At 43.6% G+C, this 144,179-nt stretch overlaps 7 protein-coding genes, 1 long non-coding RNA gene and 1 pseudogene across 8 annotated transcripts in view; 3 read left to right on the top strand and 6 right to left on the bottom strand.

The window, feature by feature from the left end:
• Window positions 1-1,185, bottom strand: part of LOC123989376 (trichohyalin-like) — a 4,725-nt gene extending 3,540 nt beyond the window's left edge. The window contains exons 1-3 of the mRNA XM_046290337.1: window positions 834-1,185; window positions 561-668; window positions 105-335 (exon numbers count right to left, since the gene is read on the bottom strand). Of these exons, the coding sequence (XP_046146293.1) occupies window positions 105-335; window positions 561-668; window positions 834-872 (378 nt within the window). The 5' untranslated portion in view covers window positions 873-1,185. The remainder of the gene's footprint in view (window positions 1-104; window positions 336-560; window positions 669-833) is intronic.
• A 4,340-nt stretch (window positions 1,186-5,525) lies between these two features.
• LOC123989378 lies at window positions 5,526-12,339 on the top strand (annotated as a pseudogene).
• Window positions 12,340-15,991: 3,652 nt separating this feature from the next.
• Window positions 15,992-18,978, bottom strand: LOC124047721. The gene is made up of 4 exons (XM_046368025.1): window positions 18,705-18,978; window positions 18,432-18,539; window positions 17,976-18,206; window positions 15,992-17,272 (listed from the first exon to the last, which is right to left on the bottom strand). The coding sequence occupies exons 1-4, from the start codon at window positions 18,741-18,743 to the stop codon at window positions 15,992-15,994; spliced, it is 1,659 nt and encodes a 552-aa protein (XP_046223981.1). The 5' UTR covers window positions 18,744-18,978.
• A 5,762-nt stretch (window positions 18,979-24,740) lies between these two features.
• LOC124047950 (low choriolytic enzyme-like) lies at window positions 24,741-31,614 on the top strand. Its single transcript, XM_046368302.1, has 11 exons — window positions 24,741-24,897; window positions 25,041-25,106; window positions 25,252-25,305; window positions 25,449-25,517; window positions 25,625-25,674; window positions 28,689-28,770; window positions 28,878-28,992; window positions 29,174-29,346; window positions 29,994-30,075; window positions 30,370-30,491; window positions 30,603-31,614. The coding sequence occupies exons 1-11, from the start codon at window positions 24,804-24,806 to the stop codon at window positions 30,605-30,607; spliced, it is 912 nt and encodes a 303-aa protein (XP_046224258.1). The 5' UTR covers window positions 24,741-24,803; the 3' UTR covers window positions 30,608-31,614.
• Window positions 31,615-33,030: 1,416 nt separating this feature from the next.
• On the bottom strand, window positions 33,031-34,160 carry LOC124047949. The gene is made up of 3 exons (XR_006841146.1): window positions 33,592-34,160; window positions 33,341-33,429; window positions 33,031-33,195 (listed from the first exon to the last, which is right to left on the bottom strand). It is a non-coding gene; the product is annotated as an uncharacterized LOC124047949 (long non-coding RNA).
• Window positions 34,161-34,293: 133 nt separating this feature from the next.
• LOC124047720 (golgin subfamily A member 6-like protein 6) lies at window positions 34,294-36,060 on the bottom strand. The gene is made up of 2 exons (XM_046368024.1): window positions 34,846-36,060; window positions 34,294-34,731 (listed from the first exon to the last, which is right to left on the bottom strand). Exons 1-2 carry the CDS (start codon window positions 35,935-35,937, stop codon window positions 34,294-34,296), a joined length of 1,530 nt encoding a protein of 509 aa, XP_046223980.1. The 5' UTR covers window positions 35,938-36,060.
• A 3,748-nt stretch (window positions 36,061-39,808) lies between these two features.
• Window positions 39,809-44,136, bottom strand: LOC124047719 (golgin subfamily A member 6-like protein 22). The gene is made up of 5 exons (XM_046368023.1): window positions 44,084-44,136; window positions 43,628-43,858; window positions 40,340-43,003; window positions 40,089-40,177; window positions 39,809-39,943 (listed from the first exon to the last, which is right to left on the bottom strand). Exons 2-3 carry the CDS (start codon window positions 43,763-43,765, stop codon window positions 41,048-41,050), a joined length of 2,094 nt encoding a protein of 697 aa, XP_046223979.1. The 5' UTR covers window positions 43,766-43,858; window positions 44,084-44,136; the 3' UTR covers window positions 39,809-39,943; window positions 40,089-40,177; window positions 40,340-41,047.
• A 2,185-nt stretch (window positions 44,137-46,321) lies between these two features.
• uck1 (uridine-cytidine kinase 1) lies at window positions 46,322-50,480 on the top strand. The gene is made up of 7 exons (XM_046368301.1): window positions 46,322-46,514; window positions 47,408-47,765; window positions 48,082-48,178; window positions 49,446-49,588; window positions 49,726-49,820; window positions 50,031-50,079; window positions 50,156-50,480. The coding sequence occupies exons 1-7, from the start codon at window positions 46,452-46,454 to the stop codon at window positions 50,353-50,355; spliced, it is 1,005 nt and encodes a 334-aa protein (XP_046224257.1). The 5' UTR covers window positions 46,322-46,451; the 3' UTR covers window positions 50,356-50,480.
• Window positions 50,481-54,124: 3,644 nt separating this feature from the next.
• rapgef1b (Rap guanine nucleotide exchange factor (GEF) 1b) lies at window positions 54,125-134,964 on the bottom strand. The gene is given in 28 exon segments (XM_046290336.1): window positions 54,125-55,695; window positions 56,055-56,183; window positions 56,321-56,418; window positions 56,572-56,673; window positions 56,896-56,974; window positions 57,159-57,253; window positions 57,352-57,436; window positions 57,565-57,635; window positions 58,741-58,855; window positions 61,483-61,575; window positions 61,791-61,875; window positions 62,259-62,334; window positions 63,240-63,348; window positions 63,668-63,750; window positions 64,160-64,249; window positions 64,799-64,960; window positions 76,802-76,909; window positions 79,302-79,519; window positions 80,108-80,495; window positions 80,497-80,672; window positions 81,346-81,532; window positions 82,212-82,326; window positions 89,818-89,958; window positions 90,058-90,149; window positions 90,496-90,652; window positions 95,645-95,823; window positions 100,492-100,637; window positions 134,663-134,964. Coding segments are annotated over 28 exon segments (3,558 nt in total). The 5' UTR covers window positions 134,691-134,964; the 3' UTR covers window positions 54,125-55,544.
• Window positions 134,965-144,179: the final 9,215 nt, after the last annotated feature.

Here is a 144,179-nt window from a genome sequence, read left to right as displayed (position 1 = left end):
TCTATTTAGATCTCTTTTCTGTGTATCAGGATTGGGAACATCTAAAGCAACTACAGTATATCTACTTATATGGAAGTCTGATTAAAGAAAAGGGCTCTTGTTACCTCCTCCAAGAGTTGGTGCAGCCTAAATATTTCTCCATACAGCGCCTTAATCTCCCTCATGTTTCCTCGCTCAGTTCTCCATGTCTCTCTAGCCAATCTCCAATGGGCGAGGTCAAGGTCATGGATATCCTCCCGCATGCCTAGTTCAACCTGGGTTCCCTTCTCATTTAGCCTCTTCTTTTTCCTCTTCTTCTGGATAGAATCGGTGTTCTCCTTGTCCCGCCTACACACCTTTGGGGCAGTAGGGATATTGAGAATAGAACATGGTGTATTTTATTTTACTCATTGGATTATTATGTGCCTTCCATTGTATTTCATTGATATAGAATATCAATAAGGTATCATGTTGACACTAGATCAAGCCGTAGTTTGTACAAAGTTTACACTGATTGGCCATACATGATTAGTCTGGACCACTTTAGTGGGTCGTAGATTTAGCCTGCAGATGGGACTTACATTAAGGCTGGGGAGTTGTGAGGAGTTGTGAGGCTGGTGTGTTCTGGGCCCGTGAAGTTCAGTAGTTCCTGTGCAGAAATCATCCTGTGCAGTCCGATTTGCCCATGGCTAGAAATGAAAATGATGACAAACATGCAGTCAGAAATGAGGTTATCATGGTACAAGCTTGTTATTTTCAATCTTAGAAAAGCTCATAGGCCTATATGTCAAAGTGATGATTTTAAATCACTGGAGTTTTGACTATGGGGGTGGTGAGAGAAAAGATATTCTAACCATTCTTATGATGAGCCTTGGAAAGGAGAACTTTCCCATAGTTCCTTCAATTACAGTAATCCTGAAAAAGATACAATATGGCTTAAAAATATGATTATATTATTCAAATCATCTAAATTAAATTGTGCCACAAAGTAGGCCTTTTCACACTAAATCACAAGTGGTCACAACTACTTACCACCAAAATAACCATCCAAAATATAGCAATGATTTTGACCATGAATTGAACTTGTAAGTGTTGCTGTAATATGACAGTAATGCTATGGCAAACCTTTTAGGCTGTCATCATACCAGAATACAATCATTTATGACATCACAATTGTGATGTAATGTGGTGCCATGGGAAGCCACACCCACCATGACAGACAACAAATCACTAGAGCCACATAGGCCTATTAACCAATTAATTCACTTCTATGTTTGAAATACAGTATATTTAGTACTAGTAAGCTCATAAACGTAGTAAAAACCACACTGTAGCAATGTGTATCACTTCACAGCTACTGTTCATGATGCATCATGAGTGGCTGTCCTCTGATGGGACCCTATTCCCTACATAGTGTACAACTTTTGACCAGGGCTGATAATGTACTTTATAGGGTTGATTTGGGATGCACATAGGACTATGTAAAAAGTACCTTTGTTCGTCCTCATATTCAATTTTGCTTTGACATTAACTGATTTTTACAAAGTGAAAATTATGGGACAACAAGAAAGACATGTATTTGTCAGGATTTGGCCAGGGTTGTTCCGGTTTTTGGTCACTAGATGCCCCCATTGTGCCTTTTGACCTTTTGTTTTCCCTTGATCCCCATTATTATTTGCACCTGTGCCTCGTTTCCCCTGATTGTATTTAAACCCTTTGTTTTCCTCTGTTCTTTGCTCTGTGTTTGTATGTTAGCACCCAGCCCTAGTACTCTGAGAACTCCTGTTGATCCCGGTGGACTCTCTTGTGGAATTCTGTTTTTTGTTCTTGTTTGTTTTTTGAGTATCTTTTGAGGGTTTTTGTGCTTTACCTTCCACCTTGTGGATTTACCTTTTTTTGTCTTGGAGGATTACCTTTGTTCTTGTAGGATTCCTTTTGAGGTTGTGGAGTTACATGTTTTCCTGAAGAACTTCACTTTTTACTTCATTAAATACACCGTCTCAAGTACTGCTGTGTCTGCCTCATCTTCTGGGTTCTGCCGACTATTCGTGGCTCAGTTGGTTAAGTGACTGTTTCTCACTCCGGAGACCCGGGTTCGTAACCGGGTCCTGACAGTATTCATAAGAAAAACTGTATGTGTTGTAAATTCAATGTAGATTCCAGTTTCAAATGGTAAACATTGTAACTCTTCAGGATGTGGCAGAGTATGAAAACCTTTGCACTGTCTCTGATGCAGGTGTTTTTTTCTCCCACTCATTATGACATCACTGTGACATCATATGGTGGACATTTTCCCTGAGTTTGGCATCTCCGGGGATAATATGCTGTGTGCAGACCACTTTCACACATATGCACTAGTGCAATCATTGTATTTCCTCCTGCATGAATGTATAATTGCAACATTACATCATTTTTACAATTGTGTGTCTTCCTATGGGACTCCCAATCACGGCCGAATGTGACACAGCCTGGATTCAAACCAGGGACTGTAGTGACGCCTCTTGCACGGAGATGCAGTGCTTCAGACCGCTGCACCACTCGGAAGGCCAATATAAACGCATCTTCAAAGAATTTACTGGGTTACAGTCCATATATAGGCCAATTGAAATTAATGAATTAGTCCTCCATGGATTTCACATGACTGTACAGGGGTGCATCCATTGGGTGGGCCTTGGAGGGCTCACCCACTTGCAGCCAGAACCAGCCAATCAGAATGAGTTTGTCCCCATAAAAAGGCATTATTTTATGCAAATACTTGTCAGCCTCCCTCCCAGCGTGGCTACAAATTCTCTAAAAGGATGTTCGAGGCACCATATGGTTGAATTTAAAAATATATATTTTTTATTTCATCTCATGAAACATGGGACCAACACTTTACATGTTGTGTGTATATTATTGTTCAGTGTACATTTCCAAGGCAACAAATCCTCTAAAACTAACCTTCCCTGGGGTAGGCTAACTCTGAGCTTTCTCATATATCCTGAATGAATTGTCTGATTTGCGAGTGAAGGACCAATGAAATCAGATCGATAGGAGTGGGGGAAAAAGGGGCTTGTGCATTGATAAGCACCTCAAAATAAGTTAACAATGGGTAATAAAATATGTCACTTTTGCCCATAAGATGGCTCTAATTTGGACTATTTTCAAATAGCCTGATGAAATTTACAATAACTTTTCTAGAGTAAAGATGTCCCCATATATAGGTTCAGTTTGCTCCAAGCAGAACTGGGCTAGGCGATGCAAACTTCTGTGCTCACACTCCCTAAAGACCTTCGCTTTAAAAACTAGAAGAAAGAGCCAATATTACTGTTTGTCTATTTTGAGCCACTGTCGTAACAATATAGCCAGAAACACTTCCTCAAATAGATAGATCAAGAAATCTATATTGAATTCTTTATGTTTTTGCAGAGGAGGTCTTAGTCGCACAATTACACATCAGTTTAGTGCAGTAATTCTCAAGTGGATGATAACAAACACTTCATTGAAGAATCCCGTCCATAGTTCCCACCCCTACTGTAAACCAATCACTGATGAAGGGGTGTAGACTTTGACTACTAAACTTCCACTTGCCTCAACAAAAGAACTGGTGCACGCGAACAGTTGAAAATAACCTACCGAACACCAAAATGAACAAAAACTTCACAAAATGTATAAGCTTAAAGTGTTTTGACTGGGAAGCATGTGACAGCCTTTTACGGAAGGTGGACGAGCAAAATCCACCATCGTAGTACGGATGAAGCCTGAGCTGGAATGTGAAGCTGGCTAGATTTTAAAAAAACCTGGGTAGATCTAGCTTGCTTCTTGGTATACCACTCTGGGAACACCTTGGACTTACGACATGGGCTCTATGCTACATTATGGACAGTACTGTTCACTACTCTATACTATGGATGCACATTACCACTGTCAATACTGCACTATACATGAACACTAAGACTGTCTACACGGTTTCCCACAGCAGATATTTATTTTCTGTCAATGGGGAGCCCACCATCATAGCCAAGATCCACAACAAGATATCAGAGATGGGCCAGAGAACACACAGGATTGAACTAAACATCCAGAAAGTCTGACCGCTCTACAACTGTGGCTGTATGACATGCCATACTCTTTTTGAACAGACGGCATCAGATACATGGCCTACACATACGAAGACAGAGGAGCGCTGTTCTGCTGTCTCAGATGCTTTATCTGAGGTTGATGTGTCTTTCTGTCAATAGTGTGCAACTGCAGCCCACATTTCGGGGTGTCCCTGCATGAGGGCATTCCTGCATCTGCTACATTATGCACAGTACTGTTCACTATATACTATGGATGCACATTAACACTGTCTATAACGCACAATCTGTTGTTGAGGTTGATGACTTAAAAACAAGTGCTCCCAACTGCATCTGTTCTGGTGACACAGGAGTTTGAAGTGGAGGGAGTACAGGGCTTAGCATGTCCCTCAAGGCGGCGAAAAAAAGATTTTGACTTGGAAAAGTTGAATATTTTCAGGAGTCAGGTAATTGTTTAAGGGAGGAGGATTGGAGCGAAAGAGAGAGCAGGTTGAAAAGACTGAGGGAGGCAGAGGATGGGTTTGTATCTGTTGAAGATAGCAATGACAAGGGAGAGGGAATGTCGAGGAAGATTGGTATCAAGTTGAAACAAAGTGGGCCGGACACCAGTTTGAGTTCTGGAGGTGAAATGGAAGGGGCAGAAGGTGTTGTGAGGAGCTTGGAGCCCAAGCCTTCCATTGATGGGCATGGCTATGATAAAGATACGATTGGTTCAGTGGGAGTAAGATTTGTGAAGAAGGTGGAACCAGGCCTTTTGTCTGATCCATGGTCGGTTTCAAGTTGGGTGGAAAAGATGGTGGGTGCCATTGAGTCGGTGAAGGTAACCCTGAGTGGAGGTGTCTGGTGCGAGAGAAGCAGGTTGAGGTGGCCAGGGTCATTGTAATGAAGAAGATGTTGTATGCAGAGGAAGTGGAGGGTGGATCAAGGGTGAGGGATTCTGAGAGGACCCCTGAGAATAGTAGATCTTTGCCAGAACAGAGGGATAGGCCAATGAGTGGTATATGTTTCAATGAGGTTGGCTTAGCATTCATAGCCATTGTTATCTGCAGTACCGCAGAGATGACACACAAGTCATAGAAAATAGATGTTGTGGTGGCAGCTGCAGAGAAGTACTTGGGGGTATGAGATTAGATTTCGGAAGAGTTACAGGGTGTGTTGAGTTGTAGTGTCCCGTCCTCTCGGGTCGTTGGCCTGGGGTAGGATAAGACAGGGTTAAAGTAGTGGAATAAGGTGATGGGTTTTAATGAGTGTAGGGTGAGTTAGAAGGGTCATTAAATATATATATTGTTTTGAATTTTTCACGTTTCCCCTTTACAATTTTATATCACAAAGGTAATGGATTCATACTATAGTTCAGTAGAGGGCGATAATGCAACATTTTGGATGCCAACCGTCTTTAAACCGCACAGAAGGAGGAGAAGAAGAAGAAGAAGAATGCACCTGTTCTTTTGTGATTGCTGCCCTGCCCACTATTTAACTGGAAGGAGAGCTATTCCACACTATTGTTTATGCTTTTTCTTTGGTTGTTTTTTTCCCAAATCTTGGGGGACAACATTGTTGTTGCAACATGGTTTGGTTTCTGATTCTCATCTGGTTTGTCCAAGGTAGGACCAGTCATTTTGGTTATGTGACATCCTGCTCTTGAGTGTTTTCCATTTGAGGTAGGCCAGGCCGGCCCCACTGCGGACGCCAATTGGTTCACCATGTTATTATCTAACATGTATTATGTTCCCCTTGTGTATTTCAGTGGGCAGTGTTCCCATCACCAATTTCACAAATGCTACTACTTCAAATGCTACTTTCCCTGCCACAGGTAGGCAGGCCTGCATTTGGGACCAGTCATTTTGTTAGGTGACAGGCTGAAAGCTAGCCCTGTTTTCCATGTATATTTAATGTAGGCCAGCCTCACTGCAAAACTGTTCTGTTCCTCTTTATAATATTTTCTTTCTGTATTTCAGTGGACAATTCCACAAACCCCAACAATTCTACAAATGTGACTTTCATTGCCACAGGTAGGCCTCTACTGTGATTCTCAAGTCAATCTCTTGGGGTGATGGGGCCTAAAGAAACAATTCAATCTGTTGTCTTCAAGTTTATGGCTTGTCTATCAAACATATTGATATTCCAAAATAATTTATTTTAGGTTCTACTGTCTCAATGGGGACACGCCACAGACAAAATGATTGGCTTAAAACGCCTGAAACCAGAGAAGGTAACGCATTCATTAGATGAAGCGCACAATCCTGGACCTCTACCATGAGGTCTGGACTTGTAACTAGTACATGTCATGTCAGTGTTTCAGACCATCTCTCTCTTACAGAGGACTTACAGTTCGACCTTGCTATCATGGAGGGAGACATTCTGGTTTCGGTGAGTCTGTTATCCCTGCTTTCTGTCCTGTAACTGCGTCTTTTAGACTGATGAATCTAATTGATACCACCTTTTGATATACACAGCCTGAAGCTAATGACTCCAAAATCATTCAAGCCAGATTGTTGAACAGAATTACATTTGAACGTGCTCTACCGGTTGTCCATGGTGTTGGTCCTTCAGATGGTCACAATTTGAGCCAATATATCCACAGGAAAATATACAATGCATGCATAATAACCTAAGTGCCAGGTGATAGAAATTTCAACTTTAGTACCGTCACTCTAAAAAGTTGTGTTAACAGTACTTTCCTGTGGATATTTTTAACCATCTGAAGGATCAACACCACGGACCACCAGTAGAGTAAGTTTCAATGTAATTTTATTTAACATTCTGTCTTGTAAAGAAACCTTTAGTGATTTTGCAGTCATTAATTTCAGTCTGTGTATACCAGAAGCTGGTACAGTACCTTCCAAAAGCATCATACCCCTTGACTTATTTCACATTTTGTTGTTACAGCCTGAATTCAAAATGGATTAAATACAAATTCTAACCCATCTACACAAAATACCCCATAATGACAGTGAAAATGTTTGCTAGTTTATTGAAAATGAAATGCAGAAATATCTCAACTAGTCGCATCCCAGAGTCGATAGTTTGTAGAAGCACCTTTGGCAGCGATTACACCCATGAGGGTCTCTGGGTAAGTCTAAGAGCGTTCCACATCTGGATTGTGTAACTTCTCAAAATCTAATCAAAATTATTGGTTGTTGATCACTACTAAACAACCATGTTCAGGTCCTGCAGTAGATTTGTCAAAACTGTAACTTGGCCACTCGGGAACATTCTGTCTTGGTAAGAAACTCCAGTGCAGATTTGCCCTTGTGTTTTAGGTTATTGTCCTGCAGAAAGGTGAATTATGCTCCCAGTGTCTGGTAGAAAGCAGACTAAACCAGGAATCCTCTAGGATCTTGCTTGTGCTTAGCTCATAACGTTTCTATTTTATCCTGACACTCCCCAGTCCGCTATGATTACAAGCATACCCATAACATGATGCATCCATCACAATGCTTGAAAATATGAAGTGGTACTCTGTAATCTTTTGGATTTGCCTGTAATTACACTTTGTATTCAGGACAAAAAGATAATTGCTTTGCCACATTTTCTGCAGTATTACTTTAGTGCCTTGATGCAAACAGGATGCATGTTTTGGAATAATTTTATTCTGTACAGGCTTCATTTTCACTATCAATCAGGTTAGTATTGTAGAGTAACTAAAATGTTGTTGCGTTCTCTTATCACAGCCATTAAAGTCTAACTGTTTTATAGTCACTATTGGGCTCATGGTGAAATCCCTGAGCGGTTTCCTTATTCTCTGGCAACTGACTTAGGAAAGACACCTGTATCTTTTGTATGGACTGGGTGTGAAACACCATCCAAAGTGTAATTAACTTCACCACGCTCGAAGGGATCTTCAATGTCTGCTTTTTTTGACCCATCTACCAATAGGTGCCTTATGCAAGTTTTTGAAACCAACAGGACGTTGTAGTTAAATCTGTTTGAAATGACCTTACAATTATCTGCCCAGTTGACTGGTAGTGGATCTCTAATCCGAAATAGCTCGTTCCATCTCCTCCCACAGATGCCACTGCACTAAGCTGAATTCACTGTAATTTTCGTGGAACCATTCCTGGAGAATCCTAGCCTTGTGGCTTGGGGCATTAACCTGCTGAAAAAATCAATTCACAAATGGATACACTGCTGCCATGGATGCACCTGATTTTCAATTATGTTCAGACATTCAAACGTTGCTCAACTTTTATCCAAAGTCTGCCATGAAAAGGCACCCCACAGCATCACACCACCACTGCCACTCACCAGCCTGCAATGTTGACAAACATCATGATGGATGCATGTGGTTTTCTTCATACCCTAGTCCTCCCATCAGCGTGAAATTGCAAGAAAGCGGGAGTCATCAGACCAGACGTTTTTCCAAATCTCCTGTGTGCAGTGTTTCCTTAGTCCACTGCAACATGTTTTTTTCTGAAAGAAGTGGTACTCTGTAAGGTTGTCGGCTGCCATACCCCATTTGTGTCAAGATTCTACGAGTTGGGCATTCTTTGGGCACAAATGTTTTACTGGACGGTCAATTGAATAGAACTGTAGCCTGTCTGTTGCTCTGCACAATTCGTGTCACCCACTGGACTGCCATTGGCTGGATGTCCTTTGGGTGGTGGACCATTCTTCACACACACGGGAAACCGAATGTGAAATACCCAGCAACGTTGCAGTTCTTGACACACTCAAACTGGTGAGCCTGGTACCTACCGTACCCTGATCAAAGGTACTTCAATATTTTGTCCTGCCTATTCACCCTCTGAATGGCATATATACATGATCCATGTCGCAAGGCTTAACAATCCTCCTTTAACCGGTCTCTTCATATACACTGATTGAACAGGTGACCTCAATAAGGATCATAGCATTCACCTGGTCAGTCTGTCATGGAAAGTACACTGTATATTGCTCCATTCTTTTTTCTACATACTTAGTCTGGTTTTAGTCATTTAAGTTAATACTGAAATAGTTTTACCATTTTAGAATTTAAAAACATTCATAGGGGAAACGCAGAAATAACAATTGAATTAATCGGAGGCCTATGCTGTCTCGCGACAGCTGGATTTAAGACTAGGTGTTTTGTCCTACAGGAAGACCGATTAGCTGTGAAGTCACTTTGGCCTGAGAATGAAGGCGTCACTTCTATCCCCTACAAGATCAACGATTATCTGGGTGAGTGTCGAATACAGTAGGAGAGATGAACACTAACACTAGATGTTTTCTAATACAGTGAGAATGATATGCACCGTCTAATGGTAGATTGTCTCTGATCCACACAGTGGACAGAAAGGTAACTATACTAGCAGCGTTCAAGATGATTTCAGACCAGACGTGTATCCTCTTCCACGAATACACCAATGAGATGAACTACATAGACATCATCTCTGGGACAGGGTGAGTCCAAAGTGGACACATTAACACATTCTCTCCTTCCCAGCAGTTTACAGTTAACTCACAACCTCTCCTTCCTTTTTCCTGTGTTCAATCCTTTATTTTTCTCTCTTCCTGTCTTATCCCCTCTTTCTCCTCCATTTCTCTCCTTCTCTCACCTTTCTCTTTCTTCACTTGACTCTAGCTGTGCGTCGTATGTAGGTTTTCAGGGCGGGGCCCAGTCTCTGTACTTCGGTAGAGTCTGTAACGTGGGGAACCTGTGCCATGAGCTGATGCATGCCCTGGGCCTGCACCACGAGCACACACGGCCAGACCGTGACCAATACGTCACCATACAGTGGGACAACGTGGTGCCAGGTTACTCACACCAACACAACATACTAAACCACCTCACGGGCATTACATGTGGATCAGGGGCAGGGCTGGTCAATTTGTCCCCTGAAGAGCTGCAGTGTGTAGGCTTTAGTACTAGCCCAACACTAACATACCTGATTCAGCTTTTTGTGGTCTGGAGTGAAGACCGTACAGAATAACTAACTATTGACATTTAATATTTGATTAGGTACTGCCTAAGTGTAACGGATGTGAAACGGCTAGCTTAGTTAGCGGTGGTGCGCGCTAAATAGCGTTTCAATCGGTGACGCCACTTGCTCTGAGACCTTGAAGTAGTGGTTCCCCTTGCTCTGCAAGGGCCATGGCTTTTGTGGAGCGATGGGTAACGATGCTTCGTGGGTGTCAGTTGTTGTGTGCAGAGGGTCCCTGGTTCGCGCCCGGGTATGGGCGAGGGGACGGTCTAAAGTTATACTATTACATAACCAGCAGCTACTCTTCCTGGGCTCTACATAACATGAATAGACAGTGCACCACAAGGACAGAAAAACATTAGTTTAAAATAAGAATAGTCTTTCATACATTTATGCCTTAATGTTCCATTTATCATGTACTTATTATAACGGAAATACTGCAGCCATTCATTTCCCCATACATTGCAACCCTTTCCTCTACTGTTGCAATTGCTTTGTCTAAGCAGGTCCCGATGGCCTAATTTCATAGCAACCTTGAATCCTGATCTCCTAATCTCACAGTACCAGTTATGTAAACACCAGAGAATCTTACACCAGTAACCATCAGTGTTCTTCAGTTTGAGACCAATACTATGTATTTCATAGACTCATTTCCAATTATGTAGAATTGAACTGAATTCGTTAACTCCTGTGAATTTCTTCTGGCATGATTGCAGCAACCTTGTTTGCTAAATTTGCCTGACGGGAATAACTCTACATTGTCATCTACAGTTACCACCTATTATGGTGTAAAATATACCTTTTTACAGTTGCCACCCGTAATGGGTATCCTGGGATAACATGTAAGCTCATTTTGAGGGCAGTTTTGTTACATTACCACCCGCAATGGGTTTCATTAGGTAAGATGAAATATTCATGCCTTGAATCATGTAGAGTTTCCTCCTGCTAGAGGTTCAACTTAATGGTTTCCATCTCAACTTGTATACATTTCCATTTTCATTCCCCTATATCACATTCACACCCAGCAGTGTCCACCAGTCACATCTGCCTCTTGTAACTCTTTTAACTTCCAGGAAAACAAGATAACTTTAAGGTGAAGAAAGGAGACACTCAGGACCTGCCCTATGACTACGACTCCATAATGCACTACGGAACGTCAGTCACACTGCTCTCCTCCTTATTCCCACTAAAGTCCTAATTTTACTCACCTTGTTTTTAAACTGCTAGCAATAAGTAAATATTAGTTTTACTGTGACTGTGTACGGTATCCAGCTCCAGTAACATTTCCCTGTGCGTACCAAATGGTTCCCTCTTTAGGTCACTATTTTTTTTACCTGGGCTCTGGTCAAACTATGTGCACTATATTGGGAATAGGGTGGCATTGTGGCGCAGTCCTTGTGTTAAAGTAGCAAGTCCTCTAATCCCCCATTGTTGGGTTTCTCCTGGCAGAAACTACTTCTCATCAAACCGGAACCCCACTATTTACTCCAAGAAGAGGGGAGTCCAGATTGGACAGAGAAATCACCTGAGCCCCTGGACATAACACGCCTTAACAAACTCTATCAATGTGGTAAAGGCATGCGCACACACACACAGACAGGAAAAATATCAGAATTGGGCTGCCTTTGTAAATGCAGTCATTATCGCACTGTATTCTAACCATGTTCATGTCCTGTTACAGAATAACAATGCACAGTTTATCACTTATTACACCATCGAAGAAGATTTCAACACCGCTGCTGTCGACTGAAGATTCCAACACAAATGGCACTGACATTTTAACTTCTCAACAATGAATAAGTTGAACAAGTCCCTTAAAGCTTTCTGATGTATTGTACGTGTGTTCAGCAGCAGGTCGTTTAATTTGTCCCTTGTGCTCTTGCTGCCTTGAATTAGGCCTATTCCACTGCACTTGTCTTGAAATGATCTAGACTGAAAATAATCCAGTCAGTGTGATGTTTCTTGTAGTGTTCTATTTCATTCTATAATGGACCTTCTCAGCTATGCTCATCATGCATCCCAAGGTGGGATCAGAGATGAAGTAGATCTAACATGGCAGGAGAGATGACTTAAATTAATGGTGATTAAGGTATAAAACTTGGCTGGCTAGCTAGGCAACAAATTATTTAAAAATGATGATTGCTGTAACAGGACTTAGACAGCAGGGATCATAGTCACCGAAATCAGAATGCCACCCTCTGGAATGGTGTACTACGAAACCTGTTTGAGTTGACAAACTTTGGCAAACTCATGAGCTCAACCATGTATGTGGCTCACCATTTAGCAAGGAATACTAAACAAATATACATATGTATAGACACACTACTGTTCAAAAGTTTTGGGTCACTTGAAATGTCCTTGTTTTTGAAAGCCTTTTGTCCATTAAAATATCAACTTGATCAGAAAGTGTAGACAATGTAAATAACCATTGTAGCTGGAAAATGCTGTGTTATGATTTAAAAAATAATAATAATTTGTGTGTGGAATATCTACAGTTGAAGTCGGAAGTTCACAGACCCCTTAGCCCAATACATTTCAACAAGGTTTAAAAAAATTCCTGACTACTTAATCCTAGTAAAAATTCCCTGTCTTTGGTCATTTAGGATCCCCACCATATTTTAAGAATGAAATGTCAGCATAATCAAGATTTCAGCTTTTATGCCTTTCATCTCATTCCCAGTGGGTCAGTTTACATACACTCGATTAGTGTTTGGTAGCATTGCCTTTAAATTGTTTAAGTTGGGTCAAACATTTTTGGGAGCCTTCCACAAGCTTCCCACAATAAGTTGGGTGAATTTTGGCTCATTCCTCCTGACAGAACTGTTGTAACGAGTCCAGTTTGTAGGCTTACTTGCTCGCACACACTTTTTCAGTTCTGCCCACAAATGTTCTATAGGTTTCAAGTCAGTCGAATAACTTGACTTCGTTGTCCTTAAGCCATTTTGCCACAACTTTGGACGTATGCTTGGGGTCATCGTCCAGTTGGAAGTTGCGACCAAGCTTTAACTTCCTAACATGTCTTGATGTTGCGTCAATATATCCACATTTTCCCCTCATGACGCCATCTATTTTGTGAAGTTCACCAGTCCGTCCTGCAGCAAAGTACCCCCACAACATGCTACAACCAGAATAGAAAGAGAGGGTGGCCCTGGTGCACAACTGAGCAAGAATACATTAGTGTCTAGTTTGAGAAATAGATGCCTCAACTGGCAGCTTCATTAAATAGTACCTGGAAAAAAAACAGTCTCAACAGTCAACAGTGAAGAGGCGAATCCGGGATGCTGGCATTCTAGGCAGAGTTGCAAAGAAATAGCAATATCTGACTGGTGTTGGGGAATAATCAGAATTGGTTGGTAACATAGGTAAGATGTTTTATATTCATCATATGTTTGTAAGTTACTTCTCATCAGAATGTTATTTTTGTATAATACTGTGGCGGCGTTGCAGTTATCTGTTCTATGTCAAGACTAAGTTGCATGGGCCGCAGAGAGGGGAGAGGTCAAGGTATCATCATGTGTAAACATATATTTTGCTCCACTGTGTCTGTGTGCCAGTCACTCCCTACTTTTCCCATCGGGGAAAGGAGGATGGCAGTGTCTGGAATCATTCTATGCTCTCCGTGAGCTTGTCCAGGATTGGTTGTATTTAGAATTGGTTGTATCTAAATTACAATTTGATATATGCCTGTTGATATGGAGGATTGGTTTATGGTTCTGGGGTTTGAGTAAGGAGACAAAGCTGAACGATTTATTGTGTCTATGCTGTCTGACTATGTGTGTTCTTTGCTATTAAAGGAACTCAGCTGCAATGTTTAAGGGGCTCTCAGAGAATTAATTGATATACACTGAACTGATCTGAGAGTCACAGGGTTGTGATAAAGCTCATATAATTAAAGATGGACTTTGATAACTAACTCTGACTTGTGTTGTGGTTTGCGCTCATGATTTGGTAAATGGAGGACATTTCCATGACACTGGCCAATAAAAAGATTAAGATGGGCAAAAGAACACAGACACTGGACAGAGGAACACTGCCTAGAAGGCCAGAATATTCCTTGGGTTTACACCAACCTTACTACTACTGCACTGATCACACTCAAACAGAAAAGGCTGATGCTTGCATTTAATTTTTATTGTAAAGTTGTATGATATGAAGCAGGAAGAATTAACATTCAAAGGCCCATTTAGGGCCATGGCAAACTGCCTATCATAGACCCTCTCCCTCTTCCTCCATGATGTCCTCCAGCAGAACATGGAAGCAGAACATAGAGTGCTCCTGTAAAACAATTATTCCGCCAGGAATTAATCAAACAGACATTGAACGAATGGGATTCACATAAAATACAATTTGTCTGAGAAATTTCAATCATGAGCCCAGGTTGTGGAGCCCCTATCCTCTCATCACAAGCCCAAGCACTTACCTCATCTGCTCTTCTGTGTTTTCCTCTTCCTGCCTCCCTCCCTTTCATCCTTTCCTATTGATGCTTCAACAGACCTCATATGCCACAATCTGTTTCAGGAAAAAAACATCCGAAAGCCCACTCACTTGAGGTGAATAATCACATGAGATCAGGAATTGTAGTGTTTGAGTTGAACAACATTACCTAAACATACTTCTGTCAACACTAATACAGTTGTCTACAGAGAACAGGCTTTGATAGTAAACACTTACCTAATGTAGTCATCCAGCTGTGCTCCTCCTCCAACCCTCCCATCCTTTCCAATTGATGCTTCAACAGATCTGTTTCTTTGGCTGCTCTTTTCATCTATCTGAGACTTGAACAGGCTTAGAAAGAGGACAAAAGGAAACCAAAGCAACTTTAAAAGAGAAGTAGAAGAGGCAGACTTCCTTTCTTTTTGACGTCTGTTGGTTATTTTTCCTGTGCTCTTGGTCTTCTCCTTATCTGCTAATCCTTAGTTATTGAGATATTTATTTTGGCCATATGTCCATCAGAAATCTAATTCAATCTCCTCTCTATTACTCTTAGTGTTTTCACCTCTTTTCTCTGGGTCTCTGTTTATCTTGCCTCCCTCCTTGTGTTTTCCATAACTTTCTTTTGATCCACTCAGCTCTTCTTTACTGCTAATCTCATTGACCTTTTATCCCATGGTCCTTCATGATTCTGTCCATCAGAACTTGAATTCTATATCTCCTACTTCCCTCCTGATAAACCACTCTGGTCTCTCATGTTTCCTCCTCTTCACCCTCAGGCCTGGCTTCCTTATAATTTGTTCCTCCTTTTGCTTATTTTCTTGTTTTTTTGATTGTTTTTACTCTTTAAAACAAACTCATTTGTTGTTTATTTACATCTATCAACATACCTAGGAGCATTGACTTGTACATTTCTTCTTTTGTCTGCTCCCTTTCTTTTGTCATCTACTGAAAAGTTGTCGATGCCTCGTCCGCCGCTTTCTTCTGCTTCTTCCTTGTTCTCCTCTTTGCAGACTGTGCGTGAGCGGTCTCTGGACGTTGCTCCCTCTCTTCCCTCCGCACAGAGGCGTCAGATGTAGACGCTGTGACCTCGTATGCCACCACCTGTTTTGCTCTCTGTGTCTGTCCTTTTTTCTGACACAGCGCACGCCTCTTTTCTCTTTCAATCTGTGCATTCCTCTCTTCTCTCTCATACAGTTTCTCCATCTCCATTTTGAACCTGGCCTCGTGATCTTTTATTCTTTGAAGCTCTGCTCTCTTCTTATCCTCGTCCCGTATCCTTGTCTGCCTTTTCTGTTCCTCCTTCTCTTGTTCCTGCTGTATCTTCAATCTCCTTTTCTGTTCCTCTTTCCTCCTCTTCTCTTCTTTCTCTCGTGCCTTTTGCTGCATCTCCAACACCTTCATTCTCTCCTTTTCCCTGTTCCTCTCCTCCTCCATTCTCTGTTTCTCCATCTTTTTCTCTTCCTCTGCCCTCTTTTTCTCTTCTTTTGCACGGGCCTTTTGTTGCATCTCCTGCTGCTTTCTTTCTTTTTTTCTCTCTCTTTTTCTCTTGTTCTTGTCTCTTTTTCTCATGTTCAATCTTTAGTTTCATCTCTGCCTTCTCCCTTTTCCTCTGCTCCTCTAACTTGTTTTTTCCATATTTTCTGTCCTTTTCCTTTCCTCATCATTCAATTTCTTCTGCCTCTTTTCCCACTTTTTGAGCTCTTCGTCCCTGGCTTTTTCCTTCCTCCTTTCAATCTTCATCATCTCTTCATTTCTCTTAGCCTCATACTTGAAATATTTGATCCTGTCTGCGTAGCTCATGGCATTAAGTTCTTCTATCCCTCGGCTCGCCATCATAGACATTGCATTGGCGGTTGCAAATCTCCCTTCCATTTTACCACTATCAATCTCCTTCCTGTCCCTCTTACCATAAGGATCCCTGTGTAGACATCTCTGCTGTTGTCCACTCATGCTCTCCTCACTTTCACTACTCCCCTCCTGACTTGTGTCCTCACTCACACTCTGAGACACATCATCCTCAGACGAGCACGAGGGAGTCACAGCATTCTCAGTGATGACGCGGAGCGCCTTGATGTAGTCAGCTTCTGTGTTCACTCTGTGAGCGAGCGGGCACAGCTCCTCGTAAATGGATTTCCATGTGAGTGACTCCTCACAAACCTCGTCAGGCAGGTATAGATCAGATGATTGCCTCTTGAGCACATTCACAACCTCTGCCAGGTCCTGCTGGGTGTCCTCCTGAGTGTCCTCTCGGGCGGCCACTGGCGTGGCCTCTGGGCTGGCCGGGCGCTCGGGGGCTGTGGGAGGGGTATTAGATCGTTTTACTGCAGAGGAGCAGGAGGCCTCAGTGTCATCGTTCTTGTCATTGCTGTTTGCCATTTTCTTCAGAATCTCTTCCTTTCTCTTTTGGGCCATCCTCTCTTTCAGCTGTGCTTTATACATGCTTGCAATTTCTGCTCCTCTCCGTTGAACTTCCTCAGACAATTCCTCAGACGATGCAGTCTCTGGCCTCTTAACCTCATCCTTGACCTTTGCCTGGCCAGTCAATGGGGACCTGGGGTGGACCTGCAGATGGGTCTGTCTCATCCGGGCAGGAGGGCCGGAAGCCAGGAGGTGGGACGGGACAGCAAATCGGTGTGAAGCGTGTGGGTGTGATGTCTTGGACGGAGAATGAGGCCATTTTTCAGGGGAGGTGCAGCTCTGTGTGTCCAGAGGGGGAAAGATTGAGTGTTTCTTAGGTGGGTCCTTCTGGGTGCCGGCAGCATGCTGGTCAGGCTCCGATTGGCTGTTGGCGAGGTACCTGTGGTGGTTGTACCAGGGGAAAGCTGGCAGTGTCGGGGAGACGGGACAAATAATGGAGGAGGTGGAGCGCTGCTTGATCACCCCTTTATCCACCCCAATCTGTATGATGACATAGCTTGATGGTTATTGTTATTACTATCTTAAAACAATTACATGTGTATGGGTAATAAATATCATAGAGAAAACACGTTTTATTACTGTGTATTAGCCTATTAGGAAAATGGGAAGGTCCACACTTTTGGAATCATTCAAATTCAGAAATTCTTCCATTCCTTTTCAACTTTATTCTAAGAATGCAGACCTTCCTAGGAATACTACCATTGCAGAATGCAGACCTTCTTAAGAATACTACCAGTGCAGAACACAGACCTTCCTCAGAATACTATCAGTGCAGAATGCATACCTTCCTCAGAATACTACCAGTACAGATTCTATACCTTCTTAAGAATACTACCAGTGCAGAATGCAGACCTTAATAATACTACCAGTACAGATTCTATACCTTCTTAAGAATATTACCAGTGCAGAATGCAGACCTTCTTAATAATATTACCAGTTCAGAATTCTGACCTTCTTAATAATACTACCAGTGCAGAATGCAGACCTTCTTAATAATACTACCAGTGCAGAATTCAGACCTTCCTCAGAATACTTCCAGTGTGCAGTTATTTTTCTTGCCTTCTTATTTCACTATTCTATCTATTTAGATCTCTTTTCTGTGTATCAGGATTGGGAACATCTAAAGCAACTACAGTATATCTACTTATATGGAAGTCTGATTAAAGAAAAGGGCTCTTGTTACCTCCTCCAAGAGTTGGTGCAGCCTAAATATTTCTCCATACAGCGCCTTAATCTCCCTCATGTTTCCTCGCTCAGTTCTCCATGTCTCTCTAGCCAATCTCCAATGGGCGAGGTCAAGGTCATGGATATCCTCCCGCATGCCTAGTTCAACCTGGGTTCCCTTCTCATTTAGCCTCTTCTTTTTCCTCTTCTTCTGGATAGAATCGGTGTTCTCCTTGTCCCGCCTACACACCTTTGGGGCAGTAGGGATATTGAGAATAGAACATGGTGTATTTTATTTTACTCATTGGATTATTATGTGCCTTCCATTGTATTTCATTGATATAGAATATCAATAAGGTATCATGTTGACACTAGATCAAGCCGTAGTTTGTACAAAGTTTACACTGATTGGCCATACATGATTAGTCTGGACCACTTTAGTGGGTCGTAGATTTAGCCTGCAGATGGGACTTACATTAAGGCTGGGGAGTTGTGAGGAGTTGTGAGGCTGGTGTGTTCTGGGCCCGTGAAGTTCAGTAGTTCCTGTGCAGAAATCATCCTGTGCAGTCCGATTTGCCCATGGCTAGAAATGAAAATGATGACAAACATGCAGTCAGAAATGAGGTTATCATGGTACAAGCTTGTTATTTTCAATCTTAGAAAAGCTCATAGGCCTATATGTCAAAGTGATGATTTTAAATCACTGGAGTTTTGACTATGGGGGTGGTGAGAGAAAAGATATTCTAACCATTCTTATGATGAGCCTTGGAAAGGAGAACTTTCCCATAGTTCCTTCAATTACAGTAATCCTGAAAAAGATACAATATGGCTTAAAAATATGATTATATTATTCAAATCATCTAAATTAAATTGTGCCACAAAGTAGGCCTTTTCACACTAAATCACAAGTGGTCACAACTACTTACCACCAAAATAACCATCCAAAATATAGCAATGATTTTGACCATGAATTGAACTTGTAAGTGTTGCTGTAATATGACAGTAATGCTATGGCAAACCTTTTAGGCTGTCATCATACCAGAATACATCATTTATGACATCACAATTGTGATGTAATGTGGTGCCATGGGAAGCCACACCCACCATGACAGACAACAAATCACTAGAGCCACATAGGCCTATTAACCAATTAATTCACTTCTATGTTTGAAATACAGTATATTTAGTACTAGTAAGCTCATAAACGTAGTAAAAACCACACTGTAGTAATGTGTATCACTTCACAGCTACTGTTCATGATGCATCATGAGTGGCTGTCCTCTGATGGGACCCTATTCCCTACATAGTGTACAACTTTTGACCAGGGCTGATAATGTACTTTATAGGGTTGATTTGGGATGCACATAGGACTATGTAAAAAGTACCTTTGTTCGTCCTCATATTCAATTTTGCTTTGACATTAACTGATTTTTACAAAGTGAAAATTATGGGACAACAAGAAAGACATGTATTTGTCAGGATTTGGCCAGGGTTGTTCCGGTTTTTGGTCACTAGATGCCCCCATTGTGCCTTTTGACCTTTTGTTTTCCCTTGATCCCCATTATTATTTGCACCTGTGCCTCGTTTCCCCTGATTGTATTTAAACCCTTTGTTTTCCTCTGTTCTTTGCTCTGTGTTTGTATGTTAGCACCCAGCCCTAGTACTCTGAGAACTCCTGTTGATCATGGTGGAATTCTGTTTTTTGTTCTTGTTTGTTTGTTTTTTGAGTATCTTTTGAGGGTTTTTGTGCTTTACCTTCCACCTTGTGGATTTACCTTTTTTTTGTCTTGGAGGATTACCTTTGTTCTTGTAGGATTCCTTTTGAGGTTGTGGAGTTACATGTTTTCCTGAAGAACTTCACTTTTTACTTCATTAAATACACCGTCTCAAGTACTGCTGTGTCTGCCTCATCTTCTGGGTTCTGCCGACTATTCGTGGCTCAGTTGGTTAAGTGACTGTTTCTCACTCCGGAGACCCGGGTTCGTAACCGGGTCCTGACAGTATTCATAAGAAAAACTGTATGTGTTGTAAATTCAATGTAGATTCCAGTTTCAAATGGTAAACATTGTAACTCTTCAGGATGTGGCAGAGTATGAAAACCTTTGCACTGTCTCTGATGCAGGTGTTTTTTTCTCCCACTCATTATGACATCACTGTGACATCATATGGTGGACATTTTCCCTGAGTTTGGCATCTCCGGGGATAATATGCTGTGTGCAGACCACTTTCACACATATGCACTAGTGCAATCATTGTATTTCCTCCTGCATGAATGTATAATTGCAACATTACATCATTTTTACAATTGTGTGTCTTCCTATGGGACTCCCAATCACGGCCGAATGTGACACAGCCTGGATTCAAACCAGGGACTGTAGTGACGCCTCTTGCACGGAGATGCAGTGCTTCAGACCGCTGCACCACTCGGAAGGCCAATATAATAATAATAATAATAATAATATATAAACGCATCTTCAAAGAATTTACTGGGTTACAGTCCGTATATAGGCCAATTGAAATTAATGAATTAGTCCTCCATGGATTTCACATGACTGTACAGGGGTGCATCCATTGGGTGGGCCTTGGAGGGCTCACCCACTTGCAGCCAGAACCAGCCAATCAGAATGAGTTTGTCCCCATAAAAAGGCATTATTTTATGCAAATACTTGTCAGCCTCCCTCCCAGCGTGGCTACAAATTCTCTAAAAGGATGTTCGAGGCACCATATGGTTGAATTTAAATTTTTATTTTATTTATTTCATCTCATGAAACATGGGACCAACACTTTACATGTTGTGTGTATATTATTGTTCAGTGTACATTTCCAAGGCAACAAATCCTCTAAAACTAACCTTCCCTGGGGTAGGCTAACTCTGAGCTTTCTCATATATCCTGAATGAATTGTCTGATTTGCGAGTGAAGGACCAATGAAATCAGATCGATAGGAGTGGGGGAAAAAGGGGCTTGTGCATTGATAAGCACCTCAAAATAAGTTAACAATGGGTAATAAAATATGTCACTTTTGCCCATAAGATGGCTCTAATTTGGACTATTTTCAAATAGCCTGATGAAATTTACAATAACTTTTCTAGAGTAAAGATGTCCCCATATATAGGTTCAGTTTGCTCCAAGCAGAACTGGGCTAGGCGATGCAAACTTCTGTGCTCACACTCCCTAAAGACCTTCGCTTGAAAAACTAGAAGAAAGAGCCAATATTACTGTTTGTCTATTTTGAGCCACTGTCGTAACAATATAGCCAGAAACACTTCCTCAAAATAGATAGATCAAGAAATCTATATTGAATTCTTTATGTTTTTGCAGAGGAGGTCTTAGTCGCACAATTACACATCAGTTTAGTGCAGTAATTCTCAAGTGGATGATAACAAACACTTCATTGAAGAATCCCGTCCATAGTTCCCACCCCTACTGTAAACCAATCACTGATGAAGGGGTGTAGACTTTGACTACTAAACTTCCACTTGCCTCAACAAAAGAACTGGTGCACGCGAACAGTTGAAAATAACCTACCGAACACCAAAATGAACAAAAACTTCACAAAATGTATAAGCTTAAAGTGTTTTGACTGGGAAGCATGTGACAGCCTTTTACGGAAGGTGGACGAGCAAAATCCACCATCGTAGTACGGATGAAGCCTGAGCTGGAATGTGAAGCTGGCTAGATTAAAAAAAAACCTGGGTAGATCTAGCTTGCTTCTTGGTATACCACTCTGGGAACACCTTGGACTTACGACATGGGCTCTATGCTACATTATGGACAGTACTGTTCACTACTCTATACTATGGATGCACATTACCACTGTCAATACTGCACTATACATGAACACTAAGACTGTCTACACGGTTTCCCACAGCAGATATTTATTTTCTGTCAATGGGGAGCCCACCATCATAGCCAAGATCCACAACAAGATATCAGAGATGGGCCAGAGAACACACAGGATTGAACTAAACATCCAGAAAGTCTGACCGCTCTACAACTGTGGCTGTATGACATGCCATACTCTTTTTGAACAGACGGCATCAGATACATGGCCTACACATACGAAGACAGAGGAGCGCTGTTCTGCTGTCTCAGATGCTTTATCTCAAATCAAATCAAATCAAATTTATTTATATAGCCCTTCGTACATCAGCTGATATCTCAAAGTGCTGTACAGAAACCCAGCCTAAAACCCCAAACAGCAAACAATGCAGGTGTAAAAGCACGGTGGCTAGGAAAAACTCCCTAGAAAGGCCAAAACCTAGGAAGAAACCTAGAGAGGAACCGGGCTATGTGGGGTGGCCAGTCCTCTTCTGGCTGTGCCGGGTAGAGATTATAACAGAACATGACCAAGATGTTCAAATGTTCATAAATGACCAGCATGGTCAAATAATAATAAGGCAGAACAGTTGAAACTGGAGCAGCAGCACAGTCAGGTGGACTGGGGACAGCAAGGAGCCATCATGTCAGGTAGTCCTGGGGCACGGTCCTAGGGCTCAGGTCCTCCGAGAGAGAGAAAGAAAGAGAGAATTAGAGAGAGCATATGTGGGGTGGCCAGTCCTCTTCTGGCTGTGCCGGGTGGAGATTATAACAGAACGTGGCCAAGATGTTCAAATGTTCATAAATGACCAGCATGGTTGAATAATAGTAAGGCAGAACAGTTGAAACTGGAGCAGGAGCATGGCCAGGTGGACTGGGGACAGCAAGGAGTCCTCATGTCAGGTAGTCCTGGGACATGGTCCTAGGGCCCAGGCCAGTTGAAACTGGAGCAGCAGCATGGCCAGGTGGACTGGGGACAGCAAGGAGTCATCATGTCAGGTAGTCCTGGGGCACGGTCCTAGGGCTCAGGTCCTCCGAGAAGAAAAAGAGAGAAGGAGAGAATTAGAGAACGCACACTTAGATTCACACAGGACACCGAATAGGACAGGAGAAGTACTCCAGATAAACAAACTGACCCTAGCCCCCCGACACATAAACTACTGCAGCATAAATACTGGAGGCTGAGACAGGAGGGGTCAGGAGACACTGTGGCCCCATCCGAGGACACCCCCGGACAGGGCCAAACAGGAAGGATATAACCCCACCCACTTTGCCAAAGCACAGCCCCCACACCACTAGAGGGAAATCTTCAACCACCAACTTACCATCCTGAGACAAGGCCGAGTATAGCCCACAAAGATCCCCGACACGGTACAACCCAAGGGGGGGGGGGCCCAGACAGGCCGACCACAACAGTGAATCAACCCACCCAGGTGACGCACCCCCCCCAGGGACGGCACGAGAGAGCCCCAGCAAGCCAGTGACTCAGCCCCCGTAACAGGGTTAGAGGCAGAGAATCCCAGTGGAAAGAGGGGAACCGGCCAGGCAGAGACAGCAAGGGCGGTTCGTTGCTCCAGAGCCTTTCCGTTCACCTTCCCACTCCTGGGCCAGACTACACTCAATCATATGACCCACTGAAGAGATGAGTCTTCATCTGAGGTTGATGTGTCTTTCTGTCAATAGTGTGCAACTGCAGCCCACATTTCGGGGTGTCCCTGCATGAGGGCATTCCTGCATCTGCTACATTATGCACAGTACTGTTCACTATATACTATGGATGCACATTAACACTGTCTATAACGCACAATCTGTTGTTGAGGTTGATGACTTAAAAACAATTGCTCCCAACTGCATCTGTTCTGGTGACACAGGAGTTTGAAGTGGAGGGAGTACAGGGCTTAGCATGTCCCTCAAGGCTGCGAAAAAAAGATTTTGACTTGGAAAAGTTGAATATTTTCAGGAGTCAGGTAATTGTTTAAGGGAGGAGGATTGGAGCGAAAGAGAGAGCAGGTTGAAAAGACTGAGGGAGGCAGAGGATGGGTTTGTATCTGTTGAAGATAGCAATGACAAGGGAGAGGGAATGTCGAACTTGATTGGTATCAAGTTGAAACAAAGTGGGCCGGACACCAGTTTGAGTTCTGGAGGTGAAATGGAAGGGGCAGAAGGTGTTGTGAGGAGCTTGGAGCCCAAGCCTTCCATTGATGTTCATGGCTATGATAAAGATACGATTGGTTCAGTGGGAGTAAGATTTGTGAAGAAGATGGAACCAGGCCTTTTGTCTGATCCATGGTCGGTTTCAAGTTGGGTGGAAAAGATGGTGGGTGCCATTGAGTCGGTGAAGGTAACCCTGAGTGGAGGTGTCTGGTGCGAGAGAAGCAGGTTGAGGTGGCCAGGGTCATTGTAATGAAGAAGATGTTGTATGCAGAGGAAGTGGAGGGTGGATCAAGGGTGAGGGATTCTGAGAGGATCCCTGAGAATAGTAGATCTTTGCCAGAACAGAGGGATAGGCCAGAGTGATATATGTTTCAATGAGGTTGGCTTAGCATTCATAGCCATTGTTATCTGCAGTACCGCAGAGATGACACAAAAGTCATAGAAAATAGATGTTGTGGTGGCAGCTGCAGAGAAGTACTTGGGGGTATGAGATTAGATTTCGGAAGAGTTACAGGGTGTGTTGAGTTGTAGTGTCCCGTCCTCTCGGGTCGTTGGCCTGGGGTAGGATAAGACAGGGTTAAAGTAGTGGAATAAGGTGATGGGTTTTAATGAGTGTAGGGTGAGTTAGAAGGGTCATTGAATATATATATTTTTTGAATTTTTCACGTTTCCCCTTTACAATTTTGTATCACAAAGGTAATGGATTCATACTATAGTTCAGTAGAGGGCGATAATGCAACATTTTGGATGCCAACCGTCTTTAAACCGCACAGAAGGAGGAGAAGAAGAAGAAGAAGAAGAATGCACCTGTTCTTTTGTGATTGCTGCCCTGCCCACTATTTAACTGGAAGGAGAGCTATTCCACACAATTGTTTATGCTTTTTCTTTGGTGGTTTTTTCCCCAAATCTTGGGGGACAATTGTTGTTGCAACATGGTTTGGTTTCTGATTCTCATCTGGTTTGTCCAAGGTAGGACCAGTCATTTTGGTTATGTGACATCCTGGTCTTGAGTGTTTTCCATTTGAGGTAGGCCAGGCCGGCCCCACTGCGGACGCCAATTGGTTCACCATGTTATTATCTAACATGTATTATGTTCCCCTTGTGTATTTCAGTGGGCAGTGTTCCCATCACCAATTTCACAAATGCTACTACTTCAAATGCTACTTTCCCTGCCACAGGTAGGCAGGCCTGCATTTGGGACCAGTCATTTAGTTAGGTGACAGGCTGAAAGCTAGGCCTGTTTTCCATGTATATTTAATGTAGGCCAGCCTCACTGCAAAACTGTTCTGTTCCTCTTTATAATATTTTCTTTCTGTATTTCAGTGGACAATTCCACAAACCCCAACAATTCTACAAATGTGACTTTCATTGCCACAGGTAGGCCTCTACTGTGATTCTCAAGTCAATCTCTTGGGGTGATGGGGCCTAAAGAAACAATTCAATCTGTTGTCTTCAAGTTTATGGCTTGTCTATCAAACATATTGATATTCCAAAATAAGTTAGTTCACAATTTCTTTTAGGTTCTACTGCCTCAATGGGGACACGCCACAGACAAAATGATTGGCTTAAAACGCCTGAAACCAGAGAAGGTAACGCATTCATTAGATGAAGCGCACAATCCTGGACCTCTACCATGAGGTCTGGTTTGTAACTAGTACATGTCATGTCAGTGTTTCAGACCATCTCTCTCTTACAGAGGACTTACAGTTCGACCTTGCTATCATGGAGGGAGACATTCTGGTTTCGGTGAGTCTGTTATCCCTGCTTTCTGTCCTGTAACTGCGTCTTTTAGACTGATGAATCTAATTGCTACCACCTTCTGATATACACAGCCTGAAGCTAATGACTCCAAAATCATTCAAGCCAGATTGTTGAACAGAATTACATTTGAACGTGCTCTACCGGTTGTCCATGGTGTTGGTCCTTCAGATGGTCACAATTTAAGCCAATATATCCACAGGAAAATATACAATGCATGCATAATAACCTAAGTGCCAGGTACCGTCACTCTAAAAAGTTGTGTTAACAGTACTTTCCTGTGGATATTTTTAACCATCTGAAGGATCAACACCACGGACCACCAGTAGAGTAAGTTTCAATGTAATTTTATTTAACATTCTGTCTTGTAAAGAAACCTTTAGTGATTTCAGTCATTAATTTCAGTCTGTGTATACCAGAAGCTGGTACAGTACCTTCCAAAAGCATCATACCCCTTGACTTATTTCACATTTTGTTGTTACAGCCTGAATTCAAAATGGATTAAATACAAATTCTAACCCATCTACACAAAATACCCCATAATGACAGTGAAAATGTTTGCTAGTTTATTGAAAATGAAATGCAGAAATATCTCAACTAGTCGCATCCCAGAGTCGATAGTTTGTAGAAGCACCTTTGGCAGCGATTACACCCATGAGGGTCTCTGGGTAAGTCTAAGAGCGTTCCACATCTGGATTGTGTAACTTCTCAAAATCTAATCAAAATTATTGGTTGTTGATCACTACTAAACAACCATGTTCAGGTCCTGCAGTAGATTTGTCAAAACTGTAACTTGGCCACTCGGGAACATTCTGTCTTGGTAAGAAACTCCAGTGCAGATTTGCCCTTGTGTTTTAGGTTATTGTCCTGCAGAAAGGTGAATTATGCTCCCAGTGTCTGGTAGAAAGCAGACTAAACCAGGAATCCTCTAGGATCTTGCTTGTGCTTAGCTCATAACATTTCTATTTTATCCTGACACTCCCCAGTCCGCTATGATTACAAGCATACCCATAACATGATGCATCCATCACAATGCTTGAAAATATGAAGTGGTACTCAGTAATCTTTTGGATTTGCCTGTAATTACACTTTGTATTCAGGACAAAAAGATAATTGCTTTGCCACATTTTCTGCAGTATTACTTTAGTGCCTTGATGCAAACAGGATGTATGTTTTGGAATAATTTTATTCTGTACAGGCTTCATTTTCACTATCAATCAGGTTAGTATTGTAGAGTAACTAAAATGTTGTTGCGTTCTCTTATCACAGCCATTAAAGTCTAACTGTTTTATAGTCACTATTGGGCTCATGGTGAAATCCCTGAGCGGTTTCCTTCTTCTCTGGCAACTGACTTAGGAAAGACACCTGTATCTTTTATATGGACTGGGTGTATTGAAACACCATCCAAAGTGTAATTAACTTCACCACGCTCGAAGGGATCTTCAATGTCTGCTTTTTTTTGACCCATCTACCAATAGGTGCCTTATGCAAGTTTTTGAAACCAACAGGACGTTGTAGTTAAATCTGTTTGAAATGCACTGCTTGTTTGATACCTTACAATTATCTGTATGTGTGGGTTACAGAGATGAGGTAGTCATTCGAAATTCACGTTATTCACTATTGCACAGTGAATCATGCAAATAATAGATTTGTGTGACGACAATTTAAATTGTAGTGGCACGGTTTTAGTTTGAATTTTTCTTAAAGATCTTAAAATATATATAGTTTATAAAACATTAGGAACACCTAATATTGAGTTGCACCCCCCTTTTGCCCTCAGAAAAGCCTAAATTCGTCAGGGCATGGACTCTACAAGGTGTCACGCATTCCACAGGAATGCTGGCCCCATGATGTCCTCAATGCTTCCCACCATTGTGCCCAGTTGACTGGTAGTGGATCTCTAATCCGAAATAGCTCGTTCCATCTCCTCCCACAGATGCCACTGCACTAAGCTGAATTCACTGTAATTTTCGTGGAACCATTCCTGGAGAATCCTAGCCTTGTGGCTTGGGGCATTAACCTGCTGAAAAAATCAATTCACAAATGGATACACTGCTGCCATGGATGCACCTGATTTTCAATTATATTCAGACATTCAAACGTTGCTCAACTTTTATCCAAAGTCTGCCATGAAAAGGCACCCCACAGCATCACACCACCACTGCCACTCACCAGCCTGCAATGTTGACAAACATCATGATGGATGCATGTGGTTTTCTTCATACCCTAGTCCTCCCATCAGCGTGAAATTGCAAGAAAGCGGGAGTCATCAGACCAGACGTTTTTCCAAATCTCCTGTGTGCAGTGTTTCCTTAGTCCACTGCAACATGTTTTTTTCTGAAAGAAGTGGTACTCTGTAAGGTTGTCGGCTGCCATACCCCATTTGTGTCAAGATTCTACGAGTTGAGCATTCTTTGGGCACAAATGTTTTACTGGACGGTCAATTGAATAGAACTGTAGCCCGTCTGTTGCTCTGCACAATTCGTGTCACCCACTGGACTGCCATTGGCTGGATGTCCTTTGGGTGGTGGACCATTCTTCACACACACGGGAAACCGAATGTGAAATACCCAGCAACGTTGCAGTTCTTGACACACTCAAACTGGTGAGCCTGGTACCTACCGTACCCTGATCAAAGGTACTTCAACATTTTGTCCTGCCTATTCACCCTCTGAATGGCATATATACATGATCCATGTCGCAAGGCTTAACAATCCTCCTTTAACCGGTCTCTTCATATACACTGATTGAACAGGTGACCTCAATAAGGATCATAGCATTCACCTGGTCAGTCTGTCATGGAAAGTACACTGTATATTGCTCCATTCTTTTTTCTACATACTTAGTCTGGTTTTAGTCATTTAAGTTAATACTGAAATAGTTTTACCATTTTAGAATTTAAAAACATTCATAGGGGAAACGCAGAAATAACAATTGAATTAATCGGAGGCCTATGCTGTCTCGCGACAGCTGGATTTAAGACTAGGTGTTTTGTCCTACAGGAAGACCGATTAGCTGTGAAGTCACTTTGGCCTGAGAATGAAGGCGTCACTTCTATCCCCTACAAGATCAACGATTATCTGGGTGAGTGTCGAATACAGTAGGAGAGATGAACACTAACACTAGATGTTTTCTAATACAGTGAGAATGATATGCACCGTCTAATGGTAGATTGTCTCTGATCCACACAGTGGACAGAAAGGTAACTATACTAGCAGCGTTCAAGATGATTTCAGACCAGACGTGTATCCTCTTCCACGAATACACCAATGAGATGAACTACATAGACATCATCTCTGGGACAGGGTGAGTCCAAAGTGGACACATTAACACATTCTCTCCTTCCCAGCAGTTTACAGTTAACTCACAACCTCTCCTTCCTTTTTCCTGTGTTCAATCCTTTATTTTTCTCTCTTCCTGTCTTATCCCCTCTTTCTCCTCCATTTCTCTCCTTCTCTCACCTTTCTCTTTCTTCACTTGACTCTAGCTGTGCGTCGTATGTAGGTTTTCAGGGCGGGGCCCAGTCTCTGTACTTCGGTAGAGTCTGTAACGTGGGGAACCTGTGCCATGAGCTGATGCATGCCCTGGGCCTGCACCACGAGCACACACGGCCAGACCGTGACCAATACGTCACCATACAGTGGGACAACGTGGTGCCAGGTTACTCACACCAACACAACATACTAAACCACCTCACGGGCATTACATGTGGATCAGGGGCAGGGCTGGTCAATTTGTCCCCTGAAGAGCTGCAGTGTGTAGGCTTTAGTACTAGCCCAACACTAACATACCTGATTCAGCTTTTTGTGGTCTGGAGTGAAGACCGTACAGAATAACTAACTATTGACATTTAATATTTGATTAGGTACTGCCTAAGTGTAACGGATGTGAAACGGCTATTATGTAGAATTGAACTGAATTCGTTAACTCCTGCGAATTTCTTCTGGCATGATTGCAGCAACCTTGTTTGCTAAATTTGCCTGACGCGAATAACTCTACATTGTCATCTACAGTTACCACCTATTCTGGTGTAAAATATACCTTTTTACAGTTGCCACCCGTAATGGGTATCCTGGGATAACATGTAAGCTCATTTTGAGGGCAGTTTTGTTACATTACCACCCGCAATGGGTTTCATTAGGTAAGATGAAATATTCATGCCTTGAATCATGTAGTTTCCTCCTGCTAGAGGTTCAACTTAATGGTTTCCATCTCAACTTGTATACATCTTCATTCCCCTATATCACATTCACACCCAGCAGTGTCCACCAGTCACATCTGCCTCTTGTAACTCTTTTAACTTCCAGGAAAACAAGAGAACTTTAAGGTGAAGAAAGGAGACACTCAGGACCTGCCCTATGACTACGACTCCATAATGCACTACGGAACGTCAGTCACACTGCTCTCCTCCTTATTCCCACTAAAGTCCTAATTTTACTCACCTTGTTTTTAAACTGCTAGCAATAAGTAAATATTAGTTTTACTGTGACTGTGTACGGTATCCAGCTCCAGTAACATTTCCCTGTGCGTACCAAATGGTTCCCTCTTTAGGTCACTATTTTTTTTACCTGGGCTCTGGTCAAACTATGTGCACTATATTGGGAATAGGGTGGCATTGTGGCGCAGTCCTTGTGTTAAAGTAGCAAGTCCTCTAATCCCCCATTGTTGGGTTTCTCCTGGCAGAAACTACTTCTCATCAAACCGGAACCCCACTATTTACTCCAAGAAGAGGGGAGTCCAGATTGGACAGAGAAATCACCTGAGCCCCCTGGACATAACACGCCTTAACAAACTCTATCAATGTGGTAAAGGCATGCGCACACACACACAGACAGGAAAAATATCAGAATTGGGCTGCCTTTGTAAATGCAGTCATTATCGCACTGTATTCTAACCATGTTCATGTCCTGTTACAGAATAACAATGCACAGTTTATCACTTATTACACCATCGAAGAAGATTTCAACACCGCTGCTGTCGACTGAAGATTCCAACACAAATGGCACTGACATTTTAACTTCTCAACAATGAATAAGTTGAACAAGTCCCTTAAAGCTTTCTGATGTATTGTACGTGTGTTCAGCAGCAGGTCGTTTAATTTGTCCCTTGTGCTCTTGCTGCCTTGAATTAGGCCTATTCCACTGCACTTGTCTTGGAAATGATCTAGACTGAAAATAATCCAGTCAGTGTGATGTTTCTTGTAGTGTTCTATTTCATTCTATAATGGACCTTCTCAGCTATGCTCATCATGCATCCCAAGGTGGGATCAGAGATGAAGTAGATCTAACATGGCAGGAGAGATGACTTAAATTAATGGTGATTAAGGTATAAAACTTGGCTGGCTAGCTAGGCAACAAATTATTTAAAAATGATGATTGCTGTAACAGGACTTAGACAGCAGGGATCATACACCGAAATCAGAATGCCACCCTCTGGAATGGTGTACTACGAAACCTGTTTGAGTTGACAAACTTTGGCAAACTCATGAGCTCAACCATGTATGTGGCTCACCATTTAGCAAGGAATACTAAACAAATATACATATGTATAGACACACTACTGTTCAAAAGTTTTGGGTCACTTGAAATGTCCTTGTTTTTGAAAGCCTTTTGTCCATTAAAATATCAACTCGATCAGAAAGTGTAGACAATGTAAATAACCATTGTAGCTGGAAAATGCTGTGTTATGATTTAAAAAATAATAATAATTTGTGTGTGGAATATCTACAGTTGAAGTCGGAAGTTCACAGACCCCTTAGCCCAATACATTTCAACAAGGTTTAAAAAAATTCCTGACTACTTAATCCTAGTAAAAATTCCCTGTCTTTGGTCATTTAGGATCGCCACCATATTGTAAGAATGAAATGTCAGCATAATCAAGATTTCAGCTTTTATGCCTTTCATCACATTCCCAGTGGGTCAGTTTACATGCACTCGATTAGTGTTTGGTAGCATTGCCTTTAAATTGTTTAAGTTGGGTCAAACATTTTTGGGAGCCTTCCACAAGCTTCCCACAATAAGTTGGGTGAATTTTGGCTCATTCCTCCTGACAGAACTGTTGTAACGAGTCCAGTTTGTAGGCTTACTTGCTCGCACACACTTTTTCAGTTCTGCCCACAAATGTTCTATAGGTTTCAAGTCAGTCGAATAACTTGACTTTGTTGTCCTTAAGCCATTTTGCCACAACTTTGGACGTATGCTTGGGGTCATCGTCCAGTTGGAAGTTGCGACCAAGCTTTAACTTCCTAACATGTCTTGATGTTGCGTCAATATATCCACATTTTCCCCTCATGACGCCATCTATTTTGTGAAGTTCACCAGTCCGTCCTGCAGCAAAGTACCCCCACAACATGCTACAACCAGAATAGAAAGAGAGGGTGGCCCTGGTGCACAACTGAGCAAGAATACATTAGTGTCTAGTTTGAGAAATAGATGCCTCAACTGGCAGCTTCATTAAATAGTACCTGGAAAAAAAACAGTCTCAACAGTCAACAGTGAAGAGGCGAATCCGGGATGCTGGCATTCTAGGCAGAGTTGCAAAGAAATAGCAATATCTGACTGGTGTTGGGGAATAATCAGAATTGGTTGGTAACATAGGTAAGATGTTTTATATTCATCATATGTTTGTAAGTTACTTCTCATCAGAATGTTATTTTTGTATAATACTGTGGCGGCGTTGCAGTTATCTGTTCTATGTCAAGACTAAGTTGCATGGGCCGCAGAGAGGGGAGAGGTCAAGGTATCATCATGTGTAAACATATATTTTGCTCCACTGTGTCTGTGTGCCAGTCACTCCCTACTTTTCCCATCGGGGAAAGGAGGATGGCAGTGTCTGGAATCATTCTATGCTCTCCGTGAGCTTGTCCAGGATTGGTTGTATTTAGAATTGGTTGTATCTAAATTACAATTTGATATATGCCTGTTGATATGGAGGATTGGTTTATGGTTCTGGGGTTTGAGTAAGGAGACAAAGCTGAACGATTTATTGTGTCTATGCTGTCTGACTATGTGTGTTCTTTGCTATTAAAGGAACTCAGCTGCAATGTTTAAGGGGCTCTCAGAGAATTAATTGATATACACTGAACTGATCTGAGAGTCACAGGGTTGTGATAAAGCTCATATAATTAAAGATGGACTTTGATAACTAACTCTGACTTGTGTTGTGGTTTGCGCTCATGATTTGGTAAATGGAGGACATTTCCATGACACTGGCCAATAAAAAGATTAAGATGGGCAAAAGAACACAGACACTGGACAGAGGAACACTGCCTAGAAGGCCAGAATATTCCTTGGGTTTACACCAACCTTACTACTACTGCACTGATCACACTCAAACAGAAAAGGCTGATGCTTGCATTTAATTTTTATTGTAAAGTTGTATGATATGAAGCAGGAAGAATTAACATTCAAAGGCCCATTTAGGGCCATGGCAAACTGCCTATCATAGACCCTCTCCCTCTTCCTCCATGATGTCCTCCAGCAGAACATGGAAGCAGAACATAGAGTGCTCCTGTAAAACAATTATTCCGCCAGGAATTAATCAAACAGACATTGAACGAATGGGATTCACATAAAATACAATTTGTCTGAGAAATTTCAATCATGAGCCCAGGTTGTGGAGCCCCTATCCTCTCATCACAAGCCCAAGCACTTACCTCATCTGCTCTTCTGTGTTTTCCTCTTCCTGCCTCCCTCCCTTTCATCCTTTCCTATTGATGCTTCAACAGACCTCATATGCCACAATCTGTTTCAGGAAAAAAACATCCGAAAGCCCACTCACTTGAGGTGAATAATCACATGAGATCAGGAATTGTAGTGTTTGAGTTGAACAACATTACCTAAACATACTTCTGTCAACACTAATACAGTTGTCTACAGAGAACAGGCTTTGATAGTAAACACTTACCTAATGTAGTCATCCAGCTGTGCTCCTCCTCCAACCCTCCCATCCTTTCCAATTGATGCTTCAACAGATCTGTTTCTTTGGCTGCTCTTTTCATCTATCTGAGACTTGAACAGGCTTAGAAAGAGGACAAAAGGAAACCAAAGCAACTTTAAAAGAGAAGTAGAAGAGGCAGACTTCCTTTCTTTTTGACGTCTGTTGGTTATTTTTCCTGTGCTCTTGGTCTTCTCCTTATCTGCTAATCCTTAGTTATTGAGATATTTATTTTGGCCATATGTCCATCAGAAATCTAATTCAATCTCCTCTCTATTACTCTTAGTGTTTTCACCTCTTTTCTCTGGGTCTCTGTTTATCTTGCCTCCTCCTTGTGTTTTCCATAACTTTCTTTTGATCCACTCAGCTCTTCTTTACTGCTAATCTCATTGACCTTTTATCCCATGGTCCTTCCTGATTCTGTCCATCAGAACTTGAATTCTATATCTCCTACTTCCCTCCTGATAAACCACTCTGGTCTCTCATGTTTCCTCCTCTTCACCCTCAGGCCTGGCTTCCTTATAATTTGTTCCTCCTTTTGCTTATTTTCTTTTTTTTGATTGTTTTTACTCTTTAAAACAAACTCATTTGTTGTTTATTTACATCTATCAACATACCTAGGAGCATTGACTTGTACATTTCTTCTTTTGTCTGCTCCCTTTCTTTTGTCATCTACTGAAAAGTTGTCGATGCCTCGTCCGCCGCTTTCTTCTGCTTCTTCCTTGTTCTCCTCTTTGCAGACTGTGCGTGAGCGGTCTCTGGACGTTGCTCCCTCTCTTCCCTCCGCACAGAGGCGTCAGATGTAGACGCTGTGACCTCGTATGCCACCACCTGTTTTGCTCTCTGTGTCTGTCCTTTTTTCTGACACAGCGCACGCCTCTTTTCTCTTTCAATCTGTGCATTCCTCTCTTCTCTCTCATACAGTTTCTCCATCTCCATTTTGAACCTGGCCTCGTGATCTTTTATTCTTTGAAGCTCTGCTCTCTTCTTATCCTCGTCCCGTATCCTTGTCTGCCTTTTCTGTTCCTCCTTCTCTTGTTCCTGCTGTATCTTCAATCTCCTTTTCTGTTCCTCTTTCCTCCTCTTCTCTTCTTTCTCTCGTGCCTTTTGCTGCATCTCCAACACCTTCATTCTCTCCTTTTCCCTGTTCCTCTCCTCCTCCATTCTCTGTTTCTCCATCTTTTTCTCTTCCTCTGCCCTCTTTTTCTCTTCTTTTGCACGGGCCTTTTGTTGCATCTCCTGCTGCTTTCTTTCTTTTTTCTCTCTCTTTTTCTCTTGTTCTTGTCTCTTTTTCTCATGTTCAATCTTTAGTTTCATCTCTGCCTTCTCCCTTTTCCTCTGCTCCTCTAACTTGTTTTTTTCCATATTTTCTGTCCTTTTCCTTTCCTCCTCATTCAATTTCTTCTGCCTCTTTTCCCACTTTTTGAGCTCTTCGTCCCTGGCTTTTTCCTTCCTCCTTTCAATCTTCATCATCATCTCTTCATTTCTCTTAGCCTCATACTTGAAATATTTGATCCTGTCTGCGTAGCTCATGGAATTAAGTTCTTCTATCCCTCGGCTCGCCATCATAGACATTGCATTGGCGGTTGCAAATCTCCCTTCCATTTTACCACTATCAATCTCCTTCCTGTCCCTCTTACCATAAGGATCCCTGTGTAGACATCTCTGCTGTTGTCCACTCATGCTCTCCTCACTTTCACTACTCCCCTCCTGACTTGTGTCCTCACTCACACTCTGAGACACATCATCCTCAGACGAGCACGAGGGAGTCACAGCATTCTCAGTGATGACGCGGAGCGCCTTGATGTAGTCAGCTTCTGTGTTCACTCTGTGAGCGAGCGGGCACAGCTCCTCGTAAATGGATTTCCATGTGAGTGACTCCTCACAAACCTCGTCAGGCAGGTATAGATCAGATGATTTCCTCTTGAGCACATTCACAACCTCTGCCAGGTCCTGCTGGGTGTCCTCCTGAGTGTCCTCTCGGGCGGCCACTGGCGTGGCCTCTGGGCTGGCCGGGCGCTCGGGGGCTGTGGCAGGGGTATTAGATCGTTTTACTGCAGAGGAGCAGGAGGCCTCAGTGTCATCGTTCTTGTCATCGCTGTTTGCCATTTTCTTCAGAATCTCTTCCTTTCTCTTTTGGGCCATCCTCTCTTTCAGCTGTGCTTTATACATGCTTGCAATTTCTGCTCCTCTCCGTTGAACTTCCTCAGACAATTCCTCAGACGATGCAGTCTCTGGCCTCTTAACCTCATCCTTGACCTTTGCCTGGCCAGTCAATGGGGACCTGGGGTGGACCTGCAGATGGGTCTGTCTCATCCGGGCAGGAGGGCCGGAAGCCAGGAGGTGGGACGGGACAGCAAATCGGTGTGAAGCGTGTGGGTGTGATGTCTTGGACGGAGAATGAGGCCATTTTTCAGGGGAGGTGCAGCTCTGTGTGTCCAGAGGGGAAAGATTGAGTGTTTCTTAGGTGGGTCCTTCTGGGTGCCGGCAGCATGCTGGTCAGGCTCCGATTGGCTGTTGGCGAGGTACCTGTGGTGGTTGTACCAGGGGAAAGCTGGCAGTGTCGGGGAGACGGGACAAATAATGGAGGAGGTGGAGCGCTGCTTGATCACCCCTTTATCCACCCCAATCTGTATGATGACATAGCTTGATGGTTATTGTTATTACTATCTTAAAACAATTACATGTGTATGGGTAATAAATATCATAGAGAAAACACGTTTTATTACTGTGTATTAGCCTATTAGGAAAATGGGAAGGTCCACACTTTTGGAATCATTCAAATTCAGAAATTCTTCCATTCCTTTTCAACTTTATTCTAAGAATGCAGACCTTCCTAGGAATACTACCATTGCAGAATGCAGACCTTCTTAAGAATACTACCAGTGCAGAACACAGACCTTCCTCAGAATACTATCAGTGCAGAATGCATACCTTCCTCAGAATACTACCAGTACAGATTCTATACCTTCTTAAGAATACTACCAGTGCAGAATGCAGACCTTCTTAATAATACTACAAGTGCAGAATGCAGACCTTCTTAATAATATTACCAGTGCAGAATTCTGACCTTCTTAATAATACTACCAGTGCAGAATTCAGACCTTCCTCAGAATACTTCCATTGTGCAGTTATTTTTCTTGCCTTCTTATTTCACTATTCTATCTATTTAGATCTCTTTTCTGTGTATCAGGATTGGGAACATCTAAAGCAACTACAGTATATCTACTTATATGGAAGTCTGATTAAAGAAAAGGGCTCTTGTTACCTCCTCCAAGAGTTGGTGCAGCCTAAATATTTCTCCATACAGCGCCTGAACCTAGCAGACTCAGACACCTGCTCACCACGCAGCATCTGAGGGAAACACGACACGACAGGGCAAAACATAGACACAGCACGGTGAATATAGACAAGGATCCGACAGGGCAGGTACGGAAAACAAGGAGAGAAATAGGGACTCTAATCAGGGAAAAGGATCGGGAACAGGTGTGGGAAGACTAAATGATTGATTAGGGGAATAGGAACAGCTGGGAGCAGGAACGGAACGATAGAGAGAAGAGAGAGCGAGAGAGTGAGAGAGGGAGGGGGAGAGAGAGGGATAGAAAGAGGGAAAGAACCTAATAAGACCAGCAGAGGGAAACGAATAGAAGGGGAAGCACAGGGACAAGACATGATAATTAATGACAAAACATGACAGTACCCCCACTCACCGAGCGCCTCCTGGCGCACTCGAGGAGGAACCCTGGCGGCAACGGAGGAAATCATCAATAAGCGAACGGTCCAGCACGTCCCGAGACGGAACCCAACTCCTCTCCTCAGGACCATAACCCTCCCAATCCACTAAGTATTGGTGACCCCGTCCCCGAGAACGCATGTCCATGATCTTACGTACCTTGTAAATAGGTGCGCTCTCGACAAGGACGGGGGGGGAGGGAAGACGAACGGGGGTGCGAAGAAAGGGCTTGACACAGGAGACATGGAAGACAGGATGGACGCGACGAAGATGTCGCGGAAGAAGCAGTCGCACAGCGACAGGATTGACGACCTGGGAGACACGGAACGGACCAATGAACCGCGGAGTCAACTTACGAGAAGCTGTCGTAAGAGGAAGGTTGCGAGTGGAAAGCCACACTCTCTGGCCGCAACAATACCTTGGACTCTTAATCCTGCGTTTATTGGCGGCTCTAACAGTCTGTGCCCTGTAACGGCAAAGTGCAGACCTCACCCTCCTCCAGGTGCGCTCACAACGTTGGACAAACGCTTGAGCGGAGGGAACGCTGGACTCGGCAAGCTGGGATGAGAACAGAGGAGGCTGGTAACCCAGACTACTCTGAAACGGAGATAACCCGGTAGCAGACGAAGGAAGCGAGTTGTGAGCGTATTCTGCCCAGGGGAGCTGTTCTGCCCAAGACGCAGGGTTTCTGAAAGAAAGGCTGCGTAGTATGCGACCAATCGTCTGATTGGCCCTCTCTGCTTGACCGTTAGACTGGGGATGAAACCCGGAAGAGAGACTGACGGACGCACCAATCAAACGACAGAACTCCCTCCAAAACTGTGACGTGAATTGCGGACCTCTGTCTGAAACGGCGTCTAACGGGAGGCCATGAATTCTGAACACATTCTCGATGATGATTTGTGCCGTCTCCTTAGCGGAAGGAAGTTTAGCGAGGGGAATGAAATGTGCCGCCTTAGAGAACCTATCGACAACCGTAAGAATCACAGTCTTCCCCGCAGACAAAGGCAGACCGGTAATGAAGTCTAGGGCGATGTGAGACCATGGTCGAGAAGGAATGGGGAGCGTTCTGAGACGACCGGCAGGAGGAGAGTTACCCGACTTAGTCTGCGCGCAGTCCGAACAAGCAGCCACGAAACGGCGCGTGTCACGCTCCTGAGTCGGCCACCAAAAGCGCTGGCGAATAGACGCAAGAGTGCCTCGAACACCGGGATGACCAGCTAACTTGGCAGAGTGAGCCCACTGAAGAACAGCCAGACGAGTGGAAACAGGAACGAAAAGGAGGTTACTAGGACAAGCGCGCGGCGACGCAGTGTGCGTGAGTGCTTGCTTAACCTGTCTTTCAATTCCCCAGACTGTTAACCCGACAACACGCCCATAAGGAAGAATCCCCTCGGGATCAGTAGAAGCCACAGAAGAACTAAACAGACGGGATAAGGCATCAGGCTTGGTGTTTTTGCTACCCGGACGGTAAGAAATCACAAACTCGAAACGAGCAAAAAACAACGCCCAACGAGCTTGACGGGCATTAAGTCGTTTGGCAGAACGGATGTACTCAAGGTTCTTATGGTCTGTCCAAACGACAAAAGGAACGGTCGCCCCCTCCAACCACTGTCGCCATTCGCCTAGGGCTAAGCGGATGGCGAGCAGTTCACGGTTACCCACATCATAGTTGCGCTCAGATGGCGACAGGCGATGAGAAAAATAAGCGCAAGGATGAACCTTATCGTCAGACTGGAAGCGCTGGGAAAGAATGGCTCCCACGCCTACCTCTGAAGCGTCAACCTCGACAATGAATTGTCTAGTGACGTCAGGAGTAACGAGGATAGGAGCGGACGTAAAACGTTCTTTTAGAAGATCAAAAGCTCCCTGGGCGGAACCGGACCACTTAAAACACGTCTTGACAGAAGTAAGAGCTGTGAGAGGGGCAGCAACTTGACCGAAATTACGAATGAAACGCCGATAGAAATTAGCGAAACCTAAAAAGCGCTGCAACTCGACACGTGACCTTGGAACGGGCCAATCACTGACAGCTTGGACCTTAGCGGAATCCATCTGAATGCCTTCAGCGGAAATAACGGAACCGAGAAAAGTAATGGAGGAGACATGAAAAGAGCACTTCTCAGCCTTTACGTAGAGACAATTCTCTAAAAGGCGCTGTAGAACACGTCGAACGTGCTGAACATGAATCTCGAGTGACGGTGAAAAATCAGGATATCGTCAAGATAGACAAAAACAAAGATGTTCAGCATGTCTCTCAGAACATCATTAACTAATGCCTGAAAAACAGCTGGCGCATTGGCGAGACCAAACGGCAGAACCCGGTACTCAAAATGCCCTAACGGAGTGTTAAACGCCGTTTTCCACTCGGGGTTTACACCAACCTTACTACTACTGCACTGATCACACTCAAACAGAAAAGGCTGATGCTTGCATTTAATTTTTATTGTCAAGTTGTATGATATGAAGCAGGAAGAATTAACATTCAAAGGCCCATTTAGGGCCATGGCAAACTGCCTATCATAGACCCTCTCCCTCTTCCTCCATGATGTCCTCCAGCAGAACATGGAAGCAGAACATAGAGTGCTCCTGTAAAACAATTATTCCGCCAGGAATTAATCAAACAGACATTGAACGAATGGGATTCACATAAAATACAATTTGTCTGAGAAATTTCAATCATGAGCCCCGGTTGTGGAGCCCCTATCCTCTCATCACAAGCCCAAGCACTTACCTCATCTGCTCTTCTGTGTTTTCCTCTTCCTGCCTCCCTCCCTTTCATCCTTTCCTATTGATGCTTCAACAGACCTCATATGCCACAATCTGTTTCAGGAAAAAAACATCCGAAAGCCCACTCACTTGAGGTGAATAATCACATGAGATCAGGAATGGTAGTGTTTGAGTTGAACAACATTACCTAAACATACTTCTGTCAACACTAATACAGTTGTCTACAGAGAACAGGCTTTGATAGTAAACACTTACCTAATGTAGTCATCCAGCTGTGCTCCTCCTCCAACCCTCCCATCCTTTCCAATTGATGCTTCAACAGATCTGTTTCTTTGGCTGCTCTTTTCATCTATCTGAGACTTGAACAGGCTTAGAAAGAGGACAAAAGGAAACCAAAGCAACTTTAAAAGAGAAGTAGAAGAGGCAGACTTCCTTTCTTTTTGACGTCTGTTGGTTATTTTTCCTGTGCTCTTGGTCTTCTCCTTATCTGCTAATCCTTAGTTATTGAGATATTTATTTTGGCCATATGTCCATCAGAAATCTAATCAATCTCCTCTCTATTACTCTTATAAAGTGTTTTCACCTCTTTTCTCTGGGTCTCTGTTTATCTTGCCTCCCTCCTTGTGTTTTCCATAACTTTCTTTTGATCCACTCAGCTCTTCTTTACTGCTAATCTCATTGACCTTTTATCCCATGGTCCTTCATGATTCTGTCCATCAGAACTTGAATTCTATATCTCCTACTTCCCTCCTGATAAACCACTCTGGTCTCTCATGTTTCCTCCTCTTCACCCTCAGGCCTGGCTTCCTTATAATTTGTTCCTCCTTTTGCTTATTTTCTCATTTTTTTGATTGTTTTTACTCTTTAAAACAAACTCATTTGTTGTTTATTTACATCTATCAACATAACTAGGAGCATTGACTTGTACATTTCTTCTTTTGTCTGCTCCCTTTCTTTTGTCATCTACTGAAAAGTTGTCGATGCCTCGTCCGCCGCTTTCTTCTGCTTCTTCCTTGTTCTCCTCTTTGCAGACTGTGCGTGAGCGGTCTCTGGACGTTGCTCCCTCTCTTCCCTCCGCACAGAGGCGTCAGATGTAGATGCTGTGACCTCGTATGCCACCACCTGTTTTGCTCTCTGTGTCTGTCCTTTTTTCTGACACAGCGCACGCCTCTTTTCTCTTTCAATCTGTGCATTCCTCTCTTCTCTCTCATACAGTTTCTCCATCTCCATTTTGAACCTGGCCTCGTGATCTTTTATTCTTTGAAGCTCTGCTCTCTTCTTATCCTCGTCCCGTATCCTTGTCTGCCTTTTCTGTTCCTCCTTCTCTTGTTCCTGCTGTACCTTCAATCTCCTTTTCTGTTCCTCTTTCCTCCTCTTCTCTTCTTTCTCTCGTGCCTTTTGCTGCATCTCCAACACCTTCATTCTCTCCTTTTCCCTGTTCCTCTCCTCCTCCATTCTCTGTTTCTCCATCTTTTTCTCTTCCTCTGCCCTCTTTTTCTCTTCTTTTGCACGGGCCTTTTGTTGCATCTCCTGCTGCTTTCTTTCTTTTTTCTCTCTCTTTTTCTCTTGTTCTTGTCTCTTTTTCTCATGTTCAATCTTTAGTTTCATCTCTGCCTTCTCCCTTTTCCTCTGCTCCTCTAACTTGTTTTTTTCCATATTTTCTGTCCTTTTCCTTTCCTCCTCATTCAATTTCTTCTGCCTCTTTTCCCACTTTTTGAGCTCTTCGTCCCTGGCTTTTTCCTTCCTCCTTTCAATCTTCATCATCTCTTCATTTCTCTTAGCCTCATACTTGAAATATTTGATCCTGTCTGCGTAGCTCATGGAATTAAGTTCTTCTATCCCTCGGCTCGCCATCATAGACATTGCATTGGCGGTTGCAAATCTCCCTTCCATTTTACCACTATCAATCTCCTTCCTGTCCCTCTTACCATAAGGATCCCTGTGTAGACATCTCTGCTGTTGTCCACTCATGCTCTCCTCACTTTCACTACTCCCCTCCTGACTTGTGTCCTCACTCACACTCTGAGACACATCATCCTCAGACGAGCACGAGGGAGTCACAGCATTCTCAGTGATGACGCGGAGCGCCTTGATGTAGTCAGCTTCTGTGTTCACTCTGTGAGCGAGCGGGCACAGCTCCTCGTAAATGGATTTCCATGTGAGTGACTCCTCACAAACGTCGTCAGGCAGGTATAGATCAGATGATTGCCTCTTGAGCACATTCACAACCTCTGCCAGGTCCTGCTGGGTGTCCCCCTGAGTGTCCTCTCGGGCGGCCACTGGCGTGGCCTCTGGGCTGGCCGGGCGCTCTGGGGCTGTGGCAGGGGTATTAGATCGTTTTACTGCAGAGGAGCAGGAGGCCTCAGTGTCATCGTTCTTGTCATCGCTGTTTGCCGTTTTCTTCAGAATCTCTTCCTTTCTCTTTTGGGCCATCCTCTCTTTCAGCTGTGCTTTATACATGCTTGCAATTTCTGCTCCTCTCCGTTGAACTTCCTCAGACAATTCCTCAGACGATGCAGTCTCTGGCCTCTTAACCTCATCCTTGACCTTTGCCTGGCCAGTCAATGGGGACCTGGGGTGGACCTGCAGATGGGTCTGTCTCATCCGGGCAGGAGGGCTGGAAGCCAGGAGGTGGGACGGGACAGCAAATCGGTGGGAAGCGTGTGGGTGTGATGTCTTGGGCGGAGAATGAGGCCATTTATCAGGGGAGGTGCAGCTCTGTGTGTCCAGAGAGGGAAAGATAAAGTGTTTCTTAGGTGGGTCCTTCTGGGTGCCGGCAGCATGCTGGTCAGGCTCCGATTGGCTGTTGGCGAGGTACCTGTGGTGGTTGTACCAGGGGAAAGCTGGCAGTGTCGGGGAGACGGGACAAATAATGGAGGAGGTGGAGCGCTGCTTGATCACCCCTTTATCCACCCCAATCTGTATGATGACAGACACACTTTTATTACTTAATAGCTTGATGGTTATTGTTATTACTATCTTAAAACAATTACATGTGTATGGGTAATAAATATCATAGAGAAAACACGTTTTATTACTGTATATTAGCCTATTAGGAAAATGGGAAGGTCCACACTTTTGGAATCATTCAAATTCAGAAATTCTTCCATTCCTTTTCAACTTTATTCTAAGAATGCAGACCTTCCGAGGAATACTACAATTGTAGAATGCAGACCTTCTTAAGAATACTACCAGTGCAGAACACAGACCTTCCTCAGAATACTATCAGTGCAGAATGCATACCGTCCTCAGAATACTACCAGTACAGATTCTATACCTTCTTAAGAATACTACCAGTGCAGAATGCAGACCTTCTTAATAATACTACAAGTGCAGAATGCAGACCTTCTTAATAATACTACCAGTGCAGAATTCAGACCTTCCTCAGAATACTTCCAGTGTGCAGTTATTTTTCTTGCCTTCTTATTTCACTATTCTATCTATTTAGATCTCTTTTCTGTGTATCAGGATTGGGAACATCTAAAGCAACTACAGTATATCTACTTATATGGAAGTCTGATTAAAGAAAAGGGCTCTTGTTACCTCCTCCAAGAGTTGGTGCAGCCTAAATATTTCTCCATACAGCGCCTTAATCTCCCTCATGTTTCCTCGCTCAGTTCTCCATGTCTCTCTAGCCAATCTCCAATGGGCGAGGTCAAGGTCATGGATATCCTCCCGCATGCCTAGTTCAACCTGGGTTCCCTTCTCATTTAGCCTCTTCTTTTTCCTCTTCTTCTGGATAGAATCGGTGTTCTCCTTGTCCCGCCTACACACCTTTGGGGCAGTAGGGATATTGAGAATAGAACATGGTGTATTTTATTTTACTCATTGGATTATTATGTGCCTTCCATTGTATTTCATTGATATAGAATATCAATAAGGTATCATGTTGACACTAGATCAAGCCGTAGTTTGTACAAAGTTTACACTGATTGGCCATACATGATTAGTCTGGACCACTTTAGTGGGTCGTAGATTTAGCCTGCAGATGGGACTTACATTAAGGCTGGGGAGTTGTGAGGAGTTGTGAGGCTGGTGTGTTCTGGGCCCGTGAAGTTCAGTAGTTCTTGTGCAGAAATCATCCTGTGCAGTCCGATTTGCCCATGGCTAGAAATGAAAATGATGACAAACATGCAGTCAGAAATGAGGTTATCATGATACAAGCTTGTTATTTTCAATCTTAGAAAAGCTCATAGGCCTATATGTCAAAGTGATGATTTTAAATCACTGGAGTTTTGACTATGGGGGTGGTGAGAGAAAAGATATTCTAACCATTCTTATGATGAGCCTTGGAAAGGAGAACTTTCCCATAGTTTCTTCAATTACAGTAATCCTGAAAAAGATACAATATGGCTTAAAAACATCATATTATTTAAATCATCTAAATTAAATTGTGTCACAAAGTAGGCCTTTTCACACTAAATCACAAGTGGTCACAACTACTTACCACTAAAATAACCATCCAAAATATAGCAATGATTTTGACCCTGAATTGAACTTGTAAGTGTTGCTGTAATATGACAGTAATGCTATGGCAAACCTTTTAGGCTGTCATCATACCAGAAAACAATCGTTTATGACATCACAATTGTGATATAATGTGGTGTCATGGGAAGCCACACCCACCCTGACAGATAACTCAGCAGAGCCACATAGGCCTATTAACCAATTATTCCACTTCTATGTTTGAAATACAGTATATTTAGTACTAGTAAGCTCATAAACATAGTAAAAACCACACTGTAGCAATGTGTATCACTTCACAGCTACTGTCCATGAAGCATCATGAGTGGGTGTCCTCTGATAGCCAGGATGTCTCTAGGGTCTGTGTCCTAAAATGCCATCCTATTATCTACGTAGTGTACTACAATATGATCCGTTTTGTGTTGATATTACATATTTTTTGCTAAGTGAAAATCCTGGGACAACAAGAAAGAAATGCATTCATAAGTTTAAAAAATGTATACATTGTAATTTAAATGTAGATTCCAAGGTAACTCTTGTTGTACCCTCCCTGAAAACAAGGGTTCTTTAGAAACTGTACTACAATACATGTAGAAAATGAACACTTGAACAACTGTTGAGTGGTTGATAATCATCATTGTACATCCCTTTACAAGCATGGACTTTGATGCATATTATGATTGTTTTTATTTCATATATATATAATTGTTTGTATTTCCTGAGGGGTCTCCTGTGTGTATTTGGGCCCGAAAGGCCACTTTCTTTTATATGCACTCGTGCAATCATTGTAGTCCTCTCCTGCATGCTTCAGAGAACCAGTAGGCCTATGCAATAGAGCATTATTACAAAAACGACACCAATTGAATGTATAACATTCAACATTACAGATTTTTTACACACTTATTTAATGAGTTTCAAAATAAAGTATCCTTATTTTGATGTTTTTACAAACATGATTTTTCTGAAGGAAGTGATGTCCATGTTCCCACACATTTGAACTGTGAACAGATGGTTGTTTTGTAAAGCAGGTGGACTGGGGAGATTCAGGATTGTTCAACAGTCGAGGGAAACTGATAGGCTGATTGTGAAGAAGGTGGATTATATGGTGTTTATCGGGCATGTGATTCATTGTAATGCACAAACGAACTAAGAAACTGGACATAATAGTATCTGCGGATGAAAGGTTTTTGGGTTTCAAGGTCTACACTGCTCAGTGACACTGAATACTGTCCGAAGATGCTCTTTTTTCTCTGGCCCCAGTGCCTGTAGGGATGGGCGTTGGCAGTTGAATCGGAATAAAGGAGTACAAGTGATGTCCATGTTCCCACACATTTGAACTGTGAACAGATGGTTGTTTTGTAAAGCAGGTGGACTGGGGAGATTCAGGATTGTTCAACAGTCGAGGGAAACTGATAGGCTGATTGTGAAGAAGGTGGATTATATGGTGTTTATCGGGCATGTGATTCATTGTAATGCACAAACGAACTAAGAAACTGGACATAATAGTATCTGCGGATGAAAGGTTTTTGGGTTTCAAGGTCTACACTGCTCAGTGACACTGAATACTGTCCGAAGATGCTCTTTTTTCTCTGGCCCCAGTGCCTGTAGGGATGGGCGTTGGCAGTTGAATCGGAATAAAGGAGTACATCGAGTTTTGTTTTTGTTCAGTTTTATTTTGTTAATTGTTTGGCCAGATATACAGCCAAACCAGTAGGTGGCGACATGCACCAATATAATTTGTTTGCGGACCGCCATAATATCAAAGAAGAAGTCCCCGTACAGCAATACACCAATTGGTCTGCCATATAACTTTCAAGAACAAGGAAGCTTTCTAAACAAGCGACGATAAGCCTGCTGTTAATCGAAAAATTGGCCCGATATAACTGCTATCAGACCATTCGAGATGGAGCGTCCAAGACATAGTCCGTTTCTGATTGGTGTTAGCGGAGGAACTGCCAGTGGCAAGGTAGGTAACTAATAACTAGTGTACCGTATCTAGCTGTATGGGTTAGTAAGATCCAGTCTATGCTTGATCCAAAAATGTGTTGGTGTGACGCCATCGCGGAGCCTCTGGAGGCATGTAGAGGCCAAATTGAGCTCTGTACCGCATCTTTGCGTCTCAAATGTTGTAATAATGCTGAGGGAGTAGTATTGCTCCGCGTTGACATTATTGAGGGCGGAAGGTCCTGTGTAAACACAAACTCACTTTAACTTCTTCTAATCAGCTCTGCTCCGCGAAGCGCAAGAATAATGAATGCCTTGACTTCTGTAGAGGCCATATCACCGTAAATGCTGCACGACCATTGCAGATAACACATTTACCATCAAACGCCTTTAACGTTAGGTCGTGTCAACATTCAGTAACATAGTCGCAAACGTTCGCTTTCGTTTCTCCGCGAACTAAGAGCAGACACGCCCCTTTACCAAAACGTGATAACAATTTGTATATATTTTTTTCTTTGGCCTAATAATTCACAAACGTCTTTTCATTCATTTAAGGCACTTAGAGTTAGCTAGCTAATGGTATGCAGCTAACTAGTTAGAATTATTGTGCCCTCTTAGCTTGGTTGTCATGCAGGAATAGGATAACTCTTGATGTGATGTGAGATGGGGGTGTCAGGATGTCTCTTGCCACCAATTCAACTAGTGTCTTGTTTTCTGTCTGAGATTATTTTGAAATGTGCCAACTAAATATGCCAAATGTCAATACATTTTCTGCATGTAACAGGTCTTTCACATGGCATATTACACACAATTAATGGAAACTTTACTCAACTCACAACACACAACCCCTTTCTACGTGATAGATTTAGGTAAATTGTGCTAATCTAGGAAATAATAAACCTGTCTGTTTTTTAGTCTACCGTATGTGCCAAAATCATGGAGTTACTGGGCCAGAACAAGGTGGACCATCATCAGAGGAAAGTTTCTACCGTCAGCCAAGACAGCTTCTACCGTCAGCCAAGACAGCTTCTACCGTCAGCCAAGACAGTTTCTACCGTCAGCCAAGACAGTTTCTACCGTCAGCCAAGACAGTTTCTACCGTCAGCCAAGACAGTTTCTACCGTCAGCCAAGACAGTTTCTACCGTCAGCCAAGACAGTTTCTACCGTCAGCCAAGACAGTTTCTACCATCAGCCAAGACAGTTTCTACAGAGTCTTGACACTTGACCAGAAGGCCAAGGCACTCAAGGGCCAGTACAACTTTGACCACCCAGGTAGGGGTGGCAGGTAGCTTAGCTGTTAAGGTCGCTGGTTCGAATCCCTGAATTGCTCCTATAAGTCGTTCTTGATAAGAGCGTCTGCTAAATGACTAAAACTTCAATGTAAAATGTACTACAGGCCTGTATGAATATTGTAATAATATAAGTATGATCGTTGTAATAACATAAGATCTCCATCAGTCACTTATCACTTAGATAACGTGGATTTAGTTCATCATGGTGTTTAATTCATCTTAGCTAGAATTATAAATGGCTAATGTTCTGGCAGAACAGTGTAATTGAGTTAATAACCTTGAAATGTTTATTACAGACGCTTTTGACAACAAGTTGATGTACCAAACCCTGAAGGATATTGTGGAGGGGAGTGTGGTGGAGGTGCCGACATATGACTTTGTCACTCATTCCAGGTGAGAAGGAAACATTCCATCCAGACCCAGTGTAACAGAGTTAGAAATCCCATTCTTGAATTCAGACAGACGGGACAAAAAAATGGCCACATTCTACAGAGCCCAGATAGATGACCCTTGACTGAAAAGAAAAACCCAAATAACTAGGTGTATTTATTAGTCTGATTTCATTGGATTAGTCCATTGCAAATGTTTTGCAATGGACTAATCCAATGAAATCAGACTAATGAATAGCGTTTACTCCAAATGGAAAACTTTGTGCAGTGAAAACAATTGAATTCATATAGGTCTTTCCCCTTTTTGTTGAGTGTGTACTTCCGTTTGGTCCCTAAAGTAAACGGTTACCGTTTCAAAAGGTTTGGCAAAAGACCAAATGTTTTGCGATGGAATCAGACTAATGAATACACTCCTGCTACAGAGTGCCTCTGAGTTGTCTGCTGCAATCTCTTACATGTTTTCTGACACGCTGCACACTAGGTGCAGTTCCCGAGTAAAACAAATCTTGGTCGACCGAGAGTCTGTTCTTTCGACCAATCAATTGGTCGATATTTTGAAATGTGTATTTGTCCTTAGATAGGGTGTGTCTATGTTTGAATAAAGTAAACTATATGTAGGCTGTAGGATATTTTGCGCAGGGGATAAGAAATAATCAGGCAGGCCTATATTGTGCCGTTTCCACCGATCAGAGGATTACATTTTCTTTTGCCTTTCATGCTGTGTGGTTCTCAATGGATGTAAAAAGAGAATTCATTTACTTTGTTTGAGGCGAAGAAAACATTACTTTGAGAAGCTCCACAGTGATGGTGAGTTAAGACAATCAGAAATAGTATCAGATCCCCAAATAGGCAGATTTATAGGTCTACATTTGCATGCAGGCCAGGTAGCCTAGGCCTACTTCTATGAGTTACCAGGTACACTCAATATTGACAGGAGCACTCCAAACAAAAGACAATACATTTATTGACAACTCAGAAATAAACCTAGGTTGTGCACTCTGCAAACAACGTGTCCACTCCTACAATGACAACACTAACACTGTAATAATTATATATATTAACATAAAAACAGCTTTCACAGAAACTACCGAAAACAAACATTTATAATTCAAAATTATGGGACTTAACGGTAAATGTACTACTGGTGATACTGGTGTGCCATCCCTGTGGTCTCCACTAACACATGCCAATCATGCATTCAGGTGAACATTAGTCTGTCTATAGAATACCTCTGTGTACTATACATTTGGTGCTTAATGTGTGTGTTCCAGGCTGCAGGACAGGATCATGGTGTACCCGGCTGATGTGGTTCTGTTTGAGGGCATTCTGGTATTCTACTCTCAGGAAGTGAGGGACATGTTTCACATGAAGCTCTTTGTGGACACTGACTCTGATGTCAGACTTTCCCACAGAGGTACTGCTGACCAACACAACTAACTCAAGGGGATGCACCAACTATGCATACACACATTTTTCTCTAGCATATTTGATGTATATACTGAATTGCCACATTTGTCTTGGTCCTGACCTGGTTGTGATTTTGACCTGCAGTTCTGCGGGACATGAAGAGGGACAGAGACCTGGAGCAGATCCTTAACCAGTACACTACGTTTGTCAAGCCAGCCTTCGAGGAGTTCTGTTTACCTGTAAATGTCCAGCAGAGCCACACTCTAATACCATAGACCGATGATAACAGATAATGGACACTTTCATTCTTTATTAATAGGGCTAATTCTGGACACTTAAAATATGACACATTTAACATCGTGACTAATGTGAAAAATGTATATTCTGTTCTAATTGCAGTCTTTTGAATGCATTAGCTACCAAATTTACATTGAGTTATTTTTCCCCAGACCAAGAAATATGCAGATGTAATAATTCCTAGAGGAGTTGACAACATGGGTAAGTTATAGCACTGATGAAACCTATAGACTTTCTCCATATCCCTCACTCTTATTAATCTTTCTCTCATTTTCAGTGGCCATCAACCTCATCGTGCAGCACATCCAAGACATCCTGAATGGGGACCTCTGTAAGTGGCAGCATGGAGGAGTGGTGAACGGGCACAGCCGTGGCTTCAAGCGGTCCTTCTCGGAGCAGGAGGACCTGGACAACGCCACATCCAACCTTCCCCTAGGGAAGAGGGTCCTACTGGAACCGAGCAGTCGCCCCCACTGAGGCAGCCATCTGTGTGTGTGTTTACTCTGACTGACAGTCTACTTCTATATACACTTTCCTAATATTGAGTTGCACCCCCTTTTGCCATCAGAACAGCCTCAATTCGTTGGAGCATGGACTCTACAAGGTGTTTTATGCATTCCACAGGGATGCTGGCCCATGTTGACTCCAATGCTTCCCACAGTTGTGCCAAGTTGGCTGGATGTCCTTTGGGTGGTGGACCATTCTTGACACACACGGGGAACTGTTGAGCTTGAAAAACCCAGCAGCATGGCAGTTCTTGACACACTTAAACCAGTGAGGCCGGCACCTACTACCATACCCCGTTCAGAGGCACTTAAATATTTTGTTTGCCCATTCACCCTCTGAATGGCACACAATCTGCCTCAAGGCTTAAATCCTTCTTTAACCTTTCTTCTCCCCTTCATCACACTGATTGAAGTGGATTTAATAATAGATCATAGTATTCACCTGGTCAGTGTAATTTAAAGAGCAGGTGTTCCTAATGTTTTGTTCACTCAGTGTATATACAGAAAGTATTCACACCCCTTGATTTATTCCACATGTTAGCCTAAATTCAAAATGTATTCAATTCTACACACAACACCCCAAAAGGACAAAGTGAAAACATGTTTAGACATCTTTACAAGTGTATTGAAAATGAAATACAGACATCTCATTTACATAAGTATTAATTTTCAAGTCTTGCCATAGATTTAAGCAATTTAAGTCAAATATAACTAGGCTACTCAGGAACATTCAATATCATTTTGGTAAGCAACTCTAGTGAATATTTAGCCATTTAAAGTTATTGTCCTGCTGAAAGGTGAATTTGTCTCCCAGTATCTGTTGGAAAGCAGACTAAAACAGGTTTTCCTCTAGGATTTTGTCTTTGCTTAGCTCTATTAAGTTTTTATTTTGTCCTAAAAAAAATCCCCAGTCCTTGCCAATGACAAGCATACCCATAACATAATTCAGCAATAATATGCTTGAAAATATACTGAACAAAAATATAAACATGCAACCATTTTAAAGATGACGGATTTACAGTTCATAAAGGAAATCAGTCACTTGAAATAAATTCATTAGGCCCTCATCTATGGATTTCACAACTGGGAATACAGATATGCATCTGTTGGTCATAGATACCTAAAAAAAAGTATCGGTGTAGATCAGAAAACCAGTCAGTGTCAGGTGTCACCATTTGCCTCATGCAGCATGACACATCTCCTTTGAATAGAGTTGGCTATTGATTGTGGCCTATGGAATTTTGTGCCACTCCTCAATGGCTGTGCGATATTGGTGGGGGCAGGAACACGTTGTCGTACACTTCGATCCAGAGCATCTTAAACGTGCTCAATGGGTGACATGTCTGGTGAGTATGCAGGCCATGGAAGAACTGGGGACATTTTCAGCTTCCAGGAATTATGTACAGATCCTTGCAACATAGGGCCATGCATTATCATGCTGAAATGTGATGGTGGCGGATGAATGGCATGACAACGGGCCTTAGGATCTCATCACGGTAACTCTGCATTCAAATTGCCATCGATAAAATGCAATTGTGTTTGTTGTCTGTAAGTTATGCCTGCCCATTCGATAACCCCACTGCCACCACGGGGCACTCTGTTCACAACGTTGACGTCAGGAAACCACTCCTTTATGGTAGAAGTATGAACATTAAATTCCCTGGCAACAGTTCTGTTGGACATTCCTGCAGTCAGCATGCCAATTGCACTCTCCCTCAACTTGAGAAATCTGTGGAATTGTTTTGTTACCAAACCACATTTTAGAGTGGCCTTTTATTACCCCCAGCACAAGGTGCACCTGTGTAATGATCATGCCGTTTAATAAGCTTCTTGACATGCAACACCTGACAGGTGGATGGATTATCTTGGCAAAGGAGAAGTGTTTACTGAAAGTGATTTAAACAAATTTGTGCACCACATTGAGATCTTATTTCAGCTCATGAAACATGGGACCAACACTTTACATGTTGCATTTGTTTTTGTTCAGTGTATGAATAGTGGTACCGAGTGATGTGCTGTGTTGGATTTACCCCAAACATGATGTTTTGTATTCAAGACCAAGTTCATTTGTTTGCCGCAGTTTTACTTTATCGCCTGACTGCAAACAGGAGTGTTTTTGGAATATTTTTATTCTACACAGGCTTCCTTTTCACTCTTTCCACTCTCATTTAGGTTAGTATTGTGAAGTAACTAATGTTGATCCATCCTCAGTTCTGCTTTCACAGCCATTAAACTAACTGTTTTAAAGTCACCAGCCAATGGGTGTGAAAGCAGAACTGAGGATGGATCAACATTAGTTACTTCACAATTCTAACTGGGTGAATTCCCTGAGCGGTTTCCTTCCTCTCTGCCTACTTAGTTAGCAAGGACGCCTGTATCTTTGTGGTGACTGTATTGGTACACCATCCAGTGTAATTAATAACTTCACTATGCTCAAATGACATTTAATGTCTGCATTTAAAACATTTACCCATCTACCAATAGGTGCCCTCCTTTGCAAGGCATTGGAAAACATCCTTGGTCTGTGGTACAGAGAGGTAGGCATTAAAAAAATCATGCTAGACACTTATTGCACACAATGAATCCATGCAACATATGTGACTTAAGTACATTTTTAGTCCTGAACTTATTTAGGGTTGCCATAACAAAAGGGATGAATACTTGGATTGAACAGGTGACATAACTTTGACATTATGGGGTATTGTATTGTATTTAGGCTGTGACAGGTGACATAACTTTGACATTATGGGGTATTGTATTTAGGCTGTAACACAGGGGTGTCACTCATTCCATGGAGGGCCTAGTGTCTGTTTTTTTGTTTCTCCTTTCAGTTAAGACAACCAGGTGAGGAGAGTTCCTTACTAATCAGTGATCTTATTTCATCAATCAAGTACAAGGGAGGAGCAAAACCCCGCAGACACTCAGCCCTCCGTGGAATGAGTTTGATACATGCTTTAACAAAATGTGGAAAAAGTCAAGGGGTGTGAATACTTTCTGAAGGCACTGTGTATATTTATGTATGTGTGTGAATATGTATATATTATGTGTGTATATATATATATATATATATATATAGTGTGTTGGATTATAGCATTGATGCTTTTACTGACATGGTCTGGGAGAGAGATGGGGAGACTAGCCTGCCCTTAACTCACCCGTCACCTGCAGACTGCAGAGCATCCAGTCAGATAGGGAAGTCTGGAGGAAAATGAGTCTGACACATCAGTAATGATTCATTAGTATATTACTGAAATAGATACCATTGAAACAGAGCAACCACAGGTACATAATACAACTCTTCCACTTTTTAATCACTCTGCCTTCTATGTGACTTTTTACCCTGCGGTGGCTTGACTACCTCTGTGGCTGAAATAGGAGTGAGGATGAGATGAAGGAAGGAAAGCTGTCCTTATAATGTTAGTTTCAAGTTCATGTCTGTTTTGATTTTGGCTTTGCACATTGTGTTTTACCTGTTGGGCTTTCACAGCCAACAACTAGTAATGCAGTAGACTTCATGTACTACCATGATTCACTGTTTTTGTTTCATACTGAACAAATATATAAATGCAACATGTATCAAGATGCTTGATACATAATATATTATCATCTGATTTCTACATGTATGGAATATTATAGACAAATGAAGGATTTCATACAATATGTCTCACATTTGAAGCATTCTTTAGACTTTGCTTCATGAACTGTATATTGGTTGGATCATTCCTCAATGCCAAGGTAAATTCATGCCTTAACTTGCCTTTATTTTGTAAAGCATTTTCCAATGACCATGATATTTAAGAAATATTAAATATATTACGTCCACTATCAGTGGCTTGTGGTTGTCTAACCAGAATGACCAGTTGGGGCTGAATCCTAACTTGCAAGCGCAACAAGACTTCCATTGATATCAATGCATGATAATGCAAAAGTTAAAGTTAAGAGTGCCTATCTTGTTGGGATTTTCCCCATAAGGATCATATAAGCAGCATAGTCTGTCAAACCTCTTAAGATGGTGATACACCAGTGATGCATAGAAACTGAGCAGTTTTATTGCATAGTGTGATGAGGATGACAGGATTATTCCAAAGGAATCAGAATGAAGAACTACAGCACACAATGGACACACACACACACACACACACACACACACACACACACACACACACACACACACACACACACACACACACACACACACACACACACACACACACACACACAACTGGCAGTTCTCTCACTCAAACATGGCACACAATGATTGAATATGACATACATAGATCACAGCATCTTTAGTCATTCTCTTTTTGGGTCTTTTTTTTGTTGCGTTGCTTTTTAGAGTGCACATTATTATGGCACTTGGGTAGAAGCTGAACGCTTCTCTTAATAGCATAATAAACATCCTTTTTAAGAACAAAAGGAGCACTGTATAATACATCACAACCATACATGATTAATAATAATAACAATAATACACAATATCCCAAATACACTCTTGCTACAAGTCCAGTCCACCTCTACTAACCCTCAGATTCTCATTCCCTAAACTGCAGTCCAGACTACTGAGGATTCCATGGATACAAGGAACTTGATCTTCCTTCAATGTTGGAGGGAAGTGAAGTCAGGGGAGGGGGGCAGTAGGGGCTGACCCAATGGTCAACACACTATTTAGGGAAGAAAAGAAGGGAATAGGGTGTTGGTATCAGGGTGTAGAGGAGCTTTCACCTCATACTTACACACTAGAATGGGAGAGGAAGGAGAGCGGTATCTCCACATCCTCCTTACACAAGTCTCTTATACAAGTCTTTCTCCTCCTCCCATTGGCTAGGAGTTTCTCCCCTGCCAACAGCAGTTCGGGGTGGAGACAATCCCATGTCAATCATAAAACCCCCATAATATCCCAGTGTAGCAGAACAGTGCAGAGTCATTTTAAATCAGTCTTTTCCTCCAACCTACTGTATGTGCTCTGGTCCGGCCCTAGTCAGTCACTCTTCCCAAGTTAGTTAGGTCCAACTGATTGTGTCCATCCATCCATCTATCCCATCCATCTGTCTGTCTGAATGTCTGTCCATAGTAAAGTGGAGTTAGTGTCTGTAACACAGTGGAGGTCCCTTGGCGGGACCTGGTCCCGGGTTTGGGCACCACGCCGTGCCTCTACACCCCCTAGGTCTTCTCTTCCCGCTCTGTCCGCCTCCGGGTGATGTTTCGAGGCTTGATCTTCAGTGAGAGCTCCCACAGCGCCTCCTCGGCCAGGTGGTCGCTGAAGTCGTTGAAGAAGCACACAATGTCGTCGTTGCGCTTCAGATCATAATGCCTGGGGTGGGTCGCAAAGACAGACATAACGAGTTGATCAACTAGATGCTGATGGATAAGCGATATAAATATGAATGCTGGAAATGGTCCACCTTCTGTTGTATTGGGGTTAATATGAGGGTTTTCATATAAGATTTGGTTCACTGCTTACCTCACGTGGGATGACTATTGTAGTCTTATTGATTGACATGAAATAGACCAAGGAAGGCAACTGATGGGTGCCACAAAAAAGGAGCCACAGTGGCTCAGCAAGCCTACAAAAGGGGGGGCCACTGCCAGTTGCCCATCCCTGAAATAGACCATATTTATCTGTTTGGAGATTTGTGGATGCTTTTCTCCTGGGATGACCTTTCTACTCACACTTGCTGGAAGCGCCTCATGCTGTCCAGGATGTTGAACTGCTGCCAGCGCTTAGAAAAGTTGACCTTCCCATCGATGAGATCAGGGTTCCCCAGGTGGACGAAGGTCAGGTCCTGCAGGATTAGACCGCTGGGAGAAGAGAGGAGGATGAGTTTAGAGAGGAGAGAAGAATAGAGAGATAAAGACAGACAGTCCTATGAAGAGTAGACTAAAACCCAATGTGATGAAAAATCACCCAGCTCAGGTGTACATGTACACAGACTTACAGGTATGGGATGCATGGAGGCTCCACGTCGGCCAGAGCCGCCCTGTACACTCGGAAAGACGACGAGCTGTCAATCAAAGTGCAGTATTCCTCCAATCCCTGAGAGAGACCAACAGTGTGTCACAATGTGTTATACCCATAGTATATTAAAAAGAGATGCCATAGAAATACAAATACATTTGAGTGTGGATATCTATTATACCTATATCACATATCTGTATGTTAGACTTAATACACTACTGTTTGAATCACCTCTGATGTCTGTTTCTGCCACTCCAGTCTGCGGATGGGGGCTGAGTCCAGGGCAGACAATATTGCCAAGTACGAGTTGAAATTGTTCAACTTTCTTAAGTGCTACATAAGAAGAGAAGAAATAGGATAAAAACAGTTGTCCAGAGAGTTAGTCATTAACTAGGTATAGTAAGTTATATTAGGGTTTGGTCGGGGTAGGCCGTCATTGTAAATAAGAATTTGTTCTTAACTGACTTGCCTAGTTAAATAAAGGTTAAATAAAATATATATATATATTTAGTTAACAGGAAGAGCTGTGGTTGTATGAATGTTGAGGTTGGTCACCTTCATGATCTTAATGAACTTGAGGAGCAGCTTCTCTCTGTCCTGGCCTTTCTCCTGCTGAATGATTAGAGAGCGCACCCTAGAGGACAAACACAAACAGTGTTCTGTGAGAGAGAAAGTGAGACTGTGTAATTTCTTTTGCCATTTTGAGGTGTTGAACAGCCATTGAAAAGCTAGGTGACTTAGGAGTGATTAGGTCTATCTGGTGGGAGTTATGTAATGCATAGACAGCCTGTAAGTATAGGCTCAGGTCCAGCTCTCACCAGTAGCTCATATTGTTAAAGTGCTCTGTGAACTGAGTCAGATTGGGACTCTTTTCCTCGTTCTGTTCCTTGGCCCAAAGCAACACCTCAGGAATCTGAGCAGAGAGAGGAAGAGGGAGAGATATAGGGTTAGATCACTGTAGCACAATCAGAATTGGAAGCAAAACAAGGACAGTAAAGGGCTCTCTGGTACCTCGATGTTGTAGAAAAGTTCTGCATCCAGGAGCGTGAGCTGATCTGCGATTTCATGGCTGCGGAAGTCATGCAGCGTGCCGGGCCTGTGGTCACACACACAAAACCACTTAATGACAGAACGTAAACATGGATGGGAACAAGCAAATGCAAGACGAGGTTGTCATAGCCCCTCCCATTGTCTCCTGACCCTTAACCCCTTGTTGACGCCTACCTGGCGGACACGCCCCGGGCGGCCAGCGGCTTGAGGGAGTTGGTGCAGCGCAGCAGCTTCTTCTGCTCCACCTTCAAAACAATAACAACAATTCATCTACAGACACAACATTCAAAATGCCTCCCAATCAGAAGCTACTGCAGAATGAGAGCGTTTCCTGAATAGTCTAATTGACATTAACAATAGATCTATACACCACAGCACTTTTATTAAGTGCAACACAATGTGAAGGTGTTGAAGGGGATAGGTGTTGAGGTGAAGGTGTTGAGGTGAAGCTATTGAGGTAGGTGAAGGTGTTGAGGTGAAGCTATTGAGGGAGGTGAAGGTGTTGAGGTGAAACTGTTGAGGGAGGTGAAGGTGTTGAGGTAAAACTGTTGAGGGAGGTGAAGGTGTTGAGGTGAAACTGTTGAGGGAGGTGAAGGTGTTGAGGTGAAACTGTTGAGGGAGGTGAAGGTGTTGTAAGAATATGTTGAAGGTAAATACACAACGCAGAAGACGAGAGGTCAAGAGTGCTAAAAGTCAATAGGGTACTGACGTCAATAGGGTACGGCAGGGTAGCCTAGTGGTTAGAGCGTTGGACTAGTAACCGGAAGTTCAAACCCCCGAGCTGACAAAGTACAAATCTGTCGTTCTGCCCCTGAACAGGCAGTTAACCCACTGTTCCTAGGCCGTCATTCAAAATAAGAATTTGTTCTTAAACTGACTTTCCTGGTTAAATAAAGGTAAAATAAAAATAAATAAAAAAACGTCAATAGGGAATTATCAATGGAAATAGTTGGTTTTCAGTTCAACGCCTGTTAGGAATGTCAGTCCTGAACTCATAGCTACGTGTGGCACGTTCTCATTGGTCCAACCTGAAATAGGACACTTGTTATTTGTCCATCGGCCCAGTTGTATTGCAAGGAATTCTAATTGGTCAACCACAGGCTAGGGCTGGGCTATAAAGTACATCCTGTCCCTTTGTTCTGTAGAGAGAATCACTGAGGACAGGGAAGGAATGACTATCTACCTCTCAGCATAACATTATCCTCTTTGAATAAACCTATTTTCCTCTCCCTGATTTGCTTTGGGGTCTGTGTTATTACAGAATAACATCAACTGCTAAGAGTGTTGAGGTGACGGTGTTGAGGGAGGTGAAGGTATTGAGGGGAAGGAAGGTAGTGGTGTTGGACAGACCTTGTCCAGGATGTTCTTGCGGAGCACGCGGGCCAGGCTCAGCTCGCCGTTACACACCAGCCTGAACACCAGGTCCATCAGCTGCTTCAGGATGTCCTCTGTTAACTCCACCAGACTGATGGAAAGGGGGAGAGGAGATCATTAAAGGGAGGAGAATTTCATTCACTTAACACTGAAAGGTAAGTTAACATTGAGGGTTGTCTGCTTCCAACACACTCTTTGGAAGTCATTTCTATTCTGTTGGATCCCCAGGGCTATCTACTGCCTAGAAGGATTGGAGCTTAAACAGTGAAAAGCCACTTCTGTGGCTGTACTGAGAGTCTGAGTAAGGTACTGTATATAATATGTGGCTGTACTGAGAGTCTGAGTAAGGTACTGTATATAATATGTGGCTGTACTGAGTGAGTGACTGTATATAATGTGGCTGTACTGAGAGTCTGAGTAAGGTACTGTATATAATATGTGGCTGTACTGAGAGTCTGAGTAAGGTACTGTATATAATATATGGCTGTACTGAGAGTGAGTAAGGTACTGTATATAATATATGGCTGTACTGAGAGTGAGTAAGGTACTGTATATAATATATGGCTGTACTGAGAGTGAGTAAGGTACTGTATATAATATGTGGCTGTACTGAGAGTGAGTAATGTGGCTGGTAAGGTACTGTATATAATATGTGGCTGTACTGAGATATAAGGTACTGTATATAATATGTGGCTGTACTGAGAGTCTGAGGATAAGTAGTAAGGTACTGTATATAATATGTGGCTTAAATAAATAAAGTAAGGTACTGTATATAATATGTGGCTGTACTGAGAGTGAGTAAGGTACTGTATATAATATGTGGCTGTGAGACTGAGAGTCTGAGTAAGGTACTGTATATAATATGTGGCTGTACTGAGAGTCTGAGTAAGGTACTGTATATAATATGTGGCTGTACTGAGAGTCTGAAGGTACTGTATATAATATGTGGCTGTACTGTCTGATATATATGTGGCTGTACTACTGTATATAATATGTGGCTGTACTGAGAGTCTGAGAGTACTGAGTAATATGTGGCTGTACTGTATATAATATGTGGCTGTACTGAGAGTGAGTAAGGTACTGTATATAATATGTGGCTGTACTGAGAGTCTGAGTAAGGTACTGTATATAATATGTGGCTGTACTGAGAGTCTGAGTAAGGTACTGTATATAATATGTGGCTGTACTGAGAGTGAGTAAGGTACTGTATATAATATGTGGCTGTACTGAGAGTGAGTAAGGTACTGTATATAATATATGGCTGTACTGAGAGTGAGTAAGGTACTGTATATAATATGTGGCTGTACTGAGAGTCTGAGTAAGGTACTGTATATAATATGTGGCTGTACTGAGACTGTACTGTATATAATATGTGGCTGTACTGAGAGTCTGAGTAAGGTACTGTATATAATATGTGGCTGTACTGAGAGTCTGTATATAATATGTGGCTGTACTGAGAGGTACTGTATATAATATGTGGCTGTACTGAGAGTCTGACTGTATATAATATGTGGCTGTACTGAGAGTCTGGCTGTACTGTACTGAGTAAGGTACTGTATATAATATGTGGCTGTACTGAGAGTCTGAGTAAGGTACTGTATATAATATGTGGCTGTACTGAGAGTCTGAGTAAGTACTGTATATAATATGTGGCTGTACTGAGTAGGTACTGTAATATATGGCTGTACTGAGAGTGAGTAAGGTACTGTATATAATATGTGGCTGTACTGAGAGTCTGAGTAAGGTATGTGGCTGTACTGAGAGTGAGTAAGGTACTGTATATAATATATGGCTGTACTGAGAGTGAGTAAGGTACTGTATATAATATGTGGCTGTACTGAGAGTGAGTAAGGTACTGTATATAATATATGGCTGTACTGAGAGTGAGTAAGGTACTGTATATAATATGTGGCTGTACTGAGAGTCTGAGTAAGGTACTGTATATAATATGTGGCTGTACTGAGAGTCTGAGTAAGGTACTGTATATAATATGTGGCTGTACTGAGAGTCTGAGTAAGGTACTGTATATAATATGTGGCTGTACTGAGAGTCTGAGTAAGGTACTGTATATAATATGTGACTGTACTGAGAGTAAGGAGTATATAATAGCTGTACTGAGAGTCTGAGTGTATATATAATATGTGGCTGTACTGAGAGTCTGAGTGACTGTATATAATATGTGGACTGTACTGAGAGGTACTGTATATAATATGTGACTGTACTGAGAGTAAGGTATATAATATGTGGCTGTACTGAGTAAGGTACTGTATATAATATGTGGCTGTACTGAGAGAGTAGTATATATATGTGGCTGTACTGTATATAATATGTGGCTGTACTGAGAGTGAGTAAGGTACTGTATATAATATGTGGCTGTACTGAGAGTGAGTAAGGTACTGTATATAATATGTGGCTGTACTGAGAGTGAGTACGGTACTGTATATAATATGTGGCTGTACTGAGAGTGAGTAAGGTACTGTATATAATATGTGGCTGTACTGAGAGTCTGAGTAAGGTACTGTATATAATATGTGGCTGTACTGAGAGTGAGTAAGGTACTGTATATAATATGTGGCTGTACTGAGAGTGAGTACGGTACTGTATATAATATGTGGCTGTACTGAGAGTGAGTAAGGTACTGTATATAATATGTGGCTGTACTGAGAGTCTGAGTAAGGTATTGTATAGATTCTATAGAATATGTCCATCCATACTCACCACAGTTCGTCCACCAGTCTAACGAGCACAAAGAAGGTGTTCTTGCTGACCCGCTTCTTAAACGTGTCTGGACTGTGACAGAACCTGGTGTATGTGGTCCATGGTCAAGGAGAACACTGAAATGACCTGCACTCAAGTATTACGTCCCACATTCACAGAAGTCACTTTAGGTGTCAACATAGTAGGGACACAATCACGTTTACTTACACACCTTTTCTGTATTCATCTCATCACCACAAGCCAAATCCATTCAGTTGTTAGTATTCCAACACACAATATTCTAGCTGGTGGCGACCAAAAAAGGATATCTGTAGTGGAGCTTCTTAATGAGGTCCTCTGGGCTGATGAAGGTCCTGTATGTGGTCAGGAAGACCTCACAGTACAACACCAGATCTGGAAGGGAGCAGAGGAGAACACCACCCCTTTAGTCCACCCCTTTAAAAGTCCACCCCAAATCATCTGAGGTTGACAACTAACGATGGATCCTCTCAACTTTAGAGAACATGGATGACATGAATTGATGGGACACGTCTGGTAACCTCTGATATTCAGAGAAATACGCTGGTCAAGACATGCTGTAAGTCTAGACATACTGTAGCTATTCTACAACTTAACATTTCACTGTAGACCAATTTAACAGACAAAAAGCGCGATCAGATCCCTCTGGTTTGAACGACATCTACGATACACACACACACACACTGCCACTGACCCAGAACCACAGTAACACACATTTTAATAGGGGCTGATGTCGAACGGTGATAAACGCTACCTACCTTTGCGGTCTGTCTCTGTGGCGTGGACTAACAGAATATCCCCTGATCCAGCACGCACATCAGGTCCATCGTCATTCTGAGAGAAAGAGAAAACGAGAGAGATGAAGGGAGAGATGAATAGATGGAGAAAAAGAGAGCAGCGAGAGAGAGAGACAGGAGGGAGGCAAGGCAGATCGATAGAGAGGGATGAGGCAGATAGAGAAAGGAGAGGGGAGAGAGGGGAGCGAGGCAGATGGAGAGCTAGAGAAAGAGGGTTAGGGAGAGATTTTATGAGGATTAAGGCAGGAATGCAGTCTCGTCCAAAATGCAGCTCTCTCCTCTCTATCCATGCTCTCTCTCCCTCGAAGCCCTGCACCAGCTCCACTGACGAGAGAGCGAGAATGAGAGAGTAGGGGGGAGAGGGAGGGCTGCTATACGCAGGACATAGACTGATCACACAAGCAGACAGATCCCCAACAATACTACAGTTGTCCTTTGTTGTTTAACCAGACCTCCCTCTCTCTCTCTCTTTCTGACCTTGCAGTATGGACACACACACACACACACACACACACACACACACACACACACACACACACACACACACACACACACACACACACACACACACACACACACACACACACACACACACACACACACACACACACACACACACACACACACACACACACACACACACACACACGTCTGTCAGACTGCACCAAAAAGGAAGGGGAATTTGAATGGAGAAACATCCCCTGCAGTTCCTCTAGAGGTCAGTAGTAGACTAAGAGAAAGAAGGAATGTGAGTGAAATGTGAATATCACCAGTGTGAAGGTTTCTTATGTCAGAGTTTCACATACAGTATGTAACATGAACAAAATAGCATTTAAAGAAATTGTAGCCAAACACAACCACAAGCTTTCCAGAGACAATGCTTACTTAGCCAATAGACATGGGTAATAATGTTAGTTCAGTCATGAATGAGGGCAGCATTACCTCCTGTTTGAGTGTTATCCGGGACATGATCTCTTTGTGGTCGATGAGAGAGAGCTCATCCACTTCCTCCTCATCGCTCTGGACCGAGTCTGTCGACTTCTGCCTCCTGCTGACAGAAAGACCGATAGAAGCACCATTAGGTCTGTTTACGTAAACTTACATACACAGACATCGAATGATTACCTAGAATAAAATTGTTACCCATGATAAATGTTCCATTCAAATTGTACTGGTCAGAAGGGGCTTAGTTTCTTCTAGTAATTCTCTCTCTATGCTTACATAGACCTAGCATTGGTCATTAATCAGTATCCATTTCATTCAATTGCTGTTTTACCTTCTAGGATCACCAGATCAAGTAAAGATATTACGCCTGAAGCGGAGAGGGAGTGTTTATGCAATGTGACCTGAACGGTCACTTTATCCCATACCTGTCCTTGTCCAGAGCCTCCTTGCTATTGGAGGATTGCATTTGTGGGGCGGGGTCTTGAATGACATCATCAGCAGCGATTGGCTGTGAGGGGCAGAGTAAGCTCTGTCAAGGTAAGGTTGTGGAGCAGGAATCATGGAACACCAACACATAATTTACACAAAGGCTGTCTCCATCAAAAGAGTAATGTAATAGATAGAACTTGTCATTAAACACTGATACATATATTTGCTCATCCCCTTAATGGTTACAGTTAGTATTGTTGCAATAATCCGATCCTAGAGCTGTAATTTCTTCAAGAAAACAGTCCTAAACTGCCTTATTTAGTCACGTGTTTATTTTTCCAAGCTTTAGCACAAGACGTTTGGCATAAAGCAGGTTTTTAAAGGATCAACGAGTTAAGTCTGCTTTGTGCTTTCATTTTTTTGCCATGGAAAATCGAGTATTGTAGTATCGTGACAATCCTACTAGGTTGAGTGCATTAGTTACTTACTCTGAGGCAGGGAGGCAGCTCCAGCTCCCCATTGGCCTGGCTGGATGAGTACAGGTTGACATACTCGCCCTCGCCACCCTCGTCGACGCTCTACGGGAAGAGAAGAGGGACACCATGGTTGGGACGGCCACAGAATAATTTAGCATAGAACATACTGTGGGGACAGCAAACTCAGGGCTACGGTGAGGTATGGAGAAGCACTTCTACATTGAGTTGTATGGTTGGATGTGTCAATAATTGGCCACCAGGTGGCACTGGTGTACATGATTAGTGTTTAATGAGTGTACAGTATTTCAGTATAATGTGTGTCTGTTACACATGACGGTGAACAGGTGAAACACAGTCAAAAGTTGTATGGGTTCCATCTAGATCCATAACTACAATCAGTCAGGATAATACAATAAGCAGTAGTCAAGAATCACCAAAACAGGAGGAAATCTTTCACTATGGTCCACAGTTTAGATGCTTTGTGATTACTGGTATGACAAGATAAATGGTCCTGGAAATCAATGAGTCACCAACAATGTTATTGTCTGACGGGCATCCACCTTAAAATGACTCCTTATTACTGAAACATATCTCCCTGTTATCGTCTGTCTGTCTGTCTGCCCGCGCCCGCCCGTCTGTCTGTCAGCTCACCACTGCCGAGGTGCGGAGGAGAGAGTCAGTTAGAAGAGAAGTGGTCTCAGGAGGAGGAAGACAGATGGCCACAGAGCCCAATGAGTTGGCCAGGGAACCGTTGGGCCCGCCCCTGCTGCCATCCAATATAGTGGCATTGGTCAAGGCGACCTGGTCTGAACTCTGCGATTGGTAGGAAGTAGGAAAGGAAACCAGGAATCAGGAGAGAAGGACAGTGTTATGACAGGTTGAGAAAATAAATCAGACAGAATTAAAGCTGAAAAGTAGAAAGAAAAAAAAAGTCCCCATCAGCACCTCCTCTCCTGGACTAAAGTGGATGTATGGTTCAACATACTGTAATGGACTGATATCAATCTTTCAATGCCGTCCATGGGACTGTATGAGTGTAAGTGTGAATCAGAGAGTGTGTTTGTCTGAGATTGTGTAGTCATGACGACCAGGTGAGCAGATTCCTGTGAGGAGGAGAAGCAGAAAGCTAGTAACCTGCTGTAACACGATGTGCACTCTCTACCAATCCTGTTAAGTACAGTAGCGGTATATGGGCCAAATCAGAGAGGAAGCCAAGCCAGCGAAAAGCCATATTACAACCTATGTTGTGATAATTGCGTTGTTTGTTCTATAACCCATTCGTTCATACGCCACTGTGGTAAACAATAAGGCCGTGACAACAAAAAGACAACAGTGGCAGAATAAATTCAACTACACATAGGCTTGTTTCATCACAAAACTGTAGAGCAACATCTGTCCTGTGAAGTCCACAAAGCAAATACTGCATGTAACAAACAGTTATATCACCTGCAGCATGATCAAGCAAGTTAATGTTTTTTAACAGCTTACTCTTACTATACAACTACTGATTTAGAAGCAGAGTTACCGGAAGGCAGCACAGACAACAGGAGCACTGCCTCCGCTATTCCAGCTACATTTCAACTTAAACATTTAAAACATCAACAAGGCTAATACAGTGCATTGGGAAAGTATACAGACCCCTTGACATTTTTTTAACATTACAGCCTTATTCTAATATATATATATTTTTAAATCCTGTCAATCTACACACAATGCCCTATAATGACAAAGCAAAAGCAGGTTTTTATACAGTTTTGCAAATTTATTACAAATAAAAAAACAGAAATATCACATGTACATAAGAATTCAGACCCTTTACTCAGTACATTTACTTTTGGCAGCGATTACAACCTTGAGTCATCTTTGGTATGACGCTACAAGCTTGGCACAACTGTATTTTGGGAGTTTCTCCCATTATTCTCTGCAGATCCTATCAAGCTCTGTCAGATTGGATGGGGAGCGTCGCTGAACAGCTATTTTCAGGTCTCTCCAGAGATGTTTGATCGGGTTCAAGTCCGGGCTCTGGCTGGGCCACTCAAGGACATTCAGAGACTTATCCTGAAGCCTCTCATGCGTTGTCTTGGCTGTGTGCTTAGGATTGTTGTCCTGTAGGAAAGTAAACCTTCGCCCCATTCTTGAGGTCCTGAGTACTCTGGAGTAGGCTTTCATCAAGGATCTCTCTATACTTTGTTCCAGTCATCTTTCCCCTCGATCCTGACTAGTATCCCAGTCCCCACAGCATGATGCTGTCACCAACATGCTTCAACGTAGGGATGATGCCAGGTTTCCTCCAGACGTGACACTTGGCATTCAGGCCAAAGAGTTAAATATTGGTTTCATCAGACCAGATAATCTTGTTTCTCATGGTCTGAGAGTCCTTTAGGTGCCTTTTGGCAAACTCCAAGCGGGCTGTCATGTGCCTTTTACTGAAGAGTGGCTTCTGTCTGGCCAGTCTACCATAAAGGCCTGATTGGTCATCCTTCTGGAAGGTACTCCCATCTCCACAGAGGAACTCTGGAGCTTTGTCAGAGTGACCATCGGGTTCTTGGTCAACTCCCTGACCAAGGTCGGGCAGCCAGCTCTAGGAAGAGTCTTAGTGGTTCCAAACTTCTTGCATTTAAGAATGATGGAGGCCACTGTGTTCTTGGGAACCTGAAATGCTACAGAAATGTTTTGGTACCCTTTTCCAGATCTGTGCCTCGACACAATCCTGTTTCGGAGCTCTACAGACAATTCCTTCAACTTCATGGCTTGGTTTTTGTTCTGACATGCACTGTCAATTGTGGGACCTTGTATAGACAGGTGTGTGCCTTTCCAAATCATGTCCAATCAATTGCATTTACCACAGGTGGACTCCAGTCAAGTTGTAAAAACATCTCAAGGATGATCAACGGAAACAGGATGCACCTGAGCTCAATTTCAAGTCTCATATCAAAGGGTCTGAATACTTATAAATATAAGGTATTTCAGTTCATCTCTAAGAGACAGAACCTGTCTACTTTCTGAGCAGTATGACGGCTGCGTGGTCCCATGGTGTTTGTACTTGCATACTATTGTTTGTACAGATGAACAAACAATTCACTGTACCTTCAGGAGTTTGGAAATTACTCCCAAGGATGAACCAGACTTGTGGAGGTCTACAATTATTTTTCTGAGGTCTTGGCTGATTTCATGGGAAAATCAAGATGTCAAGCAAAGAGGCACTGAGTTTGAAGGTAGGCCTTGAAAAACATCCACAGGTACACATCCAATTGACTCAAATGATGTCAATTAGCCAATCAGAAGCTTCTAAAGCCATGATATCATTTTATGGAATTTTCCAAGCTGTTTAAAGGCACAGTCAACTTAGTGTATGTAAACTTCTAACCCACTGGAATTGTGATAGAGTGAAATAATCTGTTTGTAAACAATTGTTGGAAAAATGTCGTGTTTCATGCAGAAAGTAGATGACCTAAACGACTTGCCAAAACTATAGTTTGTTAACAAGATATTTGTGGAGTGGTTGAAAACCGAGTTTTAATGACTTCAACCTAAGTGTATGTAAACTTCCGACTTCAACTGTATATCCATCCTGCCCTGCCTTCCTAAAATCTTTGAAAGCCAAGTGAACAAACAGATCACCGACCATTTCGAATCCCACCTTTCCTTCTCCACAATGCAATCTGGTTTTCGAGTTGGTCATGGGTGCACCTCAGCCACACTCAAGGTCCTAAACAATCTCATAACCGCCATCGACAAAAGACAGAACTGTGCAGCAGTCTTCATCGACCTGGCCAAGGCTTTCGACTGTCAATCACCGCATTCTTCTCGGCAGACTCAATAGCCTTGGTTTCTCAAATGACTGCTTCGCCTGGTTCACTAACTACTTCTCAGATAGAGGTCAGTGTGTCAAATCGGAGGGCCTGTTGTCCGGACCTCTGGCAGTCTCCATGGGGGTGCCACAGGGTTAAATTCTCGGGCCAACTCTTTTCTCTGTATATATCAATGATGTCGCTCTTGCTGCTGGTGATTCTCTGATCCACCTCTACACAGACGACACCATTCTGTATACATCTGGCCCTTTTGACACTGTGTTAACAAACCTCCAAACAAGCTTCAATGCCATACAACACTCCTTCAGTGTTGTTAACAAAAGGCTGTTTCTGGCCCAACCCTCTAACCTCTAGGCTACCTGCCGCCCCACAAACCAAGCAATCTGATAAAAACCACACACAGGCGGGCGTGTACACACCATCCCTCCGACACACACACACACACATAAGAGACACTAAACCTAAAGCAACATGGTTATGCAAAAGTGGAGCGAGAACGAATGAGGATGTTTCCACTGAAGACTAAGGACAGTTTATATTCTTTCCACCTAACAAAATGTTCCGACATACTATTCCCCACAATGTACAACCATAAAACATACTAAACAACACACACACACACACACACACACACACACACACACACACACACACACACACACACACACACACACACACACACACACACACACACACACACACACACACACACACACACACACACACACACACACACACACACACACACACACACACACACACACACACACAGAGAGAGAGCGGAGTAGAAAGATTTTCCACTGAAATGGCATTGTTGGCACTAAATCGAATTACTAAATGAAATATATTGCATATATTTTCTATTTCCTTCCAGACCTCCCATCCTCATGGCATCCCCCCATAACATCACGCCCCGAGGACTTGAGGAATGTGGACATTCCATTGGCACAAACACTGCGAGGGGATTGAGGGGTTGGGGGAGGCATGAGAGGTGTAAGAGAGAGAGGGGGAGGGTGAAGTAGACTGGGAGCGGGAGAAAAGTGGTTTTAAATTGTAAAGTGTACAGTAATGTTTAATGTGTAAATGAAGTTGGATTTGATTTAGTGGGAAAAAATGGTTTGAGGTGAAAAGGACTGAGAAAAGGAGAAGAGTGGTAGAGGAAGAAGAAAGGTAGAGGAGGAAGAAGAAGACCAGGAGAGGGAATCTGTTTTGCATCAGGCCAGGTCCAAATCGAGTGATTCCACAGGGACACACCCCCTCTCTCTGACCTCCTCAGCGTGCCCCCCACCACACCCAGGGGCCATACGCAGTCAGCCCACTCCCCAAGACCATCTGCCTCATATCCATTAGAGATCAAGGGTCATGGGAGAACAGCAGCAAGTGTTAGCATTGTTAAAGATGTCATCCAGTGATAAAAAATGAAAATATTTTTTTGAAAAGTGATATCCCAAATATAAATACAGTGAAGTTCACAAACTAAAGGGGGGGAGGGAGTTTTGGGCAAAATGTTGTTTTTTAGACAACTGCATAACTTCAAAGAGTAGGGCATTCAAATCAAATCAAATTTTATTTGTCACATACACATGGTTAGCAGATGTTAATGCGAGTATAGCGAACAATTCCACAACAGCTACCTTATACACACAAGTGTAAAGTGATAAAGAATATGTACAGAAAGATGTATGAATGAGTGATGGTACAGAACGGTATAGGCAAGATGCAGTAGATGGTATCGAGTACAGTATATACATATGATATGAGTAATGTAGGGTCCGTAAACATTATATTAAGTGGCATTGTTTAAAGTGGCTAGTGATACATTTTTACATCAATTTTTCAATTATTAAAGTGGCTGGACTTGAGTCAGTATGTTGGCAGCAGCCACTCAATGTTAGTGGTGTAGATGTCCTGGAGAGCAGGTAGTTTTCCCCTGGTGGTGCTACCCTCTGGAGAGCCTTACGGTTGTGGGCGGAGCAGTTGCCGTACCAGGCGGTGATACAGCCCAACAGGATGTGCATCTGTAAAACTTTGTGAGTGCTTTTGGTGACAAGCCAAATTTCTTCAGCCTCCTGAGGTTCAAGAGGCGCTGCTGCGCCTTCTTCACCACGCTGTCTGTGTGGGTGGACCAATTCAGTTTGTCCGTGATGTGTACGCCGAGGAACTTAAAACGTTCTACCTCTCCACTACTGTCCCGTCGATGTGGATAGGGGGGTGCTCCCTCTGCGGATTCCTGAAGTCCACGATCATCTCCTTGTTTTGTTGACGTTGAGTGTGAGGTTAATTCCTGACACCACACTCCGAGGGCCCTCACCTCCTCCCTGTAGGCCGTCTCGTTGTTGTTGGTAATCAAGCCTACCACTGTAGTGTCGTCCGCAAACTTGATTATTGAGTTGGAGGCGTGCATGGCCACGCAGTCGTGGGTGAACAGGGAGTACAGGAGAGGGCTCAGAACGTACCCTTGTGGGGCCTGTGTTGAGGATCAGCGGGTTGATGTTACCTACCCTCACCACCTGGGGGCGGCCCATCAGGAAGTCCATTACCCAGTTGCACAGGGCAGGGTCGAGAGTTTGGAGGGTACTATGGTGTTAAATGCTGAGCCTCTTCTCCAGATGAGTTAGGGCAGTGTGCAGTGTGGTTGCGATTGCGTCGTCTGTGGATCTATTGGGGCGGTAAGCAAATTTGAGTGGGTCTAGGGTGTCAGGTAGGCTGGAGGTGATATGGTCCTTGACTAGTCTCTCAAAAGCACTTCATGATGACGGAAATGAGTGCTATGGGGCGGTAGTCGTTTAGCTCAGTTACCTTAGCTTTCTTGGCAACAGGAACAATGGTGGCCCTCCTGAAGCATGTGGGGACAGCAGACTGGGACAAGGATTGATTGAATATGTCCGTAAACACACCAGCCACCTGGTTTGCGCATGCTCTGAGGACGCGGCTGGGGATGCTGTCTGGGCCTGCAGCGTTGTGAGGGTTAACACGTTTAAATGTTTTACTCACATCGGCTACAGTGAAGGAGAGTCCGCAGGTTTTGGTAGCGGGCAGTGTCAGTGGCACTGTATTGTCCTCAAAGCGAGCAAAGAAGTTATTTAGTCTGTCTGGGAGCAAGACATCCTGGTCCGTGACTGGCTGGTTTTCTTTTTGTAATCCATGATTGACTGTAGAGCCTGCCACATACCTCGTGTCTGAGCCGTTGAATTGCAACTCTACTTTGTCTCTATACTGACGCTTAGCTTGTTTGCCTTGCGGAGGGAATAGCTACACTGTTTGTATTCGGTCATGTTCCGGTCAGCTTGCCCTGGCTAAAATGCAGTGGTTTGCATTTTCAGTTTCACGCAAATGCTGCCATCAATCCACGGTTTCTGGTTTGGGAATGTTTTAATAGTTGCTGTGGGTACGACATTGCCAATGCACTTGCTAATGAACTCGCTCACCAAATCAGCGTATTCGTCAATGTTGTTGTTGGACGCAATGCGGAACATATCCCAACCCACGTGATCGAAGCAGTCTTGAAGCGTGGAATCAGATTGGTCAGACCAGCGTTGAACAGACCTGAGCACGGCAGCTTCCTGTTTTAGTCTCTGTCTATAGGCTGGGAGCAACAAAATGGAGTCGTGGTCAGCTTTTCCGAGAAGAGGGTGGGGGAGGGCCTTATATGTGTCGCGGAAGTTAGAATAACAATTTTACCAGCCCTGGTTGCACAATCGATATGCTGATAGAATTTAGGGAGTCTTGTTTTCAGATTAGCCTCAGGATATGTGGTTCCCAGTTTACATAGAGTCAAATAAAGTTTGTTCAGGGCCATTGATGTGTCTGCTTGGGGGGGAATATATACGGCTGTGATTATAATCGAAGAGAATACTCTTGGTAGATAATGCAGTCAAAATTTGATTGTGAGAAATTCTAGGTCAGGTGAACAGAAGGACTTGAGTTCCTGTATGTTGTTATGATCACACCACGACTCGTTAATCATAAGGTATACCCCCCCCGCCCCTCTTCTTACCAGAAAGATGCTGTCGGCGCGATGCGTGAAGAAACCAGCTGGCTGTACCGACTCCGATAGCGTGTCTCAAATGAGCCATGTTTCCGTGAAGCAAAGAAAGTTACTGTCTCTCTGGAAGGCAACTCTTGCTCGGATTTCATCAACCTTCTTGTCAAGAGACTGGACATTGGCGAGTAGTATGCTAGGGAGTGGTGTATGAATGAAATCTAGGACTCCTCTTTATTCCCAATTTTTTCCACAGTATGCACCCACTTCTGTGTCAGTTGTTTCTTAAGTCAAAACGCATTACTTTGTATCTTATGATACAAAGCCTGAGGTGGCTTAGAACACACTGCAACAAATGCACACGTAGTACGTACACACACTTACAGGTAACTGCCAAAATAAAGGAAACACTTGAGTAAATGAGAAATGCAAAGAATATTGAAAGCAGGTGCTTCCACACAGCTGTGGTTCCTGAGGTAAAAAAATAAAAATAATCTAATTGTATTAGACCCATGCACCAAACACAACAGTGAAGACCTTACTTACGAGTTCCTAAGCAGCAATGCAGTTCAAAAAAATAAAAATAAGAAACAAAAGTAACAAATAATTCAAGAGCAGCAGTAAAATAACAATAGCGTGACTATATACAGAGGGTACCGGTACAGAGTCAATTGAGGTAATATGTACATGTAGGTAGAGTTATTAAAGTGATTATGCATAGATGATAACAGAGCTTAGCAGCGGTGTAAAAGAGGGATGGGGCTATGTAAATACTTGGGTAGCCATTTGATTAAATATTCAGGAGTTTTATGGCTTGGCGGTAGAAGCTGTTTAGAAGCCTCTTGGACCTAGACTTGGCGCTCCGGTACCACTTGCCGTGTGGTAGCAGAGAGAACAGTCTATGACTAGGGTGGCTGGAGTCTATATCTGTTCTTAGTTCTACATTTTTTGAAAGGGGCATGCTTATTTAAGATGGTTAGGAAAGCACTTTTAAAGAATAACCAGGGGTCCTCTACTGACACGATGAGGTCAATATCCTTCCAGGATACCCAGGCCAGGTCGATTAGAAGTGTTTTAGGGAGCGCTTGACAGTGATGAGGAGTGGTTGTTTGACAGCGAACCCATAACGGACGCAGGGAATGAAGCAGTAATCGATGAGATCCTGATTGAAAACAGTAGAGGTGTATTTAGAGGGCAGGTTGGTCAGGGTGATATCTATGAGGGTGCCCATGTTTACGGATTTGGGGTTGTACCTGATAGGTTCCTTGATAATTCCGGTGATGTAGTGGGGGGGGGGATCAGTCCGATATGCTCAGGGCTGATATCATGCTGTGCAGACTGGCAGGTATTATCCAGGCTATCCGGGCTAAAGCGACTGAAGTTCGAGCTAAAAGGTAAAAACCGCTAGCAGTGGCTAACAATGACTGAAAAGCTAGTAGCTAATTAGCTGGCTAGCTCCTGATGGAGGTTTCAGCTTTAAGGTAAAAAAAATAGCAGATCCGTACCACACTGGGTGAGGCGAGTTGCAGGACGGTATATTTAATTTGAAAAAAGAGACAGATAATGAAATGTACACAAAAACAAAACCATGCAGTGGTACCATGCAGTGATGCAACCAAGCTCTCGATGGTGCAGCTATCGAGGAGCTGAGGACCCATGCCAAATATTTAAAAGTCTCCTGAGGGGGAATAGGTTTTGTCGTTCCCTCTTCACGACTGTATTGGTGTGCTTGGACCATGTTAGTTTGTTAGTGATGTGGACGCTAAGGAACTTGAAACTCTCAACCTGCTCCACTACAACCCCGTCAATGAGAATGGGGGCGTGCTCGGTCCTCTTTTTCCCGTAGTCCACAATCATCTCCTTTGTCTTGATCACGTTGAGGGAGAGGTTGTTGTCCTGGCACCAGGCAGTCAGGTCTCTGACCTCCTCCCTATAGGCTGTCTCGTTGTTGTCTGTGATCAGGCCTACCACTGTTGTGTCATCTGCAAACTTAATGATGGTGTTGGAGTTGTGCCTGGCTGTGCAGTCATGAGTGAACAGGGAGTACAGGAGGGGCCCCTGTGTTGAGGATCAGCGTGGCGGATGTGTTGTTACCTACCCTTACCACCTGGGGGCAGCCCGTCAGGAAGTCCAGGATCCAGTTGCAGAGGGAGGTGTTTAGTCCCAGGGTCCTTAGCTTGTTGATGAGCTTTTGAGGGCACTATGGTGTTGAACGCTGAGCTGTAGTCAATGAATAGCGTTCTCACATAGGTGTTCCTTTTGTCCAGGTGGGAAAGGGCAGTGTGGAGTGCAATAGAGATTGCATCATCTGTGGATCTGTTAGGGCAGTATGCAAATTGGAGTGGGTCTAGGGTTTCTGGGATAATGCTGTTGATGTGAGCCATGACCAGCCTTTCATAGCACTTCATGGCTACAGACGTGAGTGCTATAGGTCGGTAGTAATTTAGGCAGGTTACCTTAGTGTTCTTGGGCACAGGGACTATGGTGATCTGCTTAAAACATGTTGGTATTACAGACTCGGCGGCCTTGTGAATGTTGACCTGTCTAAAGGTCTTACTCACATCGGCTGTGGAGAGCGCGATCACACAGTCTTCCGGAACAGATAGTGCTCTCATGCATGTTTCAGTATTATTTGCCTCGAAGTGAGCATAGAAGTAGTTTAGCTCGTCTGGTAGGCTCGTGTCACTGGGCAGCTCTCTTCTGTGTTTCCCTTTGTAGCCTGTAATGGTTTGCAAGCCCTGCCACATCCGGTCACTAGGAGCGCCGCCTAAGGGTGAGCAGTTTCCTGTTTGCTTATGGCAGAATACAGCTCATTTAGTATGATCTTAGTGCCAGCATCAGCTTGTGGTGGTATGTAGACAGCTACGAAAAATACAGATGAAACCATCTACCTAGAGAGTTCTCATGATAAGCTGTAGACCACACTATCTCAGGCGAGCAAAACCTCTAAACTTCTTTAGATATCATGCACCATCTTATTTACAAGAATATAGTCCTCTGCCTCTTGTCTTACTAGACTGCTGTCCTATCCTGCCGATACAGCGTATAAACAGCCAGCTGTATGTTGATAATGTCGTCGTTCAGTCACAACTCCACGAAGCATAAGATATTACAGTTTTGAATGTCAAGTTGGTAGTTTAATCTTCCGCGTAGGTAATCAATTTTATTTTCCAAAGACTGTACGTTTGCTAGCAGAATGGAAGGCAGTGGGAGTTTATTCGATCGCCTACGAATTCTCAGAAGGCAGCCCGGCCTCCGGACCATTTTTCTCCGCCTTCTCTTGACGTAAATGACGGGGATCTGGACCTGTTTCCGGGAAAGCAGTATGTCATTCACGTCAGCCTCCTCGGATTTGTTAACCTCTCTAGGGTATGGGGGACGCTAGCATTCCACCTGGCCAACATCCAGAGGTTGCAGAGCGCCAAATTCAATTTCAGAGAAATGCTCATTATAAAAATTCAGAAAACAAAACATATTTTTTACATAGGTTTAAAGATGAACTTCTTGTTAAACCAACCACAGTGTCATATTTATAAAATGCTTTTCAGCGAAAGCATACCTAGCCCAGAACATACCTAGCCCAGAACATAGCCCAGTTGACAAATTATTAAACAGTAACCAGCCATGCAGAAGCGTTACAAAACTCAGAAATAGAGATAAAATTCATCCGTTACCTTTGATGATCTTCACATGGTGGCAATCAGAAGACATTCATTTATTCAATAAATGTTGCTTTTGTTCGATGAAGTCTCTTTATATCCAAAAACCTCCAATTTGTTAGCGCATTTTCTTCAGTAATCCACAGGCTCAAACTCAGTCAAAACAATCAGACAAAAAATCCAAATTGTATCCGTAAAGTTCATAGAAACATGTCAAATGATGTTTATATTCAATCCTCAGGTTGTTTTTTAGCCTAAATGATCTATAATATTTCAACCGGACAATAACGTTGTCAATATAAAAAGGTAAACAAGAAATGCACATGTGCCTGAAAAAAAACTCACGTTAGGGTCCACTCGTTCAGACTGGTCTTACTCCCTCATTTATAAGAATACAAGCCTGAAACGATTTCAAAAGACTGTTGACATCTAGTGGAAGGCAGAGGAACTGCAAATGGAGTCCTAAGTCAATGGATACTGTAATGGCATTGAATAGAAAACTACAAAAAAAAAAAAAAACTACTTCCTGAATGGATTTTTCTCAGGTTTTCGCCTGCTAAATCAGTTATGTTATACTCACAGACACTATTTTAACAGTTTTGGAAACTTTAGAGTGTTTTCTATCCAAATCTACCAGTTGTATGCATATGTAAAATAGGAACAAGTAAAACGTCTGCCTTCTTCTCTGGCGCCATCTTAATTAAGCAATCAGCATCCCATCAAATTAGAGTGTGTGTGTGTGTCAGTTACCAGATCTCAACACAATTAAACACTTATGGGAGATTATGGATCGGCGCCTGAGACAGCATTTTCCACCACCATCAACAAAACATGTTGATGGAATTTCTGGTGGAAGAATGGTATAGATTTCCAGACACTTGCAGAATCTATGCCAAGGTGCATTGAAGCTGTTCTGGTGGCTCGTGGTGACCCAATGCCTTATTAAGACACTTTATGTTGGTGTTTCCATTATTTTGGCAGTTACCTGTTCATCATGAGCACACCTTTATCATAATCAATGTTGGAACCATGCCCAGAGACGAACAAAACGCATCATAACCGGCTAAACATAACAGTGGGGCCGTGAGCCCCTCAGGATAAACACAACCACATCATTCAGGGCTATCAACAGTCAGATCCAGACAACACAGCCCTGGAGGCCTGCCAATTTGGGCCGCCAGGGCCAATCAGGTAGACTCACCATGGGCGTGGTCAGCGAGGCATGTCCACTCAGGTAGGAGGAGCTAGAAACCGATAGGATGAGGCCTAGGCCAGAGCCCGCATCCTCCGCCGCCACCACCAATGACGGCTGGAGGTGGCACGACAGAGAGGAGGATGAGGAGGAAGAGAGGAAGGAGAAAATGGAAGAAAAAAGGAATGGGGAAAGATAGATAAGAAGAAAGAAGCGGTGAGAATAGGGAGCAAAAAGGAATAGGGGAAGAAAAGGAAGAAACAAATACATGAGAGATTAAGAAGAGAAAGAATAGTAGTAAACTTTATTACCCTAGATATAGAGCAGATGGAGCAGCCATTTTAGAACCAGAAAAGAGAGTTAAGCAGAGGACAGCAACCAGTAATGATGGTGACTGTCAGACATGCAGAAATCTACCACAGAAGAAGGGAATCAATGGAGAAAGGAGAAGACTCCTTGTTGCTGACACTGAACATGAATCCTGTGTAATTAGTTCAGCCACACGGTCAACATCATTAGGGGTCAGAAGCTTAGAAGTTACCAAAAAGTCCAGACACCTGCATTCGCTCACAGTGTTCAAATCTGACTGCGGCATGCTAAACCTACCAAGCTCTCATGGTCTGATTACGGTACAAACTCTACAGCTTCAAAGAAACCAGGTCCACTACAAGGCCCAAAACACAATTGAAATATGATTCTCCTCCCCCATTAGTCTTCTTATCTCACTGGCACACCGTCAAAATGATTATTTTTTTTCTCACAAAGCTGTGTAAATCCTGTGACATGGTGGCTTATTGGACAAGAGGAATAGGATGAAGAGGTAAACCAGTCTTATCCCACCCGGGCCTCAACCTCATTAAGTCCACTACACCACCAGCCAAGATTACCAGGAGAGAGAGAGGATGAGATGGAGCAGATCGAGAGAGAGGGAGGAGGAGGATATGGAGGAAAGAGAGAGGGAGGAGAGAAATACAGTTGGAGGAAGCTAATACTTTACAACAGAAATCATCAAAATAAAGATGTGGAAAGTGTTAAAATAGAGAGTTGTTAGTGGACAGCAGAAGACCCACAGACGGTCTCTCTCAGTGTCGTCCTACTGTATGAAGTGACATCTGCTTACTGTTAGGGCTGGGAATTGCCTCACAATACTTCGGTGCCAATAGGATATGTATTGCAATTCTCACAATTCTATATGTATTGCGATTCTATTGTGATTCGATGTTCCAAACATGTTGCTGCAGAGGGACAAGAGAGAGCCATGAGAAAACAAGTTTTGATCAGTCATGGAAATAAAAGTGCTGAAAACAAATTAGCTCCCTTTTTAAAAAGAAAATGAAGGAAAAATACAACCAACTGTCTCATTGTAATGGCTGGAATGGAGGAGATGAAACGGTATCAAACACATCAAACATATGGAAACCACATGTTTGACTCTGTTCCATATATTCTGTTCCAGACATTACAATGAGCCCTTCCTCCTATAGCTCCTCCCACCAGCCTCTACCCAGGTCTAGTCTGACAAATCAAATGACACAAGTGTCTAACTGGTGACACTTTAAAGGTTTTATCTATACAGGTTAATGCATAGTCTAACCTCACCACTTGACACCTCAATCCCCAGTTATGTTGAACCAATCCCCATTAACCTGAAAATCGATCTGACCTCCCTAGTCCCTCCCCCACAGCTCTCCCCTCCATAGACTGATTGACTGAGAAAAAGAGAAAAATGAGAGCAAGAGAAGAAAAAACAAGAGAACGAGAGACTAGGCAGACTGAACCAAACCAGCGAGAGATACCAGCGAGAGATGGATGGAGAAATGGCTTCCTGCAAGAATGCAGCTTTGGACTCTTGTCCTTTCCAGCCAACAACCAACCTGACGAATACAAACTACCTCAGAGTTTTTCTTCTAGGTCGTGTTCAAAAAGGACTGAAACAGAGAGGGTCCAATAAGAAAGGTCCCTTTTCCTTTCCTGATGGACGTTTGAATTTTTTTCCCATCACATGCCCTAATGAACACGACCCTGCTCTTCATTGACACGTGTTCTGGTTGCAACTGACCTATAGACAGTCAACTGTCTTCTGGGGTGTCATACAGCATAAACGACCCCAGTCAAAATCTGACACCTCTGCAACTAATGTTGCACGACCATGACCTCCCTGTTTTGGTTTCACCACAGGGGGTTAAACGTTCACCTTTTAGATTACCATGTTTAATTGTTGACATGGAACTAAGTTAGAAGTGTTAAATCATCAACCTTAAACCCCTATGAGTAAAACATTTAACCATTCAGCACTCAACCATGACCACATGGATGTCCACCTGGAGAGGAGACCTCACACAAAGAACCTTGGGCCCCTATTCTTCACACTTTTCCCATAGTGTGCACTGGCATGCTCCACCTTCACAACCAATGCATCAATCTCTAGTGTCCTTCTGAAACAAGACCTCTATAGAGGATTGAGAAATTCTGAGGTGGCGAAGACTTGAGGGTGATCACACACACTCACCAGCTGCCTCTTCTTGGGGGGCAGGGCGGGGGGCGGGAAGAGGGGTATGGGAAGGGGCTCGTGGACCGAGTCGGTGCTGCTGAAGGAGTCGTTGAGGCCATAGACGTCCTGGAAGCGTTTGTTCCTCTGCTCATAGATGCTCTCATTCTGTGGGGTCTGGTAGAACACTGAGGGCTGGGGCTCTGAGTAGTCCTCCACAAACTGCATGTACGCCAGGACTGGAGGGAGATTACATAGCAGGAGATTAAAAGTGATTCAAGTGAAACGTTAAACACGCACACTACCAGCCTCAATTTTCTTTCCCTCCATCTCTTCCAGTCCTATCCCTTCCTTTCTCAAGCACACCCCCCCTCTCCATCTCTTCCAGTCCTATCCCTTCCTTTCTCAAGCACACCCCCTCTCCATCTCTTCCAGTCCTATCCCTTCCTTTCTCAAGCACACCCCCCTCTCCATCTCTTCCAGTCCTATCCCTTCCTTTCTCAAGCACACCCCCCTCTCCATCTCTTCCAGTCCTATCCCTTCCTTTCTCAAGCACACCCCCTCTCCATCTCTTCCAGTCCTATCCCTTCCTTTCTCAAGCACACCCCCTCTCCATCTCTTCCAGTCCTATCCCTTCCTTTCTCAAGCACACCCCCTCTCCATCTCTTCCAGTCCTATCCCTTCCTTTCTCAAGCACACCCCCTCTCCATCTCTTCCAGTCCTATCCCTTCCTTTCTCAAGCACACCCCCCCTCTCCATCTCTTCCAGTCCTATCCCTTCCTTTCTCAAGCACACCCCTCCTCTCCATCTCTCCCTCTGCCACTCACCGTGCTTGTTCCTCTTCTCAGGCAGTGGCGGTGGACTAGAGGGCAGGTCGGCGTTCTCGCTAGCCAGGTACTGGGTCACGAACACCCCCCCGTTGCTCTGGGGCATGGGCGAGTTGGGAGTGAAGAGGGGAAAGGGTGGCGTGGGGTGCAGCAGCTCCTCCTCCGACAGGTTTTCGTATTGGGAAGGGGACCTCTCGTTGAGGGTCCCCCGAGGAGCCACACCCATCCTGATAAGGTGAAACCTGGGAGCTGCGCCGCTTCTTCTGGGGTAATGCTGGAGGAGCACTGATGCGGGATAGTTGCAAGGGGATGATGTGGGAACCGGGCTGGGGGGTCCAGTACTCAGACTGGGGTGGGTGGGGTTGTTGGTGGTGTGGGGCGGGTGGTGACCTGAACTGGGCGTGAGGAGGCACGGGGGAGGAGCACTCACTGTGGGACTCGGGGAGGGGGGACAGGTACATGACCCCTGAGGGGGTGGTAGTGGAGGGCAGGTGGGTGTCCCCTGTGAAGACAGCGAGGTCCTGGTGGAGGAAGTCATAGTCGGGGTCGTAACTCTCTGTGTTGTCTGGAGAAAAAATATAGGTTTTTACTGTCGCATACACCAGATAGGTGCAGTGAAATGTGTTGTAAGAGAGAGAGACAAGAGGTTAGAGAGGGGGACATTTGTAGAGAAAATAACAAGTGTTTGTGGTTAGGTGAGGCTGTTGACATGTAAAGTGGGTGTTTGTTCAGTCTATGTATTTTTGGCCATCTTTACATTCTATTGTGTGTATTTTCATTGTGTGCAAGAAAGTACGCACGTTCAAAAATGTGTGTTTTTCTATTTCGGTACAGACAGTGTATAAAGATCAACCGTGACTTGTCCACCTGGCCGTGCTGCTGCTCCAGTTTCAACTGTTTTGCCTGTGATTATTATTATTTGACCATGCTGGTCATTTATGAACATTTGAACATCTTGGCCATGTTCTGTTATAATCTCCACCCAGCACAGCCAGAAGAGGACTGGCCACCCCACATAGCCTGGTTCCTCTCTAGGTTTCTTCCTAGGTTTTGGCCTTTCTAGGGAGTTTTTCCTAGCCACCGTGCTTCTACACCTGCATTGCTTGCTGTTTTGGGTTTTAGGCTGGGTTTCTGTACAGCACTTTGAGATATCAGCTGATGTACAAAGGGCTATATAAATACATTTGATTTGACTATGATAACTGTCTAATTGTATGTATATGTGTTTGTGCCCCTACCCAGTGTCTCACAGCTAGTATTTCTGGAGCACTGTCCACTGTCCTGTTCCATGGAGCAGAGCTGCTCTTCAGACCTGCTGAGCTTCCCCATGCTGCTGTAGGGCGAGAGGCGCTGAGAGTCGCACCCATACGACTGGCTGCCCCCTGAGAAACGCCTCTGGAGGAACTCCTGCTCATAGTCCTGCTGCTGCACACACAGACAGACAGAGAGACGGGCATAGAGACAGACACAGACAGACAGAGAGACAGACAGGCATAGAGACAGGCATAGAGACAGGCATAGACAGAGACAGGCATAGAGACAGACACAGACAGAGGCATAGACAGACACAGACAGAGACATAGACAGACATAGAGACAGGCATAGAGACAGGCATAGAGACAGGCATAGAGACAGGCATAGACAGAGACAAAGACAGACAGAGACAGGCATAGAGACAGACACAGACAGAGGCATAGACAGACACAGACAGAGACATAGACAGACATAGAGACAGGCATAGAGACAGGCATAGAGAGACAGACAGAGAGACAGACAGAGAGACAGACAGAGACAGACAGAGACAGGCAGGCACATATACACAGACAGACAGTCAAAGGAGAAACCAGTTAAGTCGGTTACAAAGTCAGTTTCATCAAACAATAGAAAACTTTGTGGATATATGATCCAGTAATGGCCGGCCTAATCAAATCTGATTTAGTCAGTCACTAGTTATGTAACACGTTATTTCACTATAGTCTGGTAATCCACCCTGATCATACTCTGATGCAGATGCTCTATAGTAGACCAGTGTACAAGACCACAGTATTACTATCGATTAAGTGGGTGTTATTCAACCATAACCCTTGGTGTGGGTTGGTGGTACCTGACTGTGGACGCTGCAGGGCAGGCTGGAGCCGCGGCTCATGGTGGCCACCACTGCTACACGGGTGGGCGACGAGGCCGACTGACGCTTCTTTGGGGGCAAAGCTGGAGGAGGGCTGGAGAGAGAGAAGTAGGACAATATGTGAGAATGGAGGTTTTTAGGCTTCTGATACCCAACCAGACTGACAAAAAAACACACAGTTTACTGCTACTTGAGCAAGATTGTGGGATATGACACTGAGGGTTTGTTATGGTAATATCAGCATTTCCTGCTTAATGCCTCTTTTGCGATCACCTCTGGAGTAGCCCAAACAGAAGTTGGGCTTTCCAGGTTATCATACTGCAATCATCACAAGTCAATGGCAGATTTAAAGGCACAACATAAAATCAGCAGGTCAAGGATACATGTGGGACCATGACTAGGAAAGTGATGACAGTTATGATATATACACACCAAACAGATACGACATCATTGGTACATACTCATGCACCAAGCTTTTCCTGATTGGATGAGGGCTTCATTGTATGGCGTGATGCAATGACGCATAATTAGGAACTCAAGCATGCAAGACAAGACACTCCACCAATCAGGCCCTCCACCTATCAACACTCTTCCGGGGATGGGATTGGACAAGTATTAAGGAAGCAGGATGTCACAATGCAGGGGGATGACCCTACTGGCTAACGTACGTGTCAGTCTTTGTGGATCTCCGTTGGCCAGCGAAAATGGAGCCAGTAGCCAAGTGTGCTCTGTTCCCAGGACAACATGGAGAGATGGATGGGAAGTAGATAGAGACAGAGTGAAAGCGAGAGGAAGACAAAGTAAAGAGAGACAGACAGCAGTGCACCTCAAAAGCCTAGTAGTAATATTCAAGGTTGTGATCTAATCTTCCGGCCAAGTCAAAGGCCTATGGATTTTTCATAGCTCCACTTCCTTAAGCCCACAGAAAATGAATGCCTGTTTACCACCTTCCGTTTCACCACCTCTTATGACAACCCTTTTTCCACTAAAGAGGAGAAGATCATCTAGGCCAGTAGTTCCCAAACGTTTTATAGTCCCGTACCCCTTCGAATGTTCAACCTCCAGCTGCGTACTCCCTCTAGCACCAGGGTCAGCACACTCTCAAATGTTGTTTTTGCCATCATTGTATATTGTAAAAAATGTTGTAAAAGCGTTACATGGTCGCTGCCCATATCATTGCATAATGCAGAAAATACACAAGAGTTCAGGGGCCTTGCTTTAAAAAAGTTAACCATTTTCACTGTAGTGTCCAAAACATCTTTCAAGCTGTCAGGCATTCCCTAGGCAGCAAGAGCCTCTCGGTGGATGCTGCAGTTTACCCAAGTGGCGTCGGGAGCAACTGCTTGCATGCCCATTACCACTCCACGTTGTCTCCCTGTCATGGCTTTTGCGCCAACAGTACAGATACCAACACATCTTGACCACCAAAGTCCATTTGATGTCACAAAGCTGTCTAGTACTTTAAAAATATAATAATAATAATAATATATGCCATTTAGCAGACGCTTTTATCCAAAGCGACTTACAGTCATGTGTGCATACATTCTACGTATGGGTGGTCCCGGGGATCGAACCCACTACCCTGGCGTTACAAGCGCCATGCTCTACCAACTGAGCTACAGAAGGACATCCTCTCATGTTGTCCTGGTTTCCAGTAGTTTTCAGAAGAGGTTGTCTTCCTTAATTGACCCCACATAAGTCGCTCTGGATAAGAGCGTCTGCTAAATGACTTAAATGTAAAATGTAAAATGTACATAAACTTAACGGACATATAGCAGGAGCTGTGACTCATCCAGCTGCAACACATACAATTCACTGGTTTGTATGCAAAGTAGTAATTGTTTCAAAACACCTCCTGCCATGTCACTGATGCGTCGTGAAACAGTGTTGTTTGATGAAGATATTGTCTGTAGTTTTTCGGGAGCCTTTTCCCCCAACAATGTCCCAACCATATCCTCAACAGCAGGAAGAATTAAGTCAAACTAACTAAAAAATGTTCTGGGACACTGTAAAGTCCATGGAGAATAAGAACACCTTCTCCCAGCTGCCCACTGCACTGAAGATAGGAAACACTGTCACCACTGATAAATCCACTAGAATTGAGAATTTCAATAGGCATTTTTCTACGGCTGGCCATGCTTTCCACCTGGCTACTCCTACCCCGGTCAACAGCACTGCACCCCCCACAGCAACTCGCCCAAGCCTTCCACATTTCTCCTTCTCCCAAATCCAGTCAGCTGATGTTCTGATGAGCTGCAAAATCTGGACCCCTACAAATCAGCCGGGCTAGACAATCTGGACCCTTTCTTTCTAAAATTATCTGCCGAAATTGTAGCCACCCCTATTTACTAGCCTGTTCAACCTCTCTTTCGTGTCGTCTGAGATTCCCAAAGATTGGAAAGCAGCTGCGGTCATCCCCCTCTTCAAAGGCGGGGACACTCTTGACCCAAACTGCTACAGACCTATATCTATCCTACCCTGCCCTTCTAAGGTCTTCGAAAGCCAAGTCAACAAACAGATTACCAACCATTTCGAATCTCACCATAACTTCTCTGCTATGCAATCTGGTTTCAGAGCTGGTCATGGGTGCACCTCAGCCACGCTCAAGGTCCTAAACGATATCTTAACTGCCATCGATAAGAAACATTACTGTGCAGCCGTATTCATTGATCTGGCCAAGGCTTTCGACTCTGTCAATCACCACATCCTCATCGGCAGACTCGACAGCCTTGGTTTCTCAAATGATTGCCTCGTCTGGTTCACCAACTACTTCTCTGATAAGAGTTCAGTGTGTCAAATCGGAGGGTCTGCTGTCCGGACCTCTGGCAGTCTCTATGGGGGTGCCACAGGGTTAATTCTTGGACTGACTCTCTTCTCTGTATACATCAATGATGTCGCTCTTGCTGCTGGTGAGTCTCTGATCCACCTCTACGCAGACGACACCATTCTGTATATTTCTGGCCCTTCTTTGGACACTGTGTTAACAACCCTCTAGGCAAGCTTCAATGCCATACAACTCTCCTTCCGTGGCCTCCAATTGCTCTTAAATACAAGTAAAACTAAATGCATGCTCTTCAACCGATCGCTGCCTGCACCTGCCCGCCTGTCCAACATCAATACTCTGGACGGCTCTGACTTAGAATATGTGGACAACTACAAATACCTAGGTTTCTGGATAGACTGTAACTCTGCTTTCTCCAGACCCACATCAAACATCTCCAATCCAAAGTTAAATCTAGAATTGGCTTCCTATTTCGCAACAAAACATCCTTCACTCATGCTGCCAAACATACCCTTGTAAAACTGACCATCCTACCAATCCTCGACTTCGGCGATGTCATTTACAAAATAGCCTCCAATACCCTACACAACAAATTGAATGCAGTCTATCACAGTGCAATCCGTTTTGTCACCAAAGCCCCATATACTACCCACCATTGCGACCTGTAATCTGTAGTTGGCTGGCCCTCGCTTCATACTCGTCGCCAAACCCACTGGCTCCATGTCATCTACAAGACCCTGCTAGGTAAAGTCCCCCCTTATCTCAGCTCGCTGGTCACCATAGCATCTCCCACCCGTAGCACGCACTCCAGCAGGTATATCTCTCTGGTCACCCCCAAAACCAATTCTTTCTTTGGCCGCCTCTCCTTCCAGTTCTCTGCAGCCAATGACTGGAACGACCTACAAAAATCTCTGAAACTGGAAACACTTATCTCCCTCACTAGCTTTAAGCACCAACTGTCAGAGCAGCTCACAGATTACTGCACCTGTACATAGCCCACCTATAATTTAGCCCAAACAACTACCTCTTTTCCCTACTGTCTTTATTTTATTTATTTATTTAGCTTCTTTGCACCCCATTATTTCTATTTCTACTTCGCACATTCTTCCACTGCAAATCTACCATTCCAGTGTTTTACTTGCTATATTGTATTTACTTTGCCACCATGGCCTTTTTTTGCCTTTACCTCCCTTATCTCACCTCATTTGCTCACATCGTATATAGACTTATTTTCATACTGTATTATTGACTGTATGTGTGTTTTACTCCATGTGTAACTCTGTGTCGTTGTATGTGTCAAACTGCTTTGCTTTATCTTGGCCAGGTCGCAATTGTAAATGAGAACTTGTTCTCAACTTGCCTACCTGGTTAAATAAAAGGTGAAAAATAAAAGGTGGGGAAAAAAATATAAAATAAAATAAAAAAGATCTGTCAAGTTGGTTGTTGATCATTGCTAGACAGCCAATTTCAAGTCTTGCCATAGATTTTCAAAATGATTTAGGTCAAAACCTTAACTAGGCCACTCAAGAACATTCAATGTTGTCTAGGTAAGCAACTCCAGTGTATATTTGGCTTTGAGTTTCAGGTTATTATCCTTCTGAAAGGTGAACTTGTCTCCCAGTGTCTGTTTGGAAAGCAGACTGAACCAGGTTTTCCTCTAGGATTGTGCCTGTGCTAAGCTCTTTTCCACCCCCCCCAAAAGAAACACCTAGCCCTTGACGATGATGAGCATATCCATAACACGATGCAGCCACCTCCATGCTTGAACATACACTGCTCAAAAAATGCTCCTGATGAGGTGGTGGATGGTCTCCTAAGGGATCTCCTCCCAGACCTGGACTAAAGCATCCGCCAACTCCTGGACAGTCTGTGGTGCAACGTGGCGTTGGTGGATGGAGCGAGACATGATGTCCCAGATGTGCTCAATTGGATTCAGGTCTGGGGAACGGGCGGGCCAGTCCATAGCATCAATGCCTTCCTCTTATAGGAACTGCTGACACACTCCAGCCACATGATGTCTAGCATTGTCTTGCATTAGGAGGAACCCAGGGCCAACCGTACCAGCATATGGTCTCACAAGGGGTCTGAGGAGCTCATCTCGGTACCTAATGGCAGTCAGGCTACCTCTGGCGAGCACATGGAGGGCTGTGCGGCCCACCAAAGAAATGCCACCCCACACCATGACTGTCCCACCGCCAAACCGGTCATGCTGGAGGATGTTGCAGGCAGCACAACGTTCTCCACGGCGTCTCCAGACTGTCACATGTGCTCAGTGTGAACCTGCTTTCATCTGTGAAGAGCACCGGGCGCCAGTGGCAAATTTGCCAATCTTGGTGTTCTCTGGCAAATTAAAAACGTCCTGCACGGTGTTGGGCTGTAAGCACAACCCCCACCTGTGGACGTCGGGCCCTCATACCACCCTCATGGAGTCTGTTTCGGACCGTTTGAGCAGACACATGCACATTTGTGGCCTGCTGGAGGTCATTTTGCAGGGCACTGGCAGTGATCCTCCTTGCACAAAGGCGGAGGTAGCAGTCCTGCTGCTGGGTTGTTGCCCTCCTACGGCCTCCTCCACATCTCCTGATGTGCTGGCCTGTCTCCTGGTAGCGCCTCCATGCTCTGGACACTACGCTGATAGACACAGCAAACCTTCTTGCCACATCTCGCATTGATGTGCCATCCTGGATGAGCTGCACTACCTGTGCCACTTGTGTGGGTTGTAGACTCCGTCTCATGCTACCGCTAGAGTGAAAGCACCTCCAGAATTCAAAAGTGACTAAAACATCAGCCAGGAAGCATAGGAACTGAGAAGTGGTCTGTGGTCCCCACCTGCAGAACCACTCCTTTATTGGGGGTGTCTTGCTAATTGCCTATAATTTCCACAACAGCATGTGAGATTTATTGTCAATCATTGTTGCTTCCTAAGTGGACAGTTTGATTTCACAGAAGTGTGATTGACTTGGAGTTACATTGTGTTGTTTAAGTGTTCCCTTTATTTTTTTGAGCAGTGCATAAAGAGTGATAGTCAGTGATGTGTTTGCCCCAAACATAATGCTTTGATTCAAGACAAAGTAAATTTCTTTTACACACTTTTTGCAGTAATACTTTAGTGCCTTATTGCAAACCGGATGCATGTTTTGGAGAGAAAAAAATTCTGCACAGGCTTCCTTCTTTTTACTCTCATTTAGGTTAGTATTGTGGAGTAACTACAATGTTGTTGATCCATCATCAGTTTTCTGCTATCACAGCCATTAAACTAACTTCCTCTCCAGCAACTGAGTTAGGAAGGATGCCTGTATCTTTGTAGTGACTGGGTGTTTTGATACACCATCCAAAGTGTAACTAATAACTTCACCGTGCTCAAAGGGATATTCACTGTGCGCTTTAATTATTTTTACACATCTAACAATAGGTGCCCTTCTTTTCGAGGCATTGGAAAAACTCCCTGGTCTTTGTGGTTGAACCTGTGTTTGAAATTCACTGAGAGACCTTACAGATAATTGTATGTGTGGGGGTACAGAGATGAGGTAGTCATTCAAAAATCATGTTAGACACTATTATTGCACACAGAGTCCACACAACTTACATGACTTGTTAAACAAATGTTTACTCTTTATAATTTATAAAAATAAAACAAAATCCACTTTGACATTGTGGGAAATTCACAAAATCTCAATTTAATCAATTTAAAATGTTAAATTCAGGCTGTAACAACAAAATGTGGAAAAAGTCAAGGTGTGTGAATACTTTATGAAGGCACTGTATGTTGTAGATTAATAGAATTCCTCTTTAAGATAAAAGTTTTCTACCAAATTTGTTTGAAAATGATGGATAAAGAGACTACAGCCCTGGTCAAAAGAAGTGCACTACACAGGGAATAGGGTGCTATTTGCGAGATACCATGACACGTTTCAGACTCAATTAGACCCAATTCATAAATAGACCCTGACATCATGTCAATCAAAAATGATTCATGCTGACTTGCATCAACATTCCAGTTTAACTACACTTCACCTCCTCTCTGGCAGAATTCTAAAATAAAACATTCAGAAGTTCTCATGCAACAGCACAAAAAAATGATTTATGCTGACCAGCACAAACGTTTCAGTTTTATCTTCACTTCAATTCCTCTTTGGCAGAATTCTAAAAAGAAAAAACTTCCAGAAGTGCCCACGCAACAGCACCACAGAAGCAGTCACTTACACCATGTGGCACTGGACCGCTTCTGCTTTTTTTCTGACTGCAGACACTCGAGACTGCAGGTTCCTTCTCATTACTGTGGCAGGGGAGAACTTCTCTTTCCACTGGGAACTTACAGTAACAAACATGACCGCTTTAAGACAGTCAGAAACAGGAACTTGAAAGTGATAGAATGACAATTTCACTCATTGAAATCAGTGTGCGACAACTCATACAGAGAGTGAAATATTATTTGTTTTTGTTTCACTAAGGTAAAGAGAGTCTGAGCGGGACAGTACTGAAAAAACACTCACGCTACATGGGTGCATCTCAATAGTCTCAAGTAGCTTCATCTCCTAATTTCTTCCAAGTTAAATAAATATCTCACTCTAAATATCTGGAAGAAGCCAATTCAATGAATTGCAGATGAGGACAGGGCGATGAGAAGATAAAGACCTACACAACTGAAAATGTTGAATACACCATATTTAAGACTCAGGGAAAAACTCTGGGCCCTAAAACTAAAAGCCCCTAAATATTCAGTCTGGTCCAGTGGGCCCTGGTGCATACTATTGGTATGCCACTGTCGATTATATCCAAAGATGGGAGTCCAGTGCTACTCACCTGAGCGCATCCATTTTCAGGCCAGGGAGGGGGGGTTTGGGCGGAGCTACGTCCTCCTCTGCCATGTCCGTCACAGCCTCGGTGAGCGGGGTCTTACTCAGGATCTCCCTCTCCCGTTCTGTCAGTGGCAACTCTGACCTGCTGGGAACAGAACAGGAGAGAGAGTCCGTGTGTGTGACAGAGATAGACTGACAGGAAAAAGTCTGGTGTATGTAGGGTTGTTTGTGTGCGTTCACTCACCTCTCTGGTGTAGTGATAGGTGGTGCTGGGGGTCTGTTGGGTGTGGTGGGGGAGGGTTGCTCCTGTTTCTCTATAGTGAGTTTGACCAGCTCCTGTTAGAACCACACAACTTCAATGTGTACAGTATACAGCTTTCAATCAGATTAAGATGTGTTCATTACATAATTTAGACAAAAACTGAGTGGTCAGAGAGCAGACATGGGTCAAATACATTCAGTTGTAAAGACTTTTGAAGTATTTGCACTTTCCGGACCATTCCATTTGTTGACATTGTACCAGGCAAGCTAACCAAACCACAGCATACGTATTTGAAAGTAGGCCTATTTGACAAATGTATTTGCCCCAGCTCGGCAAGGGAGAAACAGACACTATGACCCTCTGAGAGCCGTGGAAAGCTGCGAGCTATCGTTTCACAGACCCACCGACTGTCCCTCTTACCTTGACCCCATCCAGAACGGCTTTGATGACTGTCGTGACCGCGACCACGTTGTCCTTGTCATCAAGGTTGATGCCGTCCAGCATGACGTGGTCGGACCAGCGGATCAGGTTGGCAAGGCTCTGGTACACCCGGTTGTGACACGACGACACAGCCGAACTGAGGAGAAAGGAGAGAAGTGACAGTAAATGACAAGAAGGAAGAGATGGACAGAAAGGGGAGGCTGAGATGGGGGGGGGTGGAAAAGTAAAGATGAAGAAAAGGGGGGATGGCGTAGAACAGTAGAGTGATGGCAGGGTTACAGGGAAGAAAGGATGGAAACAGAATGGAAGAGGGGAACAGAGAATGGAAGAGGGGAACAAGAGAATGGAAGAGGGGAACAAGAGAATGGAAGAGGGGAACAGAGAATGGAAGAGGGGAACAAGAGAATGGAAGAGGGGAACAAGAGAATGGAAGAGGGGAACAGAGAATGGAAGAGGGGAACAAGAGAATGGAAGAGGGGAACAGAGAATGGAAGAGGGGAACAGAGAATGGAAGAGGGGAACAGAGAATGGAAGAGGGGAACAGAGTGGGGGTGTAGGGAAGAAGAGCGAGGGATACACATTTCATGTCGGGTTCTATACATTGAGAATACGGACAACTAGCTAGACTAAAGGACCACATCTCTTCTCCCGCACTGTGACAGCCATATGCGTTAACTCAATGTCTCCCCCGAGGGGATTTATTGAGGAAGTGTGTGTGTGCGCGTGTGTGTGCGTGACTGGAAAAAGTGTGTTTGTGGTGGTATTAAGTGGAGAATGTGTGTTTGTTCTGGTCTAGGTGTATGTGGCTGTGCTGAACGGACCATTGAGAAACAGTAGGGCGTGGTGGAGGTTCAGACCAGTCACAACACGCTGCAGCTGATTCATAACTCTGGAATATCCCTCCTGTCTCTACAGGATACAGCTCTATACATCTATACAACGGTCCTCCCCATGAGTTTACCAGTCAAATTTCAAGGGTTACAGGTTCCAAGCCTTTTCTCTAGATTCTATTTCTATGACACTGCTACAGTAGAGCTAAGGGCTGTATGGGCAAAATGGAGCCTAAGACCGGGGCTAAGGCTCGTGGCCACAATGAACAAACTAAGTGGGCAAGAGGAGAGAGCCAAGCAAAAGACCATTCAGCAATAACAACTGGAGTCATAATAAAGCATCTCAAAGTAGAAGTGCAGTTGATCTAGGATCAGATTTGATTTTTAGATCACATTGAATAAGATTACATGGACAGTGGGGACCTGATCCTAGTCTAAGACACTTTATGAATACAGGCACTGGACCCAGGTGGTTCCAGAAGCAGACGGGTAGGACTCGAGTCCCTGAGGCGGGTTGTGGTGACATCCAAAAGACATGCGTCAAAACGCAGGATGAGATCTATCGCTCAGAATTTTAAAAACATGACACGAAAAGCATAAGCCTATGCAACAACCTATTAAAACCAGTTCTGTAGCAATGAGATGTGTGCAGTAGGCGATAGACCCAATACAATGCTTGAATTTCCCTGCCAATGGCATTGCAATGTTGTTCTTCTCAGAGGGTTATTATAATATTTCAAAACTTGAGGTATATGATCACACTGGTATTATAAAACGGGTGGGTCTAATCCTGAAAGCTGATTGGTTAACACCACAATCTAGCCGGTGTCTATTTCACAAGTTACCACCCACTAAATCTATGACGTTGAAATGCATTGTATGACTTGTGGGGCAGAGCTGAGTGAGCATAAATAGAAATAATTTCCTTCATTTTTTTATTTTACTGGACTGATGGTGCCTGAATGTGATGGTCAGTCTCAGTGGGGGGAGACTACGTCTTCCAGTTGGTGGCGAAACTCGAGTTAGCACTTCATTATTTGTTACTCCTATGACCAAAGAACGGGAAATATTCCTTGATATTAAAAAAGACACAATAATAATAATAATAACAAAACAAGCCTATCGATACACTTTGTTGCACGAGTGGATAAGAAGAAGCGTGTGGCTCATAACAGTGTTGAATAAAGTGTTGACAGTGCTGAATAAACAGGTAAACATTAACTCAGTCAGAATAACAGGAGCTCTTTCCAGATATGAAATACCAGAGCACACGAGATGAACACTCCAGGAAGCCTGAGGTGATTATGTCTCACTATGATGTCACCAAGTGTAGCTCCTGATGATGTCACAACATCCGTTCTCCTTTTTGAGCAACGTTCCAACAGGACACATCAAAAGCAAATAGATAGCAGTTGATGATCAAACCACTAATGAGGTTGTTACATAACGTCTTGGGGAATGGAGACACCTTTTGTTTACATTATTTTGTGGCAAAACAGCAAGAACATTCTGTGAGAATGTAGTACGCAGCCCATCTCACTAAGGGGCAACATGCCTAGGCTATGACTGGGTAACAATATGTAAGGAATGACCAACGGTCTTTCCTAAATGCTCAAAATTATATATATATATATGACACAACAAAAACAACAAAGTGAATAGAAATTTGGTAACAAAAAAAACTCACCAAAATAAAAACAAAATACGGTATGATCATATACTGGGCCAAAGATCCCTCACCAATGCTGAATACTAAACAAAGCCCAGTTCCTTTTACCTATAGTACCCAGTCAAAAGTTTGGACACAACTGCTCATTCAAGGGTTTTTCTTTATTTGTACTATTTTCCACATTGTAGAATAATAGTGAAGACATCAAAATTGTGAAATAACACATATGGAATCATGAAGTAACAGAAAAACAAAAAAAGTGTAAAACAAATCAAAATATACTTTAGATTTTTCAAAGTAGCCACCCTTTGCCTTGATGACAGCTTTGTACACTCTTGGCATTCTCTCAACCAGCTTCACCTGGAATGCTTTTCCAACAGTCTTGAAAGAGTTCCCACATATGCTGAGCACTTGTTGACTGCTTTTCCTTCACTCCGCGGTCCAACTGATCCCAAACCATTTCAATTGGGTTGAGGTCAGGTGATTGTGGAGGCCAGGTCATCTGATGCAGCACTCCATCGCTCTCCTTCTTGGTCAAATAGCCCTTACACAGACTGGAGGTGTGTTTTGGGTCATTGTCCTGTTGAAAAATAAGTGATCATCCCACTATGTGCAAACCAGATGGGATGGCATATTGCTGCAGAATTCTGTGGTAGCCATGCTGGTTAATTGTGCCTTGAATTCAAAATGAATCAGACAGTGTCACCAGCTAAGCCCCCCACACCTCCTCCATGCTTCATGGTTGGAACCACACGTGGAGATCATCCATTCAACTACTCTGCGTCTCACAAAGACACTGTGGTTGGGACCAAAAAATAATAATTTAGACTCATCAGAACAAAAGGACAAATTTCCACCGGTCTACTGTTCATTACCCGTGTTTCTTGGCCGAAGCAAGTCTCTTCTTCTTATTGGTGTCCTTTAGTAGTGGTTCCTTTGCAGCAATTTGACCATGAAGGCCTGATTCACGCGGTCTCCTCTTTCTGACCTAGAATACGTGGACAACTACAAATACCTAGGTGTCTGGCTAGCCTGTAAACGCTCCTTCCAGACTCATATCAAACATCTCCAATCCAAAATCAAATCTAGAATCGGATTTCTATTTCGCAACAAAGCCTCCTTCACTCACGCCGCCAAACTTACCCTAGTAAAACTGACTATCATACCGATCCACGACTTAGGCGATGTCATCTACAAAATAGCTTCCAATACTCTACTCAGCAAATTGGATGCAGTCTATCATAGTGCCATCCGTTTTGTTACCAAAGCGCCTTATACCACCCACCACTGCGACCTGTATGCTCTAGTCAGCTGGCCCTCGCTACATATTCGCCACCAGACCCACTGGCTCCAGGTCATCTAGAAGTCTATGCTAGGTAAAGCTCTGCCTTATCTCAGCTCGCTGGTCATGATAACAACACCCACCCATAGCACGCGCATCCCCAACACCAACACCTCCTTTGGCTGCCTTTCCTTCCAGTTCTCTGCTGCCAGTGACTGGAACAAATTGCAAAAATAGCTGAAGCTGGAGACTTAAATTTCACTCACTAACTTTAAACATCAGCTCTCTGAGCAGCTAACCGATCGCTGCAGCTGTACATAGTCCATCTGTAAATAGCCCACCCAATCTACTTACCTCATCCCATATTGTTTTTATTTACTTTGCTGCTCTTTTGCACACCAGTATCACTACTTACACACCATCATCTGCTCATCTATCACTCCAGTGTTAATCTGCTAAATAGTAAATACTTTGCTACTACTGCCTATTTATTGCCTTACCTCCTCATGCCATTTGCGCACACTGTATATAGACTTTCTTTTTTTTCTATTGTGTTATTGACTGTACGCTTGTTAATTCCATGTGTAACTCTGTTGTTGTTGCTGTCGCACTGCTTTGCTTTATCTTGGCCAGGTCGCAGTTGTAAATGAGAACTTGTTCTCAACTAGCCTACCTGGTTAAACAGTTGATGTTGTGATGGGTCTGTTACTTGAACTCTGTGAAGCATTTATTTGGGCTGCAATCTGAGGTGCAGTTAACTCTAATGAGCGTATCCTCTGCAGCAGAGGTAACTCTGGGTCTTCCTTTCCAGTGGCAGTCCTCATGAGAGCCATTTTCATCATAGCGCTTGATGGTTTTTGCGAATGTTCAAAGTTCTTGAAATTTTCCGGATTGACTGACCATCGTTTCTCTTTGCTTATTTGAGCGGTTCTTGGTCTTTTACAAAATCTTCTGTATACCACCCCTACCTTAACACAACTGATTGGCTCAAATAAACTTTTAACAAGGCACACCTGTTAATTGAAATGCATTCCAGGTGACACTCTCATGAAGCTGGTTGAGAGAATGCCAAGAGTGTGCAAAGCTGTCATCAAGGCAAAGGGTGGCTACTTTGAAGAATCTAAAATCTAAAGTATATTTAGATTTGTTTACCACTTTTTTTTGCTTACTACATGATTCCATATGTGTTATTTCATAGTTTTGATGTCTTCACTATTATTGTACAATGTAGAAAATAATAAAAAATAAAAACCCTTGAATGAGTATGTGTGTCCAAACTTTTTGAGTGGTATTGCACATACCATCTTAAACACTAGCCTTTCTCCTGTCCCGTCTCAGCCCACGTACTTGTGTGTTATCCGGGCCTCCACCTGCACCAGAGGTAGAATAGCCTCCAGCACCTTGCTGGCCGAGCCAGGCAGCATCTCCAGCACCTTCTTCTCCACCACCATCTTGTCCACGATGGTCTTGAAGTAGCGTAGTGCGCTCACCACCTCCTTCTCCTGCTCCTCCAGCCGACTCACCTTCTACAGAAAAGAAAGAAATATAATTACATTTTCAGCTTGGGTTGTGTTCAGTAGGCACCAGAAGGATGGAAACAAAGTGAAACGGGGAGGTACTATTTGAACTTGTCCAATGAGAAATGCTCAGTCGTTTTCTGTTGCAAAATGGCCCTAATGAACACAATGAAAGATGGTAAGCTCGGAGAAAATCAGCTGTCTATTTGACATAATAATTGATGGATGGAGAAAATGCCATTTCCAAAGAGAGCTTCATCCAGGGTTTAAAATTAAAGCACACCCTTTGACGAAAACAACATTGTAATTTAGCATGGTCCAAAAATATTTATATATATTAATTATAATCCACATAATAATTCACATTTCACGTTGCTGTTGGATTATTTTCCTGTCTCAAATTAAGATCCGAGTGTACAAAACATTAGGAACATCAGGTTGAATCCATGTGAAAGCTGTTATCCCTTATTGGTGTCACTTGTTAAATCCACTTCAAATCAGTGTAGATGAATGGGAGGAGACCTGGATTGTGTATTTTAAGCCTTGAGACAATTGCGACATGGATTGTGTATGTGTGCCATTCAGAGGGTGAACAGACAAGACAAAATATTTAAGTGCCTTTGAACTGGGTATGGTAGTAGGTGCCAGGCACACTGGTTTGAGTGTGTCAAGAACTGCAACACTCCTGGGTTTTCACGCTCAACAGTTTCCCGTGTGTATCAAGAATGGTCCATCACCCAAAGGACATCTAGCCAACTTCCCATAACTGTGGGAAGCATTGGAGTCAACATGGGCCAGCATCCCTGTGGAATGTTTGTCACGGCATGTAGAGTCCATGCCGCGACAAATTGGGGCTATTCTGAGTGCAAAAGGGGGTGCAACTAAATATTAGTAAGGTGTTCCTAATGCTTTGTACACTCAGTGTATGTACAAAACTGTCAGAGAATTGAAGTCATTATACTAAAGCCTTGGGAGTGAGAGGAGTTTATTCAGGAAACTGGCCAGCTTCAGTTCCATTCATGTGTGTATGGGTGTGTCCCTCAAATGGCACCCTATCCCCTATGTAGTGCACTACTTTAGACCAGGGCTTTATGGGTAATAGTGCACTATATAGGGGATAGGGTACCATTTGGGGGGGGGACACCTACTGGTGGTAGCACCTGTTACCCATCCAAAGGCAGCACTCACAACAACTCGGAAACCACAGGAAACTCACACAATAGGGCAGAGCAATACAATACAAAGCAAGGTACTGGACGGAAAACCACACATGTAGGTAAACAAGTGCACGGGATAGGTGGGAGAGCTGGGTTTCCCACAGCAAGCACACACACACACACACACAGACGATTCTAGAGGTCGACCGATTATGATTTTTCAACGCCAATACCAATAATTGGAGACCAAAAAAAGACGATACCGATTAAATCGGACGATTTTTAAAATAGATTTGTAATAATGACAATTACAACAATACTGAACAAACACTTATTTTAACCTAATATAATACATCAATAAAAATCTATTTAGCCTCAAATAAATAATGAAACATGTTCAATTTGGTTTAAATAATGAAAAAACAAAGTGTTGGAGAAAAGAAAGTAAAAGTGCAATATGTGCTATGTAAGAAAGCTAACGTTTAAGTTCCTTGCTCAGAACATGAGAACATATGAAAGCTGGTGGTTCCTTTAAACATGAGTCTTCAATGTTCCCAGGTAAGAAGTTTTAAGTTGTAGTTATTATAGGAATTAAAGGACTATTTCTCTCTATACGATTTGTATTTCATATACCTTTGACTATTGGATGTTCTTATTGGCACTTTAGTATTGCCAGTGTAACAGTATAGCTTCCGTCCCTCTCCTCGCTCTTACCTGGGCTCGAACCAGGAACACATCGACAACAGCCAACCTCGAAGCAGCGTTAACCATGCATAGCAAAGGGAACAACTCCTCCAAGTCTCAGAGCGAGGGATGTTTGAAACGCTATTAGCACGCACCCCGCTAACTAGCTAGCCATTTCATATTGGTTACACCAGCCTAATCTCGGGAGTTGATAGGCTTGAAGTCATAAACAGCACAACGCTTGAAGCACAGTGAAGAGCTGCTGGCAAAACGCATGAAAGTACTGTTTGAATGAATGCTTACCATCGCTCCAGTCAGACTGCTCTATCAAATCATAGACTTAATTACAACACACAGAAATACGAGGCTTAGGTCATTAATATGGTCGAATCCGGAAACTATCATCTCGAAAACAAAACGTTTATTCTATCAGTGAAATACGGAACCGTTTCGTATTTTATCTAACGAGTGGGATCCCTGAGACTAAATATTCCTGTTTCATTGCACAACCTTCAATGTTATGTCATAATTACGTAAAATTCTGGCAAATTAGTTCGCAACGAGCCAGGCGGCCCAAACTGTTGCATATACCCTGACTCTGCGTGTAATGAACGCTAGAGAAGTTACACAATTTCACCCGGTTAATATTGCCTGCTAACTTGGATTTCTTTTAGCTAAATATGCAGGTTTAAATATACACTGCTCAAAAAAATTAAGGGAACACTAAAATAACACATCCTAGATCTGAATGAATGAAATATTCTGATTAAATACTTTTTTCTTTACATAGTTGAATGTGCTGACAACAAAATCAAAGATTATCAATGGAAATCAAATGTATCAACCCATGGAGGTCTGGATTTGGAGTCACACAAAATTAAAGTGGAAAACCACACTACAGGCTGATCCAACTTTGATGTAATGTCCTTAAACAATACAAAATGAGGCTCAGTAGTGTGTGTGGCCTCCACGTGCCTGTATGACCTCCCTACAATGCCTGGGCATGCTCCTGATGAGGTGGCAGTTGGTCTCCTGAGGGATCTCCTCCCCGACCTGGACTAAAGCATCCGCCAACTCCTGGACAGTTTGATGTGCAATGTGGCGTTGGTGGATGGAGCGAGACATGATGTCCCAGATGTGCTCAATTGGATTCAGGTCTGGGGAATGGGTGGGCCAGTCCATAGCATCAATGCCTTCCTCTTGCAGGAACTGCTGACACACTCCAGCCACGAGGTCTAGCATTGTCTTGCATTCGGAGGAACCCAGGGCCAACCACACCAGCATATGGTCTCACAAGGGGTCTGAGGAGCTCATCTCGGTACCTAATGGCAGTCAGGCTACCTCTGGCGAGCACATGGAGGGCTGTGCGGCCCCCCAAAGAAATGCCACCCCACACCGTGATTGACCCACCGCCAAACCGGTCATGCTGGAGGATGTTGCAGGCAGCAGAATGTTCTCCACAGCGTCTCCAGACTCTGTCACGTCTGTCATGTGCTCAGTGTGAGCCTGCTTTCATCTGTGAAGTGCACAGAGCGCCAGTGGCGAATTTACCAATCTTGGTGTTCTCTGGCAAATGCCAAACGTCATGCACGGTGTTGGGCTGTAAGCACAACCCCCACCTGTGGACGTCCACCCTCATGGAGTGTTTCTGACCGTTTGAGCAGACACATGAACATTTGTGGCCTGCTGGAGGTCATTTTGCAGGGCACTGGCAGTGCTCCTCCTGCTCCTCCTTGCACAAAGGCAGAGGTAGCGGTCCTGCTGCTGGGTTGTTGCCCTCCTACGGACTCCTCCACATCTCCTGATGTATTGGCCTGTCTCCTGGTAGCGCCTCCATGCTCTGGACACTACGCTGACAGACACAGCAAACCTTCTTGCCACAGCTCGCATTGATGTGCCATCCTGGATGAGCTGCACTACCTGAGCCACTTGTGTGGGTTGTAGACTCCGTCTCATGCTACCGCTAGAGTGAAAGCACCGCCAGCGTTCAAAAGTGACCAAAACATCAGCCAGGAAGCATAGGAACTGAGAAGTGGTCTGTGGTTATCACCTGCAGAACCACTCCTTTATTGGGGGTGTCTTGCTAATTGCCTATAATTTCCACCTGTTATCTATTCCATTTGCACAGCAGCATGTGAAATGTATTGTCAATCAGTGTTGCTTGCTAAGTGGACAGTTTGATTTCACAGAAGTGTGATTGACTTGGAGTTACATTGTGTTGTTTAGGTGTTCCCTTTATTTTTTTGAGCAGTGTATATACTTCTGTGTATTGATGTTAAGAAAGGCATTGACGTTTATGGTTTGGTACATGTTGGAGCAACGACGGTCCTTTTTCACGAATGTGCACCGCATCGATTATAACACAGGACACGCTAGATAAACTAGTAATATCATCAACCATGTGTTGGTGATATTAGTGATTAGTGATTATGATTGATTGTTTTTTATAAGATAAGTTTAATGCTAGCTAGCAACTTACCTTGGCTTCTTACGGCATTCGCGTAACAGGCGGGCTCCTCGTGAGGCAGGTGGTTAGAGCGTTGGACTAGTTAACTGTAAGGTTGCCAGACTGAATACCTGAGCTGACAAGGTAAAAATATGTCGTTCTGCCCCTGAACAAGGCAGTTAACTCACTGTACCTAGGCAGTCTTTGAAAATAAGACTATTTTCTTAACTGACTTGCCTAGTTAAATAAAGGTGTTAAAAAAAAACTAATCTGCCAAATCGGCATCCAAAAATACCAATTTCTGATTGTTATAAAAACTTGAAATTGGCCCTAATTAATCGGCCATTTCGATTAATCGGTCGACCTCTAGACGATTCTACACACACACACCTTGTTGACGGGTTTCTCTTGGCTCTTGACCACTGGTTCGACCTGCAACTGCTTGCCCTTCTTCGATGGCGTCCTCTTGATCATGGGAGAGTGGAACTTGTCCATCAGCTTCATGGTGAAGGAGGAGAGGTGGGAGCGCTGCGAGTCTGAGGAGGAGAGGAAGAGAGAGATGAGACGTCAGTCAGAGGAGACAGATGGCAGAGAGGGGAAATAGAAGTAGCCTGGTAGATATGTAGGACTTTGGCACCACAGCGAATGTCAGAGAAGTAGGCTAAAGCAAAAACCATGGAAAAACCCAGCACAAAATGAAAGGAAACATTTTGAAACAGACAGAAATGGGCAGAAATTTCTAATGCTTTACCCCAATGAACACAGCCCAGGCTAAAATAGAGAAGCCATAAGAGTCTGAGGGAGATCAATAAGAGACAGTGCCAATCAAATGATCACAACCCTGACAAAATGGCATTGCAGTAGCAGTGTTTCTGTCGGTTGTACTAGCATTGGCCCAGCAGGCAGTATAGGCCTATCTGTCTGTGTTCAGCTGAGGGTGCAACAGAGATGCTATCAGGTCTTATCACATTCTCATTTCTACTGTCTGTCCACAGACTTCCCTCGGCTGATAACATTGCTGCTGGTCGCTCCCATCTCTGAGAGGCCAGGCAGATCGGGAGTATACACACATGCACGCACGCACGCGGGCGCAGACACACACGCATACAGGAGCTGACAGAGACACACACGAAAACATGCACACACACTCCAATCACCACTGTCCATTGAGAATAGGCTGGTTAGTGGGAGAAGAGATGGAGAGATGAAAATCACTTTATGTTGCATAATTGCCAGCAGCTTCATAATAGCAGAGTCATTCAGCGGAGTTTCCCCAAGCCGCTGCCGGAGTGTTGAAGATATTTGGGAGAAAAGAGAGTGCTTCCCGTTACTCTCCTCCCTGGAGAACCTCCCCCCTCCCTCTAACTCCATCTCTGCGCTGTACACACACAGACAGACAGAGGTAGGAGATAAATACTAAATAGCCCTGTTATAAAAGAGAGAACGAGAGAATCAATGAGAGAAGAGAGACAGGAGCGAGAGAAAGAAATGGAGGCTAGACAGAGCTGCTCTTTTAGCTGATGTAATCCCCTGTACAATGTAGTGACCATATTAATAGATCCAGACTTGACTTCTATGGTAGTGACAGACATCTGGTTGTGGACCATCATCACTGCAGAACCACTAGGTGAAAACAACATAGGCCTCCATTCAGTGTGTCGTCTCTTTTTCCTCCAGTCAACAACAAAAAACACAAGCATTCCAGGGTTGAATGGCAGGAAATCGGTTATCGAGATTTACTGCCCAAAACCACTCCCTTGTCCCGGGACAAATAACTGCAAGAAGCCGATAAATTATCAAAAATGATTTGTATGAACAGCATGACGTGAAATGGAACTGTTAAATTATACGCAATGTCTAAATGTGGCTTCTCTACGGCCTTCTCTCTACATGATCAATCATCAACACTCAGGCTGGGGACAGACAGCCCATTTCAGTATGGAGCGCAGTTCACAATGCATGTAGACCTATCATCTCATCATGGCAACTTGTTTTCTTGTGACAGGTTGGCTCTACATTTGCTGCAGCACAGCCTATTCTACAGTACAGGCCTCAGTGTAACGCTCATTCCTTCGACAAACGTGAATCTGACCATCACCCCTGGTGAGACTAAACCGTGATTCGTCGGTGAAGAGCCTGTTTTAATGATGCCTGTGAGTATAACAGAACCTATTTGGCAGGCAAAACCCAGAGGACAAACCATCCAGGAAAAGTTTTGAGGTGAAAGTGTTTTGAATGTGGATCTAGATTTGTAAGGCACTTGCTTGCAGTTCCTATCGCTTCCACTCGATTTGAACATTCTTTAGAAATTGGTCGATGTTTTTCCTTTGAGAAATGAAGAAGTAGGGCTGTTCAGAATGAGGGTCGAGTCTAGTGTACTGTTGTGGTTGGGGAGCGCGACCTGAAAGCTCGCTCCACTTTGTTTTTATCCGCTATTGAACGCAGTTTATCCCGCTTTAAATTATATTGATTATTTACATTTTAAAAATATTATCAAAAGTTGTATTAGGAAAGTTGTTTGAAATGTTTGGACAAAGATTACAGGTAACTTATTAGATATTTTGTAGTCATGTTGCGCGAGTTGGAACCGGTGTTTTTCTGGATCAAACGCGCCAAATAAATTGGCATTTTGGAGAAATAACGACGGAATAAATCGAACAGAAGGACCATTTTTTATGTTTATGGGACATATTGGTGTGCCAACAGAAGAAGCTCTTCAAAGGTAAGGCATGAATTATATAATTATTATCATTATATTATATGATATCAAGCAAAGAGGCCTGAGTTTGAAGGTAGGCCTTGAAATACATCCACAGATACACCTCCAATTGACTCAAATTATTATCAGAAGCTTCTAAAACCACAACATAATTTTCTGGAATTTCCAAGCTGTTTAAAGGCACAATCAACTTAGTGTACGTAAACTTCTGACCCACTGGAATTGTGATACAGTGAATTATAAGTGAAATAATCTGTCTGTAAACAAATGTTTGAAAAATTATGATGCAAATTTGTCATGCACAAAGTAGATGTTAAAGTATAGTTTTGGCAAGTCAGTTAGGACAAGAAATTTGTGGAGTGGTTGAAAATGAGTTTTAATGACTCCAACCTAAGTGTATGTAAACTTCCGACTTCAACTGTAGTTTAACCTCACAGGGTGAGATCTTGCACGGAGCCCCAGATTGAGGGAGATTATCAGTGGTCTTGTATGTCTTCCATTTCCTAATAAGTGCTCCCACAGTTGATTTCTTCAAACCAAGCTGCTTACCTATTGCAGATTCAGTCTTCCCAGCCTGGTGCAGGTCTACAATTTTGTTTCTGGTGTCCTTTGACAGCTCTTTGGTCTTGGCCATAGTAGAGTTTGGAGTGTGACTGTTTGAGGTTGTGGACAGGTGTCTTTTATATTGATAACAAGTTCAAATAGGTGCCATTAATACAGGTAACGAGTGGAGGACAGAGGAGCCTCTTAAAAGAGGTCTGAGAGACCAGAAATCTTGGTTGTTTGTAGGTGACCAAATACTTATTTTCCACCATAATTTGCAAATAAATTCATTAAAAATCCTACAATGTGATTTTCTAGATTTTCTTTTCTCATTTTGTCTGTCATAGTTGAAGTGTACCTATGATGAAAATTACAGGCCTCTCATCTTTTTAAGTGGGAGAACTTACGCAATTGGTGGCTAAATAAATACTTTTTTGCCCCACTGTATATAATAAAATTGGCCCTTTATCTGTGGAATAAAGACCGATACAAATATTTCTGTGAAAGGCTAACATCGGCCGATAATATCAGTCAACCGATTTATCAGTCAGGCTCGAATGTTCAACGGAAGTGTATGTGTGGAATTGGAGGTTGCTAGGCTAAATGACAGCAGTAAGTCACAGAGGTCTCAGTGCCAGCTATTAAGTAATGGGAAGAGTACAAAGCAGCCCTCACACACAGAGACCAAGAGAGCGAGAGAGAGCGAGAGAGAGCGAGAGCAATATACTGAAAGAAGGGAAGGAGAGCAAGTGAAAAAAACAGAGAGAAAGAGCAACACAGAGAAGAGAGATGGAGAGAGAGCATCAGCTAAAAAGCAGTAGAGGATTGGGTGGTGATTAAATGAGAGTGAATCATCCGCTTAAAGTGTGACTCCCTTCATTTCCTCAAAGCACATATTAGCAGAAATGATGCATGGTGAATGACTAAGAGAGTTACTGATCACTTCCTGGTGAGTGTTCTCTTCTTCGGGGAGCTACAGACTCTCTCTGTGTGTGTGTGTGTGTGTGTGTGTGTGTGTGTGTGTGTGTGTGTGTGTGTGTGTGTGTGTGTGTGTGTGTGTCACTGTATAAAAACACAAGTGATTTAGAAACGTGCATAATTAAAAGCCCACGATAAGTAGCATTAATAACAGCTTCACTAAGTGACTGACATAACGAGACTCTTATTTCTGACTATTGAGATGATAAATCAGCTGTTGCAGTCGTATTCCAGCATCTGAAATGTTGCAGGCCGAGGGAGGGAAGTCTGTCAGCTGAAAATTAACCCAGTAGATGTAGTGTGGCTACGAGAGCAGCATCTGCCATCACTAGAACTTCAAAAACATACTACTCTTCTTAGAAATGGATAGAACTGGAATGCTACCATCACGGATGTACCACATAATTCATAGACCTGACATGTAGTATAGATATTCATGGCTAAATTAATTATAATTCAGAATACTAAGGGTTGTCACGATAACAGTATTGCGATATTCCGAGGTATCATGGCAAAGAAACAAAACATGACGCGTACCGAATTTCCTGAGGAAAACAGTCCTAAAGCTGGTAACAAGCAGCCTGATGTTGTCACCCAGAATCCCATGTTTCTTTTCCAAGCTAAAGCACACTATATGTCACATACAGTGGGTTTTTAAAGGACCAAAGAGTTTAGTCTGCTTTGTGTTTTCTTTTTTTGCCAAGGAAAATCAGGTATAGTAGTATTGCGATACGGGTATCATGATACCCTACAGGATATATGAAGTATATTACTGAAATAGTGCAGTGTGACCTGGCGGAACAGAGGCTGCTATTTGCAGTTAGACTCAAGCTGTTCTAGTCGCAGATGAAGACCTCACTGAGTAACAGATGTGAAGTTTAAAATAAGAAACCTACAGAGAAATGGAACGGAATGCAAGACTTCTCAAGGCACGTGTGAGACCCCCAAACATTTGAATGCTGAGTGAATGATTTTATGCATCGCCATTGTTTTGATGTCTATACATGTGTTGCCTCATATTGGGGTAGGCTTAGCAGGGATCATGGAGGACTGGGTCCTGTCCAGTGATTGGTGGGGTTTTTCCTGTAGGGCTTCCGTTTCGAGCCACGCTCCAGAACAATGAGCCACAGGAAGGAGCACTGGGGCAGACAGGAAGTCAGATTGTGTTAAGGGGTGTGGCGTCAGTATACACCACTTTGGGACTCCAGGGACCAAGCACTCTCCATCCACTCCCATATAGTAGAGAAGGACACATTTTCAATTATTCCGGAGCTAGCCAGCTGAAGAGTTCCATCAGCCACTCCTGGGCTATAATCACCTATCCAGACCCGTTTTACTGCCGACGCAGAGCCCCACCGGGCCTTCACGACTGGACTACCGACGTTATCTGCCCGAGGGAGTTATCCAACTGGCCCCTCCGTTGCGACGTTACCTGAACCCTGCTATTCGTCAGCTATCTGAATAGGTCTATCGGACAGTTTTCTTAGGTCACTATAACTACATGTATATCTATTTTGCCAATTGGGTTGGTCCCCTCTACCACACGGAACACCACTAATCTACCGCCGGAAACGCACGAGGTGGTTAAAAACAGACCTCCATCCTCTGTCAGCTTGCTACAGATGGCCCGGCTAGCTGTCTGAATCGTCGTGACCCCAACCAACTTCACTACTCACTGGACCCTTATGATCACTCGGCTAAGCATGCCTCTCCTTAATGTCAATATGCCTTGTCAATTGCTGTTCTGGTTAGTGTTTATTTCACTGTAGAGCCTCTAGCCCTGCTCATTATACCTTATCCAACCTTTCAGTTCGACCACCCACACATGCGATGACATTACCTGGTTTCAATTATGTTTCTAGAGACAATATCTCTCTCATCATCACTCAATGCCTAGGTTAACCTCCACTGTATTCACATCCTACCATTCCTTTGTCTGTATATTATACCTTGAAGCTATTTTATTGCCCCCCAGAAACCTCCTTTTACTGTCCGTTCTGGACGTCCTAGAAAACCAATTCTCATAGCTTTTAGCTGTACCCTTACCCTACTCCTCCTCTGTTCCTCTGGTGATGTAGAGGTGAATCCAGGCCCTGCCATGCCTAGCTCCACTCCCATTCCCCAGGCGCTCTTTAATGATGGCTTCTGTAACCGTAATAGCCTTGGTTTCATGCATGTTAACATTAGAAGCCTCCTTCCTAAATTTGTTTAATAAAGCTTTAGCACACTCTGCCAACCCGGATGTCCTAGCAGTGTCTGAATCCTGGCTTAGGAAGACCACCAAAAACGCTGAAATTTCCATCCCTAACTACAACATTTTCAGACAAGATAGAACAGCCAAATGGGGCGGTGTTGCAATCTACTGCAGAAATAGCCTGCAGAGTTCTGTCCTACTATCCAGGTCTGTAGCCAAACAATTTTAATTTCTACTTTTAAAAACCCACCTCTCTAAAAACAAGTATTTCGCCGTTGCCGCCTGTTATAGACCACCCTCTGCCCCTGGCTGTGCTCTGGACACCATATGTGAACTGATTGCCCCCCCATCTATCTTCAGAGCTCGTGCTGCTAGGTGACCTAAACTGGAACACCTCAGCAATCCTACAATCTAAGCTTGATACCTTCAATCTCACACAAATTATCAATGAACCTACCAGGTATCACTCCAAAGCCATAAACACGGGCACCCTCAGATATTATCCTAGCCAACTTGTCCTCTAAATACACCTCTGCTGTTTCAACCAAGATCTCAGTGATCACTGCCTCATTAACTGCATCCGTAATTGGTCAGCGGTCAAGCGCCCGACACTCAGCACTGTCAAACTCTCCCTGAAACACTTCAGCAAGCAGGCCTTTCTAATCGACCTGGCCCGGGTATCCTGGAAGGATATTGACCTCATCCCGTCAGTGGAGGATGCCTGGTTATTAAAAAAAATGCCTTCCTCAACAGCTTAAATAAGCATGCCCCATTCAAGAAATTTAGAACCAGGAACAGATATCGCCCTTGGTTCTCCCCAGACCTGACTGCCCTTAAACAACAAAAAAACATCCTATGGCGTTCTGCACTAGCATCGAACAGCCCCCGTGATATGCAACTTTTCAGGGAAGTTAGAAACCAATATACACAGGCAGTTAGAAAAGCCATGGCTAGCTAGCTTTTTCAAGCAGAAATTTGCTTCCAGCAACACAAACTCAAAAAAGTTCTGGGACACTGTAAAGTCCATGGAGAATAAGAAGACCTCCTCCCAGTTGCCCACTACACTGAGGATAGGAAACTATGTCACCACCGATACATCCACTATAATTGAGAATTTCAATAAGCATTTTTCTACAGCTGGCCATGCTTTCCACCTGGCTACCCCTACCCCGGTCAACAGCACTGTACCCCCCACAGCGACTCACCCAAGCCTTCCCCATTTCTCCTTCTCTCAAATCCAGTCAGCTGGTGTTCTGAAAGAGCTGAAAAATCTCGACCCCTACAAATCAGCCGGGATAGACAATTTTTGAAAGAAAGGGTCCAGATTATCTGTCAAAAAGTTGCAACCCCTATTACTAGCCTGTTCAACCTCTCTTTCTTGTCGTCTGAGAATTCCCAAAGATTGGAAAGCTGCTGCGGTCATCCCCCTCTTCAAAGGCGGGGACACTCTTGACCCAAACTGCTACAGACCTATATCTATCCTACCCTGCCTTTTTAAGGCCTTCTAAAGCCAAGTCAACAAACAGATAACCGAACATTTCGAATCCCACCGCACCTTTTTTCCGCTATGCAATCTGGTTTCAGAGCTGGTAATGGGTGCACCTCAGCCACACTTAAGGCCCTAAACTATATCTTAACCGCCATCGATAAACAATACTGTGCAGCCGTATTCATTGACCTGCGACCAAGGCTTTCGACTGTCAGTCATCGGCAGACTTGATAGCCTTGGTTTCTCAAATGATTGCCTCGTCTGGTTCACCAACTACTTCTCTGATAGAGTTCAGTGTGTCAAATCAGAGGGCCTGTTGTCCGGACCTCTAGCAGGCTCTATGGGGGTGTCACAGGGTTCAATTCTTGGGCCGACTCTTCTCTGTATATATCAATGATGTCGCTCTTGCTGCTGGTGAGTCTCTGATCCACCTCTACACAGACGACACCATTCTGTATACTTCTGGCCCTTCTTTGGACACCGTGTTAACAACCCTCCAGATGAGCTTCAATGCCATACAACTCTCCTTCCGTGGCCTCAAACTGCTCTTAAATACAAGTAAAACCAAATGCATGCTCTTCAACCGATCGCTGCCTGCACCTGCCCAGCATCACTACTCTGGACGGTTCTGACTTAGAATCTATGGACAACTACAAATACCTAGGTGTCTGGTTAGACTGTGAACTCTCCTTCGAGACTCACATCAAACATCTCCAATCCAAAGTTAAATCTAGAATTTCCTATTTCGCAACAAAGTATCCTTCACTCATGCTGCCAAACATACCCTCTTAAAACTGACCATCCTAACAATCCTCGACTTCGGTGATGTAATTTACAAAATAGCCTCCAATACCCTACTCATTAAAATGGATGCAGTCTATCACAGTGCCATCCGTTTTGTCACCAAAGCCCCATATACTACCCACCACTGCGACCTGTACGCTCTAGTTGGCTGGCCCTCGCTTCATACTCGTCGCCAAACCCACTGGCTCCAGGTCATCTACAAGACCCTGCTAGGTAAAGTCCCCCCTTATCTCAGCTGACTGGTCACCATAGCAGCACCCACCTGTAGCACGCGCTCCAGCAGGTATATCTCTCTGGTCACCCCCAAAACCAATTCTTCCCTTGGCCACCACTCCTTCCAGTTCTCTGTTGCCAATGACTGGAACGAACTACAAAAATCTCTGAAACTGGAAACACTTATCTTCCTCACTAGCTTTAAGCACCAGCTGTCAGAGCAGCTCACAGATTACTGCACCTGTACATAGCCCATCTATAAATCAGCCCAAACAACTACCTCTTCCCCTACTGTATTTATTTATTTAGCTCCTTTGCACCCCATTATTTCTATTTCTACTTCGCACATTCTTCCACTGCAAATCTACCATTCCAGTGTTTTACTTGCTATATTGTATTTACTTCTCCACCATGGCCTTTTTTTTGCCTTTACCTCCCTTATCTCACCTCATTTGCTCACATCGTATATAGACTTATTTTTCTACTGTATGTTTATTTTACTCCATGTGTAACTCTGTGTTGTTGTATGTGTTGAACTGCTTTGCTTTATCTTGGCCAGGTCGCAATTGTAAATGAGAACTTGTTCTCAACTTGCCTACCTGGTTAAATACAGGTGAATTAAAATAAATAAATAAAAAGGAGACTAGTGTGACTATGCCGCATGTCAATTAAATGACTTGTAGGCATGTGAATTGGAAGTCTTCCTCCAGTGTGTCTACCCATTCCTCGATCCCTCCCCTTAGTATGGACTGTGCTCCTTTAATGTTTTTCACTGACTTGCCTGGTTACATAAATGTTTTATTGTTAAATAAATTAAATACAACACCCCGACTGTGTAAGTGAACTCTAATTCCCTACAGAATTACCAACTACGCACCATAACAACTCAGGACTACATTTTCATTTATTTACCCAAACAGACCTTGCTTTAGGACATGTGCAGGACAACCTCATTTTCCATCTCTGTTATGTCCTCCATCCGTCACACGCTCTCATTATTCGCAGGCTACGTGACACGTGCTCACACACAGTCTCCGTTCTTCAGTGAGTTTTAATGCAGTTCAACATTTGACATTGAGTAAATAACAATAAACTGGGAGGTGACTGATTGGTGGACCATGTCTAACAGAGCATAGTGAGAACGTAAACCACAGATCTACTATTACTGTGTGGATCTATTATACTTAAGTGATAATGCCAGAGAAGCCGGTGTTTGGATTATACAAATCTCCACTGTCGAAAACTAAAAGTTAGTCTAAAAGAAATAGGAGATATTGCCTAGATGCTTTTTATTTTATTACCCCTTTTTATTTTTCTCCACGATTTTGTGATATCCTATTGGTAGTTACAGTCTTGTCCCATCACTGCAACTCTCGTATGGACTCAGGAGAGGCCAAGGTCAAGAGCCACGCGTCATCCGAAACACAACCCCCCCCCAGCCGCACTGCTTCCTGACACACTGCTTGCTTAACCCGGAAGCCAGCCACACCAATGTGTCGGAGGAAACACTGTACAGCTGGCGACCGAAGTCAGCGTGCATGCGCCCGGCCACCACAAGGAGTCACTAGAGCGTGATGGGACAAGGACATCCCAGTCGGACAAACCCTCATTGGTCTCCCGGTCGCGGCTGGCTGCAACACAGCCCGGGATCAAACCCTGTGTCACCTGTTGTGATGCCTCTAGCACTGCGATGCAGAGCCTTAGACCACTGCGCCACTCAGGAGGCCCTGACTTTTCCCACATTTTGTTGCAGATTACAATTAGATTTTTTTTTGTAACTGGCCTATATACAATACCCCATAATGTAAAAGTGGAATAATTTCATTGTTGAAATTTGTACAAATAAATACAAAATTTAAACCTGAAATGTCTTTAGTCAATAAGTATTCAACCCCTTTCTTATGGTAAGCCTAAATTCAGGAGTAAACATGTGCTTAACAAGTCACATAAATTGCATGGTGTGCAATAATAGTGTTTAACAATATTTTTGAATGACTACATTATCTCTGTACCCCACACATACAATTATCTTTAAGGTCCCTCAGTCAAGCAGTGAATTTCCAACACTCAACCACAAAAGACCAGGGAGTTTTTCCAATGTCTTGCAAAGGGCAACTATTGGAAGATGGGTACACATTTTTAAAAAGCAGACATTGAAGTTATTAATTACACTTTGGGTGGTGTATCTATACACCCAGTCACTACAAAGATAAAAGCGTCCTTCCTAACTCAGTTGCCGGAGAAGAAGGAAACCGGTTCTTGAATAATAAAAGTTCTAAATACGTAGTAGTTCATGACCCAAGGATGGAAACACAAATCATTTATTTTAAAAATGGGGCTTTTCCATTTATACTGTTCAATCCAACTCCAATTTCTAAATTTCCTGTACTTTTATTATCATTTCCAAACTGTGCCATGCAGTATAATATGCCACTTTATATAATGTTTACATACTCTTACTTTACTCATCTCATATGTATATACTGTACTCTATACCATCTACTGCATCTTGCCTATGCCGTTCAGCCATCGCTCATCCATATATTTACATGTACATATTCTTATTAATTCCTTTACACTTGTGTGTATAAGGTAGTTGTTGTGAAATTGTTAGATTACTTGTTAGATATTACTGCATGGTCAGAACTAGAAGTACAAGCATTTCGTAACACTTGCATTAACATCTGCTAACCATGTGTATGTGACCAATAAAATTGGATTTGATTTAATTGAGTGTATGTAAACTTCTGACCCACTGGGAATGTGATGAAAGAAATAAAATATTAAATAAATCATTCTACTATTATTCTGACATTTCACATTCTTAAAATAAAGTGATGATCCTAACTGACCTAAGACAGGGAATTTTTATGAGGATTAAATGTCAGGAATTGTGAAAAACTGAGTTTAAATGTGTTTGGTTAAGGTGTATGCAAACTTCAGACTTCAACTGCATATGCAGGTAGGCCACCAGACAGACAGTCAAAACCGTGCACTAGGCCTATTAAAAACTCTATCTTGCAATGGAATGCTGTATCTTTACGTTTTTGGGCTTGCATTGTCTTGCAACTTCAGTAAAACAAAGCTTATCATCAATGAATAGGCTAGAATATTCAACACGCAACAGACTGAAGACTGAACACACATCATTAGTGAAGAGCAAGAGCAGCCGAATCAGCACAAGGGAGAGAAGAGTGGGGCAGACAAACAATATCGTAGTACTCTGTATCTCACAATGTCTTGTCTTGATGCCTCACAAATTCACCAAAGTAGCCTAAAGTTCACACAACTTTCCCCAGGCCTTTATAGCCTATTGTCTAGCTAGGATATAACATGAAAAATAATGTTTTGTGATAAGTGCACTGAAAATTAAACTTTGTGGCAGTAAAAAACATTTCCTAACATTAAGGATCCCGACTTCCTTTAAAAAGTTTGATTGTCTAAACTTTCACACCCCTACTCTAAAACAGGAAATTAAAAGCTCTTGAATATTATATTATTTCACATCAGGAAACCACCGCCACAGAACTTTATAAGGTTAATAAAATAAGTAACTTAAGCTACATGTTGTACAAACACTGAATGAGCCATAGCCCACTAATTACATTCCAATACACTGTGTTAGGACTCCAATGATCCCATTTAATCAAAGGTCTTCCTTGGAAGAGTGGAACCATGAGACCTGTGCTTTAGGGTAATACAGGCCTATTATATTATCATCAAGACAGTCTTAAGAAACATGGTTAAACACCTATTCAGACTCAGAGGAACCATTCTGTGTAAAATGTAGGACAGCAGCACTTTGACAGTAAGGAAAAGTCTGGGATAAGGGCTTGTGTGTACATTGTGTGGGGCACACAAAAACATTGACCTTAGACATGCCTCAATGCCTCCTCTGTTCAACTAAGTATGGAGTCAACAAAAGTTGCGATCGCTCTCTCTCTCTCTGCCTTGGGGAGTGTCATTTCTCACAAACGGCGTGTTGATTACATGGTTGAATGGTGCAAGGCACAAACTGTATTAACATACTACACCACGAGGGCCCGGAGGTGAGGAAAAAAACAAATACACAAAACACATGAAATCTATGCATCTCTCCACACACACACAATCAAAGAGAATAGCCTGGTGTTACAAACAAAAGACCTGCGTGTGTCCTGTATAACCTATTCAGCATATTCAACCAGCCCAGCAATTAACATCAAGCCTCCTGGGCCTATAACCAATCCATATGCAACTGACTGGAAAAACACTAGGTCAGATTATCTGGCAACGATTTATATTCCATAGCAGGGATGAAACTAAAGTTCCAAAGGACTTCACCCTTTTCGACATGCTCCCAATAAAGTTACATTAATTGGATTGAATGCTCCCAAGCGCAGTGGGCTTCCCAAGCAGTGTGTGTGTACTCCTACATAGAATCCATGTAAAATGTACTTTTGAAGACAGATCCTTTTGAGGGTCTTTGTATTCTCTTGAATGTTCATCCTTCTATTGATATGGTTCAGATCTGGGTTGAGGTCTTATCACGGACAGTAGAGATGGGGGGGGGTATTAGTTTATGGGAACACTTGGCACACCACCAGCTCAGTATGGGTGTCCATGGGGACAGCACGGTGCCTTGGTACTGGGTCATTCAATTGTCCTGTGTACACACACACACACACACACACACACACACACACACACACACACACACACACACACACACACACACACACACACACACACACACACACACACACACACACACACACACACACACACACACACACACACACATCTAGGTTATTCATGAGGCTATTAATCCTGACTCAACAAAAAGACTCAAATACAAGAAAGAATGAACCAACTGGACTGCAGTCAAATGGCTCACAAGCCTTTGCAGAGAGCTTTTACTACTGAGGCTGTGACCCAAATGCTAGCATAAACAACAAGCACACTCTCTCAGACAGACCATACATGTAGGCCTAAGCTCCTTCACGCCATGATGTCCACAGAGCCAAGGATAGAATTATGGTTATTGTAGAATTTCTGTCACATGACCTCCAGTCAGTAGGCCCTGTCACGTGGTCACGTTTTCTACTGTTCTAGCTGGATGGATGGATGGATGTGCGTGCGTGCGTGTGGCCTGGTTGTGTGTCATTCCAGCCTGTGTACCGCTCCTGCTCCATCCCCCCTGACGCCAGCCAGGTCACTGCCACTATTTCCTGCCCCTCCCCCCGCCGGCTCCCTCCCATCCTCTCTACCCGGATTCACAGCCATGAGCTGCCTGGGTATGCAACATGCTGACTAACCTAAGATCGCCAGGCTCACAATGCACACATACACAGAAATGAGATGCATGACACGCACACACTTCAAGTGAGAGAGAGACTGGGCTTGCAGCAGGTCACCTGAGAAAAGCAGACTAACTAAAGCATCAAAAACAAATAGAAATTAGGGCTGGGACAATTATCGCGATACTCGTATCGTGGCAAGATTGAACTTCTTTAGGAAAACAGCCCTAATGTTGGAAACAAACATCATTATCTTGTCATGCAGAGATACATATATTTTTTCCCCAGCTACATCGCACAATATTTTACATCCATCAGGTTTTTAAAGCTGCACCATGCAGAAGTCCTCTTTGCATTCACATTGCTATGTTTATAAAGGAACCAAGATGTTTTTCCAACAATCACTCAAGAAGGCTGGGTTTTAACAAAGTGCAGGACAAGTCTTTACACCAGAATGTGTTATCGGACAGCTAGATATACCTACTTACATTTTGGAAGCTAATAGATTGCATTCAGTTAAAATATGAGACACAATTTGTCATTTGTTTGGTAACAGAATAAATAGCAATAGAATAACTGCCAAATAAAAATGAAAATCGTACACCCAAGGTAGGCTACTGCTCCTTTAAGAGCTAGAATTTATGTTTATACCCTATGGTTGTTTATGCAAACTTATGCTGTGATTCTCACCAAATATAGCCTTCTCACACTATTCAAACCCCACAATCATAAGCAGTTTGTGACGCTCTTAGCCTATAGATCACTTATACAGTACCAGTCAAAAGTGTGGACACACCTACTCATTCAAGGGTTTATTGCCATATACAATGTAGAAAATGTAAAAAGAAAGAAAAACCATTGAATAAGTAGGTGGGTCCAAACTTGTGACTGGTACTGTATATAGATCACATATATTGCGAAAACAAATAATCTGAACTAAAAATGTCTGTGTGTCCTTGACAATCATTAATCAATACCCAATTTTTTTTCCCCTTCTTCTCTTTTGTGTCACCAATGTGAGTGTTTATGGCAGGGGAAATGGTGTTGCAGTAGTCTAGTGTGAGGTACAGGAATAATGACAATCGAACCTGGAGAGCTTTGAGTTTACATTGTCCTAAAAAAGTGAACCAGAACATGGAATTCAAGCGAACCGAACCGAAACTACAAACTGATAGAAATGTCCATACGTCAGCTACATGGCAGGAAAATTAATGAGGTGAAAAATGAGATGACCCCTTGTCCTTCTTGTCTCTTATTCTGAAATGGTGCCACTTTATTAGCCATCTTTCCTCTTGTTTATGGACTTTAGGGCCTTTTCTGTATTGATATAAATACTGTCAGTAGATCTAACAGTAGCTGAGAGCAGAGATACATATATCATCTGATCCAGGGAGATAAACACTAGGCCCTATGGCAGTAGTAGCTCTGTATGATGTGAACCACTGTTGTTTGGTGGCGGAGAGAAAGACAGAGAGGTGGGGGAGGAAGAGAGGGAGACAGAAAGACAGAGAGAAGAGAGAGAGAGAGAGCGGGAGATAGAGAGAGAGCCTCTAAAGCTCTTCAGACAGAGATACTCAAAGCACATACAGCCCCAGATCAGCCAAGTACTTCAGCACTACTTAAGTGTGAGCAAGCACTGATGATGATATGAGTAAATTACCTTTAGCACATTGTAGAGAAGATAGTACTACTAGCCCATCTCTCCGTCACTCACTATACAATCCTCCTCTGTTCATTCAGCTCACACTGTCAGTGCTGAGAGATGAGGACTATGGAGAGATAGTGGGCATCAGCTGGGAATCCTTCCACATATGAGATGTTCTGAGTGGGCAGGACTGGCCAGGAGAAATCCCTGCCGTGGTCTAGCCTCCAGACGGCCTGTTGCAACAGGAGAGGACAAGGACATGAGGAAGTGGGTCAGGCTAAGCCCGATGTACTCAAGCAGAAAGCCCACAAACTTCCCAGAGGGGCTAAAAGCAACCAACCGCCGCACTGCCTGATGGGATGACAAGTGTGTGTGCGTGTCATACTGTGTGACACAGGTGTCTGAGAGATTGGTGAGCGGTCACAGGGCTGCAGTGGGGTTGGGAAAGGAAGAGAGGAGGGAGAGAGCTCACACACCCTTCTCTGCTTACTATTTCAACTAAGATTCAGAAATGGATTAGTGGAGGAAGGAATACCCCTTTTCACCCCCCCGACATGCCTAAACAGGGAGCCCTGAAGTTCCACATTCCCCACATGCCTTGTCCCATCCCCTAGTCAGCCCAAGCCAGTGCTATGTCTGCTCCCCTCCCCTCCTCTCCGGCTACAGAAACATTACACATAATATGAGGTTTAGAGTCTTTTACACTACACACACCACATTACACTACACACACCTACTCCTGCAGGATGTACCCGGATCCACAAGGGGGCTTAGCCCCGTCTGTTTTCCTTTTAGATTCCCAAAAAGTGACAGGTTCCTGCTAAATCTCTACTAAGTTAGCACAATCGACAGAGCGCGGTGTGTGCAGGGGGGCTATGGAAAACCACTGGGGTGCAGGGTTTCCGTTAGCCGGTGATTGCCTGCTTTTGGACGATAACAAATATGAAAAGCCAATGAATAAAATTATAGCCGGCCAAATTGTCCAGGCCTGCCACGCTGGTGAGCATAGCGAGAGAGGAGCCTTGGACTAGGTTACTGTTGATCGCAAAGGTTGAGGCCTTTTTCATTTAAGTAAAACGAAAGTTAGAGTACGCCTATAGTGAAAAGCCTACATTTCGTCGTATTTTGCAACCTATAGGACACCCGGCTGTGGTAGTAAAAAAATGTATTGGTTGCATTGGTGCATGCTGCACATTCATTCACCTCACTGAAAACGTCCTATTTTGTTTAGGAGGCTAAAACCATGATTTGGTCAAACAGTAAAGTACATTATCCTCATGATTCCTGTAATGAATGTGTCTGCCTGCCCCTGTACCTGTTTCACTGGGGCCTGCTGCTGTGTTGAGTGAGCCACTTTCGCTCTCCTTTCAAATGGAGGGGAAAGACGTATTCTGATTGTATACCACTTTTTTATCCAATTGCTGGAAAAACACAGCTATCCTGTTGTCACAGATGGAGAGAGGATGTTCTCAGCTTTCTGTAGGTAAATGTTTTATTTTTCAACTCTGAGCTCAATAGCAACTATTTCAAAGATATTTATTATGGCTTGGAGATACAGAGCATGCAAAATGAGCATTGGTCATTGCGGGTGCTTAGGCCTCATTAGAAGGTAGGCTACAACTGCAAAAAAAATAAGGAAATGAAATGTACTGTTCGATTAATACACGGCTACTATGAGTGGGTATTATCTTAAGAGTTAGTGATCTATCTTTAGAGTAGTTGACCATTGGCAGTACAATGGCCTTACTGAAGAGCTCAGTGACTTTCAAACATGGCACCATCAGTTCGTCAAATTTCTGGTCTGCTAGAGCTGCCCCGGTCAACTGTAAGTGCTGTTATTGTGAAGTGGAGACATCTAGAAGCAATAATGGCTCAGCCGTGAAGTGGTAGGCCACACAAGCTCACAGAATGGGACCACCGAGTGATGAAGCAAGCACGTAGCACTGACGTTGGAAGCAATGTCAGCACAAGGACTGTTCGTCGGGAGCTTCATGAAATGGGGTTACCATGGCCGAGCCCCCGCACACAAGACTAATATCATCATGCGCACGCCAAGGTGCGGCAGGTAGCCTAGTGGTTAGAGCGTTGGGCCAGTAACCAAAAGGTTGCTAGGTTGAATCCCCAAGCTGGCAAGGTAAAAATCTGTCGATCTGCCCACTGTTCCTAGGCCGTCATCGTAAATAAGAATTTGTTGTCTAGTTAAATAAAGGTTACATTTTAAAAATGAAATAACATTTACTCAACACCATCTCTCAGTAGTCTACTACGCTTTTTAATAAAGCACTGTGACTTACTTTACAGGACTAGTCATTTTTTCTATTGCTCGATTCTATTGCTCTATTTGCAACCAAATTATGGGCTCGTGCCCCAGTGCAACCAGGGGAGTCTGTTAGTCTGAAGCCGGGCTACAAGGGGAATGTCTGTATGGAAAAGTTGTGATTTTGTAGTGGACTAAGATGACACAGCCAAAGCAGGGTATTGAGCACCTACCTCCCTATTGAGCATCCTACCTCAATAGGGAGTTGCTCAATAGCCTGCTTTGGCTGCATCATCTTAGTCCATTACAATATCACAACTTTTTTTGACAGTTTTGGAATTTAAATGTTTTATTTTTTATTGTATATCATTATTATTGTAGGCATATTTATTAATCCAAACCATTTCTTTAAATATGCAAAACGTGCATTGTTTAATTCTTTTGAGATATTTTCCTTAGCTAAATTAAGTTCTATCTGCCTTTTTAATAGTGTGCTCCGTATTTAGTTTAAGATAGGTTATAAGTAGGCCCGTTGTAAACTGGTTATAAGTAGGCCCGTTGTAAACTGGTTATAAGTAGGCCCGTTGTAAACTGGTTATAAGTAGGCCCGTTGTAAACTGGTTATAAGTAGGCCCGTTGTAAAATGGTTATATGTAACGGTTCTCTTGGTGTGAAGGAGAGTCGGACCAAAATGCAGCGTGTAGATTGCGATCCATGTTTTAATAAACAAACGTAACACGAATCTAAATACAAACACTACAAAAAACAAAAAACGTAACGAAAACCGAAACAGCCTATACTTGTGTACACTAACACAGACAGGAACAAGGACACTAAGGACAATCACCCACGACAAACTCAAAGAATATGGCTGCCTAAATATGGTTCCCAATCAGAGACAACGATAAACACCTGCCTCTGATTGAAAACCACTCCAGACAGCCATAGACTTTGCTAGATCACCCCACTAGCTACAATCCCAATATATACACACCACATACAAAAACCCATGCCACACCCTGGCCTGACCCAATACATGAAGATAAACACAAAATACTTCGACCAGGGCGTGACATTATAAGTAGGCCCGTTGTAAAATGGTTATACGTAGGCCCGTTGTAAAATGGTTATACGTAGGCCCGTTGTAAAATGGTTATACGTAGGCCCGTTGTAAAATGGTTATACGTAGGCCCGTTGTAAAACGGTTATACGTAGGCCCGTTGTAAAACGGTTATACGTAGGCCCGTTGTAAAACGGTTATACGTAGGCCCGTTGTAAAACGGTTATACGTAGGCCCGTTGTAAAAAAACGGTTATACGTAGGCCCGTTGTAAAACGGTTATACGTAGGCCCGTTGTAAAACGGTTATACGTAGGCCCGTTGTAAAACGGTTATAGGCCCGTAGGCCCGTTGTAAAACGGTTATACGTAGGCCCGTTGTAAAACGGTTATACGTAGGCCCGTTGTAAAACGGTTATACGTAGGCCCGTTGTAAAACGGTTATACGTAGGCCCGTTGTAAAACGGTTATACGTAGGCCCGTTGTAAAATGGTTATACGTAGGCCCTTTGTAAAATAAATATCAATATAAAATGTAAAGAAAGAAATCCAATGTTATTTGTTGCCTAGACTTTACTGCAAATGACACTCAAGTCTTGATAATACACTAATATTGCAGTTAGCCATGAGAGCCTTCATAATAGAACGCTTGTGACCACCCACACACTACTACACTTGGGAGGGAAAAAAACATCTTAAAGTATAAATAGAATGAAACAAACAGGCATTCTATTTTTGCTCTATTATAGTGGCCACTATAGTAGACATCGATCAAGTGAACAAGGCTACATGTGTGTAAAAATAGCATTCACGGAGTAAAATTATTATTATTATTTATTTTTTTAATCCCCCCTCACTCACGTGTTACTGTCAATTTCAACACAACAAAAGCAATATCTTTGGGCTACACTGCACATTATTATATTGTACACTTTCTGCCTGTGGACATCTGTTCTACAATATGCCAGCAGATTATGATACCCTTTGTTGGCATAATTGATCTCTTTCAGGCAGAGTACACCTGGCAAACCCTTTTTTATCCACTGTATTGAAAAAGTGAGAAAGAGGGAAGTGTCTGGTGTTCATTTCACCTCTATAGTGGCATCCAGCTTAAGCCAGGCCCAGCTCCAGCTCCACTTAATCCCTGAATCCACTTGTTTAACAAGCAACACCTCATTTTAACCTAATTCTCTCATTCTGAAAATTAACCACATACTGTAAAGAGAAAACATTAGTTCGTTAGCTAGTTAACATTTCACACAGATTTCCAGGTTCCAGTAAGCAACTAATGCGTTATAACTTGAGGGATGGCAAGTTAACATATACTCACCCCATTCCGTACAAATGTGCGCAACCGCGACATTCAAACGAGGCTGCAAAGAAAACTAATGGGACTGTAGTGACTGTGTTGACTTCAAAATCCAAAATCTGTGGTGTGAACTACATTTCTATTCAAGCGTTGATCGACATGGTAATGGCTCTATAGTATTGGAGAAAAGTTGGGAAAAAGAAAAAAAAACGGACCCTGTGACGTGTCATGCTTTACGGCAACTATTTCTCTCTCCACCAGGTGTAGCACTCTCATCGTTTAAAAACAAGAAATGGACAGTGACGGGGTAAGTGGGGGGATACCTAGTCATTTTTTGCATCAACGTCACTGCAAGCGATCATGACTTTCAAAAGACAATGTTTACTTCTGAAGATCACTTTAGCACCGCCCTAAAAACCCGATTAAAATTCGACACAAACCTTCAAAAAGGTATGTAATGACACATTATATAAACTCTTGTTTTATTTACATTTTAGAGGCGATAAGTTGATCAATTGGACAGATCGAGGGGGGAAAAAGCAGTTTTCCCACACGACATCTCTCCTTCTCACTATCACACATTAGTTTCGCTTCCCCACCCACCATTTATAAAAAGATCCGACGGAGCTCATTGTCAGCTTGAATTATGTAGAAACGGGCAGCGTGGAGGTCATGTCATTCATTTTGTTGGAAAGAGGAGAAATTGTGCTTTACAATGGTATTGATATTACAGTTGATCTGGAAGTATTACGTTTTTGGGGTGCTAAAATAAGGTCAATTGGACCAAGGCGATGTACAAACGTGAGTGAGTTTACGTTACCTTAGCGAATTGGTTAGGTTACTAACGTTAGGTTATTAACATCAGATTAGCTTTTTTTGGGGACTTTATTAGCCAGCTAATTTTCACACCATAACTGTTCAAATAATTGAGTTTAAGTTGGCTAATGTTGCTCAACATTTCTCTGGCTAACTAACAGAGAATTCGATCCAACTAGCAAGATATAATGTCAGCAACTTGTTCCACCACACTTTCTCAGTCACCTAAACTTTATAAAATGTTAGTTGTTTTTTGGTTACAGCTCATGAAGTACGCTTCATCACCTTCTCTCCCGTACCCGTGGTCAGGCTTCTTACCTACCTCTTTGTTATCGTTCAGGGGACGTGTTGCTGTAACTGGTAAACTGACTTTGCACTTTCTGCTGTCGTTCCAGAGCACGCATTGATGCTGTAACTAGCAAATTGGTTGTCTCTTCTCTCCTCAGTCTCTGTACTGTATTCTGTTGTTATGTAAACGATTAGCTGAGCCTTGGATACAGCCAGTATTGCTACAAATGCGCATCACTCGTTCGATTACAGCCAGTAGTATTCCAAAGCCCCCCTCTCAAACTTTTCTCATTGGATCTACACAAATCACGTAGGTCACCCATTTTGGATTCAAAACGGCAAATGTCGCCGAAAGGTAACTATTTGCATTCCTGATGAAGGTAGTGCTCACAGGCACTCCAACTTACTCCGACAGTTGAACTTGAGGCGCGGAAGACTGTTTTACGCTTCTATCTGTATAGCAGACGCAGTAGCTTATCTGACAGGTATAAAGAAATTAATGGCGGTGTCGTATCATGCAGGCAGTATATCTCCCTCTCTCTGGGGCTAGGACTTAGCTTCTCTTCCATACCATAACATATACACACACACATATAAAACACACACACAGTACCAGCCAAAAGTTTGGACACCTATTCATTCAATGGGTTTTCTTTATTTTTTACTATTTTCTAGAATAATAGTGAAGACATCAAAACTATGAAAAAACACACATGGAATCATGTCAAAACCAAAAAAAAAGTGTTAAACATCTAAAAATATGTTTTACATTTGGCAATCTTCAAAGCAGCCACCCTTTGCCTTGACAGCTTTGCATACTCTGGGCATTCTGTCAACCAGCTTCATGAGGTAGTCACCTTGAATATATTTCGATTAACAGGTGTGCCTTGTTAATAGTTAATTTGTGGAATTTCTTTCCTTCTAAATGCATTTCAGACAATCAGTTGTGTTAGCCATATCTGGTAAAAGACCAAGCTCATATTATAGCAAGAACAGCTCAAATAAGCAGAGGAATGACAGTCCGTCATTACTTTAAGACATGAAGGCCAGTCAATCTGGAAAATTTCATGAACTTTTACAATTTTTCAAGTGCAGTAACAAAAACCATCAAGCGTTATGAGAAAACTGGCTCTCATGAGGACTGCGACAGGAAAGGAAGACCCAGAGTTACCTCTGCTGCAGATGATACATTCATTAGAGTTAACTGCACCTCAGATTGTAGCTGTTCAGAGGAGATTGCATGAATCTGGCCTTCTTGGTCAAATTGCTGCAAAGAAACCACTAAAGGACACCAATAAGAAGAGACTTGCTTGGGCCAAGAAACACGAGCAATGGCCATTAGGCCGGTGGAAATTTGTCCTTTGATCTGATGAGTCCAAATTTGAGATGTTTGGTTCTAACCGCCGTGTCTTTGTAAGACGCAGAGTGGGTGAACGGATGATCTCTGCATGTGTGGTTCCCACCGTGAAGCATGGAGGAGGAGGTGTGAAGGTGCTTTACTGGTGACACTGATTTATTTAGAGTTCAAGGCACACAAAACCACAGGATTTTGCAGTGATACACCATTCCATCTGGTTTGCACTTTGTGGGACTATCATTTGATTTTCAACAGAACAATGATCCAAAACACACCCCAAGGCTGTGTGAGGGCTCTTTGACCAAGAAGGAGAGTGATGTTGTGCTGCATCAGATGATCTGGCCTCCACAATCCCCTGACCTCAACCCAATTGAGATGGTTTGAGATTAGTTAGACCACAGAGAGAAGGAAAAGCAGCCAACAAGTGCTCAGCATATGTGGGAACTCCTTTAAGATAGTTGGAAAAGCATTTTAAGTGAAGCTGATTGAGAGAATGCCAAGATTGCCTTGACAGCTTTGCCTTGATGACAGCTTTGCACAAAGTGTGGCTACTTTGAAGAACACAAAATATATTTAGATTTGTTTAATAATTTATTGGTTACTACATGATTCCATGTGTTATTTCATAGTTGTGATGTCTTCACTATTATTCTACAATGTAGAAAATAGTAAAAATAAAGAAAAACCCTTGAATGCGTAGGTGTTCAAACTTTTGACTGGTAATGTATATACATTTTAAATATTATTATAGTGTACACCTAAGCCAATAGGCCTATGGATGCAATGCCCTGATGCATTTCATCTTCAAATCTCTGACAGCTGAACAGTGAGGTGGACAATTATTGTTTTAGGAAAGTAAAAACAATGAAACAATAGGCTGAGGTTTTGCATATGCTACTGATCAAAACACAATGAATAGTAATTAGTTATAGGCTGTTTAAGGACACGTAAACTTTAAAAAAACAATCTAGCTGGTTGGTTTTGATCAAAATCTTGCTTTAGTGTGTAGGGCGCTGTCCATGGTGCTGATAGAGTGCAGCGGAGATTTCACGCCAACCTGTCAATTGTTGGTCAAAAGCATGAGCTTTTGTTTTTGGTGGTATAGCGTGATATAAGCAGAATTCAAAAGAATTCCAATGCAAGAACCCAAATGATGTATAGCTACTTATCGGTATGTTTCATCATAGAAATATATCTATTATTTATTGGTAGCCAATTGGTTTTCGTGGTAGGTAATGGAACTATCCTTATTGGAAACGTGTTTATGGTAGGCTGACATTGCTTCATTGATTACGTGGGGCGAATTTGATTCACAGAAGTGTATTGTGCCATATCACAACGTGTTGCTGAACTCATGAGCGTCATGATTTTCCTGAAGTGGGCCTAGAGGTCTATTTATTTGGCAAGATAGCTGTGCATGACTGCATCTCACTGTAGTAGGCCGTAGGCTACATCTCACAGTAGTAGGCTGTAGGCTACATCTCACTGTAGTAGGCTGTAGGCTACATCTCACTGTAGTAGGCTGTAGGCTACATCTCACTGTAGTAGGCTGTAGGCCACATCTCACTGTAGTAGGCTGTAGGCTACATCTCACTGTAGTAGGCTGTAGGCTACATCTCACTGTAGTAGGCTGTAGGCTACATCTCACTGTAGTAGGCTGTAGGCTACATCTCACTGTAGTAGGCTGTAGGCTACATCTCACTGTAGTAGGCTGTAGGCTACATCTCACTGTAGTAGGCTGTAGGCTACATCTCACTGTAGTAGGCTGTAGGCTACATCTCACTGTAGTAGGCCGTAGGCTACATCTCACAGTAGTAGGCCGTAGGCTACATCTCACAGTAGTAGGCCGTAGGCTACATCTCACAGTAGTAGGCCGTAGGCTACATCTCACTGTAGTAGGCCGTAGGCTAATATATAATAATATATGCCATTTAGCAGACGCTTTTATCCAAAGCGACTTACAGTCATGTGTGCATACATTCTACGTATGGGTGGACCCGGGGATCGAACCCACTACCCTGGCGTTACAAGCGCCATGCTCTACCAACTGAGCTACACATCTCACTGTAGTAGGCCGTAGGCTACATCTCACTGTAGTGGGCCGTAGGCTACATCTCACAGTAGTGGGCCGTAGGCTACATCTCACAGTAGTGGGCCGTAGGCTACATCTCACAGTAGTGGGCCGTAGGCTACATCTCACAGTAGTGGGCCGTAGGCTACATCTCACAGTAGTGGGCCGTAGGCTACATCTCACAGTAGTGGGCCGTAGGCTACATCTCACAGTAGTGGGCCGTAGGCTACATCTCACAGTAGTGGGCCGTAGGCTACATCTCACAGTAGTAGGCTACATCTCACAGTAGTGGGCCGTAGGCTACATCTCACAGTAGTGGGCCGTAGGCTACATCTCACAGTAGTGGGCCGTAGGCTACATCTCACAGTAGTGGGCCGTAGGCTACATCTCACAGTAGTAGGCTACATCTCACAGTAGTGGGCCGTAGGCTACATCTCACAGTAGTAGGCCGTAGGCTACATCTCACAGTAGTAGGCCGTAGGCTACATCTCACAGTAGTAGGCCGTAGGCTACATCTCACAGTAGTAGGCTGTAGACTGTTTTGGTTATTTGGATCTCCATTCACCTTATGTTTACTGCGTTTGTTTACTGTTAATGTAACTAGCCTAAATATAGATGTGTCATGCCTTTATCGAGCTGATATTTTGTTGACTAGGCCTACTATTTGGTAGCTCTGTTTTGTTCTGTTCACATTCACAGTTGTCGGTATTCTAAGCCAAACTGCTATTCTGTAACCAATGACCCCGCAGTCTGTCTTGCCCTGATCTGGGAGAGCCTTATGATGTCTCTATTTTGGTTTGGTCAGGGTGTGATTTGGTTAGGCATTCTGTGTTTTGTTTTCTATGTTTCGGCCAGGTATGGTTCTCAATCAGGGACAGCTGTCTATCGTTGTCTCTGATTGGGAATCATACTTAGGTAGCCCTTTTTCCCCTCCTTCAGTGTGGGTAGTTGACTTTTGTTAAGGGCACTGTAGCCCTGTAAGCTTCACGGTTGTTTCTTCATTTGTTGTTTTGTTGGTGACATTTTAAATAAAAGGAAAATGTACGCTCACAACGCTGCACTTTGGTCCACTTCTTTCGACGGCCGTGACAGAGTCTCAACATTTTAATCTTGTTTACTGTGGTATTGCGTGATTTAATCAGAATTCAATCATTCCAATGCAAGAACCTCAACAATAGTTTTACTCCCACCCTAAATTCAATTGCCCCCTTACCTCCGCATGCTTCAATTCGGCTGGTGCCTAGACGAACGAGTGTGCTCACATACTCCCTTAAAGTGGGGCGGCAGGGTAGCCTAGTGGTTAGAGCGTTGGAAGGTTTCAAGTTCAAACCCCTGAGCTGACAAGGTACAAATCTGTCGTTCTGCCCCACTGTTCCTAGGCCATCATTGAAAATAAGAATTTGTTCTTAACTGACTTCCCTGGTTAAATATGGGTAAATTTTAAAAAATGTAAAAGACCTTTGCTTGAAAAATGAGAAAAAGCGGCAATATTACTTTGTCTATCTTGAGGTGCCGTAGTCAGTATACACATCTTCAAAATAGTCCGAATAAATCTAAGACAACTCATTTGACATCTAACTAAGATTTGGTGCAGTATTTATTTGGTAGTATTTGGCAGTATTTCTTAAGTGAAAAAATGTGCATAAAACGAGTCGTCCATCATTGAATGTCAACAAACACTTCATTGAATAATCACTACTGTTGACCAATGACTGACATAGGGGTGGAGACTTTGGCTACCGAACTTCATGTTGCCTCGAGAAAAAACCTGGTGTTCATGAACAGCGGAGAAAAAGAAAATTTTTTTTTTTTAAATCTTGCCAAAGACCAAAATGAACAAAAACATCACAAAATATCGTCATAATATACGCATGAACTGTTCCGAATGGGAGGCAAGCAGAGCTTTAAGTCACTGTATCCTGGTGCAGGAGTCTGCTACAGGAAAATAAAGTGTGTATGTGCACGTACAGTGAGTGTACAAAACATTAAGAACACCTGCTCTTTCCATGACAGACTGACCAGGTGAAAGCTTTGAACCCTTATTGATGTCATTTGTTAAATCAATACAGGGCGGCAGGTAGCCTAGTCGTTAAGAGCGTTGGGAAAGTAATCGAAAGATTCCTAGTTCGAATCGCTGAGTCAACTAGGGGAAAAAAAATATGTCGATGTGCCATTGAGCAAGACACTTAACCCTAATTGCTCCGGATAACAGCATCTGTTAAATGACAAAAAAAAAGTCCAATCAACTCAGTAGATGAATGGGAGACAGGTTAAAATAAGGATTTTAAAGCATTGAGACATGGAGTGTTTGTGTGCCATTTGGAAGATGAATGGGCAAGACAAAATATTAAAGTGCCTCTAAACGGGGTGTGGTAGTAGGTGCCAGGCACACTGGTTTGTGTCAAGAACTGCAACGCTGCAGGGTTCTTCCTGCTCAACAGTTTCCTGTGTGTATCAAGAGTGGTCCACCACCCAAAGGACATCTCGCACAACTGTGGGAAGCATTGTAGTCATCGGCCAGCATCGCTGTGGAACACTTAACACGTTGTAGTAGGGCTAAATCAATAATCAGGTAATTACATCCCTAAATAACGATATAAAAACATATATCATTTTCAATAATGTCAACATAGAATAATTAGGTACAGCAGTCCATTTCCCTTCTGACACAGCAGGAACGTGCAGAGAAGTGACAATGTGCCCTAAAAACCATTTAAAACCTTGAGTGATGGAGTAACCATTGTTAACCATGAAAAATGAGTGATGTAGGTGAAAACAGTGGCACTGATAGCCATGGAAAGGAGCCGCTTTCAACTAATAAATTATTGATAAAGGGTTAAACTGTTTCAGTAATTTGGAAGTGGTTTGGCTTCTTGAAGTCCGACAAAGAGCAGAGCAATGTTCGGTGCAAATTGTGCCGTAGACAGGTGGCTAAGAAGTCTGGAAATACGACAGACCTTTTTCAACATCTGAAGCAAAATCACTCTTTGGAACATGCAGGAAGTTTGAGATTGCACCACGGTATTGATAAACGCCCCTCAAGCTCCAGCCAAGGGATGTTTGCCCAAAGCAGTCAACACTGACATCGCTTATGCCATACAATCAAACATCAAAAAGACGTCACAAATGCTAATATGCATTGCTAAGGACATGCTATCAATCAGCACAGTCAAAAAGGAAGGTTTCAAGAGGGTTATGCATTTCATTGACCCCAGGTACATGCTCCCTGGCTGCAAACATAAAATTATACTTGAAGGAAAATTGTTCTATGTATAACTCACATCATTTAAAAAATATATAACCTTTATTTAACTAGGCAAGTCAATTAAGAACAACTTCTTATTTACAATGATGGCCTAGGAACAGTGGGTTAACTGCCTTGTTCAGGGGTAGAATGACACATTCTGGCTCAACACTAACCAGTTTGTTCAGGCATTATTGAATTTGAAGCAGATATGCAACTTTTAAACATTATTTGATTCATATTGTGATGATTATCGTTATCGAATGAAAAAAATATATAGATATGGTAATAATTTATCCACCATATCACCCAGCCCTACGTTGTAGATTCCGACAATTCCGACCCATTGAGGCTGTTCTAAGGGCAAAGGAGGGTGCAACTCAACTCATGTTTTATACAGTCAAGAGTATGTGCGCACTCAATGTGGACCCAAACCAAGTAAATGACTGATTATCCAAAGACAGAGAGGTGAAGGTCAAAAGTGATAGAGATGGTAACATTTCCTAAGCAAAAAGCACAAAGTGAATTAGTGGTTATGCACCTATATCAGCACTTGCAGCCAAGATATTTGCAGGCAGGGACCCACCTGTACTGCTGCGTGGGTCAGCTTTGGTTGCAGTGAGGCTTATAGTGACTGTCTAACTACTGTACTAGCTAGCGGGTTTTCAGATCTCCAACCAGTCTGTCTGACACAGACTACTACTCACACACTGCTGAGCCCCAATTAGCCTCATCACCACAGCTGAGGTGATTGCACAGGCCACGATGGGCACGCACACACACAAACAAACTGGGGTCCTCAGACACTCTTTACCACCTGCCAGGTTAAACTCAGCAGCAAAGTTTCATTAGGCTTCATGGCTCACGGCGTGTTTTCAAAACATGGCATTACGCCACTCTGTGCTATGTAATTACACGATGGACTCAACCACCTCAATCATGGAGCCTCTTCTCTCCATGCAAGCCTAGCAGCACACCTGGGTCTCTAGGTTAACACACTGCTAACTGGCTGAGCCGAAGAGGCAATGATTACGAAGCTAAATAAAAAGGGCTAATATGGCTAACGCTAAATATTGTAAATGTTGCTGCTACCTTTCACATAGCACAGATTGACAAGGCCAGACTTTGAGACTCCCCAAACAAAACTGACCAAGAACAAGCTAAATCAATGGTTTTCAGTTTATATTTTTTGGAATAGCCTAACAAAAATTTCAACCAAAAAACAGTTTCTGAAGTTGGTGGATGTACAGATGGATGAAACAGTGAGACAATGCAGTGTTGAGAGCCTAGGCACATGCAGTCTAGTCTGGGCAGGCTGTAGAGAGCTGTGGCTAGTGGCCTCTGGCTGGCTGGGTCCACCCTAGACTTCAGCACAGCAAATGAGCACCTTCACAAAAGCCACACTACACAAAAAACCTAGGGAGGAATGTCCCCAGTGCTTCATTTCTGCCAGCACTTCTATTTTTCTTTACATAAAAGCTCTAAAACAGGATGGCTTTGACAGGCTGGTCTTTGAGAAGAAAAGAACACAAGAGCCAGGTTTGTCCATCCATCCCCCAAAAAAGAAAAATGCAAGCATGGATACATTTAGCACAAGAACAAATAGGCCTGCTGAGGTGCAATGGTGAAGTATTTTTCATTTGGCTTTATATTTAAGTCATTTAGCAGACACTTTTCCAAAGCAATTTACAGGAGCAATTAGGATTAAGTGCCTTGCTCAAGGTAACTTCAATTTTTAGTAGAATTTACCATGAAAGGCTTGCCAAAAATGCAGACTTGCCAAAAATGCAGAGTTCTAAAAAAAGTATGTAAAAATAGTCAAACAAGAAATAAAATACACAAGAATCAAGCTACCGTATATACAGTACCAGATCAATGTGGATTGAGTTTGTCTTGTGTTCAGTACCGCCAAACTCTTGAAACATCATTTAACCATACACGTCACTGTAGTCGTCAAATGTCAGCAATCCCTGTTGATGCGACAATGTGTGTTGGTTTACCTGGCTGTTGCTCATCTAGTTCTCCCTGTAAAGAGGACTCTGTATCTTCAGAAGAGCCTTGGCTCTTCCAGCTTAAGTTTCCCATCCAGGAGACCTGAAGTCCTCTGATCAGACACTTGGTCCAGGTCGTCCAGTTTGAGCTTGTTCTGTCCAACCACTGTTTGCAGTCACCTCAATGGAATGTAGGCAACCTAGGCTAGATGATGATCACCAACCAATTTACAGAGTCAAAATAATTTCACAACTGTTGTTTACAGTCAAGCCACCGGTGTGTGATGAACTCCACAGTTCATTTAGAATGTGAATTGGCCAATCTTCTGTCTATGACTGTAAGTCATAATAATCAGTCACTGAACTTGCGTCCCATGACTCTGCTTGACTCAGACCACATAACATGGGCTGAAATATCAAAAATAGAACAGCCTTAACGATGAGCTGGATCAAAAGTTTCCTCCAATCACAAGAGGTTGAAGAATAATAATCTAGTTAAAGTCTTGAGAAATATGTCCGTAGTCACGTACTCTCATCTCCTTCAGCAGTGTTTCTCAATAAACAAGTCAGGACAATCATCAGTCCATGACAGTCTGTATCAGTGACATCCAGAGAAGGCTTGATTGAATATTGATTGACATTTAGACCACAGGGGTCGCAAGGACCGGGTCCATGATGTAAACACAGTGATCAAATCACTTGCCCTGCTGCATCAGATGACAGAACACCCCGGAAAACCAGGAAGTCACTGGAAAAGGTACAAGGGTGGATGCTGGATGTTGCACAACCCGTGTGAGAATTCGCTTCAGTGCTAAAAGTTCCTGTACAAGAGTGGATCCATAAAGAGAAGATGGTTGTGACTCCAGGAAACATTTATTATAGGGCTCCACAACTGACGCCAGAAATGCAACAGTGAGTGTTCTGTTGGAGAAAGACTGCTTTCCTCCAGTGTAGTCTTCAGCGCTTGCATCACTCTCCTCCATCCATTTGTTTGTAACTCCATTCCCACCCGGCCTCCAGTCTCCGCCCTCTCGGTCTCCCTCTCAACACACTTGTGCGCTCCTAAACACATAATTACAGCCCATGTAGGCCTATAGGGTAAATGCAAGTCTCATTACAAGGGTGAGTAAAAATACTTCATTTCCACCAAACCTCAACATTGCAGCAACCAGGGCTTATAGCTGAGGACCCTGGTAGTCAGCAAAATGTAGATGAACCCTGTGAGACACCTTATAGTCATAACCAGAGCTTCTAAATACATGACTCTGGTCATATCAATAACAGATACTCTGTACCCTGTTTGTTTGTAGAACACTAGAGATGGGAGAATACTGTCTGTGTCTGTCTATATAGTGTAGCAAAGAGGCAAAATATCTGTGATTGATTTTTTTTATGCAGTCAGCAGTCACTGTGCTACCTGCTCATCCAGACGACTTGTTGCCTGTTCTGTAAGGCGTGCGCGTGCATGCGCACACACACACACACAGCTGGGGGTAAGGCAGGCAGAGTGGCTAAAATAAGGAACTGATGTTCCGCTGAGGCCGGCAGCTCCATTGGCTCTGTCCAATCAGGGAGAAGTCACTGAGCTAATTATAAAGCCTGGGAGGGGGGGGGGGGGTAGTGGTGGATGTGGCAGACATATGAGTAATATGTCTGGAACATCAAATTGCAATAAACTCACATTTTCGAATCGCAATACATATAGAATCGCAGTACATATCATATCGGTACCTAAGTATCTATGGAGGAAATAGCCTGAAACAACCTACTCCTAGATAGTCAAACGAACAGTCCAGCCCAATGCTGCTCACCACCCCCACCTAGTCTGTGACAAACTGGACCCAAACTACAAGTCTCTTTGTACGGTGAAGGATGTTGAAATCCCTTGCTGGCCTATTTCACTGTTCCCCTCCACCCCAGGGGTAGAAGTTGTTTAAATTTTACTAACTAAAAATATAGCCTTGAGAACAACTGTCACAGTAACAAACATTTACAGATGCAAAAAGGAAAAATCAACAGGCCGTCACACACACAGCTTGTAGTAGTACAATGGATCCCCATTCATTCGAAAGCACTTCAAAACAGCATTGAGGACCCCTTTCCTTCACCAGTTTACCCCAGTGCTAAGGGTGCCAAGACAAGTTTCAAGTTTTATTGTCACGTGCACCAGTACAGTGCAATGCATTTCTTGCTCGCTTTTTGCCAACAATACAGTACTGCATTAAAAAAAAGTTGAGTACAACAAAAACACACAAGAAATATAAATAAGTAGAACACAACAAACACACACACACTTAATTCTTCCTCCACCCAGTTAATGTTCTCACTGTGGGAGGAAAACACTAGGATGTGAGATTGGCTTCCTGCTGTTGTTAGCTTTTGGGCGACACCAGAGGCACAGCATTTGTTACTGTTGAAGCCGTCCTAGTGAACGGGTGGTGTGTGTGTGTGTAAGATTGGGTTGCAGTCAGGACAGCCACCCTCTGGATGCCATCCCTAGTGCCTTCAGCAGACAAAAACTCAGAACATTTCCAAACAGGTGATGGTGTTTCTCCCCACTGGGCCTGAGACAGCAGCAGCAGGACACTGTGACCATGGCGAAAACGGAGCGTGTTGATGTGGCCTGTAACATCAGTGCAAACACCAGTGACAACAAATCTGTCAGAATGATAATAGGCTAGATAGAAATGTACACTAGCACAGACGCACGCAGATCAGGCACACAGCCTACCTAGCCTAAGTGGGAAATCAAATGTAAACAGCAAACTACCCCAGTGTCATATGTAAGCACACACTCTTCCTATCTGCTTCAGTTCAAGTACTGCCCTGTCTGTCAAGGAATTAGTTAAATGATCTCCTCTTAACCATGAGACTGAGCTATCGGAAGTCTCCTTAGGGCCCACACACCATAAACACTTCCTTTAAATTCTCTCTCTCTCAAACAAAACATATGCTTCGCTTTCACCAGCTCTGCTACACACCCAGTCCGTATGCCACTGGTGTGCATCTGCCTCCATTGTTTCCGTGGTGCACATGCCAGGCCTAGTCCTGGTTTCCAGCATAGTCTGTTGCTCTTCCCTGAGGGTGGGGGCATACAGTGTCTGGGATCGATGGGCACACGTGGAACAGAAAGTGACATTCAAACAGGTGACCCGGTAAACACGAGCAGGTAGCAAAAGCCCAAGAGACCAGCCAGACAGCCCCCCACTTACGGCATTCACTGTCTATAAGACAGAAAACATTTACTATACTTTATTTGTGGGCAAAACACAACCTTTAAAGTCACATCTCTCTCTGTGTGTGTGCACATCACGGCAGCTCAGCCAATCCATGGCTACTGCCATAACAACTAATTGACCAACAATCAGAAACTTTACCTCTGTTTGGAGTACTCTCTCTCCATGGAAAACACTCACACCCCCGCCCAGTGAGCTGCAGGCATCACCGCCCAAGGTTGAGAGGCGAAACCCGGAGACAGCTGGAGGGGTGGAATACTAGTAGGGAAATAATTTCAAAAGCGGTGTCAGACCCACCTCTGTTTACATCCCATTGCACTGAACACCGTGTGTATTGATATGCTTTATATAGAAAACACTGTTAACGTTTTCATCCCAATGTGGATATACCGTCAATAGTGTGCCAGACTGCTCGAACAGCAGATATGCCACGTTCACAATGGAAAGTCAATTTCACAACACATGGAGTGTGTGATATTACTCCGATTTGATTGAAACCCCAGTTACAGCTGGTGGGTTAATAAATTGAGTGCGCTAAAGTTACGGAGCCAGCTTGCAAGGTAATTGGCTACCACACGAGACACGCTTGCCAGCTGTGTGGTCCCACTGTTTTTATCATCCATCCAGGCAGCGGATAACTACCGTTTTCTTCAACGGGCTAAGCTAACCTTAGGTATGAGACATCTGAAAAGGAGAAAGGGTAAATTGACAAAGCTGATAACTAATGTTTACAGTCATTACTTCGACTACTTAGCAAAATATAAGATTACGTAAGGTAAAGAGCTTGCACGGGCTAGCTGGAATGTTGGCTAACTAGCTAGCTTTTCTATGCCGCTATCCCGACTCACATTTTTAGCACGGAACACCCGTTTGTTCGACTGGATAAGACAGAAGACCAATCTCCTACACACAAGCACGGCTAGCAAAAAGCTTGTCCTATGTGTGCCGGACAAAATTTGAAGACCCCTGAACGAGACTCTCAAACCGGGCCTACCCATCCCCAATGTGTGATATCCCAGTACCTGACTTTGTGCAGGGGTATGATGAGAGGCCAGTCGACTGGGCTGCTTACCTTGCTTACTCTCGATTTTCCCCGACATTTCGTAACCAGCAGTGATTTCACTCGCTGTAAAAAAATAAAATCAAAATAAAACTTAACTAGCCAGAAACCAACGCGTCTCCCTCGATTATTCCTGTATTCTTGGCTCACATGTGTCAGTAAGATGAATTCGTTGGAGGTACGAGACCAGATTTGTGGCACACACATCGATGTGTGAAACTGTTTCTGTCGGTCTCCAAGCAATTTTCACTGAGCGGAGAGTCCAACACAAGGAGCGCTGCCTTGACCCCGCGCGTCCTCGGCATGATGCACAACTGCACCTCCTCGCGCATGGAATTAGCTACGTCATTCTTTCAACAAGAAGGATTTCAATGGAAAGTGCCCCCTGTGGCAACAACCTGTGAAGCATTTTGGGCTAGTTAGAGCTGACTAATACAATAAAACCGTTTATAACAATAGTCCAACCAAATACAATAGGTGTATACATTTGTATTTAGGTTTATTTGAAATCTTTATAAAGTCAACCTTGGCTGTATATATAACCTTTTTCAGAGTGCCCTCTACTGGATATTTTGTAAAGTCTTAAGTATTATATATTATAAATTGTAAAATATACTGTATGTGGTTTCTCAGTGTCTGTCAACCCTGGTGGTCCTAACACACAATCATATGCCTACTTAAAGGACATAATCCTGGTTTAGTGCATAAATTAAAGCACTCACAAAGCAGTCTCTGGCATATTATGAAGTAGTCAGTGTGAGGATGCTCTTATCTTCTTGTTCTGAATCATTTATATGACTGGCAGAGTGGATCCGTGTTCCATCATCTCAGTGTTGAGTGATCTGGGTCATCCTTTACCCACCCGCTGATCTCCTGGGGGGGCCAGGGATGAAGAATGTAGTGGAATCTTGGACCTCAAGCTGAGAGGTTGACATGGACATGACTCAAGCTTTTCTCCCAAATCTTCTGCATTTCTGGTATATCACTATTGAGTTATAGTACATTGTCCTATCAATGTGTACATATAGTACATTGTCCAACCAATCGTAATTGCGGCAGAAATATTTGCAATGTGAGAGGAGTGTACTAAGTCACAGGCAGCAGGTCTGCCTTCTGACTAGGGTGTGTGTGTGTTTTTATTTATTTCTTATTTTACCTTTATTTTACTAGGCAAGTCAGTTACGAACAAATTCTTATTTTCAATGACGGCCTAGGAACAGTGGTTAACTGCCTGTTCAGGGGCAGAACGACAGATTTGTACCTTGTCACCTCGGAGATTTGAACTTGCAACCTTTCGGTTACTAGTCCAACGCTCTAACCACTAGGCTAGTGTGTGTGTGTGTGTGTGTGTGTGTGTGTGTGTGTGTGTGTGTGTGTGTGTGTGTGTGTGTGTGTGTGTGTGTGTGTGTGTGTGTGTGTGTGTGTGTGTGTGTGTGTGTGTGTGTGTGTGTGTGTGTGTGTGTGTGTGTGTGTGTGTGTGTGTGTGTGTGTGTGTGTGTACACTGTGTTTGGAGTGCATTTCCAGGGGCTATGGTGAAATCCCAGAGAGGGAAAACGGAACAGTGAGTTCCTGAGCAGAGACTATCCTGTCAGGACAGGATAGCGCTCTGCTCATTGACAGAATGATTGTCTGCTAGTTAGCTGCTTCCCTATGGGTGCCTCAACATACAGCACAGCTAATGCCTCTGACAGTTTCTTCTACGTATCTCTAAGCTCCTGCTATTTACTCCATATCACTGAGGGATTAGTCATTCCATTCAATATTGTTCACATTATTTATTTTGACTGTCACCGACAGTGTTGTTCATTCGCTGCAGGTAAGATTTGTTTGATAGTGTCACCCACAAAGTTTTCACCCTTTTGCTAGAACCAGAATAGAATAGCTACTGGCGAACACCTAGGGGCCACACTTTGACAACACACTCTTAGTGACAAAAAAAGACAGATGAAAAGCAAAGCACTGCCATTATTTTATTTTCCACCAAGCGGTGCTCAAGTTCTGCGTTAGATCCATCTATGTTTAGACCGGGACTGCACTGAGTCTCCATTGGAGAAGGACTGCACTGAGTCTCCATTGGAGGAGGACTGCACTGAGTCTCCATTGGAGAAGGACTGCACTGAGTCTCCATTGGAGGAGGACTGCACTGAGTCTCCATTGGAGAAGGACTGCACTGAGTCTCCATTGGAGGAGGACTGCACTGAGTCTCCATTGGAGAAGGACTGCACTGAGTCTCCATTGGAGGAGGACTGCACTGAGTCGCCATTGGAGGAGGACTGCACTGAGTCTCCATTGGAGAAGGACTGCACTGAGTCTCCATTGGAGGAGGACTGCACTGAGTCGCCATTGGAGGAGGACTGCACTGAGTCTCCATTGGAGAAGGACTGCACTGAGTCTCCGTTGGAGGACTGCACTGAGTCTCCATTGGAGAAGGACTGCACTGTCTCCATTGGAGAAGGACTGCACTGAGTCTCCGTTGGAGGAGGACTGCACTGAGTCTCCATTGGAGGAGGACTGCACTGAGTCGCCATTGGAGGAGGACTGCACTGAGTCTCCATTGGAGAAGGACTGCACTGAGTCTCCATTGGAGGAGGACTGCACTGAGTCTCCATTGGAGAAGGACTGCACTGAGTCTCCATTGGAGAAGGACTGCACTGAGTCTCCATTGGAGGAGGACTGCACTGAGTCGCCATTGGAGGAGGACTGTCTCCATTGGAGAAGGACTGAGTCTCCATTGGAGAAGGACTGCACTGAGTCTCCGTTGGAGGAGGACTGCACTGAGTCTCCATTGGAGAAGGACTGCACTGTCTCCATTGGAGAAGGACTGCACTGAGTCTCCGTTGGAGGAGGACTGCACTGAGTCTCCATTGGAGGAGGACTGCACTGAGTCTCCATTGGAGGAGGACTGCACTGAGTCTCCATTGGAGGAGGACTGCACTGAGTCTCCATTGGAGGAGGACTGCACTGAGTCTCCATTGGAGGAGGACTGCACTGAGTCTCCATTGGAGGAGGACTGCACTGAGTCTCCATTGGAGGAGGACTGCACTGAGTCTCCATTGGAGGAGGACTGCACTGAGTCTCCATTTGAGGAGGACTGCACTGAGTCTCCATTGGAGAAGGACTGCACTGAGTCTCCATTGGAGGAGGACTGCACTGAGTCTCCATTGGAGGAGGACTGCACTGAGTCTCCATTGGAGGAGGACTGCACTGAGTCTCCATTGGAGGAGGACTGCACTGAGTCTCTAACTCTGATATCATACGGTTAGGGTTTAGGGTCAGGACATCCCAAGGATCCCGGATAGCACTAACCATATTCAAAGTGCCTGTTCTCACATAATGTGATAAATCAGATTATTATCCTGCTTTAACGAGACTATGAGAAGTTTGGGTATGGTTTGTGGTCAGAGGTTTAAATTCGACTTTATGGATCAAATAATTGGTTCATCAGGTGGAAGTTCCAGAGATGGACTGGTTTTGGTTCTGACTGCGGGACTGACCTGTTCTGGATCTGTTTTACAGAAGGCCACCAGTAGATAACAAGTGGTTTAGTCTGGATCTTAGGAGCATAGTTAGCCTGTTTTTAGAATAGTAGGATGTTAGTACAGAGGGAGCAGAGAGACGTAGCATAAGTTTGATCTCCACGATGGTGAGCGTAGAATGGAGAGCTTAAACCCAGTTTAGGTGTCCGTTAACCTTGGGCAAGCCACCTGGGACTCTCCCTCCCTCACACATCAGAGAGATGCAGAGAGAGGGAGGGGTCAGTGGGGCTTAGAAAGACTGAATACATTTTCAGAAGGAGAAAAAAAACACTCAACCACAAATGGAGTCCTCTGTCTTTGGCCCCTCTGCAATGACACGCCATCGACTGCATTTCTCAGAAGCATTTTGTTCAATGGCGGAATTAAGATAAACGGCCCAAGATAGCGTTGGGGGAGGTTTGAACCCTAGCCGATACAGCCAGGAGATTGGAGGGTAGAGCCGTGGGCAAAGAGGATGAAGTGTCTAGGTTGGAACCCACTCAATACTGCATGAGAGTAGAGTACTCCATCACTGACACAAGCATACATACATACATACAGATACACATGGAGACAAGGTCAGGGGATGAGGAGCAGAGCTATTGAAAGACACTTACACACACATAGATAGACGTGCAAGGTCACACGCACTGTATGAAATACTATTTTTACACACCTATTCACAGACAGACAAAGACACAAAGGTTAAAAGAATCTCTCACACCCAGCCTCTCTGACATCCACACATACAGTACACATACACTCACACACTCACACAGGCTCTAACACAGGAATTATTTCTGTGCTGAGCCAGGCATTGTGTTGCTGCTCTTTGCAGCGCTACGGGGTGGTGGCCCTGCCTGGCTTTTGGAGAGCAGAGCTGCTTTTCAGGATCTCTCTGTCCTATCGCCCTGACAGTGGGGATTCTCTCTCTCTCTCGGTCTCTGTCTCTCTCCCTCCGTGGAACGTTCAAATGGTGGGATTGACCCCTCTCTGTGGTCTTCGTCACCAGACCCCCTGACTGACATTTCACTCCGAGAGCAGAGCAGAGGGAGGCCTGAAACCAGGCCCCGTAGGAACCCTCAGTCTCAGAGGTCAATGGAAGAAAACCAGGGTGGGACACAGACCAAGGTCTACAGGCCATAGAGTGGCAACGGCCCCAAGACACATCCCTGTGGTACATCTCCACTTAACTCTCTCCACTCATTTAGTAAATGTCATCCATTCATCCTGTCCTTTATTCAGCTATGCAGGACGGAAGCATTAATGAAGCATTTGAAGTCGCCTCTAAAGGCCACCTCTGCCATACAGGGACACCCCCCTAGACAACATAGATTTTATTTGGATTTCAATATTTTTTTTGTACGATTATATATTTTATTAACAATACAAAACATACACATACAAATAACAATATCATACAAACATCAACTATATTCCACCTGCCCAGGCCCACTAGCACACACCCCCATCTCCAGCGTTGCATCACTTTCCACCACATGGCCTAAAACTGCATCATGATGTTTCTTTCAGTAGCCCACGCACTTTCAATATTTAAATACTAAATCATTTGATTTTTCCATTGTGTTAATGATGGTGGATTTATTGATTTAAAAGTTTTTAGAATGTGTTTTTTCAAGATGTGTGATGAAAAGAGAATCCTCCAAGCCATTGGGTATCTCACTACACCCCCATATACCATGTCTTGAAATATGCAGGCAGACAGATTAAAAGTATGTTTACATGACAGCCAACTTTCTAGCTCCGCCCACATCTTTCAGACTTTATAGTAACCCCAGACAACATGGATTATTGAGTTATTATTAGTTTTACATTTAAGACGTGACTCTGCCATCGTGCTGTAGAATTTCTGAATTTTGTCTCTTGTGTAATACATTAGCTTATACTTTAATTTCCTTAGTTATGCTCCAACTTTCCCTCCATCTTTTTCCAACATCAGTTCTTTTTAAGTCTTAGTTCCAATAGTAAAAAGAATTCTAGAGATTGTCAGTTGGATATGCTCCCTGCAAGGTTTTCTATATCTTCCCTTTCATTTTTGTTTGGAATTTAATTAAACTATACACTTTGGGTGTGCTGATGGCAAAAAACAACAAGCACGGCCTCAAAATGTTTTTTTTAACAGGGGCAGGGTGGCCTGTAGAGGCTGTGGGTCTGTAGAGGCAGGAGGGTCTGGGTCTAGAATCAGGGAGTCTGTAGAGGCAAGGGGGTCTGTAGAGGCATGGGGTCTGTAAAGGGAGGGGGGGTCTGTAGAGGCAGGAGGGTCTGGGTCTAGAATCAGGGAGTCTGTAGAGGCAAGGGGGTCTGTAGAGGCATGGGGTCTGTAGAGGGAGGGGGGTCTGTAGAGGCAAGGGGGTCTGTAGAGGCATGGGGTCTGTAGAGGGAGGGGGGTCTGTAGAGGCAAGGGAGTCTGTAGAGGCAAGGGGGTCTGTAGAGGCATGGGGTCTGTAGAGGCAGGAGGGTCTGGGTCTAGAATCAGGGAGTCTGTAGAGGCAAGGGGGTCTGTAGAGGCATGGGGTCTGTAGAGGCATGGGGTCTGTAAAGGGAGGGGGGTCTGTAGAGGCTGTGGGTCTGTAGAGGCAGGAGGGTCTGGGTCTAGAATCAGGGAGTCTGTAGAGGCAAGGGGGTCTGTAGAGGCATGGGGTCTGTAGAGGGAGGGGGTCTGTAGAGGCAAGGGGGTCTGTAGAGGCATGGGGTCTGTAGAGGCATGGGGTCTGTAAATGGGGGAGGGAGAGGGGTCTGTGGGTCTGTAGAGGCAAGGGAGTCTGTAGAGGTAGAGTGGTCTGGGTCCAGAGTCAGGGGGTCTGTAGAGGATGGGGGTCTGTGGTCTATAGAGACAGGGGAGTCTGTAGGTCTGTAGAGGCAGCAGGGTCTGGGTCTAGAATTAGGGAGTCTGTAGAGGCAAGGGGGTCTGTAGAGGCATGTGGTCTGTGGGTCTGTAGAGGCAAGGGAGTCTGTAGAGGTAGAGTGGTCTGGGTCCAGAGTCAGGGGGTCTGTAGAGGATGGGGGTCTGTGGTCTATAGAGACAGGGGAGTCTGTAGGTCTGTAGAGGCAGGGAATCTGTGGGTCTGTAGAGGCAGGGGAGTCTGTAGAGGCATGGGTGTCTGTCAAGGTAGGGGGGTCTGTGGGTCCGTAGCGATAGTGTGGTCTGTGGGTCTTTAGAGGCAGGGGATTCTGTGAGTTTGTAGAGGCAGGGGGGTCTGTAGAGGTAGGGGGGTCTGTGGTCTGTAGAGACAGGGGGATCTGTAGAGGCATGGGTGTCTGTCGAGGTGGGTGGTGTTCTGTGGGTCCGTAGAGGTAGTGTGGTCTGTGCGTCTGTAGAGGCAGGGAGTCTGTGGAAGGTAGTGGTTTATTAATCTATTATGGTCCTGCTGTAGTCTGCCCATGGGGTGCTATACTGCCTAGTAGGTCTGACAACTGTCTCAATGACTATCAGTCTGATCGTCCACAGAAGGGCAGTTCACTGTACCAGGCCCACTGATTAAGTGAGTAATGGATTGGATCATGTAGTTAGTTAAGCAATAAAGCACGAGGAGGTGTGTGTCATGTTTTGTCATTGATTATCATGCCTTGTCCCTGTTCTTCTCCTTCTATTCGTTTCCCTCTGCTGGTCTTATTAGGTTCTTTCCCTCTTTCTATCCCTCTCTCTCCCCCTCCCTCTCTCACTCTCCCGCTCTCTCTTCTCTCTATCGTTCCGTTCCTGCTCCCAGCTGTTCCTATTCCCCTAATCAATCATTTAGTCTTCCCACACCTGTTCCCGATCCTTTTCCCTGATTAGAGTCCCTATTTCTCTCCTTGTTATTCGTTTCTGCCCTGTCGGTTCCTTGTCTAGAATTCACCGTGCTGTGTTTGTGTATCGCCCTGTCGTGTCGTGTTTTCCTCAGATGCTGCGTGGTGAGCAGGTGTCTGAGTCTGTTTGGTTCAAGTGCCTTCCCGAGGCAACCTGCTGTTCACCTGCTGTTCAAGATCGAGTCTCCAGTTTGTCCTCGTCATTTCGAGTGAAAGTTGTGTTTTTTGATTGTATTTACTTTACTGGATTAAAGACTCTGTTTTCGCCAAGTCGCTTTTGGGTCCTCTTTCACCTGCATGACAGAAGGAACCGACCAAGGAATGGACCCAGCGACTTCAGACGCTCGTTACACTGCCGTCGAGATCCAAGGAGCCATGCTCGGCAGACACGAGCAGGAATTGTCTGCTGCTCGCCATGCCGTGGAGAACCTGGCCGCTCAGGTTTCCGACCTCTCTGGACAGTTCCAGAGTCTTCGTCTCGTGCCACCTGTTACTTCCTGGCCTGCCGAGCCTCCAGAACCTAGGGTTAATAACCCACCTTGCTACTCCGGGCAGCCCACTGAGTGCCGTTCCTTTCTCACGCAGTGTGAGATTGTGTTCTCTCTCCAACCCAACACATACTCTAGAGAGAGAGCTCGGGTTGCTTACGTCATTTCACTCCTTACTGGCCGGGCTCGAGAATGGGGCACAGCTATCTGGGAGGCAAGGGCTGATTGCTCTAACAAGTACCAGAACTTTAAAGAGGAGATGATTCGGGTTTTTGACCGTTCAGTTTTTGGTAGGGAGGCTTCTAGGGCCCTGGCTTCCCTATGCCAAGGTGAACGGTCCATAACGGATTATTCTATTGAGTTTCGCACTCTTGCTGCCTCTAGTGAGTGGAACGAGCCGGCGCTGCTCGCTCGTTTTCTGGAGGGACTCCACGCAGTGGTTAAGGATGAGATTCTCTCCCGGGAGGTTCCTTCAGATGTGGACTCTTTGATTGCTCTCGCCATCCGCATAGAACGACGGGTAGATCTTCGTCACCGGGCTCGTGGAAGAGAGCTCGCATCAACGGTGTTTCCCTGCTCCGCATCGCAACCATCTCCCTCCTCTGGCTCAGAGACTGAGCCCATGCAGCTGGGAGGGATTCGCATCTCGACTAAGGAGAGGGAACGGAGGATCACCAACCGCCTGTGCCTCTATTGCGGAGTTGCTGGACATTTTGTTAATTCATGTCCAGTAAAAGCCAGAGCTCATCTGTAAGCGGAGGGCTACAGGTGAGCGCAACTACTCAAGTCTCTCCATCAAAATCCTGTACTACTTTGTCGGTCCATCTACGCTGGACCGGTTCGGGTGCTACATGTAGTGCCTTGATAGACTCTGGGGCTGAGGGTTGTTTCATGGACGAAGCATGGGTTCGGAAACATGACATTCCTTTCAGAGAGTTAGAGAAGCCTACGCCCATGTTCGCCTTAGATGGTAGTCATCTTCCCAGTATCAGATTTGAGACACTACCTTTAACCCTCACAGTATCTGGTAACCACAGTGAGACTATTTCTTTTTTGATTTTTCGTTCACCGTTTACACCTGTTGTTTTGGGTCATCCCTGGCTAGTATGTCATAATCCTTCTATTAATTGGTCTAGTAATTCTATCCTATCCTGGAACGTTTCTTGTCATGTGAAGTGTTTAATGTCTGCCATCCCTCCCGTTTCTTCTGTCCCTACTTCTCAGGAGGAACCTGGCGATTTGACAGGAGTGCCGGAGGAATATCATGATCTGCGCACGGTCTTCAGTCGGTCCCGAGCCAACTCCCTTCCTCCTCACCGGTCGTATGATTGTAGTATTGATCTCCTTCCGGGGACCACTCCTCCTCGGGGTAGACTATACTCTCTGTCGGCTCCCGAACGTAAGGCTCTCGAGGATTATTTGTCTGTGTCTCTTGACGCCGGTACCATAGTGCCTTCTTCCTCTCCGGCCGGGGCGGGGTTCTTTTTGTTAAGAAGAAGGACGGTACTCTGCGCCCCTGCGTGGATTATCGAGGGCTGAATGACATAACGGTTAAGAATCGTTATCCGCTTCCCCTTATGTCATCAGCCTTCGAGATTCTGCAGGGAGCCAGGTGCTTTACTAAGTTGGACCTTCGTAACGCTTACCATCTCGTGCGCATCAGAGAGGGGGACGAGTGGAAAACGGCGTTTAACACTCCGTTAGGGCATTTTGAGTAC

Source organism: Oncorhynchus gorbuscha, linkage group LG11, assembly GCF_021184085.1.
Source record: "Oncorhynchus gorbuscha isolate QuinsamMale2020 ecotype Even-year linkage group LG11, OgorEven_v1.0, whole genome shotgun sequence".
In the NCBI taxonomy this organism is placed as follows: Eukaryota; Metazoa; Chordata; class Actinopteri; order Salmoniformes; family Salmonidae; genus Oncorhynchus; species Oncorhynchus gorbuscha.
The sequence above is the reverse complement of the archived record's forward strand: the minus strand, read 5'-3'. Positions and strand labels throughout refer to the sequence as shown.

Coding starts and splice junctions, on each gene's coding strand:
- uck1 (XM_046368301.1), top strand. CDS start 46,452: ATGGAGCGTCCAAGACATAGTCCGTTTCTGATTGGTGTTAGCGGAGGA. Junction 46,515..47,407: donor GAGGAACTGCCAGTGGCAAG/GTAGGTAACTAA, acceptor TCTGTTTTTTAG/TCTACCGTATGTGCCAAAAT. Junction 47,766..48,081: donor GTACAACTTTGACCACCCAG/GTAGGGGTGGCA, acceptor TGTTTATTACAG/ACGCTTTTGACAACAAGTTG.
- LOC124047721 (XM_046368025.1), bottom strand. CDS start 18,743: ATGGGAAAGTTCTCCTTTCCAAGGCTCATCATAAGAATG. Junction 18,540..18,704: donor CAAGGCTCATCATAAGAATG/GTTAGAATATCT, acceptor TTTCATTTCTAG/CCATGGGCAAATCGGACTGC. Junction 17,273..17,975: donor TGCACCAACTCTTGGAGGAG/GTAACAAGAGCC, acceptor GTCATCATACAG/ATTGGGGTGGATAAAGGGGT.
- LOC124047950 (XM_046368302.1), top strand. CDS start 24,804: ATGCTTTTTCTTTGGTGGTTTTTTCCCCAAATCTTGGGGGACAATTGT. Junction 24,898..25,040: donor TCTCATCTGGTTTGTCCAAG/GTAGGACCAGTC, acceptor TGTGTATTTCAG/TGGGCAGTGTTCCCATCACC. Junction 25,675..28,688: donor AGGGAGACATTCTGGTTTCG/GTGAGTCTGTTA, acceptor TTTGTCCTACAG/GAAGACCGATTAGCTGTGAA.
- LOC124047719 (XM_046368023.1), bottom strand. CDS start 43,765: ATGCGGGAGGATATCCATGACCTTGACCTCGCCCATTGGAGATTGGCT. Junction 43,004..43,627: donor TGCACCAACTCTTGGAGGAG/GTAACAAGAGCC, acceptor GTCATCATACAG/ATTGGGGTGGATAAAGGGGT.
- LOC124047720 (XM_046368024.1), bottom strand. CDS start 35,937: ATGAGACAGACCCATCTGCAGGTCCACCCCAGGTCCCCATTGACTGGC. Junction 34,732..34,845: donor AGCAGGAGATGCAACAAAAG/GCCCGTGCAAAA, acceptor TTGGAGATGCAG/CAAAAGGCACGAGAGAAAGA.